Source organism: Furipterus horrens, unplaced genomic scaffold (assembly GCF_987537825.1).
Source record: "Furipterus horrens unplaced genomic scaffold, mFurHor1.1.pri manual_scaffold_13, whole genome shotgun sequence".
NCBI classification, from domain to species: domain Eukaryota; kingdom Metazoa; phylum Chordata; class Mammalia; order Chiroptera; family Furipteridae; genus Furipterus; species Furipterus horrens.
Window position 1 is genome coordinate 18,008,208 of NW_028327183.1, and position 106,640 is coordinate 18,114,847.

At 44.2% G+C, this 106,640-nt stretch overlaps 5 protein-coding genes across 6 annotated transcripts; 2 read left to right on the forward strand and 3 right to left on the reverse strand.

The window, feature by feature from the left end:
• Positions 1 to 1,481: 1,481 nt before the first annotated feature.
• Positions 1,482 to 57,554, forward strand: PMFBP1 (polyamine modulated factor 1 binding protein 1). The gene is given in 20 exon segments (XM_090260242.1): positions 1,482 to 1,532; positions 10,284 to 10,436; positions 21,532 to 21,804; positions 24,792 to 25,013; positions 31,409 to 31,579; positions 32,552 to 32,662; positions 34,908 to 35,034; positions 35,135 to 35,292; positions 36,894 to 37,134; positions 39,150 to 39,339; positions 39,503 to 39,656; positions 40,248 to 40,415; positions 40,681 to 40,818; positions 49,122 to 49,286; positions 49,802 to 49,969; positions 50,281 to 50,448; positions 51,178 to 51,281; positions 51,755 to 51,829; positions 53,987 to 54,225; positions 57,419 to 57,554. Coding segments are annotated over 20 exon segments (3,099 nt in total). The 3' UTR covers positions 57,442 to 57,554.
• Positions 17,936 to 18,855, reverse strand: LOC149994157 (uncharacterized). Its single transcript, XM_090260161.1, has one exon. The coding sequence runs from the start codon at positions 18,817 to 18,819 to the stop codon at positions 18,136 to 18,138; it is 684 nt and encodes a 227-aa protein (XP_090116287.1). The 5' UTR covers positions 18,820 to 18,855; the 3' UTR covers positions 17,936 to 18,135.
• A 1,108-nt stretch (positions 57,555 to 58,662) lies between the features above and the next one.
• On the reverse strand, positions 58,663 to 75,150 carry DHX38 (DEAH-box helicase 38). The gene is made up of 26 exons (XM_090260966.1): positions 74,789 to 75,150; positions 74,296 to 74,483; positions 73,551 to 73,652; positions 72,861 to 73,008; positions 72,582 to 72,700; positions 72,354 to 72,430; positions 71,700 to 71,855; positions 70,991 to 71,152; positions 70,673 to 70,780; positions 70,250 to 70,362; positions 68,654 to 68,791; positions 68,163 to 68,349; positions 67,839 to 68,024; positions 67,350 to 67,490; positions 66,894 to 67,004; positions 66,688 to 66,804; positions 66,388 to 66,495; positions 65,874 to 65,986; positions 64,617 to 64,825; positions 64,369 to 64,523; positions 63,778 to 63,933; positions 63,549 to 63,683; positions 63,231 to 63,356; positions 62,670 to 62,765; positions 60,156 to 60,277; positions 58,663 to 58,832 (listed from the first exon to the last, which is right to left on the reverse strand). Exons 1-26 carry the CDS (start codon positions 75,148 to 75,150, stop codon positions 58,748 to 58,750), a joined length of 3,720 nt encoding a protein of 1,239 aa, XP_090117092.1. The 3' UTR covers positions 58,663 to 58,747.
• Positions 75,151 to 77,349: 2,199 nt separating this feature from the next.
• On the forward strand, positions 77,350 to 86,415 carry TXNL4B (thioredoxin like 4B). 2 transcript variants are annotated; one of them, XM_090260963.1, is made up of 6 exons: positions 77,350 to 77,398; positions 77,608 to 77,774; positions 79,414 to 79,531; positions 80,872 to 81,041; positions 84,414 to 84,565; positions 86,156 to 86,415. In XM_090260963.1, exons 4-6 carry the CDS (start codon positions 80,910 to 80,912, stop codon positions 86,319 to 86,321), a joined length of 450 nt encoding a protein of 149 aa, XP_090117089.1. In that variant the 5' UTR covers positions 77,350 to 77,398; positions 77,608 to 77,774; positions 79,414 to 79,531; positions 80,872 to 80,909; the 3' UTR covers positions 86,322 to 86,415. The 2 variants fall into 2 exon arrangements, with proteins under 2 accessions (XP_090117089.1, XP_090117090.1); XM_090260964.1 differs by lacking the exons at positions 77,350 to 77,398; positions 79,414 to 79,531 and having other exon boundaries at positions 77,478 to 77,774.
• A 3,669-nt stretch (positions 86,416 to 90,084) lies between these two features.
• Positions 90,085 to 94,564, reverse strand: LOC149994160 (haptoglobin). The gene is made up of 5 exons (XM_090259936.1): positions 94,481 to 94,564; positions 93,089 to 93,171; positions 92,699 to 92,800; positions 91,942 to 92,016; positions 90,085 to 90,999 (listed from the first exon to the last, which is right to left on the reverse strand). The coding sequence occupies exons 1-5, from the start codon at positions 94,483 to 94,485 to the stop codon at positions 90,221 to 90,223; spliced, it is 1,044 nt and encodes a 347-aa protein (XP_090116062.1). The 5' UTR covers positions 94,486 to 94,564; the 3' UTR covers positions 90,085 to 90,220.
• Positions 94,565 to 106,640: the final 12,076 nt, after the last annotated feature.

The following is a 106,640-nucleotide window of genomic DNA, read 5'->3' on the forward strand; positions in this document are numbered from 1 at the left end:
GAAAAAAACCTTCTATTATTTTTAAGCTACCCAATATGTGATATTTTGTTCTAGCAGCCCAATCAGTTAAGACACCTAGCATGGAAGTCATTTGTGATGTTCACCAATAATTCCTTTGGGGAATAAAGAAAGAAGTTAGACATGACCATGTGACTTGTTTTGGCCGATGAAATGGGAGCAGAAGTGAAATGTGTCACTTCCACTTTAAGAACCTGTATGTTATTCACCAAGTTCCTTTTCTGCTTCCATGGTAACAAGCAACATACTAAATGATAAAGGTTCTACCAGCTGAGGACAATGAAGAGCAGAGCCCCAGCTGGCTGCCTCATAAAGGACATGTAGCATGAGTGAAAAATAAACCTTCATGTTTTTAAGCTACTGAGATTTGTGGCATCACTAGCCTCTCCCTGCTGGGTAAGCCTGAGCTACATCATCATTCCCATGATGCACTTCTGTGCATGAAGACTTAAGAGAATAAACAATGCAGCACATCAGAATACAACCCCATAAAACATTCCAAATTCTATGTCTCACCAGCATTTTTTCCTCCTCTTGGCTTATATTAGGGGTGGGAGATGTGGTTCTTTAGAGAGAATGAGTATTTTGATAGCTTCTCATTCTTGGAACTATGCTGCAGGTAAGTGTCTGGTAGAAATTTCCTCTAGTCTTAGACTTAAAAACATAATAAATGAGATCATTTTATTAAGCTCAATGCATTATGACCTCAAATGCATCATCCTGTACTTACACACATACATATGCAAGAATCTTTGGCTTTGAAGCTTTTTATCTAGCTATTCGCAGCACAGTGTTTCCTAACTTTACAAGTACCAATATTATGGCAGCTTGATGCTTAAATCACATCATCAGATATTTCCAAAGTAATAGTTATAAATTAGTGGAAGCTCCTCGTGGAGGAGTAAGGGAGCATATGTGACCTTGGATAGGTAACTTAGCCTCTCTGGACTTCAATGTCCCCCCTGTAAAATAGAAATAGTAATAGCATCTACCCTTGAGGGTTATCATGAGAATGTAGTTGGGGGGTGCACATTCAGTCTGGCTCACAATTAGTGCATAGTGTTAACTCCGTTTGAGTCATAGGATGCTTAGAGATCTAGAGAGTAGGATAATTTCAGACCTTTTGCTCCCCAAGAAGAATGAACTTAGAAACTGTTTAGTGATGGTTTTCTGAGGTTTTTGTTTGTTTGTTTGGGTTTTTTGTTTGTTTGTTTGGTTGGTTGGTTTTGGGTTTTGTTTTGTTTTGTTTTCTGAAAAGATGTAAAACCATGGCCATCTTCTTGGTGAAGGTTTTAACACTTTTGGAAACATAAACAGATGGCTAGGCAAGTAAGTATTGCTAACAATTGGGGAAATTTTTCTGAACTCCCTACTGAGAACACACATCCAAATGGAAAAATCTCACTTATGCTTTTTCCATCTTAAATTTTTATACTTTGCAGGTTTATAATGAAGTTCAGAAAATGCTAAAACTTAAAGGAGAAATGAGAGGTGCCAAGGAAATGAAAGATGAGGTAAGGCTAACTCCTCTACAAACATGGAGTCAAGTCTTAGTTACAAGGAACTTCTTTTCAAGGTTCATGATTCAAAACTTCAGTAATAAGCACCCAAAAATATGACAGGCGGAGGTGGGCAGCTGGGCACTGGATTTAAGCACCCACACTTGAGCTAGGTGGGTCTGAGTCCATACCTGGTTGCAGTATGATACATGCATGTTGCATGCCCTCTCAGAGACTCCTTTGCCTTACCTAAAAATAGGGATAGTGAGCACCCATTTGAAAGGCTTGCTATGAGGATTCAGTAAAATACTGCATTTAAAACACTAGTGCTTGGCACAGAGAAAGCACCTAAAATATTAACTATTGTTGCCAACATTCTCTCTTTATCTGGAATGATAGGGAAGTGGAGTGTTCTGATCAGTCTAGTATTTTGGTCGGACTGTGTGTATGTGTTCCCTTACTTGTTCCAAAAAAGATTTGAGGGGTATGTTTTGGTCAGTGTAGGGTTGTCCCACATGACATATGCTTTTTAACAGACCTCCTACCAAGAGGTGAGCAGCTTCTAAAAGAGGTGTTTCAGCTCCTTTCCTGCTGGATTATTAGAGGGAGCTCTACAGGATTCGCTGCAAGTTCTGCAGGGATCAAGGATCTGGTATGCATTTTCTAGAATGATATTCATTCTTTCAACTGGTATGTGTGGAGCACCTTCAGTGGGCCAGGCATTGTTCTAGGGGCTGGGGATAAAGCACTGAACAAAACAGACAAAGATCCCCATTCTCATGGACCTTTCTTTCTAATGAAATAATTTCTCCAAGGATATGATGGAGAAAAGTATGTGGCAACTACCCAAGTGCCAATAAAAATTGCCCCATGTCCCACAGGTAGGTGACCTCCGCCATAAGCTATGTATATCCTGAACCACATATTTTATACAGTGGGCCTATTTTTTAAAAATTTAGAACACAATAAAATATGAGATATATTCATTTTTCACTATATGAACATAAATTTGTTCCAAAATTTTTGCTCACAAACAAAACCTTGTATAAATGCCCATTCATTCCCGTCATAAGTAATCAAAAACTGCAATGCTGACTTCTGGCCAAGATGGAGGCATAGACAACATGCATCATCTCCCTCCACAACTAAGAAGGAATACAACTACCTCAAAACTAGAAACAACCAGAAGTTCCAGAAAGTCAAAGTGCATGGAAGTTCAGCAAACAAAGAAAAAAAGAGGAAATACTCATCCAGACAGGTAGGAGGGGCAGAGCCGTGGTGGAGAGGACACCATGTGTTGGTGGCAGCAGCGGCAGCAGCAGCAGGCTGGCAGAAAGCGCAGTTACAGGTTTTAAAAAGTCAGGAGGGACACCTGGGGAGCACTCCCAGCTCCTCACCAGACCGCTCAGCTCACAGTCCCAGCCTCGGGGAAAATCAAGTCTCATTGCTTCTGACTGTGCAAACCAGTGGGTGTTGGGGCACAGGCAGAAACTGCTGGTCTCTCAGCAGAGTCCACTTGTTTAAAGGGCCCCCACGGTCCTAGAACGTCTGCAGACCCATCCACTCTGGGAATGACAGCCAGGGCAACAGCTAGAGAGGCACCAGTTTCATACGGAAGTGGGAGAAGTGCCTGGAAAAGAGGTGAATGCTGGGCAAGCAGCATTGTCCCCTCTCAGACCCCTCCCCCACATACAGTGTCATAACGTGGTGAAACAGTTCGCCCTGTACTGACGAATCCCTAAGGCTCTGCCCCTTACAATGTAACAGGAATGACAGCTGTACCTAAGACACAGGCAAACAAACACATGAGCCTGTCAAGATGAGGAGACAGAGAAGTATGGCCCAAAAGAGGGAACAGATCAAGGTTCCAGTGGGAGAACTAAGTGACAAGGAGATAGCCAACCTAACAGATGCAGAGTTTAAAACACTGGTGCATAAGAGAAGAAGTGAAGGCTATGCTAAGTGAAACAGAAACATCCACACAAGACTAATGGTGAAGGGAAGAAAACCAGGGTTCAAATCAATGATTTGGAACATAAGGAAGAAAAAAACACTCAACAGGTACAGAATGAGGAAACAAGAATTGAAAAAAATGAAGAGAGGCTTGGGAACCTCTGGGACAACTTTAAACGTACCAACATCCAAATCATGGGAGTTCCAGAAGGAGAAAAGGAAGAGCAAGAAATTGAAAACTTATGTGAAAAAAATAATGAAGGAAAACTTCCCAAATTTTGCGAAGGAAATTGACATACAAGTTCAGAAAGCACAGAGAGTCCTGCACGAGCTGGACCCAGAGGGGACCACACCAAGATACATCATGATTAAAATGCCAAAGGTGAAAGATAAGGAGAGAATCCTAAAAGCAGCAAGAGAGAAGCGAGAGTTGCCTACAAAGGGGTGCCTGTAAGACTATCAGCTGGTTTCTCAAAAGAAACTTTGCAGGCAAGAAGGGGCTGGCAGGAACTATTCAAGGCGATGTAAAGCAAGGACCTACAACCAATATTACTCTATTCAGCAAAGATATCATTTAGAATGGAAGGGCAGATGAAGTGCTTCCCAGACAAGGTGAAGCTAAAAGAGTTCATCATCACCAAGCCATTATTCTGTGAAACGTCAAAAGGACTTACTTAAGAAAAAGAAGATCAAAACTGAACACTAAAATGACAACGAACTCACAACTATCAACAACTGAATCTAAAAAATAAAAACAAAATCCAACTAAGCAAACCAGAATAGGAACAGAATCATAGGTACAGGGATCATTTGGAGGATTATCAGCTGGGAGGGAGGAGGGGGAGAAATGGGGAAATGGTGCAGGGATTAAGAAGCATAATCAGTTGGTACAAAATAGGGGGTAGTTAAGAATGATATAGGAGAGGGTGAAGGCAAAGAACTTACATACACAACCCATGGACATGAATAAACTAAGGGAGGTGGGATTGCTGGAGGGAGGCGGGTACTGGGCAGAGGGGAGCAAAGGGGAAAAAATATTGGAACTACTGTAATAACATAATCAATAAAATATACTTTAAAAAAAACTACAATATCCCATAGATGGAAAAGTTAATAGTAATATCACTAACATGTTGAAATTACTGTGGATAACTATAAACTCTATAGTTACCTGTGTAAAATGTAAAAATTCCTGAAGCAATGTTATTGTTTAAGGTTGCATGCATTTTAAAACATAACTCTCACTATAAACTTAGATATGTTGAATGGCAGTGGTGGTCAAAGTGGCTTTTCATTGTTTGTTGAAAATTTGTCATTATCCTCAAAGAAGATAATTCCCAAAGACAATGACTTTATGGTGCTGGTTGACCCCAAAATTACTCTGGCAATTCCTCCTAAGCTTTCTTTTTCAAGTGCCAGCTGCCTGGGAATGCTGGCATCTTAAATCTTTATAATGCTCTTGAGATTTGGAAGTGCTACCAAATCATAGGCTTCAGTTTAACATCAGATATCCCCAAAAGAACATGAGGCTATACCTGGAAGTGTAGAGCCCAATTTCTTCCCATTTTTTAAAATATATGTTTAAGAAGACACGCTCTTTGAGAAAAGATCCATTTCATCAATACAGAAAATTGGCTTCTGTAAGTAACCTATTTTCCAATAACTATCATAAGTATGGTAGCAACTGCAGTATCAGCACTCTCACCATTTTGCCTATAGTTGGATGATGTCACATGCCTTCAAGCAAAGTGACCAGGTTCCAACCTCATCTATGCCACACTGGGACTCTAAGTGCTTGGCTTATGTAAGTGAAAACTTACCTAGCATCAGAAGCTGTGGTTTCAGCCATCATGAATGACTTCAGGTTTCGGACATGATCAGATGGTGCCTGAGGGTCGGCATTATGATTCTCCGTTGGTCTCATGCCCTTGTACTGGTTACAGAGCTTTGATTGATGAAATGTCAGATTGAATCAGTTCTTACTACATATTGATACTCAAAAGGCATCTCCCTGGAATTTAGCCTTCAAAAAGTAGATAGGATTAGAAATAGTGGACAGTGACCTCTGTGCAAGATATTAGCAAGAAATTAAGTTTACCGGAACCTCAGAAATACTTGGCTTTCTGGAGTACTGAGGCAAGCACAGTCTCTTCCTACAATTTCCTATAGTAAGAAAATAATATGTGATTCAAGGAAATCACTTTATTGCTCTCCCAGCAATTCCACTCCTGTTGTGATGAATAAAATTTCTGGTATAATTTGGCCCTTAGGAGTGAATGGTTAAACATTTTTAAAGTATATTGTATTGATTATGCTCTTACAGTTGTCCCAGTTTTTCCCCTTTTGATCCCCACTGCCCAGTACCTGCCTTCCCTCCAGCAATACCCCCCTTAGATCATGTCCATGGGTTGTGTCTGTATGTTCTTTTTCCCGTTCTCCCCCTTTCCCTCCCAGCTGATAACCCTCCAGATGATCTCCATATCTATGATTCTGTTCCTGTTCTAGTTGTTTGCTTAGTTTGTTTTTATTTTTTAGATTTGGTTGTTTATAGTTGTGAGTTTGTTGTCATTTTCATGTTTATAGTTTTGATCTTCTTTTTCTTAAATAAGTCCTTTTAACATTTCATTTAATAAGGGCTTGATGATGATGAACTCCTTTAGCTCTACCTTCTCTGGGAAGCACTTTATCTGCCCTTCCACTCTAAATCATACCTCTGCTGAATAGAGTAATCTCAGCTGTTGGTCCTTACTTTTCATCACTTTGAATACTTCTTGCCAGATCCTTCTTACCTGCAAAGTTTCTTTAAAGAAATCAGCTGATAGTCTTATGGTAACTTCTTTGTATGTTACTCTGTTTTTTTCTTGCTGCTTTTAAGATTATCCCTTTATCTTTAACATTTGGCATTTTAATTGTGGTGTGCCTTGGTGTGGTCCTTTTTGAGTCCAACTTGTATGAGACTCTCTGTGCTTCCTGGACTTGTATTTCTATTTCCTTCACCAAATTAAGGATGTTTTCTTTCATTATTTTTTTCAAATAAGTTTTCAATTTCTTGCTGTTCCTCTTCTCCTTCTGGTATCCCTATAATTCAGATGTTGGTACATTTGGAGATGTCCCAGAATCTTCTTATTCTCTCCTCATTTTTTAAAAATTCTTGTTTCTTCATTCTGTTCTGGTTGACTATTTCTTCCTTATGTTCCAAATCAGTGATTTGAACCCTGCTTCCTTCCCTTCACTTTTGGTTCCCTGTGGATTTTTCTTATTTCACTTAGTGTAGCCTTCATTTCTTCCCTTATACTCTTGCCATACTCAATGAGTTATCTGAACATCATCATCATCAGTGTTGAACTCTGCATCTGATAGGTTGGCTATCTCTGGTTTAGTTCTTTTTCTGTGGTTTTGTTCTGTTCTTTCATATGAGCCATATTTCTTTGTCTCCTCAATCTGGCAGCCTCCCTGTGTTTGTTTCTGTGTATTAGGTAGAGCTGCTCTGACTCCCTGTGTTAGTGCATCGGTTACATTGTATGGTGCAGAGCCTTAGGTAATTGCCAGAGTAGGGCAACCCGCCTGACTGCTTTGTGGCTCTGTACATGGGGGAGTAGTCACAGAGGGAACAATGCTGCTGTCTGGCTGTTGGAGGCTTGCTTGGCGCTTGCCGCATTGCCAGTCACTTCATCCCCTTTCTGTATGTGACTGGCACTCTTCTAGCTGTTGCCTTGGTGGTGGTTCCCAGAGTAGGTGGGTGCATACATTCTAGGAGTGTGCAGGCCCTTTAAACAGACTCTCCTGAGAGATCAGCAGTTTCTTCCACCACCCCAACCCCCAGTTTTTACAGCCAGAAGTTATGAGACTTTATTTTCCCAGCACTGGAGCCCTGGGCTGCGTGGTCTGGCCTGGGGCTGGGATCGCTCCCTCCTAAGGTACCTCTCCCAATTTTTATCCATCACACATGAATGTGGGGCCACCCAATCCACCGGCTGATTCTGCTATCTCACTGCCAAACCATGTCCTCCGAGTTGGCTCCTGGTCTCCGCTCCTCATACCCATCTGGATGAATATGGCTTCTTTAAATCCTTGATTGTCAGACTTCCATACAGTTCGATTTTCTGGCAGTTCTGGGTGCTTTTTGTTTTGAAATTAGTTGTGATCCTTCTTATGGATGCTCAAGGAGGCAAAGCACATCTACCTATGCCTCCATCTTGACCAGAAGTCCTGTGAATAGTTAAATTTTGATTTAAAAAGTAAATTTCATTCAACACCCAGCAAAACACATTTGTTATTCAACTGGTTTAGGGGATCCTTATAGAAAGATTATTTATTTCAAAACTCTTGTGCTATGAACAAAGAATTTGCCTCAGAAACTGAGTCAACGCTAATTTCCAAATTAGAAGAGATCATCTTCATTAAAGATCTAATTCTGAAGTCCTGGTCATGCAACGGAATCGGGCTAGCAGGTCTTCGGCTCAGAGAACATCCAAAATTGGAAGAAGAGGGGATATTTTATTGTCCTGAATGAGAGAGGGCATTTAACTTTTAACCTAGAGAAGTTCAAGGTGTACAGCATTCTTACTTCATTAATGAGTCCACAGCGTGCCAGGCTCCATATGGGATGATCTGGTGACAAGGTCTTCGCCCTGAGTTTAAGACGCATATACTCAGCATCAAGGCAAGAGTGCAGAGCATTTAGCACTTCCACAGAGCAGTATTGTATTGTCATCTAATCTGTTCATAGATGCCAAAGAAAGATAGTCCTGGAGCAGGCGGGGAGGGGATCCGTAGGTTCTCACTTCCAAATGAGTCTCTGTATCCTATTCTCGCTGTGGCAGCCATGGCAAAAGGAATTTAAATCCCTGGAATCAAACTGCTGCTCTTTCCTGGGTCAAGGATTTTGTTTTCCAGTAAGAAAACAGTGTCTGTACACTACTTTTTTTTTTTTTTTTAGCTGCTCTACACATATTCTCTTAAGAGAACCCCTGGTAATTGTCTTAATGGTAATTACATGCTTGGGGCAGTTTGACATCCACTGTTATTTTTCTGAAAGTGAGGAACAGGAAGGGGAGGAAGAGGGAGAGTTTTGAGATAATGAAATACTTTTAATGACAGAGCCATGCCGTTAACCTAATTAAACTGTAAAGTGGTAAAAAAAAAAAAAAAAAAAAAAGTCCAGGTACTAAATGGAAATGAAGAAATAAATCAGCTGAGACAGCAGCACTTCTGGGAAACCTTCTGAATTCCGCATACTCTGACATTGTAGTGTCCGATCTAGTCGTGATTCTGGCCCCCCTCCTCCATGAACAGAGGTCTCTTAAACTGACCTGTCCAGTAAGGCTTGATTTATGATGTCCATATCAGGTCTGCTCCACTAGGAATGTGTGTTATGTAGCTCATATATTTAGGAATCCAGAGCAATCAGTGGGTGATGGGAATAGAGCACTGGCTACATGGTTGGGAGAACAGAACTGTCTTCATTCTGCTGCTAACCAGCTATGGGACCTTGTTGCTTGGATCACTTCCTGTTTCTTTGCACCCATGGCTTGTGTGCCTTGGCACCTGCATCTCTCTTAGAAAACTTTCCCTTAGGCTGTTGGGGTCACCTTGCTCACAAGCGCAGAAAGCTGGGAGTCCTTGGCTGCTTACCTCCCATGGGGCTTCCCTTAGCCATTCACTGGCTAATACCAAGTCTGACAGCCCAGCTTTCAGTGCATCTAATCAGGACAGACTCTGAGGTGTAACTTACACTCCAGAGTTCCCCGTGGGATCAGGCTAATGCTACTGCCTACAGGACTATGTCTGAAATCCTGCTCTTGCTTGGTTTCTTTCCCTTCCCTATCTGCTTCCCCCACTTCCTTCCTGATTGCTCTCGGAAGTGTTTCTTTAGTAGGTGCCATGAATCCTCACCTTAGAGCCTGTCCTGACTAATCTAACATAAGACAGATACCTGCCATAAAAGCACCAGCCTCCATTCCAACATCTGAAATTCAGAGGTGGTAGGTAGTGCCTGTCCTCATGAGTGTTGTGAACTGTCTGCACAGTGTTAGGACTAAAGAACTGTGCAGGTTCACAGAGGGCTGCTTATTTCCTAATTTCTTTTCACACTGATGGCAGCCACCCACAACACTGGGAATTGAAGGTGGCACCCTAGTGTAATGGGGCATGCACCCTCTTACCACAGCTCCACACCCCAACCCCACCAAACCTGCTATGCTTCACACTCTATTAGTGATTTCAATCACTAATTTCTATTCTGACCTAGCAATAATTAAACAATTTTTTATTCATATTCAAAGGCAGTGATCTTAAATAATCAGCCCAAGGATCTTACTTTTATTCTCACTGGTATATGTCTCCAAAGAAAAAGCACTAGGTTTACAGGTGAGGGAGGTCTTTTGGTATAGTGGGTAGAAGAGATAGTTAAGAGACCTCAGAATTCACATCAACTCCATCACTGATTCACTAGTCTTGACAAGTTCATTTGACATCTCAATATGTTAATTTTATCAGTGACAGAACCATTAATATTTATAGACAATCCACGAGGTGCCTGGAGTTATTCTAGGCACTGACTTCCTCTTGAAAAATGGGGAAGTGTCTGTGATGTACCTACAGCAGTGGGCAAAGATTAATTAAATAAGTAATTGTCTGAATAACAGAGCACTCAAACACCTCAGAAGTGGAGAATATGTAAATGTTACACAGGATGAATAATAACAGCAAATTTTCAGCAAATTTAAAGTCTCTGTCAACCAGTTAAGTGAACGAAAGTAAGCATTTTCTTGATGACTTATAGTTGATGCTTCTGTTTTTCTGACTGCATAGGCAGGGGAAAGAGACAGAGAAGTGAGCAGCCTGAACAGCAAGCTCTTGAGCCTGCAAGATGACATCAAGAATCTACATGATGTTTGCAAGAGACAGAGAAAGACCTTGCAGGAGAATCAGCTGTGTGTGGAGGAGGCAATGATGAACAGCCACGTAAGGATTTCAGCAGCTGCTACCCACCTCTTCTCTCTTGACTTCCACTCTGCTCCCATGGACAGGAACAATAATAATAGAAAATTCTTCGAGAAGAGCATTTATTGAGCAAGCAATGAGAAACACATCTCCCCTCTCTGCCTCTGTCTCTGTCTCTGTCTCTCTCTCTCTCTCTCTCTCTCTCTCTCTCTCTCTCTCTCTCTCTCTCTCTCTCTCACACACACACACACACACACACACACACACACACACGCACCATCCTGCTCTCAGGACTTTTCAATAGAGCTGTCTCCAAGGTCATCTACATCTGAGGCTCTGTCTTTTCCTTATCTGGCCTTTCACACTTGGATTTGCACCACCTGTCACCATTGCCCTGAAAGACCAAATTACAGTTTTTAAAGGAGAGCAGCATCTCATAATGCATCTTTTTAAAAAATATTTTATTTATTTATGTTTAGAGAGAGGGGAAGGGAGGGAGAAAGAGAGGGAAAGAAACACCCATGTGTGAGAGATACATCGATCGGTTGCCTCTTGCATGCCCCCAACTGGGGACCTGGCCAGCAACCCAGGCATGTGCCCTGACTGGGAATTGAACCTGCAACCTTTCAGTTCACAGACCAACACTCAATCCACTGAGCCACACCAACCAGGGCTCTCCTAATGCATCTTAAACAAACATCTAAGTTAATGCAAAAATAACAACCCTTCCACCTGCTGAGAGGTGTCACTGCTCATCAGTGCAGCAGGTGCTTTTTTCTGGCAAAGAAATAGTTGGGTTTTCTTAACATTTAATATTATTTTGTATTAGTTTCAGGTGTACAGCATAGTGATGAGACAATTATATACTTTACAAAGTGTTCCCCTGATATTTCCAGTACCCACCTGGCACCCTAAACAGTTACTACAATAGTTATTACTGTATTTCCTATGCTGTATTTTACATCCGCGTGACTGTTCTGTAACCACCAATCTGTACTTCTCAATCCCTTCACCTTTTTCATCCAGGCCTCCAACCCACCTCCCCTATGACAACCACCAGTTTGTTCTTTGTATCTAGGAGTCTGTTTCTGTTTTGTTTGTTCATTATATTGTTCTTTAGATTCCTCATATAAATGGAATCGTATGGTATTTGTCTTTCTCTGACTGACTGACTTCACTTACATGATACCTTCTAGGTCTGTTCATGATATCACAAATGATTGCAATTTCATTATTTTTGTGGCTGAATATTGTTCCATTCTACATATGTACCACAACTTTTTTATCTACTCATCCATTGATAGGCACTTTGTCCGCTGCCAAATCCTGGCTATTATAAATAATGCTACAATGAACATAGGAGTGCATATATTCTTTCAAATTAGTGTTTTGGGTTTCATACCCAGAAGTGGAATCACTGGGTCATAAGGCAGTTTCATTTTTAATTTTTTGAGGAAACTCCATACTGGTTTCCATAGTGACTGCATCAGTCTGCATTCCCACCAACAGTGCACGACAGTTCCCTTTCCTCCACATTCTCGCCAACACTCATTGGTTGTTCATTTATTGATGACAGCCATTCTGTCAGGTATGAGATGATACCTCATTGTGGTCCCAATTTGCATTTCTCTGATAAGTAGTGACATTGAGCATCTTTTCATATGTCTGTTGGCCATCTGTATGTCCTCTTTGGAGAAGTACCTATTCAGGTTCTTTGCCCATTTTTTAGTTGGATTGTTTGGGTTTCTTGGTGTTGGGTTGTATAAGTTCTTTATAAATTTTGGATATTAACCCCTTATCAGATATATCATTAATGAATATGCTCTCCCATTCAATGGGTTTCCCTTTTCATTTTGTTGATGGTTTCCTTTGCTGTGAGAACATGTTTTAATCTGATGTAGTTCCATTTGTTTATTTGTTTGTTTGTTTCCCTTGCCTGAGCAGATATTTCAGAAAAAAAATAAGAGAAGTGTCTGAGATTTTACTGCCTATGTTTTCTTATAAGATTTTTATGGTTTTGAGTCTTACATTTAAGTCTTTACTCCAATTTGAGTTCATTCTTGTATGTGGTATAAGAAAGTGGTCTGGTTTCTTTTTTTCTTTTTCTTTTTTTTTTTTTCTTTTTTCACATGTATCCAATTTTCCCAACACCATTTATCAAATAGACTATCTTTACCCCATTGTATGTTTTGCCTCCTTTGTCAAATATTAATTGACTATATAGGCATGGGTTTATTTTGGGGCTCTATTCTGTTCCATCAATCTATATGTCTGTTTTTATACCAGTACCATGCTGTTTTGATTATTATGACCTTGTAGTACAGTTTGATATCAGATAGCATCATTCCTCCAACTTTGTTCTTCTTGCTCACGATTGCTATGCCTATTTGAGGTCTTTTGTGATTCCATATAAATGTTTGGATTATTTATTCTAGTTCTGTAAAATACATTATTGGTATTTCTTAGTGGTTGCTCTTTTTTGTCACACCTGTAGCTCTCTGACTGCAGCTTTTCTTCTTGATGCAAGAACCAATCATAGGATGAGCTGAAGTGCAGAAGAGTGAATACTTCTAGAAGCAGCCCTCAATCAATGACTTATGGGGAGAATGGTAAATTAAATAATCTATCTCCCTTGCCCCCCAGTTAGAGGTAATTCCAGGCATACTCCTTGCTCTGTCCCCACGTTCCTCAATGGGACCCAAATCCAGATGCCCGCGGTAGTAATTAGCTTGATAAACACACCCTTTCACAGCTTCCTTCCCTTCCTTGTCTTGTCTTCCTGCTCCGCTACCTGAGTTTCCTGAGATCACCTCCCATATAAACTACTACTCTGGTACTCAGTTCCTCGTCACAGACCTTACTTCCAGTAGTGCTCAAGCCAAGATACTCAGTAACACTTTCCTACACATATGTGAACAGAAAGACCTCCTGGCATGGTCATCTTTCTTGAGACTGTGATTTTGAACTAAAATTTATCTGTCTCCTAAGCAGTTAGTTCATCAGCTGAGGCAACCTCATTTCAGGCTGAGGTTCTCTCTCTTTGGAAACTCTAGCACTAAGTCCTTAAACCAGTCTCTAAATTTATCCACAAAAGCTAGGGGGCCATCTGGAAAATATTTTCCCAAAGCTCTCTAAACACTTTGGGTTTCCAAGAATTCCTTACTTTGCAGTCTTCATTTCCATTTAGGGATTTGGGTTCTTGGAAACCATAAAGCAGGTACTGGTTGCACAGACCTATTGCTAGACCCCCAAGTTAGCTTCTTAGCTGCTGTGTAAGCAACCATCATCTTCTTCAACTTTTGTGGCCAAGCATCCGGTCTCTCTTAATTGTATCTGTTAGAGTTCTCCCAGGATTTACCACCTCCCTATAAAAACCACAAATTGTTTCTCTGTAATGACCTAAAAATGCTACCAACAAAGCAATTCTACCTTATCTTACTGAGCACCGCTGTCCTTTCCCCAGGAAGTCACAAATATAGAGAAATCCATTCATTTTTTAAAATGGATCTCAGGAAGACTATTATCATAATTTACTTCTTTCTAAATATTAATGTTTTAGAATATTTTCACCATTGCTGTCACAAGTTTATTTATTCCCCAAGTCAAGGAAAGCCATGTGGCTTATAAATACCTGGCAACTTGGAAGGAGAAAGATATTAAGTCACATTTTATTATTCTAATTGCCCAGAAGGTCTAACAGCTTGAAACAAGCTTTAAAACAGGCTCTTTTTTTCCCTAGCACTTAGTGCAGAATTTAAATTGCAGACTACACATACAAATACACAATTAGATGTAGACTTATACTCATCCACTCAGAAAATCCCTGCAAGATCTGCCTTCCATGAGGAAATGTAATATGGGAACAAAGGGGAAACCCAAGACTTTCTGAAATGTTGACTGATATCTAACAAAGAGCTGGGGAAATAAGCAGGAGGTCAGAGTTCGGGACCACAGTTATACGAAAAAATTAAAATATTATATCCGATGTCATGTGTAATGACATGACCTTGTGAATCAAGACTACACAGTGTTCTAAAAGCCAGGAACGGAGCTTGGAGTAGGAGAAAGCAAGTGAGGTGCCTGGGTACAAAGTTTCAGGGGCACTCGCTCTTCAGGTGCGGGCCCCACACTTACTCAACTCTGAGACTGAGGGCCTTCTTGTTATTTGCATGTCAGTGGCTTTACTCTAGTCCCTATCCTTCCCAGGAATCAAAAGAGTGTGTCAACTAGAGTGAAATGAGAAAAGAACAACAGAGATATTGTGGTCGAACCAGAAAAGGAAGGGTCTCTGTGAACAATTTCCCAGACTTCTTTGGCCTTGGCGGTGGCATGGGGAGAATACCCTGATATTCAGTAGGGTTCAGATTGTCAACTTATATTTGAAGTGTAAGAAGGACATTATTTTCAGCATAAAGCTCTGTAAGATATTTGTTTTCTGCAGATAAAAGTAATTAATTGAATGTGTAAAGATGAATAGACTCTCAGTGAAAATTATCACAGAGCTATCACTTTGAATCATTGGGAATGAAAAAAAAAATTTAAGTGAATATACTAAAAGCCATGTGGGATCTTGGATTGAATCCTGGAAGAGAAAAAAACACATTAGTTGAAAAACTGATAAAATCCAAATGAAGTATTAGTTTAGGTAATGGTAATCTACCAATGTTAATTTCTTAGTTTGGACAAATGTACTATGGTTATGTAAAGTCTCAACATTAGGAGAAACTGGATGAAGAGTATACGCGAACTGCCCTGACTGGTGTGGTTCAGTGGGCTGGGCGTCATCCCGCAAACCAAATGGTCACAGGTTTTATTCCCAGTCAGGACACATGCCTGGGTTGTGGACCGGGTCCCCAGTAGGGGGCGTGCAAGAGGCAGCCGATCAATGTTTCTCTAACGCATCTTTTCTCTCTGTCTTGCTCTCCCTCCCCCTTCCTAAAAAGTAAATACATAAAATCTTTTTTTTTAAGAGTACATGAGAACTGCCTGCACTACTTTTGTAACTTCCTAGAAATCTAAAATTATTTCAAAATAGTTCATTGTTTCTTCAATGAATCTCTGGGAAGCAAAAATCACTGATGAGAAAAAGGTCTAAACTACGAAGATGCATCCACAAGAAATGCATGTAGCTTAAACACACAGTTCCACATTCAAGAAAGTATAAGAAATGCAATTTGTAAAAGATATAAAATGTAACAGATAAGCCTATCTAGTGATCTAAGGTTAAACCAGAGTTACAAGAGTAATACCTCAACACCTCAAAAAAAGGGGGAGAGATGTTCATGACAATGACGGGGAAAATATGAGACTTTCTGTTCTTAAATGAAGAGAAAAATATCAGCAGAGGCCTGCTTATCAGAGCAATGCCAACCTAAGACAGAAGAGAGTCACTGAAAATTAAAATAGGGAATAAAATGGTTAAAAAGTATTTTGAAAAGAGCTTTGGGCAAATCAGCAGGGCCTTATGACATACTGCAAAGAGTACTTAAAGGAATGGCAGGTGTTATTACATAGCAGCAAGCAATTATTTTTGAGGACTCAAGAGGATAAAGAAAGTCCCTACAGACTGAGAAAAGGTAAATGAAGTGCTCATCTTTTTAAAAAGGGAAAAAGGACAATCCTAATAATTATAGACCTGTCAGCTTAACTTCAATATCAGGGAAAATATAGAACTTAATATCAATCAGTTAGCATCAACTTGAAAAGCAGAGTATTGGGTGGAAACCAATGTGACTTTTCAAAAGTAAATCACGCCAGGCCAATTAATTTTCTTCTGTGATCAAGTGGCCACATAGGCACAGAGGGAGCAATAGCTATAATCTCTTTGACCATAAGTAGGGCTAAAATGTTGACTAAATATGAGAACAGATTCCTGCAGGTTACCAGTGCTCTCCATCTTTTAAAATATTTGAAGTCTGGATAGAAGTCTATCTGAGAAACATAGTGGACCAGATGGCCTCCAGAATCATGTCCAACTCTCCATACCCATCCTAAGAACTAATCTTACTTCCATTAAATCATTTCCAGCATGCTTATTTTCTCCATATCTCAGTTTAAAGGTCGAAGAAGAATATAATAAAATACCTGTCTTCATTAGAAAGAAAACTTTTTAAAAAGAAGACAAAGAAGCAATAGGAAATGCATTAATGCCTTTATGATACTACTCTTCGGCATATATAAGTGATATGTAGACTTAATCCATAGCACGTCATTTTCTATTCATTTAGAATTAAGAAAAATAATCTTCTGAATACTTAAGGATAACTATGTAGAAATTTAATAGGTCTCAAATAAGTCTAGGCATTTCTCCAAGTCTTTGAAATTTGATTCCTCTAAACTCACAGTTAGCTATGGTGTGAAAATGTATAAAATTCTCATCCAAAAAAACCTTTTTTCTCTGAATATATGAGCCATTTTTGGATCTTTATAAGCAGACAAATTAGGGCAGGTGTTATGTTTGCCCTGTACTGGAAGATTTAAGTAAACTCTTACCATCTGGTTGGTCCATCAGGTTACCAGAAAGCCAAGAAAAACAGAATTTTAACAACATTTGATAAGGATTTTATTAGGTATTTGCATCACTAAAATAAGCCCTTCTGGCTTCTGCCTACCCTCCAATGTTCACTCCTTTGTTACAGTTCTGTCCGTATTAAGTACTTACCATGTCTTTTTTCCAAGTAGCTCTTCACTCCCAGCTTACCTGGATAGACAAAGGACTTGGGCTCTTGAGAACCTCTGTATACACGTGTGTGCGTACAAACGCACATGTGCGCATACAAACACACATGTGCAAGTGCACACATATGCAATGTTCTCAAGTCCCTTCTCTCTGAACCTCACTTATAGACAAGGTATGAGAATAACATTCTTACCTTGAAAAGAATGAAAGCACTTAACTGAAAACATTTAATATAAATAGTAGAATTATAGCTACACAAAGTAAATACAAAATTCAACTTCGTTTGGCTCAAGAAAGAAGTCTCATCCACTTTGCCCCTGGTACACTGGATATTCAAGCCAAGAGTTCAGCTTGCCTTTGCCTAGGATCTCTTTTTTTTTTTTTTTTTTTTTCTTTTTAAAAACAACACTTTTTATTGAGGGAAATAGCTCATTAAAAAGATACATGGGTACATAGACTATAGTTTTTCATTATTTTAGTGCTTTTGAATGCCAAACTTGGAATAGCAGGCTCTCCAACTGAATATTTGGTCCTCTAAAATATATAAATATCTTCCTTTAACAAAAATAAATTGAACATACTGTTGAAAAAAACAGCAATTTTTGGTATAGGCCTAAGTGAGCTTGAAAAACAAATTAGGTGTGTTTCAATTGTACATAAGGAACATTCTAGAATCCACCTAAAACATTTGGCAGAACAACTGGCCTGAGGCTATGGAGTTGTTCTGCCTCAGAGGACACAGGGTACATGGGAGAGTGCTAAAATTTCACAATAAGCACAGAATCCCTTACTCAAAATTAACTAAAATTCTATAATGAATATGCAACAATAGTAGAACAATCTCAACAGTTACTCAATGTCTAGAAAGCAAATTGTAAACTTAGAACAAATATCTCAGCAGAAACAATAGTCAAAATGTTTATAAGACTTTGAAGGTGAAAAAAACTTCATATTAATAGATGTCTTATGCACAAGTACATTTGTTTCCAGGACACTGGGGACAACCACAAAACATACAACATAAGAATAAATCCAAGCTGCTTAACCTTCCACCATTCCCTTGAGTGCTAAACCCAGACCACCTTTGGCCTCTTGCAGAGGTGTCTTTTCTTCTTTATTCTCAATGTAAATACTTGCTCCCTGGGACACCAGCAGTTTTGCTTCTTCCACTCTTTCCTCATCACAGGCTAAGTGTAGAGGAGTGTTACCCTCAGTGTCTTGGATGTTTGTGGATGCTTTGTAATACAGAAGAATATGAATCATCTTCAAGTTACCCTTGGCTGCTGCCCGGTGCATTGCTGTGGCCTCATAATGGTCCTTAGCATCTGGATTAGCCCCGCCTTCCAGTAGTAACATGACAGCAATCTCATGCCTGTTTTTGGAAGCTGCATAATGTAGGGGAGTACAGCCATTTTGATTGACAGCATTCACTTGAGCACCTCTTCCCAGAAGTGCTTTTACAATTTCATCCCGGCCAGCAGAAGCAGCAATATGAAGAGGAGACCAACCGGCATCATCTTTATCATTCACTGGTACTCCAAGTTGCAGCAAGAATTCAACAATTTCTGTATGTCCAGCTGAGCATGCCCAATGCAATGCAGTTCTGCTATCCTGGTCAGTTCTAGTAGCCAGAGATTTATCGGCCAGGATCTCCTTCTTCAACTCCTCCAGCTTCCCGCTGTAGGCCAGATTGCAGACCATTAGGTTAGACACAAACCCCTCCATTTCGCTTTCCCAGGATCTCTGTGCAGCAGGACCAACGACTTCCTTTGCCTAGGATTTCTTTTGCCTGGTGGTCAGTTTTCTGTCTGTCTTCTCTGTCTGAGGCATTAAAGATGAAGTAAATGTCCAAGAGAGCCAAAAGGAGCACATCAGATTGAACCGACACAATCAGCTGTGAACGTTCTGGTTCCGAGCTGGACTAAGACTTGTTTGTGCTGCCCCCATCCACTCCCACTAGTCTTTTCTCCTGGGTCTCAGCTCTTACTTAATCTCATTAAAATTCCATCTCTCCAGCCAGTCAAACCAAAACCTTGGCGTCATCTTGCCTTGGATGACCATCATCTCTCCCATCCCCACATCGAATGCAGTAGCGAATCTTGTGGGCTCCACTTTCAAGATATATCTTGAATCCAACAATTTCTCCCCCTTCTACTGCTACCACCTTGGTCCAAGCCATCATCTTCCTCACCCTCATTCTTGCAGTAGCCTCCTGGCTGGTGTCCCTGCTTCTGCCTCCGTAAAGTTGATTTTCAATAGAACAGCCAGAATGTCCTTTGCAACATCTAAAGGAGAGCAGGTCATTCCCCTCTTCTCTGTACCCCACCTCCAACGGTCTTTCATCTCCCTGAAAGGAAAAGTGAAAGTCTTTGGAATGGTGTATGTTGCCCTAAACAACCTCACCTCCCTTTCCTTTCCCATCTGGCACCACTCCCCACTTTCCTCTCTCTGCTCCAGCCAGAGCAAAGTGATCCTCAAACACCACTGGGCTCCTCTCACCTCCAGGCCTTACCACTTGCTGTTATTTCTCCCTGAAGTGTTTCTCCTGTAGACTCTCACCAGGCTCCTTCCCTGTCTCCCTCGAGTCTTGGCTCAGTTGGCACTGTCTCCACATGGCCCTCCATGAAAACACTTAATGCAGAATTAGAGTTTCCTCCACGCTGGCATTCTTCATCTCCCTCCCTGCTTCGCTCTCCTCCATAGCACTTTGTTCTTCTAATACACTATGTAATTTCCTTGTTTGATTTCCTCCCCCACACATACACTCCACCCCCATTAGATGCAAACTACAAAAGACCAAAATTCTATGTTTTACAACAGCTACTCTGTTAATATTCATAGCAGCATAATTCATAACAGCCAAAAACCAGAACAATTCAAATATTCATTAACTGATGAACAAAATATGGTATATTCATACTATTTAGCAGTAAAAAAATAAAATAAATAAAAAGAACAGAATACCAAGTCTTGCTAGAATCTGGAAGAACCTTAAAAACATTATGCTAAGTGAAAGAAGCCAGGCACAGAAGATGACATTTTATACAATTCCATTTATATGAAATGTTTGAAAGGGTAAATCCACAGAGGCAGAAAGCAGATTAGTGGGTTGCCTGGAGCTGGGGTATGGGCATGACGGGATTTTTTCAGGTGATGGAAATGTTCTAAAACTGGATCGTGATAATGATCACACAACTCCACATTGCTACAAATCATTAAATTGTACACTTACAATGGCTGAACTTTATGATATCTAAAGTATACCTCAAAAAAAACTTTTTTTTTAAGTTAATTTTTTAAGTCTAAAAGTACTCTGTTAATGAGGCCAAGGCCACAAGCTCAAATTCTGTTAGTTCCTTCTCTCTTTCAATACCTAACTGTATATGAATCTCTAGGCTAGGCCCTATCGGTTCAAACATGGCCTCTGCCCTCCAGGAGTTCATAATCTATTTACCATATGAGATGCACAGAGATCGCTACAATGAAGGCAGAATGTGAAACGCCATATTAAGGACATGCCAGTAAAGGCTATGGTATTAATGCAGACATCTTTGCAGGGAAAATAGGAAGGAGAGCAGGATTTGGACAGGGTTTTAAAGAACGAATAAGAGGCTAATAAGCAGAGACAGGAATACCCACAGGCCACCCTCTTCATCTACCTCTTTCACAAATCATCAAGCATGTTGGGCAAGAAAATATAGACACATCAGTGCAAATATCTCAATTGTACTGAATAAACAATTCAGGGATGTATCCTACCAGCAAAATACTTGATATAAAGTAGGTGTACAACATATGTTTATTGAAGGAATGAATGAAAACATGGGATGGGTCTAGCAGCATTTCAGGTGAATTGTGGATTGGCAAGGATATCTCTCTCTCTCTCTCTCTCTCTCTCTCTCTCTCTCTCTCAACATCTGCCAGGTCATATCTGCCATCAGGAGGAGGAGACAGAGTCAGTGCCTAGACAGGCCTGAACAATATCTCTGCCTCCCATTTCCCACCATCCAGAAACCTATTTCTTAAAAGCCTTCGATCCGGGCATTTTTATAATTGAGATCAGTTCAAGAACCATGACCAGAAATCCATTACCTTTCAAGTCAGTTGTGTTGTCTTTATAGCTGAAGACAAAACATAAGTATATTATCACTTATATCTTTATATCACTCTCTAGGTCTTTCATGTATGTTTTCTTTTCTTCTAACCTAACTAAGATGAATGGTAGATCTAAACAGTAAAAAGAAACTATGTCTTTTTTTTCTTATTTTAATCCTTCTTATAGAGTGGAAATACAAAGTGATGTATCATTGTGAAAAGAGTGGAATGTTTAATAAGAGCTCTGTAGATGAAAAGATAAAAGGATAGATAGGTGGGTGTGAACAGCTGAACAAATGAAACAAATCGAAGAATGAATGCATGCTTAGTGACACTCTAAAGCCTTTTCTGTGTATTTGATCTCAATTGCAGAATAAAAAGCAAGTGTTAGCATTCGAGGAATCACAGATGGAGTTTGGGCCCAGCAAACAGTGTCATCTGAGACAACTCCAGCAACTCAAGAAAAAATCGCTGGCCCTTCAGCAAGAACTGGAGTTTCTCATAGAGGAGTTTCAGACTTCTTGCTGTTCTCTCTTGCAGTATCAGTCCGTCCTAGAGAAGCAGACTTCTGACCTGGTTCTTCTTCACCATCACTGCAAACTGAAAGAAGATGAGGTATAATTAGACTTACTATGGAAATGTCTCATATGCCCAGGTACCTACAGAAATCAGGCCAACCCTACTAGACAGCAAACATTGGACTTACAGGTGGAGAGCTTCGCAACATCTCAAGCAGGTTTTATCAACGTTCCCTCTTTAATTCTTGATCTTTTTAAAGCTGAGCAGAGGGAACTAAACAGAATGGCATAAGTGGGTGAGAGCTCCGGTATTAATGCATGAGGGGTATGCAGTGCATGTGTGTGTGTGGACATGTGTGTGTATGATGTGTGTGAAGGCCCATCATTTCCCTTTTATTACCATTGCAATTTAAATGCAAAAGAGTCTAGGTTTTTAAATGCAAAAAAAGAGAAGGTTATTTAAAAGGGGGGGGCAGAAGATTTATTAAATGAACCATTTTTATAAATATTAAGTTTTGATAATATATAAATTCCCGGCACTGGCACAGTTGATAAAATAACCGGACACTGAATCTGAGTCAGTCGTTGAGAATACCAGATCAGTCATTATTTTCAGATGGAAGTTTGAGATCATCTAGACTTAGCTTAACTATATCCTGGACATTCATTTCTATTCCTGACCCGGGGCTGTATTTTTTAAACCAGAAAGAGAATCCTTCTGGAATTCCAAATAAATTTCAAAGACCAAAGCTATAGCACTTAAACCAGTTGAGCAATGGCAGCACTAGCACCAGTAAAACCATGGGTTCTAAGTAATGGGACAGACAGCCTCCCCTGGTATTTCTTCACTTGCCTTTAAGGATAAATTTCCAAGGCCTGTCTTGGATGGTGTTGGTGTGGTTGTGCTGTGTGTGTGTGTGTGTGTGCGCTGTTGCTTAAGGGCTAACTCCAAGGGCTTTATGAGGGGCCTTAAAGAACACAGAATTTTTTACAAGAGAATATTATGACCAGTGCAAATTTGTTAAAAAGGGTTGGGTGAGAAAGGGACAGAGAAAGGTTATCCTACAAAATATAATCTGGAACAAAGCTGGTGAGCATAAATCATGGTTTAATAAAGCTAATGCAGGACCGTTGTTAAAACTCACTATAATTTAAACATGAGTCTAGCCTGGATAAAGTGGCCCTGAATTAGTGGTGATTCTGTTTGGTGGCGTATAACAGAAAACTCCCAAGTAACGGCACTTAAATAAGATAGTTTTTGCTATGACATATTAAGAAGAAGTCTAGGACTGTTACGGTAACTGTGTATCATCGGGTACCGAGGGTCCTATCTTTTAGCTCTGCCATCATCAGCTCAAGGCTTCCATTTTTCAGATGGGTGCTGGACCTCCAACCACCACATCCTTGATCCAAATAATCAGGATGGGGTTGGGGGATGTGGAGAGAAAGACATACTTCTCCCTTTTAAGGACACTTCAAAAGCTCCACACACTTGCACTTATGTATCAGTGGCCAGAGTTAGTCACATGGCTATAGCTAGGGAGCCTAGAAAATGTATTGGTTTAGTGAGGTCCACTGCTGTCCCAGATAAAATCAAGGTGCTGTTACTAATGAGCAGGAGAAGAACTGATGCGGTGAGTAGCAGTAGCAGTAGCAGTCACTGAGACAGGTCCCAAACCAGGAAAACACTGGAAAAATTACTGTAGGCATTCTTCCAAATTCCCTCAATATTTGTTACACAGAAGCATCAAACCCTGACTAAGGTTGGGTAACAACAGACCCTAAGGGAAAGAGATGGATATAGATAGTTAATTCAGGAGGTGGTCCTAGGAAGCAGGGTGAGAGAGCAGAGAAGTAAGTCAAAGAAGGGCAGGAAGCCCACAAAGAAAAACTATTAAGATCACTGTTGTAGACAGCTGGGCTTCAGTCCCTGGAGGACTCAGTGAGATGGTGTAGAATACACCCTAGTCATTGTTGAGAGCTGCATTGAGAGTATTAACTCCCCAGTACTTGTAACCTGCCTTGTCTTGCTCCCCTGCATGGGTGGTCCCCTAAGGCCAGAATGTCTCTCAGGCAGAGTTGAAGATGCTTGTGGCTGGAATAAATTTAGCATGCAAAGGAATGGTGAGTGCCAGAGGGATACGAGCAGGCCACTGACAGCTTCTATTATACACATTTGAATATAAAATATTTTTTCCTCTTTCTCCTTACCTAATAAACACCTCCAACTAAGTGATCCTTTCCTAAGAAGAATCTCAAATGGCAGGCAGCAATTGTAATTAGCTTAGACCAATAGAAAATGTTCTATTAGAATTCTATGCTGAACTATTTGGACCAAAGTTAAGCCTTCCTTGGTGACTCTTTGCTCTTAACTCCTTTCATATATGTAATTCAAACCATACAACTTAGTGCTCTCCACTATGTACAGTTGTTGGCTAATTTTAAATCATCTCTCCCCAAAATTGTCAGAGTTGATAAACTCTGAGTGAGGAGCCTATGTCGTATAACACTATGTATCCCCTCAGCACCCAAAACATGGCTCATGAGCATTCAATAAGTATGTCAGTTGGTTGGCTAATTAATTGACTAGGAAGAAAAGGAATCTAAATAAGGATTGTACAAATCCCAGAGGAACTTCAGGTCATGTTCCCCCACTATCTCCAGGGAACTTTGCTGACATGAACCTGTGTACACAAGGTGCTGTACATTTTCTAAATTAGACCTCTAGAGAATACCTAGAAAAGAGAGAATACTGGCATTTCAACCCTTTAAAAAATGGAACTACACAGATTAATTCCTATTAATCAACTAACAAGTCTTTCTGAAGTTCTTACTACATGCCAGGGAGAACGCAAAATAGATGTGATCCCTGCCTTTAGGAAGCTTACCATCTACATAGGACAACCTTTTTTATTTCTAATCATTAATATTCTGATATTATACATTGTAGCTGGGCCTGTTTTGTGTATCTGTTTCTTAAGATGAGTTAAGATATCAGACTCTTCTGCAGGGAGTCTTAAAGCCACGTTCTTTCCTCATTAGATGCTTCTATGGCTTCAATGTGGCTTTATTCTGCATCAACAGGTGATTCTCTATGAGGAGGAAACTGGAAATCATAATGGGAGCACAGCGGAGAAGCTCCATTTGGCACAGGAGAAACTCACTTTGGCCGAGGACAAGATCGTCTCCCTAGAAAGAAGCTTAAACCTCTATAGGGATAAATACCAGACTTCCCTAAGCAACAGTGAATCACTGGAGTGCCAAGTGAAGATGTTGGAAGGGGAGCTCAGCAGGATTGTCAGTCAGGTAGGACCTACCCGAGGCCTCTCACGCTGGGAGGTCCTCTGAGACAGCCCCAGCCTCCTCTGCCAGAAACTCAGGCCTTCAACCCGATGTCATTCCTTCCCTTGAACTACGTAGCCCTCAGCTTCGAACATTCAGCCTTCACATCCCCTTTAATATTGTTCCTTAGGAATTTTGAGGCCCTGGATCAATATGAAAAGCCACCACTTCAAATGAGGCAGAAAGTGACTCGCCAAATGCGTTCTCAAATCTTTCACATTCTCATGGGGGTCTGGTGAAGAAGGGCTCTTCTAGGTCATAGGGTTCATTGCAAATCATGACTTCAGGGCCAAACAGGAGGAGAAAGACGTGAAACATGGGAAAGAAGAGCCAAAATGCCTGAATTTGTTCTTGTTTTTTTCAGTTGTTTTTGTTTTTTAATTACACAAGTAATATTCAGTACAATGATATCGGCTCTCTAAACCGAAGTATGGAAGTTAAATGTGAAAGGCCACCTTCAGCCTCCTCCGCCCCACTCTGCCCCTAGGCAATCACTTACATAATGTGTTTGGAAGCTTCCGCAGCCTTTTGCTGTACAGTTACATATATAAAAAGTTAGGATTTTCTTTTTACATAAATAGGTCATTATATAAATGTGATTCTACAACTTGCTTTTTAAATGTATCTTAACTTCTTTTAGTCACTACTTTGTATTCTGTAGTATGACTGTACCATCTACTGACCTGTTTGTCTATTACAGATAAGCTATAAGGAACATCCTCATTTCTGTGAGGCAACTTCCTGATGTGGGATTGCTGGACCACAGGATATGCCTATGTTTAATGTTTAAAGATACTTCTAAATTGCATACCAGAAAGGTTCTACCAGTTTTACCAATAATTGAGAGAGTTTATTTCCCCATACTCTGTATATTTTTCAGTCTGATGGATGAAATAAAAAACAGGTCTTCTCATGACAACTTTTATTTCTTTTACTTCTACTAGCTGTGGATTGGCTTCTTCAGAAAGCAGACTCTGAAACAGATTAGCATGCAGGAAATGTTTAGAGAGAGCTCTTGGTACCAATACTTGTGAAAAAGGGGGACGAAAGCAGGGTGAGGCCAGGGGAAAAGTTGAGCTGTGATGCAGTCTCAGCAAAGGCTCAGCCTACTCCATGGGAAGCCCTAGGACTAGATGGTGCTTCAGAGTGGTCCTAAACTGGGGGAAGGGAACTAACTGGCCTTTATACCTTCATGTTGATCGGTTGTTGAATGTGAGCTGTCCCTAAGGAGGGGTATGACCCTGGGAAAAGTCTTCTGCCCAGGCAGTCCCCAGGGAGGGCTGACAGCTGAGGTCTGTCTTAGAGCAGCACCCCAGGAGCCGGGAGGGGTAGATGACTCTTGCATTGCTGAAGGCAGTTTGGGAGGCACACCGCAGTGCCCACCGCATTAATGAAGTATTGAGCACTGTCCAAGTGGATTTCAGTCTTATGAATTGATTGTTTAAATCCTTAACCTATTTTTATTGGGCTGTTAGTCCTTTTCTTTTTGTATTGATTTATAGGAGCTTCTTAATATATTACAGGTAATAATGCTCTATTACACATATTACAAATATTTTCTCCCAGTTGGTAGCTTTTCATTTCATTAATTATATTTTCACCATTCATTTTTAATTTTCATGAAATTAAAACTCAATCCTTCTTTATAGATTCTAAATTGTATGTCTTACTTTAGGAAGCTTTCTCTACTCCCAAGATTGCAAAAGATTATCTTATATTTTCTTTTAGCACTTTTATAATTTTGTATTTTTATATTTTTGTCTTTAGTCCACCTGGAAATTTTATTTATTTACTTATTTTTCAAATATGCATAATAAGATAAGGCTATAAATTTATGTTTGTCAGAATGACTCTCCAGTTGTCCCAACTCTACTAATTGAACACCCCACCCTTTTCCTACTTGGAAGTGCCAACTCAGTGTGTGTACCAAGTCTTCCGTACCCATGGCTCTTTTGGACACTTTTTTTAAATCTCTTGCCAATTCCTGCACCAGGGTAAAAGTTATTTCGTGACATGTTTTGATAACTTCTTTTAGGGCAAGTCCTACTTCTCAGTTCTTTGGCCATTTAGATTGAGATTGGCCTAATTTCAGATTATATATTAACTTGGGGAAATTAGCATACTCTATGGAACATGACATGCTTCCACTTTTATTCAGGTTTTCTTGTGTACCCTTCAGGAATATTTTACACTTTTCTTTATATGTCTCACATAATTTTTGCTATGTTTATTTCTAGGTACATTACAGTTTTATTGGTTGTATGAATGAGATCTTTCATACACTTAATTTTATTAATTATTACTGATGTAGAGGAAAACTCTTACACTGCCACCTTATTGAGCGCTCTTATCAGATTCTCAGTTGACTGTCTTGGACATCTCCAAATTGCTTTCCTTTCCAACACTTGTACAACTTATTTTTCCTTTCTTTTTGTATATTGAGTTCTATATTATTTATTTATTGTATTTTCCCATTACCATTTAACCCCCTTATACCACCTCCCCCTGCAATCACCACACTGCTGTCCGTGCCCAAGAGTCTTTTTCCCTTTTTGCTTGATTCCTCCACCCCCTCCCCTCCCCTCCACCCCCGACAGCAGTCATTCTGCTCTCCATCGATGAGTCCGTCTCTATTTTGCTTGTTAGTTCAGTTTGTTCACTAGATTCCACATGTGAGTGAAATCATATGGTGTCCGTCTTTCTCTGACTGGTTTATTTCACTTAGCGTAATGTTCTCCAGGTCCATCCATGCTGTCATGAAGGGTAAACTTTTCTTTTTTTACTGCCAAGTAGTAATCCATTGTGTTAATGTCCCATAGTCATTTTATCCAATCATCTACTGATGGATACTTGGGTTGCTTCCATATCTTGGCAATTTTAAATAATATTGCAATGAACATAGGCATGCTTATGTTCTTTTGAATTATTACTGTTTGGGGTTTCTTCAGATATATTTCCAGAAGTGGGATCACTGGGTCCAAAGGCAGATCCATTTTTAATTTTTTGAGGTATCTCTATACTGCTTTTCACAGTGGCTGCACCAGGCAGCATTCCCCCCAACAGTGCAAAAGGGTTCCCTTTTCTCCGCATCCTCACCAACACTTGTTGTTTATTGATTTATTGATGATAACCATTCTGATCGATGTGAGGTGGTATCTCATTGTGGTTTTAATTTGCATTTCTCTGATAAGTAATGACATTGAGCATCTTTTCATATGTCTATTGGCCATCTGTATGTCCTTTTTTGTGTAAGTGTCTATTCAGGTCCTTTGCCCATTTTTTAATTGGGTTGTTTGGTTTTTTGGTGTTGAGTTTTGTAAGTTCTTTACAGATTTTAGATATTAACCGCTTATCAGGTATATCAGTGAAAATGTCCTCCTATTCTTTGGGTCGTCTTTTATTTTGTTGATGGTTTCCTTTGCTATACAAAAACTTTTTAGTTTGATGTGGTTTCATTTGCTTACTTTTTTTCTTTTGTTCCCCTTGCCTCCGGAGATATATCCAATAAAATATTGCTATGAGCAATGTTCGAGATTTTACTGCTTATATTTTCTTCTACAGTTTTTATGGTTTGGGGCCTAACATTTAAGTCTTTGATTCCTTTTGAATTTACTCTTGTGTGTGGTGTAAGAAGGTGGTCTAGTTTCATTTTTCTGCATGTATATGTTCAATTTTACCAACAACACTTATTGAATACATATCTTTAGCCCATTGTATGTGCTTGCTTCCTCTGTCAAATTATAATTGGCTAAAAGGTGTGGTTTTATTTCTGGACTTTCTATTCTGTTCCATTGATCCACATGTGTATTTTTATGCCAGTACCATGCGGTTTTGATTACTGTGGTTTTATAGTATAATTTGATTCTAGATAGCGTGATTCCTCCAACTTTGTTCTTCTTTCTCAGGATTGCTGTTACTATGCTTGCTTTTCATTTTACTTCACTGACCATCAGGACCTTCAGAACATTTTAAAATTGTAGCATCGTTGCCTTGCTCCTTACTTTAAATTAAATGTTTTGTTGTATTTCACCATTAAATATAATGTTTGTTCTTGGCTGCTTGTTAATATCCTTTTTCAAATTGAAAGTGTGGCTATATAGTAATTTTTATCAGGAATACATGTTGAATTTAATCTGAAGTTTTTGTTAGCATCTTTCAAGGTAATTATAAAGTTTTTTTCCTTTAATGAAGTGGACTACGCTAATAGATTTTCATTTATAGAACAATCCTTATGTTCCTGGATAAATCCTACTTGACCATGACAGTATTATTTTAATAAAAATATAATATATTATTATATTATAATCAACTGCTATACTAAATTTGTTAACATTTTATTTTTTGCATCTATTCTCAGAAGTAGGATTAGTTTGATGGTTTAAATTTTTGTGCTTTCATCTCATTGGAGTCTGGACTATGTTGCCCTGATATAAATGAGTTAGAAAGCTTTTATTTTTTTAAATCTCTGGAACTGTTTATATAACATATAAATGTATATTTCTTTGATATTACAGATAAAACTAGCTTTTCTCATTACTCAGGAGTATACTCCACCTCTTATGCATTTTTATACTTTTCCTTTTGTTGTAATAAGTCTCTGTTAATTCCTTCAGAAACAATTGTGGGTGGTAAAATTTCTCAATATTTCCATGTCCGAATAAGATTTATTTTGTCATCATTCTTTAATGCTAGTTTGGCTGGGTATATAAATTTTCAAAATCACCTACCTTTAAATCATTGAAGATAATACTGCATTGTCTTATACCATGCATTGCTAAAATGAATTTTTATATCTCAGTCTGTTTTTCATTTTTTGTAAGTTACCTGTTTTGTCTTTGAACTCTGGAAATGTTTAGGATCAGGGCTTTTAAATTTATTTTTCATTAAGCCTTTCAACACTTAACTAATCCTTTGAATCTGAAAATGTACATTTTTCTACAGCTCAGAAAATTTTACTTGTTACTTTAAATTAATTTTTATTTTTCATCCTATAGTATTAAGAAAATATTGAAACCTTCAGATTGCTTCTTCCTGTTTCTTAACTTTTCTATTATTTTTTACTCCTTTGCCCGCTTATACACTAAATTATTTATGAGAACATTATTTATGGTCAATTTTAGACTTCTAACTAACCCTCCTACAGCTTGCTCATGGTCGACTTTCATGAGAGAACATGAACTATTTCTGACTTTGCCTGAGAGAGCCTAATTAGGGAAATTAGTTTAACAGGGAAAGGACATACCATATGAACTATTATTAGTACAGACCAATGAGCAGGTAGTAACCTTCATGTATGATTTCAGATGATGTAGGAAAAGACATTTTAAAAATGCTTTTAGGAGAACAGGATTACACATATTGATGAGAATGTCAATTGGTACAATTTCTATGAAGAACAATTATGTAATACCTACCAAAGTTTTAAATATGTCCTAGCCATCCAACTTCTATGAATTTAATCTATGCATATACCAGGAAGGGAACTTAAAGTTTTATGGGCAAAAATATTCAGGTTCTTTTTAGGGAAAAAAACTGGAAAACAACCTATATTCCCATCAGTAGTAGACTAGACAAACACATTTAGAAGGAATTTAACACAACAAGATAGAAGCACATGTACTAACGTGGATAAATTTCTAAGACATCTTGTTAAGTGAAAAAAAATCTATTTTTATGTTTTTAAAAGACAACATAATATCTGCATTCTACAGTTTCATTTGTATGTATGTAAATGTATAGATAAAGTTCCAGAAGGCTATGTACAAATGGTCATCTCTGGGGAATGCAATGAGTATGGATTAGAGGAGATGTTTAAAGAGAAATTGTAATGTTACAAGTTTTAGAAACATACTATATACATGTATTGTTCAATTTGAAATTAATGTTAAAAGAAGATAGATCTACAAGTAACAAAATGGAAAATATCCTAAATAAATTGTCAAGTGAAAACAATTTACAATAGTGTGTAGAAGACTTTCATTTGTGTAGGCAAAACATTCAGGGGTTATATACATATATATATATATATGTATATATATATATATATATATATATATATATATATATGTTTCTGAGAAGATACCCCAAAAACCAGTAACAAGGATGGCGATGGAGGAGGGGACCTGACACATAGAGGGCCAGCATGGAAGAAAACTGACTTTTTATTATTCTCTCATGAACTTTTTTAACTTTATACCATGTGTATACACTTGTTAATTATTTTCTTTTGTTAAGAAAGTTATGGTTCACATACATGAGCACAAGTTTTTAAAATATAGGCCTAGAGATTTTTCATGATCACAGCATTCTTAACTCAATAATTCTGAACAAAACCACCCTTTTTTTTTTAAATTTCCCAGGAACCTGAGAGTAAGGGTGATCATTCAAAGGTGCATATATGCACTTCACCCTGCATGATTCAGGAGCACCAGGAGACCATGAAACGACTCTCTGAAGTCTGGCAAAAGGTCTCTGAACAGGATGATCTAATCCAGGAACTTCGAAATAAGCTAGCCTGCAGTAATTCTTTGGTAAGTGCCTTCTTCTAGAACACTTTTCTGAGAACCAACAGAGCAAGGAAAGGAGGATAAAAGAGTCACCTAAAGTAATCTTTCACCAAGACTCCTCAATGTCTTAGATAAACTTGCCTCTGCATTTTATTTGTATTCCCCATGATAAGCATCCTCCCCACCCACACAAAGTTCAAGATTGTGAAGAAACTTAAAATCTTTAACACAACAACCTAAGTTCCCATCAATAGGGAAATGGTTAAAAAGATTGAGAAATGGTATGTTATGAAATAATAGTCAGCCAAGCAAATAGATTAAGCAGATCTATAAGGGCTACATGTAAGAATGCATGTGATATATTGTTGAGAATAAGTTGCAGAATCTTATGTGTAGTTCCACTTTTGTTTTTCAGTGTCTTTAATCATGATATAGAAGTATACACTGGAAATTGCCAAGAGTGTCACCTCCCCCGTAGGGGAAATGAAAGAGGAAAGAAATAAATGGAGAGGAAATTTTCACTTCTTTGTATCAATGCCTGGGCTTCATTTAAACTATTCTCAATAAACAACAAAAATTTCATGTTTTCTAATTTAAAAAATGTACATACACAATTGCACATCCCATAAAAACGTCCTTCTTTAATTCTTGAACTTTGAACCACATTTTCTGATAGATTAAGTTCATTTTTCCTAATTTCACAGTCTCCAAAGAACTTTCATCTGCCTAATACGCTGGACCACACAGAGGTTCAGAAGGGTGTCCAAATGTGTCCACTGACAAACTCAAGACAGATCATTGTCTGTGCATTAGTGAGCCTTGATGTAAGATTCAGAGCATAATGCCTTCCTCATACCAACCCCACAGGAAGTGTGTGATTAATTAATTATGTTACAACAAACTTAGGATGGTAAAAGGAACACCCTGCTAGAATAGCAGTAGTAATAAACACGTTACATTGATCACGCAGTGTAACTGACCTGTGCTCATTTGCAGGTTCTAGAGCGTGAAGAGGCTTTGATAAAATTACAAGCAGACTTTGCTTCTTATACAGCCACCCACAGACAACCTCCTAGCTCCTCAGAAGACTGTGAAGACATCAAAAAGGTGGGAGAACTTTTACTTATTTGTGCCTGGTGGCTTGTGCCAATTTGGATTTGATTCTGGGTTTTCCTGCTTATTTTTAATTTTTATATTATATTTTATATTTGTATAGCCTTGGGTGTCCCTGCCCCGTGGATACTGCATATAATGTATGCCAAGCCCCAACGGGTGTGTCCGCCAGCATTAGATCTTAGAATTGTACCTGTCTCTTAATGCAGTTCCAACAGTACACCTAAACAAGGTAGAGACTCCTGTTGGCTTGCTAGATTCAGAATGGCTATTTCAGCCTTCTAACTTTCTGTTGCAGTTGAAAAGTGCCAAATTTAGGGAAGATTATTAATTCAAATTCACTCACTTTTTTGAAAACCTGACATTATCAAAATTTAAAAACATATCAAAAGTAGATTCTCATATGAATAAACATTTAAACCATGTAAACAAATAACAAGATTTGACCAACTGATAGTCAAAACTGGGTTAGGTCCCCTCCTAAGTGAGTCAAGCCTGAACTTGAGGAGCAAGACCAAGCCAGCCACATGAGGCCATGCTGTGGGTATGTGAGAGCAGCCTGCTCATGCTGAAATAGGGGCAATGGGGCAGGGGTGGGGGGTTGTGGCAGAGAGAACATACAACACATATAGCTCTCCATGGGGTCCTCTAGTGGAGCAGCAAACTCTCTGATCCCAGAAAGTTTGAATGAATGAGGGATCAATATTGAACTTTGGAGTTTCCTCCTTGGACATCTGTCAATATTTATTTTAAAGGTCAGTTCCATGTTATTCATATCCTGACCCACAGGAAAATCTCATAACACTCCTTTTTTATTTTTGTCTGAAAAATATCTTTATTTCTCCCTTACTGTTTCATTTTTTATACTGGTTAAAAAAACACATGACATTAAATTTACCATTTTAACAACTTTTAAGTGTACAGTTCATCCATGTTAACTGTATTGACATAGGTGTGCAACAAACCTCTAGAAGTTTTTCGTCTTGCAACACCGAAACTCAGTATCTACTAATTCCCCTTTTAACACTGATGATACAGACTTTCCCAAGAAACAATATACTTTCCCCCACCATTTTGTATATCCTATCCAAAGCCTTCATGCTACCTTGATATACTATTAGGAATGGAACATCTACATCTCAATTAATGCCAGCAGTCCTCTCCCTACCCCACTGGCCTGGCATACGCAGGGCCCGTGAGTCCTGCAGTGCCCGCCTGGGTCATATGGAGACTGCCCTGTATTTCTCCGCTGTCCCCTGTCTTCATGCCGCATACACTGTCAATCTGAAATCACATAACTACCTCCTCCTGGCCTCTCTTGATGCCCAGACACCTAATTGCTCCTCCTTGGCCATGGGTACATGTCCCTGCCTTCTCTTGATTACAGCCCATTTCCCTCTCCTTCAGCATAGAAGCCAAAGTTCTTGCCAAGGGACTATAAGCCCCATGTGATGTGACTGCCCCAACCTCCTCACCTCATCTCCTGCTATTCTCCCCATCACTCGCTCCACTGCAACCACATAGCCTCCTCCACCTTCCCTCTCCTGGGCCTTGTCACTGGCTACAAAGCTCTTCCCTCGAATACCTCCAGCAAGTCCCTGCACAGAGGCCACCTTCTCAGTGAGCCAACTGATCCATCCTATTTGATATTGCAACCCACGTACCTGCCCCTGCCCATGACCTCCTTTCCCCTTCTGCTGTTCTGTTTCTCCCATAGCAATGATCAATTTTTAACGTTTTCTACTGTGTAAGTCACTGCTTATTATGCTCTTTGTCTGCCTCACCCCAGCAGAAGGTCAGCCCCTCAGGGCAAGGATGTATGTCTCTGTGGTGCAGCACTTAGGACAGTCCCTGGCACACAGTAGGCACTCCATCAATGACACTGGTTGTTGCAGGGAAGAGAAAGTGGCTTCTTTTGTGCACATTCAAAGTGAGGGTGAGAAGTCGGCCATGTCCCTTTTTCTAAAACTTCTATTTTTTAAATGGCTATGTAATTGACAGACCATAAAATTCAGCATTTAAAGTGTACAATTAGTGGCTCTCAGTATGTTCACGGAGTGGGGCAACATCACCACTAATTCCAGAACATTTTCATCGCTCCAAAAAGAAACCCCGATCCGCGAGGAGTCATTCCCCATTCCCCCTCCCCAAGGATCGGCCTGTTCTGGACAATCAGAATTTTGGAAAGCATTCCTCCCCCTTGTTCTCACCCTGCCCTGCTCTCGTTCCATCTCCCCAGCTCCTGAAGCACCTGCAGGAGCAGAAGGACAGCCAGTGCCTGCACGTGGAGGAATACCAGAACCTCGTGAAGGACTTGCGCACGGAGCTCGAGGCTGTGTCGGAACAAAAGAGAAACGTCATGAAGGGTACGCCCTGGGCTGGCGGCTGTGGCATGGAGGGGAGGGGGCCCGGAGGGAAGGCGGCACCTGCCTCTACGCAAGAGCACTCTGTGTCGCCCCACTGCAGAAATGATGAAGCTGGAGCTCGACCTGCACAGGCTGCGGGAGGAGACATCTGCCCACGTGGAGAGGAAGGAGAAGGAGGTCCTCGTCCTGCAGCACGAGCTGCAGGAGCTGCAGATGCAGTTCACTGAGACCCAAAAGCTGGGTTTGAAGAAAGACATGGTAAGGCAGTGAGGTGAGGCGCTCTCCCATTGGAACCGCCGGTGGGGCAAGTGTGAGGCCTGGCCTTGGCCCGACGGAGCGGGTTCGGCAGTACTGCACCCATTGTCCTTGCTCAGAGAGCATGGACGTGTGTGCAGCGGGACTGTGGACTCTGCAGCCCAGAGACCATCCTGAGTACTTTAGTATTTCTCATAGCCAGCAGTCCTCCCCCCACTCCGCTGGCCTGGCATACTCTGGGCCTTTAAGTCCTACACAATTAATAACATAAATAAATGAACATATTTATTTATTATGAAAACATAAATAAAATTGCACTATGCAGGGACCTTAACAGATATGATGACTCTAGAAGAAAGACGTTCTTCCCCAGCCCTGCAAGGTAGAGAGTTCCAAACACACTCCTGTTGTTCCCTTATGCTTCTGTTCATGCTGGATAGTGGAAAGATACTGTAAAATAACATGTAGCCTCATTAAGAACATGAAGCGAATTTCAATTTTAAAAATTACAAATATCTTAGAATATGCAAATCAGGAAGTTTGAAAATATTAATAGAGCTATGTCCTGGAAGATCTGTCATTGCCAGCATGAGTCAAGGTCCTGGAAAAGCCTAAGGATGAAACCAAGGACAGAAAGGTTGGGAAACTAATGCAAGCTTCTGTAGTCAGTACTATCCAACTCTAAATTTTTATCAGAGCTAGTAGAAATAATGCCATTAATTGACCGACTGGTCATTCCCAACTCCTATTTTAAGGTACAGAGGTGGCCCATCGGTTAAAATAGAGGCAGCTGGAGAGGTGACAGCGCAAAGCAAGGAGTCTGGATGAATAGCTTTGAGTGAATCTATCCAACAAATACTTTTGAGCTCCTAAGATATGCCAAGCTCTGTTCTAGGCACTAAGAATATTATAGAATTGTGCACCTGAAACCTATAAGTTTTATTAACCAATATAACCCCAATAAATTTAATTCTAAAAAACATTTTTAAAAGAATATAATAAAATATGCAACATCTCTACTCTCATGGAGCTTACATTCTAGTATGGAGAGACAGACAATAAATAACAAAATTAATATGTCATATGGTGTCAGATACTGATAAAGTCCTAAAATAGCTTGGTGGCTGTTTTACACAGGCTGGTCAGGGAAGGCCTCTTTGACATGGTGACATTTGGGAAGTGATTTGAGTGAGGGAGCTACCCAGGCAAAGGTCTTGAGGAAGAATATTCCAGGCAGAGGGAATAGCAGGTACAAAAACCCTCAAATGGGAGTCACATGGAGTGTTCCAGCAGGCCAACTGAAGCGGGGGGGTCGGGGAGTAACCAAGGACCAGTTCATGAACATCCTGGGATGCCTTTTACTAAGTGAGATGGAGCCAGAGGAGGGTTTTGAGCAGAGGTATACAAGATCTGTCTCACAATTTTCGAGGCCCCTGCTCTGGCTGCTGCAGTGAGAACAGGCTGAGAGGAGGCAGGAGCTAAGTAACAGGCTATTGCCATAGCCAGGCAAGAGAAGATGGTGGCTGTGAGAGGGCTCAAAACCATCTCTGACTTCCCTGCCTCTGTTCAGGCCCTTATTAGCATTAACGCTTTTCTTTCTTCAGCTCCTCCAAGAGAAAGATAAAATGCTGCACGAGCTAGAGAAGGAACTGACTCAGGTTCAGACAACCCTCCTGAAAAAAGAGATGGAGCTGGAGAAGCAGCAGCTCATGACAACAGAACTCGAAATCGCCATCCAGGAGGCGAAGCAGGATAAGTGCAAGGTGGAGAGTGGGGCCCGGCAAGCTGAGCTCCAGAAGCTGAAGGACTGTCTCGAAGATGCCCGACAGCAGCAGAGGCTGGCTGGTGAGGCACAGCAAGCACTGTCCCCACCACACTTCCAGCACCTGGGGCCAGAGCAGCCCTTTTCTCTCTGCAAACGGCCACCCCTCTGCCTCCCCACCTTCTCACTTCACACCCTCCCTTGATCTCATCTCACCCCTCTTGCACTCCTTCACTCACCCTCAACCTCCCCCTCTCTCCGGAGCCTTCACCACAAAGCAGGTGCTCAGTTTGGGAAAGTGAACTGCCCGCTGTTTCCTCGGCAGTTCAGGTAAAGACCCTACTCTCCTTTGTCTGCCACGGGGAGGACAGGGCTCTGTACTAGGCTTCTTTGCACCACGTTCTCCTCCATCTTCTCCAGAACCTTCATTACACATTTTCTCTCTTCCTTCCCTGGTTTTTGACATTCTCTCTTCTTTTTTTTTTTTTTTCCCCCTCAGAAAAGTCTCTTCTTTGCAGCTTGCACTATGGATTACATCCTTGTTCCTCTGCGTTCTCGGAGGTCACCAATAACTTCTTGCCCTGGACATGGGGTGTACTGGGGGCAATGAAAGTGTTCTGGAATTAGATATTGGTGATGCTTACTCTCCTTTGTGAGTAAGCCAGAAACCACTGAACTGTACACTTTAATGGGGTAGAGTTTATGTTACATGACATAGAAATTTGAAGGAAAAGTAAAAAGTCCAAAGCCTGGTTTCCTTCCTTACCCGCCTCTGCCTCTGTGTATCCATGCCATCAGCCCCCATACCTCAGCAAGTGTCTCTTAGCTTTGGAGACACAACAGTCCCGCAAATATCATTGTTGTTTCCATCCCGTTACGACAGAATCATCCATCCCCAAGACTCTGCCCTCCTCCTCTTCTCATCTCCCTCTACATTCATTCTTCAGTGAGCGCCTCTCCTCCTCGGAGCTGCGTTTCCCTGCAGAGGACTCCAAAACCCAGAGCCCCAGTCCTGATTTCACACCTGTGGTCAGTCTTAACTTTAGAGGCTAGCTCCACCTGGGCAACTCGCCTTCCCCTCTAACTCAACATCCCCAACATGGACCCTATTCTCTTCCCTGCATTAAAGTTATTTTCCTCCCTTCTTACAAGGTATATAATTATTTCCATAGCGACACCACCTTTCTTCCCCTATCCCAAGCTGAAAAAATGGAGAGGAGAGTGATGTTTAAAGTAGAAACAACAGTAAAAACTATTGGATTTGGGGATACAGTTGGCTTAAAAAACTCCAGTAAGCAACTTATTGGGGTGCTTTTCCCTCCATGCCCAGTGAAGGCAAGGACGTGGTTGCTAAAGGATGATGTCGGAAGTCTTTCTCCACTCTAATCCATTCCAATGTTCCTAAAGCGCTCTTCCCTTCATGTTGGGTCCCTGCTCAAGAGCCCACAAAATCTACTCTACACCTTTCTCTCAGGCTTCCATATCTTTCCAAGCCTTCTGTAGTCTATGCACTTACTCGACTCTGTCTCCCAGAACTCCTACCCAGTGTCCTTTCCAGTTAAACCAGTCTCCTCCCATCCTCTTCCCACATGCCTTCCTTTCACCAAACATTTACTCTAACGATCCCCCCATCTGGAATTCCCTTCTTCTAAGGCTCAGCTCAGCCTCTTTTCCTCTGTGAGTCCAACACCAGCTGTTCTTACTTCCTGGATCTTGCTTCCTGAATTGACGGTCATTGCAAGTTTAACATCACAGTGGTCTCTGTATCAAGTGAACCAGTATGGCTCCCTCACTAGACTCTAAACTTCAGGAGAGTCAGGATGTGTCTCTAATGACCAGATGAGTTGCATAAATGTACCAGGAAATTTCTACCAATTTGTTTAATTTAAGTCGAGAAGGAGACCACAGCTGGAGGGTAGATGAAGACAGATCTAACAGAGCTCCTTAGGCATGATAATGAAATGGAGAGAAATGAGGACAGATTGAAGTAGGTCACACAATAAAGGAACATACTGTTTAACTGGCCTGATTTGAGAGTCTGATCTTCACACATACTCTCTTCTCACATGGCCCCTAGCTTGTCTCCTGTCTTCTGCAGCTCAGCAAGCAGCCCAATACAAAGAAGAGGCCGTTATGGCAAAGAGTAACCTGGAGGATTCCCAGAGGAAACTGCAAAGCTGCATCCTCTTGGAGAAGCAAAAGGCAGACACCATCCAAGAGCTGCAGAGAGAACTTCAGAAGCTGCAGAAGAATTCCTTGATGGCTGAGGAGGAACTTCTACCCAACAGGTACCACAGGTTCACCTGCGGAGAGAGGCTCTGTCCCTAGTGAGCCAGTCAGGACACCATGGGCGGCTGCTGAGGACTGAGACAGCAAGCCCTGTGTGGCCAGCTCACTGGCCACCACACTGACACCAAAGTCCCTCCCCCTGCTGTCATCATTTTGCTTTAGGAAACGGATAGAGGAGCTGACGTCAGAACTCTCTGAGGCCCTGAGGAAGCTTGAACATTCGGACAAGGAAAAGAAGCAGCTTCAGAAGACAGTGACTGAGCAGGATGTGAAACTGAATGACCTGCTAGATTGTATAAAACTCATTCAACACCAGGTATGAAGGGCAAATAGGCAGACAGCGCAAGCATTTGCTCTGCTTAACATTAAATAAATTTGTCCTTACTTGGGAAGATGCCACTGCCAATCCACGGTGAACAGATCGTCCAGAATTTGTGTGAGGATGCAAAGCCAGCCAGTCAGCTCCAGTTCCTATGACCAGCAATAAGCATTTTCAAGGGCTAAGCTAAAAAATAGTCAAAGGACAATGTAGTTATTTTCGGGGATTCAAAAGCTATCCTTGTCAATTAATTTAAAGTCTTTGATCTCTGAATTACTCTTTTTATGTTCTTCTCAGATGTTTTTAACTTTATTCAAAAAGGTTTTATGTGGAAAGATTTGGTAAGTGGGAGAGAAGGTTGATGCTGTCAGAACTAGACCTATAAATAAAATAAATTGGTATATCTAAATGAACAAATTAAAACTGTCACTGAACATTAGAGGAAACTTTTATCATACGTGCTAAATAGCCAAGGAGTTGCCCTCATATTTATTTCAGCAATTGCCAGGGTACAATTGTCTGAGTTTTGTTTGTTTTTCCAAAAATATAGTCCAAGAAGGTCTTCCAGTTCAGTCTTCATTTTCTCAGCACAGGGAGCTGGCCTCCACCAAAAGCACTCTAGAAGAGGAGCTTAAGGAAGTAACAAGGTTACTGGAGGAGAAACGGGAACAGTTGAAAAAGAGCAAAGAACAGGAGAATCTGCTGGAGGTAGAGGTTGAGTCATTGCGACAGGAAGAAAAAAGGAAAGAAAAGATGGTGAGAAGGAGAATCTTGGAAGCGTCAGAGTCATAAATACAGGGCCCGACATGAGCCCAGCCAGGCCTGGTGGGATACAGAGGCTGTGGGTGCTCAGATCTCAGGAGAGGAGGGAGAGGAGGTGGGAAAGGCAAGTGGGGAGGAGAGAGAAGGCCTAAGATACCCACGGTGCAGAATGGAGCTGTGGGTGAGGGAAGGAGTGGGTTCTATAGGAGTCTGAGGGTAACACCTCTTTTCTGGGCTTTGTTCTTTAATTGGGGAACAGTCAAAAGGGACTTTGCAAAAGCTGGAGGAAGAAAATGAGAATCTCAAAGTACGGTTTAAGCAATTTTCTACGCAACTGGAGTCCTCTGTCAGCAAGCGCAACACCTCCCAGAAAGTCATCCAAGAGCTGAATAATGAGGTGAGTAGACAGCAACCCTGAGGAGGTGAGAAACTTGAACCCTGTGTCCCTTGACCTGAAATCAGCTCCTCGCTCTCCCCCACCACAGAACAACTAATTGCTGGGCCCATGTTCATCCTGTGGTACCTGCAGCTCCCCTTCCCTCATCGAAGCGGGGTACCCCTTCAGTACCCAGGTGCTCAGCCAAAGAAATGTCTCTCCCACATGTGGAAGGTCTTATTTAAAAACATCTGGTGAAGCTCCTAGACTGTCTGGACTTTGGCATCATGTCCTCCAATGTTGCATTTGAGACCAGAGTTGAGTGAATCCATTGTTTGGGGCAATTTGCTAGGGAACACTTCCAAAAATAATCCCAAAGCACAAAAACAGGATGGAAGGGGAGATGGTTATTTTTCAATACATGATAAAGATGACAGAAAGGAGTAAATGCATCTGACATATGTGAAGTACTGGGCTTGAGTTCAGTCATCATTTATTGACTGTCTACTTAAGTCCTTTATATGCTTTCCATCTGCTTTACTCCCAACAAGACATAATTACTATGATCTTTGGTTAACAGAAAAAAGAATGGCAGAGGCCTAAAGCAACTAATTAGTAAGGATGGGATAGACCAGTATTTGAACCTGGATCATCTGAGTCTAACAGCAAAGCTCTTTCCCCTCCATCATGAATGGTAATGCTTTCCCCAACTGAATACATTCCATCTTTCTTGGCAAGAAACGAAAAGAGGATCTTAATAGGTGGTCTCCTGGGTTGTAAATGAGAAACCATCAGCTCTGATTCCTTTACAACATAAAAAAGAAAAAAGTTAATCTTAAAATGCTATGACTGGTCTAAGACTAGCACTGCCCAATAGAACTTTCTGCAGTGATGGAAAAGTTCTAAATTACAACAGTCTAATACCATATCCATTAGTTGTGTGGCTATTGAGTGGTTGGAATATGGCTTAGTATGACCAAGGAACTAAATTTATAATTTTAATATTAACTAATTTTAGATTTATTTAAATGTAACTAGCCTAATGTGGCTAGGGTCTACCCTATTAGACAGCAGAGAAACTCATGTTTCTGGAGGTTTTTTTCCTCCAGAGACATAAATCTCTCCTTTACTGAGATCCAGAGTTTAGTTTTAAGTCACTCGGATCCCCAATGAACCTCTCTGGAAATAAGAGGTACTACTTGAGTATTTAATATGGGTCTGTCGTTACATTTGCCAAAAGAACGATAGTCATATAAATGTGGAAGTAAAAGCACTAATTTCAGAATTCCTTTGGTTGGAATCAGGAGGCTAGAGGGTTTTATGTGTGTGTAAGCATGTTCCACTTTATAAAAGCATGCCCCAATGATGAACCAATTGAAATAGCCATTAGAAAGAGGCTTAGTTTTTCATTCTAAAATATTTTTCTTTCATCAATATATCTTAATTTTAAAATTTCCCATCTGAAGTCAAGGCAACATATATGGAGATTCTTTTCATTTATTTGATTCTAGGACATTTTCTACCATATTTTATAACTAATATTGTTAATAATAAGAAAGGTACTTTATTTTTATATACTTATTCTGTATTTGGCTATTTTAGTATAAACACACTTATAAGCAGTAATAGTTTTTTAGTTGCTTCTCATGGGTTTTCTAGGTTATAGTTAGATCATTTGCAAACAACAATTTTCTAAACCTTTGTAATATATATTATTTTTCTTGCCTTATTGCATTAGACAGAACCTATAGTGCAGTGTTCAACAGTAACATCCTTTTCTTGCTTTTAATGTTAATGGAGTTCATGTTTCGTATGATAGTCCCTGTAATGTGGTGAATAAAATTAACTAATTGATCCTAACTTTGGCCTACCCTTGCATTTCAAGTATAAATCCTGACTGTGTATCACGGATCACTTCTTTGGCCACTCTTTGGAATCTTCTAAGAAATGAAGTAAGGCCAATATGACTATAATTTAGTAATCAAGAAAGGTACTGGTATAGGATGAGAGTAGAGAAATAAGTAGGGGTAGACATTGTGGACTCTGTTAAGAAATTTTGTGTTTCATTCTAAGAACAACTGATAGATATGGATGAAATTTCCTCAAGGGGCAGGAGAAGTGATTTGATCTGACTGAAGTTTTCAAAATATAACTTCGACTGACGTGTGAAAATGGATTGGGGAGAGGGCGAGGCGTGGAAGTGAGGAAACCAGTTGGGAGGCTATTGCTACCTAAGCTAGAGTGGTGTCAGTGGAGATAGAAGATGGCAAATTCAGGGCATGTTTTGGCAGCAGAATTGATCAGACTAACTGACAGAATGGATGTGAGAGAGTGAGGAATCAAGGGTGGCTTAGTCGAACTCACCTATAAAACCATCTAGGTCTAATGCCTTTGGCAAAGAGAGAACAGATCTTTATGAGAACTTTTATTAAAACTCCTTGTTTCTGTAATATATATATGAATTTTCCTAGTATCTTTTTCCAAGCTAAACCACTCATGGTAGAGAAATTGAAGATAAACCTTCCATTTCAGCTTCTAACATCATTGTAAATATCTTTTACCACCCTTATTTTTAGTATCTCACTTCTATGGTCACATTTCTTGATTATCAAGAGCTTACAGTGAATTGTGATTTTTTTTTTTTCCTGTGACTCTCCTGGTTCACTGTACAGACCCAGTTGATTCCATGTTTTTCAGAAGTCTGCAGAAACAGTGTACTTTTATTTCCAGAAGACCAAATTATTCCATCTTTAGGATTAGTTTCATTCCCAACCCAGGCATGTAAATATAGGGGCAGAAATACACTAATTCCTAAGGTCAAAGATAATCAAAATTTCATTTGGAAAAATAATAAACTTCAAGCACTGAGCAGTTACTGAAGAAAACCCAAAAGAGTATATTTCTGGGTGTGCGGCCGCATGGAGAATGCAGGTGTACTAGGATACCAAAAAAACAGAAGTCAGGCATATGAGTGTCTAAGGTCTCCCTTCTGCTTCCAGACTTAGGTGTACAGTAGTCCCTCTCTATATCGCGGTTCACTTATTGTGGCCTCACTGTATTGCGGGATTTTTTAAAATATTATATTTAATTACTTATTGTGGATTTTGCGCTATATCACGGGATTTTGCGGTCCTGTATACATATGTTGTTAGTTACGTAGGTTTAAGAGTGTAGAATATGTTTAAGAACATAAGTAGTGTTTATAAAAGTGTGGAAAAGGTTAATAAGGGAGTGGGAAAGGTTAATAAGGGACTAGGAATGGTTTATAAGTGTGTGGAGGGTTTATAAAGCCTTAATATCGTCGGCAGCCGTCCGTCTCGAGAGACGATGGCGTAGCTTCTTGAGAGTCTATCTGCACCGCCGAGAATGGCTGTGCAGTCCGACTCGGGAGTGACAATCCCTGCCGCACTTGTTACAGGTGAAGGCAGATGGCTGTTGTTGCTGCTGTTGACGCTGCTTCCGCCTCGATCTTTTCTGGACCGCCTCCTCGTTGCGCGCAGCCTCTGCGCGTGACGTACCTTGCCTGACCGCGAGCCTCCAGGCTAGGCGGTCGTCTGCTTGAACTTCCCATGTGTTGAGATTGATGGAGCATTGTGTCATGTCCTTTTTGCAGATGTCTTTGAACCGCAGTTTTGGGCGCCCTGTCATCCTCTGGCCTTCTGCTAGCTCGCCGTAGAGGAGGTCTTTGGGGATACGGCCTGCATCCATTCTTTTACATGGCCGAGCCACCTGAGGCGCCTCTCACTAAGAACTGCATGCAAACTGCTCATATTGGCTCGCTTCAGCACCTCGGTGTTGGGGACCTTATCCTGCCAGGTGACATGCAGGACGCGTCGCAGGCACCTCATGTGGAAGCTGTTGAGTTTCCTTTCGTGCCTTGCGTAGGTGGTCCACGTCTCGCTGCCATAGAGGAGAGTGCTGAGTATGCAGGCTTGGTAGATGCGCAGTCTGGTTTTCTCAGTGAGGCTGGAATTGTTCCACGCTCGCCGGTTCAGTTTGGCCATAACTGTGGCTGCCCTGGCGATTCTCCGATTGACCTCCAAGTCGACTGACAGAGAGCTCGAGATGGTGGACCCGAGGTAAGTGAAATCGTTGACAACCTCCAGGGTGTATCCGTCGATGGTGATGCATGGGGGAGTCCCCGTGCCTTGAGCCATAACGTTCGTCTTCGTCAGGCTGATGGCTAGTCCGAACTCCTTGCATGCGTGGGAAAGGCAAGTGACTAGCTGCTGGAGTCCCTCTTCGGAGTGTGATATCAAGGCTGCGTCGTCGGCGAAGAGCATCTCACGGATGAGCACCTCTTTGACTTTGGTCTTGGCTCGTAGACGGGCCAGGTTGTAGAGCTTGCCATCGGATCTGGTGTGAATGAAGACACCCTCGCTGCAGTCCTTAAAGGCGTATTGGAGGAGCATGGAGAAGAAGATTCCGAACAGCGTAGGCGCGAGGACGCAGCCCTGCTTTACTCCGCTGCTGACTGGGAAGGCCTCAGAGGTTGCGCCGTTGTAGGACACCGTGCTGTGCATGTTGTCGTGAAAGGACATGACCACAGCAAGCAGATGTGGTGGACAGCCAATCTTCCATAGCAAGCTGAAGAGTCCGCTTCGACTGACCAGATCAAACGCCTTCGTGAGGTCGATAAAGGCGAGGTAGAGTGGTTTATGCTGCTCGTGACACTTCTCCTGCAGCTGGCGTAGGGAGAAGATCATGTCCACTGTTGATCGGCCAGCTCTGAAGCCACGCTGGGACTCTGGGTAGACGCGGGAAGCAAGGGTCTGCAGGCGGGCAAGAGCGACCCGGGCGAATACTTTGCCGACGACACTGAGGAGAGAGATGCCCCGGTAGTTGTTGCAGTCGCTGCGGTCTCCTTTGTTCTTGTACATGGTGATAATGTTGGCGTCTCTCATATCCTGGGGGATGTAACCCTCCTTCCAGCAGAGACAGAGTAGATGGTGGAGCGGCTGTAGCAGGACTGGTTTCCCACTCTTTAGGATTTCTGGAGGGATTCCGTCGCTTCCTGGTGCTTTCCCGCAAGCGAGGCAGTCGATGGCTTTGCCGAGCTCTGCCGCACTAGGTGGGGTGTCTAGCTCCTCCATGACTGGTAGGTCTGGGATGGCGTTAAGAGCAGTGTCTGTTACGGTGTTCCTCGTCGCGTACAGCTCGAGGTAGTGCTCGGTCCACCGCCGCATTTGCTGTTCCTGGTCAGTGATGACCTCACCTGTCTTGGACTTAAGGGGGGCGATCTTGGAGGGGATTGGGCCTGTTGCCTTCTTGATACCCTCATACATTCCTCGTGCGTTGCCTATATCGGCGGCTTCCTGGATGGTTCTGCACAGGTTTAGCCAATAGGTGTTGGCACAGTGGCGGGTGGTCTTCTGGACCTTGTTCCTGGCAGACCGTAGAGCTTGAAGTGTACTGGGAGTGGGCGTGGCCTTGTAAGCCAGTAGGGCCTTCCTCTTAGCCTCGATCACGGGTTCCATTTCTTCCCAGTGAGCCTCGTACCAGTCAGCGTTCTTCCGCTCTTTCTTCCCGTAAGCAATAATGGCGGAGTTGTATATGGCGTCGCGGAGACGTGACCAATTGGATTCGATAATGTCGTCTGCCGCCATTCCCTCGCTGAGTGCATCTTCCATCCTGTTGATGAATTGCTGGGTCTTAACTGGGTTGCTGGCACAACTGGTGTTGATGCGTGGGCGACCCTTCATCTTGGAGTGGTGCAACCTCTTCGACGTTATGCGCACCTTGCTTACCACGAGGGCATGGTCCATGTCGCAGTCTGCACTGTGGTAGCTGCGGGTGAGGAGGGTGCTGCCAATATCCGTTCTTCTGGTGATGACGAGGTCAAGCTGGTGCCAGTGGCGGGAGCGGGGGTGCCTCCATGACACCTGGTGGATCTCTTTGCACTTGAAGAATGTGTTTGTCACGCACAGGCCGTGGTGACATGAAAGCTCAAGCAGTTGCTGACCATTCTCATTGATCTTTCCTCTCCCAAAGTTTCCGAGGCAGGTGGGCCAGGCCATGTGGTCGGCTCCTACTCTTGCGTTGAAGTCTCCAAGGAGATAAAGAGTGTTACTTCTGGGGATCTTGGATAACGCTTCGTCCAGTGCATGGTAGAACTGTTCTTTCTCTTCGGTGGTGGCGCAGAGGGTTGGGGCGTACGCGCTAAGAATGCTGACTGGGCCGAAAGTTGTTGACAATCGGAGGGCAAGTAATCTCTCTCTGCCTCCTGTGGGTGGCTCTATGGAGTTAACAAGCGTGTTCTTCACAGCGAACCCAACACCGTGCTGTCTTGGTTGGTCCGGAGACTTCCCTTGCCAGTAGAAGGTGTAGTTGGTTTCTCTGATAGTTCCGTTGTCAGCCAACCGGGTCTCCTGTAGAGCCGCAATGTCGATGTTTAGTCGTGCCAGTTCCCTGTCGATGACGGCGGTTTTCCTGGCATCATTGATCCACGGAAGGTCTGCAGTAAGTCCGGGACACATGGTCCTGATGTTCCAGCTAGTGAGGCGAAGAGCTGGAGGCTTCTTTCTTGTTTTTTGCTTGGAATTGCCTGGTGCGAGTGTTTTGTGGCCCACTTTTCGAGAGACGCCTCTCTGATCCCCACGCACCCAGTGGGGCAGGCGAGCCATGGTGAGACGGCACCTAATTGGCTGGGGGCTGCCCAGCTTGAGGCGGGCGGTAGCTGTCCAGTGAGGTGCGATGACCTCTCCCACCGTCAGAGGAGACCCCTGGCGCTCGTTTCCTTCGCCAATCGGATGAGCTTATAACCGGTATCTGTCTCCTCCCGTGTTGAGTCGACATCTTGCGATGACGCTGGAGTGTCCTCTCCAGTGAAGCTACAAAGCCTGGGCAGGGTGATATGGAGGGCCAGCTGTTGCCCATGCAGCAGACCCCCCCTCTCTTCGCAGCTGAAGGATCCAAGGGGAAAGACAGAGTCAATACAGCTTGGCTTCAGGTGCGCCGCAGGAGTTGCCGGTGTTGACTACAACGTCAAACCGCCTTAGGGACTCCGGCTCCGGATTTTCTGTCGGGGTTTACTCCCTTAGCCTTTCCCCTGAAGAGGTATGCCGCAAGGCAGCGGAGGTTTTTTGGAATCAGGGATCATTTATAAAGGAAGTGTGGCAATGTAATGTCAACAGAAGCACATATAATTTTGTGTAGACACCCATTCAAAATTTTTGATGCCAAGCAAAGGCCAGGTAAGTGGTGGGCTTATCAGGAGACTACAGATGACCTGGAACTTTTTAAGATGTGAAAATATCTACATATTAAGACCTTGACTAGGTGGTCCTGGAGCTACAGATGAATATTAAAGACCCTCATAAGATGTACATTTTAGAGTTCTGTGTCAGTTTGCTCACTGTATACTTACTGTCCTGTGCAGGATGTCTCATTTAATATATATATAAATAATAAAATAAATGTAAGGTTCCTACTTCATAAATTTTCACCTATCGCGGGGGGTCTAGAACGTAATACCCGCAATAAGTGAGGGAATACTGTAGATCTCTGTCCTGTACCTAAAGTATATAATAAGGTGGCTAATTACTTAACATCTTCATGATCATAACTCACATCTATGTAGTATTTATACTTACAAAGCCCTTTTTACATTTCATTTGATCATCACAAAAACTATGAAGCAGTTGAAAATATCCCGATTTGCATAAGAAGAAACTGAGACTCAGAGAGATTAAGTAAATGACAGAACCAGGACCTCAATACAGATCCTCTAACTCCAGATCTCAATTCCTTTTAAGTAACATGAATACTCACTACTAAGTTTAAGACACAGACTTTAGTTTTTAAATACATTTCTGCCAGAACTATGGATTTAATGCATCTCTGATTCCAAACATTGTCCAATGCAGTATTTCACTCAGTCCAAAACAATTATTTAGTATTAACCGAGCACCTGTTATGTGCCATTCCCTGAGCTGTACATGGTAGGATATAGCAATGAAGGAAGCATGCACAGCCCTGCTTTCATGGTGCAACAAGTCGAATGGATTATGTCAGGAACGAAGGGAGGCACAATGCACACAACTGAGATATTGTAGCACGTCTCCCATCCTAGAATTGGATTCCAGATCTTTATTAAAGGCTGCAGTGGTCCTTGTATTTGGGGGGCATGTAACTAGAAGGGGAACTGTGGGGAGAGGAGAACAGGAAAGCCTGGAAAGGCAGCTCTTCCTTTGCCAACAATGAGGTGACTCTGGGGCATTATCACATACAGAGAGAAGAGAGCCCCGTGCTTGTCTGTTTCCTGTAAATGCTCAGAATGCTTCTATAGCCATGAATCTTGACAGTGATATTCCCCCTTCCTGAAGGTAGCCTTTCAGAAGGAGACCTTAACGAGTCTGCAGGTACAGCTAGACAAGGCCGTGCAGAAAGAGAAGCACTATCTCCAGACCATGGTCAGTAAAGAAGCCTATGAGGAATTATCCCGGAAGTCAGCTGCCTGCCAAGAGGACCTGACACAAACTCTTGAAAAGGTGGGCCACACCCTATATCTCCAGGGTTGTTTAGGGGTAAAGAAATGTCCTAGCAGTGAGAGAGGCATAGGAGTCAATTTCCTACACTCCTGGAGTCACCAAGGCTGTCTGCAAACCCCTGCACAAGCTGGATGTCTGTCCACAGAAGGCCTGCTTCTTCTTAGTGAGGTTTTTGGGAAGGGCTGTGGGGAGCAAAGATGGAGGCCAGATCTAACAGATCTTTCACAAAACCTGGATCATCAGGGAAATTCATGCCCCATCCCTGTGCTGATCATTTCTGGCTGATCAGCTCATAGGACTAAAAAGAGAAGAAATAGGGGAGTGGATGTGGGGATGCAGAAAAGCAACCACTGTCGCTTCTCGTCCTCTATGGGACAATAGGAAAGTGACAGGGTGTCTGTGCCACCCTGGGCAGAGGACAGGGAGGGACTGGAGCCTTTCTCCACTCAAAGCTCAGCAGAGAGAGCCAAAGGGCTCTGACAGCCCTTTCTCATCCCCTTTGTCTTTACCTAAAGCTCAATCGTGCGATATCAGAGACCAAGAGCCTGCACCGCAGCTTGGCGCAGGCCCAAGACAGGAAAGTTCATCTGGAAGAAGAAATTATAGCTTATGAAGAGAGGATGAAAAAACTCAACATGGAATTAAAAAAACTTCAAGGCTTCCATCAACAGAGTGAGCTAGAGGTGAAGAGCAATCTGGGGCTCAGGCTGCCTTCCTGTTCCAGGTCCCCAAGGTCATCTCTTGCACCCAGAACTATTTAGCACTGAGCCATTTCCTTTGGCTAATGGGGTTCCCTTCCCTTATTTGGCCCTGTGAGTTTAAGGCCTAGAGGCAACACTCAGAGCACGGGCGCCCTCTGCAGGCCACTAGAAATAAAGTGCTCCCTAACGAATCGCCAAAGCTGAGAAAGGACCATCTTCTGGCCTGGTCATGGGTCCCCTGGGATCAGAGCAGTAAGCTGGGGGTCTCCTCCTCACTTCGTGCTCCCGAGCAGGTACACGCCTTCGACAAGAAGCTGGAGGAGATGAGCAACCAAGTGCTGCAGTGGCAGAAGCAGCACCAGAGTGACCTCAAGATGCTGGCCGCTAAAGAAGAGCAGCTCCAGGCCTTCCAGGAGGAAATGGCCACCCTGAAAAAGAGCCTCCTTGCTGATGAGAAGGAGGTAGGTGCTCCTTGGCTTCTGGCCACTCCTTCCCAGCCCCTGCCTGCACACCCCACAACCACTGATGCCAGACAGCCCTTGGTGGGGGTGGGGTGCCTGGGAAAAAGGAAAGATCAAAGCAGGGTCGGGGTGCTTTAGGCCCACAACACCTGTCTCAACCCAAACATCTTCCTGTCAGGCACACCTGTCATCCCGACTTAGATAATCCACTGGGCATTTCCCCTCCAAACCCATCCTGATATTTACGTATCCTGCAGTAGAGTCAGCAAAGAGATTTCAGATGTGCCCCATGCCCGGCACCCTGAGCCGTGAAATGCATAGCAGGAAGCCACAAGGTACCTTGGGGAGGCCACAGGTCCTTTGCTCCAGTTAGAAAAAAGGCATCTCCTCCTTTTTTCTTCCATATTAAAAAATTGACTTACCACATTGCTCTTTTAGAATAAGCCACTCTAACTAATGCCTTTGGCCTGAAGAGCATTATTGTAAATACACAAATCCACTCTCTCCGCTATAAACAGTGCCTGCTCAGAGGTGTCACCTTTGTGTAGGTGCAGCCTGCACTGCTGGAGGCGGAGTACTGCTGTGGCGATTCCAACTCTGGCCTCGGGGTCAGACAGCAGAGACGGTGTTTATTCTCCCGGGGGGAGAGAAGAGGCCTGACTTGGGAGTAGGGAGATGACAGTCCTATGCTCCTACTCCTTACTGTCCCATTTTCTTCTTTTACCAAAGTCCCGTTGCCTGCCCCAGCGGCCTGTACCCAAAGACACCTGTAGGCTGCACCGAGTGAATGATCAGATTATGACCAACATGGAGCAATGGGCAAAAGATCAGAAGTAAGTAAGGAAGAAAAAAGTTAGGCAGGGTCTGAAGGCCTGGACTGAATCAGGGACCCATACATGTGTCAAAGAATAGTATCTCACGGACAGACAGACAGACAAACACACACACACACACAGAGCCCTTCTGGGAAACTGATCCAGTCTCAGCCCACACCCAAGGGTTGGGGATAAGACAGAAAGCCCAGCTGACTTAGAAATGGAGCAACTCTCCCAACCTGGTGTCCAGTTTCAGTGCCTGGATCCCTTGAACTCACCTGGGATCACAGAGAGTTTGCACAGGAGTTGAGTATGGAGTGTCATCTTAATTGCCAGGTGCCAGGAGGCTCCAGCTCCGGGGACTAGGTAATGAGCAGAGGCCTGGGGCCCAGCAGAAGCCTTGTTGAAAACACCTAATGTCCCTTTTAGCCAGCCTGTACTCTTGCTCACAGGGGCCTGGCAACTCTTTTCTCTTGTGGATTTTATTGCAGGGTCGCCAATGAGCAATTAGGAAAAAAGCTCCGTGAACAAGTCAGATATATCACCAAACTGACTGGTGAAAAGGAGTAAGTCATCCCACACCGCCCTGGCTGCTGCTTGGGCCCCAAGGAAAAGGGTCCGCCAGGAGCCAGGCTGGCTTTATCGCTGGTTGCATGCAAAGACCCCAGGAAAGGCCTGGAGCTTGGGAAAACCCCCAGTCCTATCCCCATCGGTGTGACCTAGGATACATCAGTTCACCTCTTTGGGCCGTAATTCCCTCAACAACAATGCAAGGGGGTTAATAGCCTCCATGTGCCTTCCCCCTGTCACTTTCTGTGACTCTCAGGGGTCACAGGCACTGAAAGCAGGCTGTATTAGTTAGGGCAGGGGCTGAGCTGCTGTAACAGAGATCTCCAAGTGAAGGAAAAAAGAAGGAACATCTCTAGGAGGTGAGAGGTCCAGCTTGGTGGGGCTCCTCTGTCCCATGTGGTCATTTGGAGACCTAGTTCCTTCCACTTGTTGCTCTACCCTCCCCTGTGGCCTTGCTTCCCTTTCATGGTCAAAGCCGGGTCAGCAGAGAGTGTGGAAGGAGAGGAGTGTTGCAAGGTCGAGAATAGAGACAAAGGTACAGATGTCTAAAACTGAGATTTCAAAGGGGATATAGTAACAGGTAGTGACAAGCCATGGACCAGTGCTTCCCAATCTTCTGTCAGGGGACACTTAGAAAATAACCACATTAGTTTGGCACACTTGGGAGGGTCTGGGATTGCTTTGACAAAGTTGACCAATCAGTGGCTGCCCTATATCCTGCACCGAGAGGGGAGGTATCTCGGCACCCATCTGTGGAAAGCTCAGTTCCGGGCTTTGACCTAGAGAGGGGTGGCTGAGTTGAAAGAGAGGGCAAGGTTGTTGAAATGAGGAGGTAAGAACAGAGAGGCCATGACTTGGTCAGCAAGTATGGAATGTTTAAGGCGTTGGGGAGGCTGACAGGAGTGGACCAGCAAGAGAGGCAGCAAGTCAGGGAAGGGGGGCCTGGCGAGACCCTACCTGGAAGCCCAGGGCATGTGGAATGTGGCTATGATGTGAGGGGCTACCGGGAAGGGTGTCTTCAACCCTGGCCAGGTTTATCGAGAGCAAGGGGGCAAAGCGCATGCCCAGAGGAAAGGCTGGGAATGAATACTTTACTTGGTTTCCTTTAGGAAGAAAGACATGAAACTTTTTATTAGGACAAAAATACCTCCTAAAAGGGTTTAACTAAAAGAAAAATTGTCAGAATCAGGGTAACAGAGGACTTCAGGTTTTTTCTTATATTGTGCCAAGTTCCAGGTAGTTCTATTTCACAGAGAACTCATTCTTGAGTGGGCCTGAGCCTATCTGAAGGAAGGAATCTTTGAATAATAGTAATAGCTCCACTAATATTTATTATGTACACATGTGAGGTACTGTTCTAAGTGCTTTGCACGTATCACCTTACTTAATCTTCATAAGACCTCATGGGTTAGGTGCAGTTATAATCCCCGTTTATGGATGAGAAAAGAGAGGAACTCAGGGGCTAAATAACGTGCTCATGGTCTCACAACTAGTAAGTGGCAGAGCCAGCATTCCAAGTCGGGGACTCTGGTTCCAGAGCCATTGCCACCACTGCCCTCAACATTGATTTGGAGCAATATGACTACTGATATGAACAGCTGCCACTGGTTGAGCCACCGGAGATATGCTGAGTTATCCTCCCCCTCACCTACATCACAGCCATCATTTTCTCATCTGTAAAATGGGGATAAGTTACTTGCCCAAGCTCTCCTCAGAGCCGGGTCCCCGGACTTTCAACCTTTCAGCAAAGGGATGTAGAAGAACTTGGGCTTTAGCCTCAGAGCTGGGTGAAAGAGGGTCCGACGCATGGCCATGAGAAACCGAGGACATGTGATCAGAGTCATTCGTAACAGCCTTCTGGCCCTTCCAGTCACAATTGTACCATATGTCAAACTCAGTTGTCCCTGTCTAAAAATGAGCTGAGGTGACTCCGTGGGCCAGTAGTCCACCCAAACCCCAGGCCTAGGCCTCTCTTTTCCAGGAGCACACATAGGCACCCATTTGCACAGAACGTGTGTGCAAGCGCTAGCTCTGGAAGGAACCAGACATCTGTGGCCCTCCTTCCTGTGAGGCCTTTATCTGTCCTTTTTAGGGGAGAACCAAGTAGTTGAAGCATACCAAATACCCACCAGTCCTTCCCTCTCCTTCCCCAGCCACCTCCACAATGTAATGGTCCATCTGCAACAGGAAAACAGGAAGCTGAAGACCGAGATAGAGGAGAAGAAGCTGAAATCTGGGTACCCAAAGTTATGTGCCAAAGTCCTGGGCCCAAGCAAAATGGAGTCCACACAAATGGGGAAAGTGTGTGGCACCTTGGGCTGGAGGAGGACAGCCCGGGACATGAGCCAAAGAGTAAATGTCACCAAGTTTATCAGTATTCCCCACTGTTCAGGTATGTCTGCCACTTGTATTTTACTACTTACTATGATGTTGTCTTAGTCCCATGGGTCAAAAATGGTAACCTGATAGTATTTTTCAAGATATCACTGGGTTGGGAATTCAAATAGAGAAAAGAAAACAGATCTTTTTCTTAATGACTCAGGACTAGAGATAATTTTCTTTCTGTAGACAAGGCATGTTGCTCTGCTCTAAGAAGCTTTGCCGATACCCAAATGCCCCATACCTCAGATCTATCCCTTACCCTGACCAGTCCCCTTTGGGTATTGTGAGGACAAAAAGAACGGGCAAAATAGGCATCATCCTCCTGTAATGAGTTCTGGAAACCCCCAAACAACGCCCTGTCCCCTGCATAGCCTGGGTCCACAACTACCTGTTCTGCCACGTAGATTCCATGTTACCCCAGACGGAAGTCACACGACAACAGAGCTGCCTGGACACAGGCCAGTCCTTGAGGAAGCACCTCATCAGTTTCTCCTCAAATCAAGACTATCATTTCCTCCCTGTTCCCTCAGGTCCCTGATATTGCTCAGCATCATTTCCACATGTGTTTTTCAGAGGGCAGTGAGTTCCCATCCCTCTCTCTTGACGTGGATCAGCCCTTACGGGAACATCTCAAGGCCCCAGCCCATTTTGCAATATGCTAACATTTTATTGAGTTTTGTCTACTTCCTGCAGTGGAGTGAGCGTTGGACCCATAGGACCATCTCCAGACCCAAACTCCTGGTGCCCTGCAGGCACCCACCTCTGCCCCTTGCAGCCCCCAGCAGTATGTTATCCCTGCTTTCTCTGGGTTCTGACCATACTGGTCTCTTTCACATGTATAAGGAGTTATAATTCCCACAGTGAGCTTCTGGATTAGTTTATAGACCAATGAGAAATAATTAGCTCCTTTTTTATTTTTTCCACTTCTGTCTGGAATTTAAGAAGAAAAAAAAAAAAATCTTAAAACCTCAAACAGGAAAAGTAACCCTGAGGCCCAACAGAAAGGAAGAGAAGTAAGTGATGCCTTTTCCAAATGGAGGAGGGAGAGACAGCCATCTGCTTTCTCCCCGGCCACCATTTTATTCTTCCTTTTAACAATTTTATTTTTCTCCCCAGCCAGCTCAATACAAGTAAAATCCCATTATAACAAACTCCAAGGACAGCTAAACTATTTTATTGTGGTAGGATTTTGTTAAACTGAGTACATGTCTAGAATTTCTATTTCTAGTCTGTAGGAAATTGAGAGAAATAGCTACTAAGGTAAAGTAAGAGAAAGAAATGAAAGAGCTTGCATTGCTGGGTGGAAGGAAAGGAAAAGCAAAGGAAGCAATTGTTAAATATTCTCGCCTCCCTCTCCAGCCAAACAAAAGCCAAGAAAATTCACTGCTTATAGCAACATAGGAGGCCCCTGCCAGGATTCAAGAATGGCAAACTCCAGAAGTGTGGTAGTTTCTGTTGAGATGGGTGTTGTCCGTGTGTTTATGTTCTTTTGACTGTCTTCCCTCATTTCACTTAGAATGAGGATGTATTTTTGAGAGAAAACAAAGGCTGAAGAATCTGGTCCTAAGATTAGCTTCCTAGTTCTGGCATGTGGACCACTTATTTAAACAGAAGTTCAATGTCATGAACATCCCCAGTACAGTCTACAAAGAAGGCATTTTGTCTATAACTTCCAAAAGGTTTCATATACTGTCTGTTGGTGAAAGGAACACTAAGTGGATACTTTGAATGCTGTACATTTTTTCAAAGCCATCTTTCATGTCCTGCAGTGATTTCACCAGAGCCAAGCAGGTGGCGAGTTAGGGGGACGGAGGGGCAGCAGAGCCAGGAAGACATCAGTTTGTCTCCCGGCAGTCTGGCCTTCAGACAGGAAGCCTGATGAGTAGATTGGTTAGACTTGGAGAAATGCAGTTTCTCTGAAAACAGGAAAAGGGGCAGGGGAGCTGAGTGTTGCCTACCTATAATTCTTTAAGAAATAACCAAAGAAGTTACTTCCTAAAAAGTAGTTTGAGCAGCTATTTTTTTAAATGGTCTCTGTAAGATACTTAATGACGGACATGTCATTACATGTTTGTCGAAACTCACAGAATATGCAACACCAAAGTGACCCCTAATGTAAGCTGTGGGCTTTGGGGGGTAACGAATACACCCCTGTGGTGACAAATACACCCCTCTGGTGGGGGACGGTGATAAGGGGAGGGGCTGTGCGTGTGCTGGGGCAGGAATACACGGGAACCTCTGTACCTCCTGCTCGATTTTGCTGTGTACCTAAGACTGCTCTAAAAAATAACAAAAAAGAAAAAATGACTACAAAGCTAGGACTTAGCCAAGGGGATTATAAATAAAATAAGTGCTTCAGCCACCCAGTGAGAGAATGCCCCTCAGATTCTGGTGCCTGGGGTCAGTAGAACCCTGTTTCACATACCCTCTTCTACCCACCCAGAGTACAGTTCTTCTCAGCCTGCTTCCTTACCAGAGGGAAGAGGGAGCCCCTGCCATAGACAGAACCTGGCAAGCCAGCTCTGGGGTCCCCAGAATGAGTCCCCGGTCTCAGCCCGAGACCCTCCACTGTGTCTAAAGCACCCTGTCACTGCCAACCAGGCATTAAAGGGTAGATGCCCATGACTGAGCACAAGGCAGGGGACCCCTGTAAAGACATCAGTTCAATGGCCTCACTGTTCCCTCACACCAAGAAGTCTGAAATCCAGTCCCAGGAACCCACTCCAGGGCTGTTGTCACAGAAGTGTTTTTGTGCCTCTAGAAAAAAGCGTGGGTTATCATCTGAGGAAACAATGGTCAGAGCATTAAAGCTGAAAGGAAGGTAAGCGTGGATCTGAATGGAAATGGCCTGCCAATTAAAGAGAAATACTGGGGACACAAGGGCAGACTCTTAGGTAGAAGTCCCAAAATCGAAACATTCAGGTACAGCCTCTGGGGAAGAGGGGCCTTCCCACCCATCTTGGGGTGCCCATGTGCCAGGCATCCCACGCCAGGTGTTCTTGCTTTGAAACTAAAAGGTTGAACTGGACCCATGGTTTTCATAACCTCTTTGGCCTCTAAAGGACCTGAAGGTGAGTTTGTGACCAATCATAGCCTATTAATAATAAAGCCATGAATTGGAACCTCCATCTTTTTCCTGTTCTGTTGCATCCCGAGCCCAAGTCAATAAATACATGACATACCCAGCTTACTTCTCTCCACAGAGCAGGTAGACAACTTCTGCTAGCCCTTCAACCCAGGGCCAAGATAGAAGCCTTCCCAGGCCAGCAGCCAGAAGCCCTCTCTTCACTGAGGAGCCACGGGGAGTCCTTTTCCACCTGCATTTCCAATAAAGGCGGTCAGAGGTAAAAAACTGGAAGTAGAAGTGTAGCTGATGCTGGCTGGTGAAGCCTGGCTTCCAAACTCATCCACTCAATTGACTGAAGTTTTAACTTATATTGAGTTATAACAAATGGAAACTCAGATCCCAGGAAGAGAGTGAGGATGGACTGCAGCTAAGTCAGCAGCGAGTCAAGCACCAAGGGCTCTGGCTGAGCGCTGGCTGGTCCCCAGGTGCTTCTCAGCCCCAAGCCCGTCGGTGATGCAGCCCCAACCCAGAACCTTGTAACCAGCACACAAGGCAGAAGCCCAACCCTAGAAATAAGGACCATGAGTGACTCAAAGGACCAAATACTCAAAGTTAGCTCAGCAGACTTAAGAGGCAGCTTAACAAAAGACCAGGAATTCCAGCATAAGGATCATCCTTTATACAAAAATCAATAAGCAACATTTTACACTACTTGCCATCCAAACACAAACCTTACACATGCAAAGTGGAAACATTTGCCATTCTGAGCGACAGTGGCCCACCCAGCGCTGAGGAGGGCAGAGGCCACGCTGCTCACCTCCCTCCCTTCCCAGCCACCCGCCAGCCTACTGAGCAGCGTGGCACTAGCCGAGCTGGGTGCTGGTGGCCTGGCCGTCCTCCTGCCCCTGTCAGCTGTGACCCACTCCGCTCCTCTAAGAGGCACTGCCTGGAGAACAGAAACAAGCTGTGCTAGGCCCTGGCATGACCCACTCGCATAAAGTCAGGTGGGGGTCCTGCTTCTCTATTACATGACTTAGGGTAGCAAAGGAGAAAAGAAGAGTCAGAGGTGCAGTAACATTTTACAAATAATAAATTTATTTCTAAATCCTGGATTAATAGCCAAATTACCAGTCCCTCTAGGTATGTTTTGCTGCCTTACACAAGAATTTTAAAAAACATAGTCCATGGCCAAGTCACTTATACGTCAAGCGTCCTGGGGACAGTTTATGTGGATACGATGAGTCCGGCCACCTCTCGCAGCTTCTCAGCTGCTGCAGCCCTGAGCCTGCACTGGGGGACTGCCGCCTCCTCCCTGGCAGAGCCCTGCCCTCCGCAGGAGCTTCTTCCCCCGGGGGCTGTGATGTACACAGATGAAAGCACAGAGACGAAAGGGTTTTGTCAGCAGGCCAGGGGTGCTCCAGCCACGCAATGCCTAGCTCCCATCCTCTGCAGGTACAGCGTCAGCTCACAGCCCAAAGCGGGCTGGCGTGCGGCGAGGAGTCATGGGCTCACCTTGCTCTTTCCGACCAGGAGTGTAGATCTTCGTAGACCTGGGGACACAGAAAGAGGGGTTAGGAACCACGCTGCTGCTCCCTCCAACCCGGATACACAGCAGGCCCAGGAGCCTGGGGCCTCGCAGTGTCCGGCTGGTGGGTGAGCAGCTTTGGGGCTGAAGGGGCTGCTCCCCCAGCACATTTCCACTCCCCTTGCCTTCCCCATCGGTGAGAGGGAGCAGAAGATCGCCTCGTTCTGATACCCACTAAGGAATGTTCTAAGACAGTAGTTAACAACTCCTTCCTATCCCCTAGGTAAGCGGCGGAGTAACCTTCCACCCACCTCACCAGGCTGCCACTCCAGCTGCGTCTCAGACTGGCTGGCCTTTGTCCCCAGTTCCTGGGGGGGTAATCGCTAAGCCCTGGGCATTTCCTAAGGACTTGGAGTGTCTGTGATACATGGCAGGAAGGCGGGGACATGGGGGTGGCTCGGATCACATCTGACAGTTGATGCTAATAAGATGATTAAGGGCTGGGGGCTGCCAGGCCAGAAAAACCAACTGAGTGATTCCAGGGCTGTGCTTCGAGCCCAGCCTTTGGGGAGGGGAGAGGGGCCGGGGACTGGGTCAGCCACGTGGGTGTTGCTTCCATCTATGTGCCTACCTAAGAAATAAAGCCCTGGGCGCGGAAGCTCGGGTGAGATTCCCTGCTGGGGACTCTGCACATCCTGTCACACAGCCCTGCGCCAGGAGGTTAAAGCAGCCTGAGGACAACGGGAGCTTTGCATTCAGGACCTGCCCAGACCTCATGCTATGCAGCGCTTCCTTTGGCTGGTTCCACTTTGTATCTTTTTGCTATAATAAAACTGTAATCAGAGGTATAGTGCTTTCCTGAATTCTGTGAGTTGTTCTAGCAAATTCTCAAACCTCAGGGAGTCTGTAGGGATCCCCAAATCTGTAACAAGTTGGTTAGAGGTGAGGGGTGGCCCTGGGTATCCCCCAGCTTGCCGCTGATATCAGAAGTGAGGGCAGTCTTGCGGACACCGCGCCCTTCACTGTGGAGGCTGACTTACCTCCGGCGCCAGCACGGACGCCGAGGCCACTTTGCTGTCCAGGCCCCAGCTTGTCAGTAACACTACGGGACCTGCTCTGCCACTCCAGCCCACTCAGGGCCCAGACACAACACGGCCAACAGTGACCAGGAGTTGCAGGTTATCACCACCCCTTGAACTCCTCCATGTCTCCACATGTGACCACTGTCAAGTTCTGTCACCAACTCACCTCTACACATTCAACTTCTCTCAAAACACAACCCTACATCAGGGCCCTGGAGCTTCCATGGGGACTCCCTCCCAGCCAGGATCCCGTAGTCAAAGCCTACCTGACACTGCCCAGGGGGCTGCGCTTTTCCTGCTCCTGCCGCCGGGCTCGCAGCTGCTCCTCGGCCAGCGCCATCTCCTCCTCCATGGCAGAGGCTTCCTCTTTGGCCCTTCGGCGGTTCTCCTACAGAAGGAAGAGAGAGCTACTGGGGGCCCTGGGGACCGGCAGGTGAGAAGGCCTTGTCTGCACCCATCTCCCTGCTATAAGCCGGGTGCTGTGTGAACCACACCAGCTCCCAGAGGCGGGCCCACACGGCCCCCTGCCCGGCACAGAGGCCAGAGCCTGCTCTTCTCACTGATTCAAGAGACGCTGGATGACTCAGTTCAAACCCTGTCATGCCTCAGCACTCCCTTCAGTTCAGTACGTACTTCTGTCTTCTTGTAAAGTTCACGACTGTTCCAGGAATTACGGGAAACAGGGAAGGCGCTACAACTGGCTGAGAAGCTCAGACATAAGGAAGACGTGTGCAGGCCCAGTGTGGGGAGGACTATGCTGACAAAAGGGGAAAGCAAAAGCCCCCCAACATCCTGCAGCCCTAGGGAATGGATCTAGATGGTGGCTGTCGATGGACGCTGAGACAGTGAGAATTTATGATGGCAGGATCTGTGGGCAAGCTCAGCAGCAACACCAGTGGGACCACCAGGCCTCTGACAGGATCTAAAGGAAGTTCACAGCCCCACCAGCACGTGTGCGTCCTCACCCAGAACAGCTGGACTGAATCTAAGCAAGGCTTTCGATTAATGCCTAGTTCACAGGACATGGGATAGAGGCACTCATTAAACACCTCGAGGAACCAACCGGCCCAAAACAGAACATGGAACATTCTACCACAGGGGTCCCCAACCTCTGGGCTGCGGAACAGTACAGGTCAGAGTGGGGAGTGGTGTGTGCACAAGCAGGAGGTGAGCTTGAATGTAATGCGCATGAATCATCCTGAAACCATTCCCCAACCCCAGTCCGTGGAAAATTTGTCTTACACAAAATCGGTCCCTGGTACCAAAAAGCTTAGGGACCACGCTTCTATAAGATAAATGACCTGGTTTCCGCAATAAATCAATACCATAAAAAGGAGTGGGGGCAACGCCTGCCCTAGAATAAAAGACTTATTAACACATAAAACAACAAATTTCAATGTTTGGATCCTAACTCAAGTAATTCAATTACAAAAAATTGTCTTTGAGATAAAAGGGGAAATCTGAATAAGGACTTAGGTGACACTAAGGATGAATTCTGTTGAGTGGTAACGGCATGGAGAGTATATTTTAATTTTTAAAAAGTCCTTTTAAAGATACAAAGTCAACTGTTTATGGATGAAAAAAGTGTCTTGAGATATGCTTTAAAATATTCCAGGAAAAGCCCCTGGTCCCACGAGGCACCTGAGCCCTCGCCACCAGCTGTCCCCACAGCCATCAGCCTGCTGGCCCCCAGATGGCCTCCACTCGCTTCCTGCACTTGGCTCTGCTGGCAGACCCAGTGCGGAGCCCACCCTTCCTTTGCTCTGGGGCTGAAGAGCAGGCCCGTGGCTCCTCTGCTCCCTCACCCCACCTCCCGAGGACTGCCTGGCACTCAGCGCCCGCATCTCCTGTTTTGAGAAACCTACCTCAACCTATCTATCAGCCATGAGTGGCTGGCACAGCTCATCCTTCCAGAACCATCCCCACCCACCCAAGCTGACTTGCAAAAGCGGGCCAAGACCCTGGAGGCCCAATGCTGAGGGAACCAGAACCCACCAGAACACAACTGCAAAGAGACAGTGGGTGCATCCCCTGCTTAGATGCCTCCGGGATGCCTCGAGCCCATCCCAGCACACACACATGACGAAGGCATGTAAACTCTGGAGCAGGTTCTCCAGGCTCGAAGGCATCCAGTTTCTTGCAAGAAACCTCAGTGTTTTCCCAGGAAGCTGTGTCCCTCCCGCAGGGCACAGGCTCCAGTGCCCGCAGCAGCAGCTGGCCCTCCACGGCCTGTCCTGAAACCAGCCGGGGGCTCTGAGAGGAGCAAGGAGAGGCAGCTGGGGAACAAGGGGGACCAGGAGCAGGCACCTCAAGGTCTGGGTGAGCCAGTGAGGATATGTGAGAGACAATAACAAAAGCATATCATGGGCGGCAGATAACAGCATTCTTAGTACATTCTTTCTAAAATAAAGTACAAAAGTCAAATTAAATAAAATATTCCAGGGGAAAAAAATGGATGTTTGGACGGGGGTGGGAATAATCAAAACAAAACTGCTAGAATGTTGATAATTATGGTGAATTCAGGGTAGCTCATTACACTGTTTTCTTCCCCAGTTTTATGAATATTTGGACTTTCCAATAATGTTTTAAAAAAAGGCTTGGCAGACCAAGCAACTGGAGTGGGTATGGAGAAGTCAGACAGACCAGCCTGGCAGATCACAGTCACTGTGTTAGAGAGGGAATAAGGGGCGGTCAGATGATGATGTGTCTTCAGTACCAGGCTAAGGGGAAATGGATCCCAGAGGCAAACAGAACCTTCCAGAAAAGCGCAGGATCCTTACCTGCCGAGACTTTCCCGCCTGCTTCACGCTGTAGAACATGGGGCCCAGCTCCGCCAGCCACTCTCCATCCACGGCAGTCACGCACTGCATGTACTCCTGCAGGCAGAAGTGCCGCAAAGTGGTGGTCACAGAAGCGCCACGGCTTCGAGCTGCCCCTCCCAGGGTGGTTCCAGATAGGAGATCCGAGGAGGGGCCCTACCTCTCAGCCCTGAGGCTGAAAAGGCAGGAAAAAGCCTCAGACCCTGGAATTTTAATCCCTCCCACTAAAACTCTACCATTCTTAAGAAAACGCCCTGCCTCAGAAAACCATTCTAATGATGACACCAGCGGGGTTGCTGATCCCAGGCAGGAAGTAGGAGACTCCTGCTGGCACCACCACGACCACTGTGACTTCCAGGTTAACTCTGCAAGTTCTCCCGCAGCCTCAACTGAAAACTTTCCTCAACTCCCCTCGAAGCAAAGCATGTGGTCTCAAGCCTCCCAAAGTCAAAACTCAGCCCAGAAGGTTGTGAAGGGGCCTGTCCCAACCACATGGGCAAAGCCTCCTTGGAAAAGACTCACCTTGGTGGTCATCACCAACTCGTGGTACACTATGTAGTCCGGGGTGTAGCCCATTCCAAAGAGGGAGCTGGTGGGGTGCAAATGGCAGGGCATCCCTGTCCGGATATTCACATACTCCCCAATTCCCTAGGGGAGAGACACAAGAGGTGGCCACAGCAGGAAGACGCTGCTCATTCGGGCAGCTACCCCGTCCCTTTAATACTATCTTGACAGGCTTGTGGGGAAGCCCAGATCTGCAGAACTGTACAAGGAGAAAGGAAGAACTTTGCCCACGTCAAATATCAGGCCAGGAAGAGGCCACAGTTCCAACGGGCTCACCTTGAGCTTGGCTGCCTGGTGGAAATAGGCAGCACAGATACACTTCCTGACGATGTCCCAGTCGGTGCCACAGGAGGCCAGGCTCATCCTCTGCTGCACCATGATGTCCTTGAGCTGAGCCCGCACCTCCCGGACCTAGAACAACACACAGGTAGGAAGGATGACGCCCTCCTTCCCACGCCTTCCACCCTCATCCCAACATCCTGCTTTTCTGGGCCACTGTCCCCACCTTCCGCATGGCTTTGGCATGGATAAAATGATCGTTACACCAGATGGTAGAGTAATTATTGTTTTTCCACTGCAGGTAAACGTTTAGGTAGGTCAAATGATCACTCTCAGGGACAGCAAACTTCTCCCGGATTTGATCACTTTCCTCCTCTCGGCCCTAGGAAGGAAAAGGGGGACCTCTAAACACAGGGGGTCCAGACCCACGGAGAAGAGGCTGGAGGTCCTCACACTATCACCCACCCACACACAACTCCAACACGTCAGCAGAGTGTGCTAACAGTATCAGAAAGGTACCGTAGTTATAACACCCTAGTATGTGAGAGTTCAGGGACAACTATACTAGAAGACAAAAGTGCTCTTGCAGATTTTCAGAACACTCCCTGAGAAGCCCTGATCTAGCCCATCGCTTCCCCCCACCCCAACCCCAACCTGCTTAACTGAAAACAGCAAAATTATTCTTTGGAAACTATGATTCCTGTCCCTCCCTCCCATTTTAATACAGAGAGAAACTACTGCCTCTCTAATCCTCCTCGAGCCCGTAACTCCCCCTGAGGCTTCTGGGAAGAAAGGAGAGCTAGACCCCACCCCCCACCTTGGGTCTGTAGAAGATGGCTGGGACCGAGAGCATGGACACAATGAGCAGGATCTCGGAGCTGCAGCCCATGTCGCAGGACACAATGAGCATCTTGGACAGGGCTGGGTCCAGCGGGAACTCCACCATCAGCCGCCCAGTTGAGGTCAGACCACCTAGGAGAGGAGCAAACCCAGGCATGCAGTGAACGCGCTACAGCGCAGAGGGCGAGGGCGCACGAGGCCGGCCGGCTGCCGGGGCCGCAGCACCTGTGTTGTCCAGGGCCCCAAGGATCCACAGCTGATACATGGAGTTGAGCATGTTGTCCTCCGGGGGCGGGTCCATGAAGTGGAACTGCAGCAGGTCCTGCACCCCCAGGGACTTGAGCAGCAGCACCACGTTGGCCAGGTTGGTCCTCTGGATCTCGGGCACCGTGGTGGTCAGGAGCTCATTCTTATAGGCGCTCTGGGTGTACAGCCTGCCAAGGAGAAGCCCGAATGCGGCTGCACCTGCCAGCACGCTGCCCACTGAGCAACACTACTGCAGCGTCTCACCGCGTGTGCACCCCAACGGCCAGGACCGGTGGGGGCCCCAGGCAGGAGAGTTGCTCACTCCTCCCCTGCCCCACCCACGTTCGTTATGAACTGCGAATTTCCACCTGTTCAAAACTCAGTCCTGCCAATTGACTCTTCTGCTAGAGCAGTGGCTCTCAACCTTCCTAAAGCCATGACCCTTTAATACAGTTCCTCATGTTGTGGTGACCCCCAACCATAAAATTATTTTCGTTGCTACTTCATCACTGTTATTTTGCTACTGTTATGAATCATAGTGTAAATATCTGATATGCAGGATGTATTTTCATTGTTACAAACTGAACGTAATTAAAGCACAGTGATTAATCACAAAAACAATATGTAATTATATATGTGTTTTCCAATGGTCTTAGCGAAGCCTGTGAAAAGGTTGTTCGACCCCCAAAGGGGTCGCAACCCACAGGTAGAGAACCGCTGTGCTAGAGTATCCTACATGATTGTTTAATTTCTGGAACTAAAGAGCCTAGAATTAGAATTATGGCTGGGTTTTATTTTCTTAACATTTTTCTGTATTTTCTGGACTTCAATAGTGAATACTTTATTTTTGAAAATCAGAACCAAAAAAAATGAATAACTGGAAATGTAAAAAAAAAAAAAAAACCAATGGTGTAATTTGTTCAGATTTATTCTCTGAGGGAAAACATGCTGTAATTATTGGTCTTCTACTGCAAGTACATTCAACGTAGGTCTGCCTACAACCCGAAACCACTCAGACCTCAGAGCTGCCTGGAAAGGCTACTTCTTCCACTCAGCAGCACATGATGGGAGGACCAACAAGTGGCAGCCCCGCCACGGGTCCGCAGCCTCGGGGAGCAGCTCTCGGGCCAGCATACCTTTGCTGGCTCGCAGCCCAATCCCGCGCACCCCAGCCCAGGCCCCGCACTCAGCGATCCCAGCGCCGCCCCGGGAAGCAGGCTGGCACAGGGTTCCTACCTGAAACACTGACCTGGGCCCGTCCTGCCGGCTCGCCCCGACCTCTGGTTGGCGTTGGCCTGGCTGATGGGGTAGATCTGCAGAGCATCCATGCCAATCCTGGGGTTGAAGACCTGGGAGGGGGCAGCAAAGAAATGATTAAGGGCAGAGTGAGGGGGAAAAGGAAAAGGGAGGCAACCTTGAGACAAAGACAAACCCTGTTGCTACACATTGCAAAGTGTCTTAGCGATACAGGCGGGCAGCCTTTTGGAGCCAGGAACCTCAAAACCTATCCCCAGAAACACCAGCTCTATGATCTACTGAATTTTTTAAATTTTCTACCTCATAAATAACCACAAGGATTACATGAATCAAGCACAGAGTAAATTCAGAATTCAATAAACGTTAGTCTCTTAAACCAGCGCCACTTTCATGTGAATCCCTCATTGGAGAGCCAAGGACCCAGGGCCTGCTTCCCACCCTGATTTAGCTTTGGGTGAGGCCCCAGGGCCCTGGCACCCGTGTCTTCTCTTACCTTTAATTTGCAATACCCAGAATCAATAACAAACATGATGCCATCGACAGTCAGAGATGTCTCAGCAATGTTGGTGGCGACAATACACTTCCGAACACCATCCGGAGCCTGCAGCCGAGCAGGATGTGCAGAGAGGAAAAGCTGTAGGCCTTCCGGTAGCTAAGCCGTGCCCCCCACCGAGAAGAAAGAGGGTACCCCACCCCTGCCAGAAAAATAACTCCTCCTCTCTCTTGTCTGCCATTGGGAGAACCCCGGAGGACCCCAGGGGAGGGCCTAGGACAGACAGTCTTGCTGGTGCACCTTCTGGAAGATTTTGGCCTGGAGGTCAGAAGGCAGCTGGGAGTAGATGGGCAGAACAGCCAGGGCAGGAGCATTCTCCAGCTCTTCCAGATGTTCCACAATCTGGTCTGAGGTCACCTGAGGATGCCATAGCAGTGAGACACTGGAGCCCCAAACCCCATGCGTAGGATACCCCCTTTCATCACAGTCATGACCAAGGCACGCACCTCTATGTCCTCCTGGCCAGGCATGAAGATGAGGATGTCCCCAGGGGCCCCTGACAGGTGCACCTGCAAAGACTGCTTCACCGCGGCCTCCACGTAATCCTCCTGCGGGGTCTGCAACACCAGCCAGGACACCATCAGAGGAAAGTGTCGAGGGAAATGCAGGCCAGGTACCTCTCTGGGAACCAGTGGCCCAGTCACTAGTCTGGGGCTAGAGACAGACTTTTAGGGTTGCCACATCTGTGGGCGAGCTCGACTAACCGCCCTATTCCACTCTAAAGAAACAGAACAAAACATACACAGAGCACAGTCCTTTGGCTCTGAGCCCGGGAGCTGCAGGCTGCCCCATCTGCCTCACGGAGCCCACAACACCTTTCCCAACTCAGTACCCTCTCCATTCTGCGTCCTCCACCTTCTCCTTAGAGCTTAGGGTCAGTTCCAAAAAAAGGGTCCCAGTACCTTGCTGAAGAGGATGTCAACAGGGAAGGTACGACCAGGGATGTGGAAGATGGGGACATTCCCAAAAAAGGCAGCAAATTTCTCTGCATCCATAGTGGCTGATGTGACAATGAGCTTCAGGTCTGAGCGACGAGCCACCACCTAAGAGAAGAGGTCAGTCAAGAGGCTTCCACATGGGCTTGGGACCCTTGGCTTCTGTCCTCCAGTCTCATCAACGTCAACGTTCTTCCCAAATGAAAGAGACGCCAAAGCTGCTGAACTGGCACACAGATGCGTAACAGCTTAAAGGCTGAACCCATGCAGCCACATCCAAGAGAACCATGGGTCCCTCAGCTGAGCAGGAACAGAGCAAAGTACAATACCAGGTCTGAACCAAGCAACCTGGGGGCCTCGGAACACTCTGGCCTGACAGAGACCCCATCCGCTTCCCCAGGCTAGACCCCGCCCCCCTGAAGCACCCTGACCACCAACTACAGACACAGCCCTCACCTCCCGGAGCAGCCCGAAGAGCACGTCGGTGTTGAGGGAGCGCTCGTGCGCCTCATCCATGATGATGGCACTGTAGTGATCCAGGTCTGCTTCCCGCAGGGACTCTCGGAGCAGGATCCCATCCGTCATGTATTTGATCAAGGTGTTTTCTGAAGTGCAGTCTTCAAAGCGGATGGCATAACCCACCTGGAGATCGAGAGGGGGTGGCTCAGAAGCTTTAGTAACAGGTTGCCACTAGCACGCCCCATGCTGGGTCCGGCCCTTAGCAGACCAGCTCACATAGACAGAAGCTACCGAGTAATAACCACAGCTCAGCCCACTCACCTCCTCCCCAAGGCTTCCCCCCATCTCTTCACTGACTCTCTTGGCCACTGACATGGCTGCCACACGCCGGGGCTGGGTGCACCCAATCATCCCGTAGTCGGTGTAACCATCTTCATGCAGGTACTGGGTCAGCTGAGTGGTCTTACCACTCCCCGTCTCCCCAACCACGATCACGATGCTGTTATCTCTACAAGGGAGAGAAGACAAAGGGCAAATCAGCCAGAGTGGAGAAACAAATCCAAGCCTCCCAGAAGACGCTGCCACCCCCCTCCCCACGTCTGGCTATCCAAGGAGCATGCCTGCTTAGAGACGATTTCCCTGAGACACCACCTGAAATGTCTAGAAGATGGTGAGGTTTAAACAGGTGAATGATAACGAAACAATGCTGTCCTGCGTGCTTTGTCTTCCCCATCAGAGGTAATGGCCAAAAGGAAAAGAGCTACCAAGTAAACACAGCAAACAAAGGGGACCCCCGATTCAGTACTGGTTACCTGATAATAGTGAGTAGCTCCTGCTGCACAGCAAAGATGGGCAGGTACTGCCTCTGCTCCAGAATCGACTTCTTTTTTGCGAATTCGCTGCTGGCTTCACTCTTTTTCTTCATGTGATTTGCGAACTTCTGCTCTGTCCTGAGAACACACAGCAGCCTAAGCACCCTGCACGAGTGCCCACGCTTTCCTCCCTGACTGGGTTACTGCCCTTCGTCCTACACCGCAGAATGAGAACCACTTCAGCAAGACGCAATAAACCCTGCAGGCGCTAGGTGATCTGAGATGTTTCTCGCCTCCTCCAGCCTAAGGGAGAGCTGCTGTGTGAGAATCCACCGCCTACAACACACCCAGTACCCCCACCAAACAGACTGAGTAGGGCTCAGAGTTGTTCCAGATTAGCAAGTGGGCAAATCCTCTGCCCTAAAAAGAGTTCAGCCAGAAGAGGAGCTGAAGTCAGCAGGTCACTACCTTACACAGAACACCCTTGGGCAGTTTCAACGCACCCCTTAAAGGGATACAAGGAGGAGTCACGGTTACAGTCATGACCAAGGACAGACCTCCTCCCCCCTCTTGACAAGAAGGTGCAGCCTGTAAGGCTTCTTTTTCAAAGAATTGTGAGAAGAGTCCAACTTAATATTTACCTACTTCTGAAAACACTCAAATGTCAGGCATATGCATACATCCCAAGACTCAAAAGCACTATGTGGTTTCCCCAAACTCCACAGCAAAAAGGTACCCACCCGCCGCTGCATGCGTTCACATCATCCTCCACCCTCCCTCCTCTATCAGACCGACCCCGTGCTCTGCAGGCCTCCTTCTCTAATTTCCCACTCACTCCTGCCCAGCTAACAATGAACATCTAAGGGATGACATTTTCTAGAGACTAATGAGAGCTGATCGATTGCACCGACTTCCCATTTGGGCACTTCTCACAAGGGTACAGAGAATAATTAATTCCGATGACTGTTCAATAGGACTTCCGAGTGTTCAAAGGACGAGCTTCACAAGAGACATGAGTCCAGCCACCTACACTGTGGGAATCCCAATAAGCACTTACCCAACATCAGCTTAGAAACCTCTATGAACAGGGAAGTCACTACCTAAAAAAAGTTCTTCCTTATGTTGAACCGCAATCTAAGGGGACAAAGCCCACCTTCCCAAACTGGACATCTGAAAGACACTTTAGCAGAGTGGCTAAGCAGAGGCTCCTAAGCTAGACTGTGTCTGGATCTGATCCTCCCTCTACCATTTACTAGCTGGGTGACCTCCCTGCACTTCATTCTCCGCACGTGAATTGGGAATCACAGAACCTATCCCGTGGAACTGTGGTGAGAATTCAGTGAGCAAGTGTCTGTGAGGCATTTAACGCTGCCCAGCACCGAGGAAGCTCCTACGGTAGTAGCGGCAATAGGAGTAATATCTCAGGGAAGCTGAAGATGGTACAAAGAGAGACCAGGAGGAAGAGACCAGAAGAAACCAGAAGACTGAAAGTGACATCACTTTTCCCTTCACAGCCACGAGTTTTATCAGCTCCATCGCAAGTGCCCTTGAGAGCCCCAGTCTTTGGACATGCGCACTGCTGGCCAAGACTCCTACCTATAGTCCACTTTACCATCTTCTGTCAGCGCTTTATCTGGCTCTTCCTCTTTTTTGACACCCATTATATCTCCCAGTTTGGTTCCAGCCAGTTCCCAGTGTTTGTGTTGAGCCTGAAAAAGACATGAAAAGTGGCACGACTACGTTCCGGAAAAGCAATCCCATTCCGCAGACTTCATCCGGCAGCGGGCAGTCAGTTCCCACGAGGAATTCCGCCTTCGGCCTCAGGCTCCCCAAGCATCCGGCCTGTGGCTGTCCTGACTAAGCCCTGGTGGAGAGACGCAGTGCCCTCCTCCACGGGCTCGTTCTTGCCTGTGAGTGTCCTCTAGCTTCCAGTAGGAGCCCCAACTATGAGGTCTAGTATGATTTTTTTAAAAGACAAACATGTGCAGGCTCCCCAGCTCCAGGTGACAAGAAACCAACCTTCTTGCGTTCCTTTTGCTCCCTGTGCTTCCGCACTGTCTGACTGCCTTTTCGAGCAATGATGGCCAGGTCGGAAGTGGCATCCTTGACTGGAATCACAGGCTCTGGCTGCAGGAGGTGGAGGGAAAGAGGAATTCCCATTGATCACTAATCTCAACAAGAAAGTCCATTTCCCAACAGCCCCAGTGAATGGAAGGAGTGGCTCCCCTATCATGATGGGGGCACTTTTTCCTCTTTCCTTCCTTCTTTCTTTCTTTCTTTCCATTTCCACTTCAGGCCTTTTTGAGCTTTCTTCTCTTGGACACAGAGGAGCCTCACCTGCTTGGTGAAGACAATGCGCCCATCCAGAAAGGGAGGCACCAGGTTATGCACCATCAGATGCACTTTGGCTGCACTATCCTCTTCAAAGTCCTCATCCACCTCTAGCCGATGGACCACCCCGCTGGTGAGCATGCGGTTGGTCTCCCAGCGCTCGTTATCCTGTAAGCACACAATGGGAGGCCACACTCAGAATGAAACCGAAAGGTCGTCCTGAAAGGTCACCAGGCAAGTTCACGCATCAAGTCCTGACGGAAGGGCCATGGGGGCCGCAGGGATGCCACAGGCCTCTCGGCAGCTCCTTAGACACAAGAGTCACTGATCCCAAATCACGTGCAGTATTGTTTCCAACAAGCAGCACTTCGTATCTCAGTCAGAACCTCCACAAGGACAAAGGGCGCTGTCCTCAGCCCCACTCAGAGACTCGAAGAACACAGACCACAGAGCCAGGTCCCACCCTATCAGCGCCCATCAACAACGCCCCTCAGGGAAGGACTGCGAAGAGAGAAGCTCTAAGTTGGATTTGTTTCCTTAAGCCACTGAAAACTTGCACACCCACCCCTCCTCCACCTCCAGTTACAGCTACAGCTGGCCCTTCAGCAGCGGGGAGACGACCATGCTGTCATCATGTGCATGGGACCTGCTGCTTCTCCCACGTGCCCCCAGCTCCTGCCGAATCTACTCCAGCTGCTGTGGGCAGCAGCGTCACCTCATTGATCTGCCTCCGCTGAGCCGAAATCCGCTTCTGCTTCTGTTTATGCAGGTGCTGCTCCCGCCTCCTCACGTAGTCCTCAGAGGAGTAGGCCAGGGGATTGTGGAATTCATCATATCCTTCGTCCATCATGTACCAATCCCGGTCAGCTTGCTGCGGTGCCGGAGACAAAGTGAAGGGAACAAGGAACAGATAAAGTTTGTGCACAAGACACGGCCAGAAGGGGAGGACATGTTTGGTAAGACGTCACTGGTGTGGAGGAGCAGCCCTCGTGAGAGGCGCAGACCAGCCGGCTCACGATGAGCCGTCTAGAGGAGAGCTACGGTGACTGACTTGGTATATGTAAGCGAGTATGGCAGCTCATCGTGACAGCACTTCTTAGATTTACCACATGGTGGCACCAACACATCACTAGGAAAGTCAGGTCTGACCCGCATTAGGTGAGAAGACTCATCACAGAGCCTGCGCCTCGGGACACAGATTCCAGGGCTTTGGGACTGAACGGGGCTCAGCTTCCCTGAAGCTGTCGGCAAGGTCCAACTCCACTAGAGTGTCACTCGTGGCCCTTGTGCTCTGACACATCCTGTCACCCATTCACCAATGGATGGCCACCATCCCTCCTCCAGTCCCTCACAGACGTCAAGCTTTTACCCTCTGGTCATCCTCCCATTGCTGCCGCTCCTCTTCTGTGTCAAATGAAATTCCTTCTTCACCATCCTCACGTCTCGCTGGAGGAAAACACAGAGCAGGTCAGACCACACGACCCCAGCCTATCCCCAGTGGCCACCAGCAGAGCTGCAGCTCCGGAAGCACAGCTTTGCTCAGCCTGACCAGGATGGGCGAGCCTGCTTCCTGCCTCCCATGCCCACACTGCCTCACCTCGGCCCCGGGACAGACGGGGGGTGGAGCCCAGGTGCCTTCTGTCATCAGCCCACTCATTGTATTTGTAGGACGGGGTTGGCAAAGGTGTGTCGTCCGAGTACCTGCTCCTCACAGACCTGGGACAGTATAACCAGCATCACTGAACAGTCACTAGGCTGAGACATGTCCCCCAGCTGCCATCTGGGCTCTCCCAGCCCAGACCCCTTGGCGCTCATTACATCCACCCAAAGCACCCACCCCACCCAGAGAAACTAGGGCCTCTGCCCAGAGCATCACCTATCCCGATCTCGGCTGGACAGCCGATGGCTCCGCTCAGAATCCCGATAGGAAGGTGTTGGGGAGGGCGATTCCCACTGCGAGCGCTTGGAGGAGCCATACCCACTCTCTTCTTCCTCCCATGTGGACCTTGAAGGGGTGGCTGCATCTGGAGCCACAAAAGAGACATCGATAGGAAACATCTAATTTACCCAGGGCTGGCTCTAGAACTATTAGTCAAAAGTCAATTTCCCAAGTTTGTTTTACTATTTATAAACTTTGTACCCACTTGTTATAGATAAGATGGTTCTGATAATTTTTAAAGACATCTGCATTTTAATAGTCCAGTTTTCATCTGTGTTTATACCATTTCAAGGAATATCCGATTTGTCTCTGCAAACATAACCCTTTAAATATAAATAATTCTTTTAATAAATCCTTCTTCTAATCCCCAGCTCCCTATTCGTTCCTGCCCTTTGGAAAAATGGCCATTCAGTAAACTGGCCTATCACCTTGAAGGAGCACACCCCCCTTTACAGAAAGGTCCAAGGCCTCCCCATCACACAGAGAACCAAACAGTCCAAAAAATTCATAGTAGAATCAAGAATTCTGTCTCCGCCCACAGCAATCCCTCTGAGGATGGGAGACACTCACCCTGCCTTTTATACACTTGACCCCTCACAAACCACCACCATCAACAGCTCGGTCTACCTTTGGGTCGGTGGCGCGGGCTCTCCGGTTCATTCCTCCTGCTGCGCTCTGACCCTCCATCCCGCTCCGATCTGCTGCTGTGCCTGCTTCTGTCCCGCTCATCTGTCAAGTCACACACAGAGCTTAGAAAACATGGGTCCTGTCCCAACTTCCACCCATCTTCACCCTGGAGAAAGGACAGGCCTTCCCACTCACTCACAGATGCAACCTGCACTGCTCTAATGCGATCCATGGGCTCCTGAAACTAACATATCCCCATTCTTTCAAGGGGGAAAAATAATTACTGGCTAGAAAGTTTCAAACTCACAGTAACAGTTACTTTCCTGTAAGAATTCAAGAAACAATAGTTACAAGTCTACAGTGAGTAGCTCTTCAATAGTTATAAGTCTATAAACTATAAAACTCAAACAATACTGAGCAAAGCCAGCACTGGATTTTATGTCTAGCTTTGCTCCAGAGCACTGTCCTTTCTCTGTCAACTCTGCTTTCTTAGACATATTACCCATTATCACCAAGTTTCATAATGAAATGAGAATCACACACTCCAGCAAAGCAGCTATGTCGCAAGTAACAGTTCTTAAGCTGCCTGCTATTCCTAATCCCAACAGAGTCAAAACCAACCAGGATGACATTATGCAAACAGGGCTCCGTAATTTAATGGGTGTTATAAAAACTACAACAGGAAAGAGGAGGCATGTCGATTCAAATGCATTATGAGCTATGAAAACTATGCTGGACAGTCTACCTCTGTCTCTCTTGCGGTCACAGTCTCGATCCCGCGATCTCTCCTTCTTCCGATCCTTTTCTTCTTTGGACGAGGCATAGACACCATGTTCCCGGCGTTCCCGCTCTCTCTGCCGACTACGTTCCCAAAACTCTTCACTCACACCTCCAGGATGGGAAGGAGTCTCTACCCGAGCAGATCGATAATGTCTGAAACAGAGAGGGCAGCTGGTAAAGGGCCCCTCCATAGGAGAAAAACCTGGCCCCAAAACCTTTGTGCCAAACAAATGACCTATCCTTTTCCACCTTATCCCCTGGTACTGCAGGATTACCTTTGGCAACAACTCCAAAGCATTTCTAACCATCCTCATCTACTCACTGGACTCCTTTGGAAGTTCCCCACAAATCTGAAGGAAATACCAATTCCTATGTACCTTCGATATTACAGAATCATCATAAAGTCATAAAGCTCTACATGTCCTTCCCTGTGGATCAACCCATCCTACAGCCTTTACCTATCTTTTCGGCCACTTCGATCAGACTGGTCACTGCCATCCTCCTCAGCATCCCTCTGGTCATCCTTGCTCTCTTCCCAGTCCTTGTAGGAAGAGATTCTGGACTTCTTCTTGTCCTCCCCATCGTCTTTCTCCTCTCGCTCCCTCCGTTTCAGGGAAGCCAACAAGTCCAGTCCCAGCAATGAAGGGCGGGGAGCAGGGGCCTTGAAGACATGCTGCTCGCTGGCTGCACTTTTAGTCTTGCAAATAAGACCTCCAACCTGAGAGTCCTCATCAGTGCCTTCCAATCTGTGGATCGAGGTATCCTCACTGGTGTCCGCCATGACAGGCTCTGGGGTTTCTCTGGAAGGAAGACAAACCATTTGGTATTGGACAGGGGAAAGGCTTGGCTCTGCTATATCTCAAAATAACTGTAGTTATATGTATATTTAACCTCCCCCTAAGACCAGAATTCTTTAGTACCTCTTGCTAAGACCCTTCCATCAAGCCACTGAGAACCTCAAAAGACCATCCTTCTCCTACATCAACACACATAAGAAATAGATACACACACGCATGTACACACACACACACATCCACCCCAAACACCAGGATCTAAAAAAGCATCCTCAGGCCTCACGATGGCACACTTATTAGGGCATGATGGCAACTGTAAAGGGAGTACAGGGGATTTGAAGTCAGAAACCTCAACTGGAATCCAGGCTCTTGACATCTGCTATGATTGTAAGCAAGTAAGTTAATCTTTGGTTAGGCATAATTTCTATACCTATAAAATGGAAATACTTTTTGCTTTATCTAATCCATGGAGTTACTGTGAGAATTAAACAAGAAAGTATATGTGAAAACTCTCTGTAACCATAAAGAGTTACATAAATGTAATCGTTGCATTATATAATTTGCTGTGCTCCTATATCCTGATTGGGTCCCTCGCTATTTTTTTTTTACATGAGTTCTATCTCTCCTGTCTTTAAACTTACAGATACAGCAGAGATGTCAGGGTATGTGAACCATATTTTAGTGGCTTTTTGGGGGGGGGGACCAGTTTTGTACAGCAGTTGGAATTTGTTTAAAAACAATCCATGTTCACCAAAAATATTGAAGAGAAGCACTAAGTTACAAAATGGTGTTTCTGACAAGTATTTAGGTGCCTGTAAGGTTTCCTGGGACTCTACTTGTAATAAACTCTTCTTTACCTCCTATTACACACCATCCACTTGTAAACATACACCAATTCTGAGTGTATGGATAATCCCCCTCATTCCAACAAGTCAATGAAGCAAAGGAAGTGTCAAGGGGTGGTGTACCACCAGAATCCAAAATGTTTTACACAGCTGTAATTAATATTGTCAAAGAGCTGGACACATAATATGGACACAGAAACAATACCTGCATTTTGAAAAATGCCATCAAGTAGAACAGAAAAGGGAAAACTGCATATTAGTGGCATCTGTATACATGTGACAAAATCTACACAAGGTAGAGCCATACAGGCTCTGCTCCGAAGTAGTCTAAATTAGAAACTATACCCCTAGAATGCCACTCTCCGCAGGAGAGAGAACCTTGTCTGTCTTGCTGATGCTGTACTCATTGCCCACCAAAATAAACGTTTGACGACTGAAGGGATGAATGAATTTAAACTAATTAAAAGAGAAACAGAAAGTGAAACATTTCTAGAGACAGCAAGGGAAGATCCCAGCAGCACTGGACAAGGTGTCTGACGTTGAGGCTTAATTAGCTGCTGAGATGAATAAACAAGGAGTTAAGGGGCTGTATTCTGGAGCAGGATTAATGACAAAGAAGCTACATGGGGTATGAGAAATACAATGAAAACAAAAAAAAGAAACTGGATTTACTCATTCAATTTATTCATTACCTTCCATAAGCCAATCGCTGTTGTGGGAAATATGGATAGATCAGAGAAGAAAACAGACAAAAATCCTCGCCTTCCTGGAGTTAACATTCTAGTAGAGGAGATCACATGGTAGAGATTACCACTGTGACAGAGAAGACACAAGGAGCCCTACTGGCCGCGACGTGCGTTTGGGAGTGGGCTAATGCGGAGGCCTAAGGAAGGGTGACCCCGGGGGAGCATTCCGGGATGTCAGGGAGGCCGCGCCAGGCAGCAGGGTCTTACCAGAACAAAGAGAAGAGCCGGAACACACAGGACCTTCGCAGCATCTCTAGGGTAAGATAAGTTGAGTAAGAGGGACAAGACTTTCCAAACCCGCGCCCGAACCTGAGCGAGGGACCGATATCCGCCGCCAGGAACCGCCATGATTGGCAAAGGCAGGTCAGGAAGGAAGAAGGGACACTCACCTCACCAAGCCCGACTCTCGGGACCTCCTGTCCCGAATTCTGGGGCGCCGGCGCCGCCACCCCTCGCTCAGATCGCCTTAGAAATCTAAATCCCACACCTTGAAAGTAGCCATTATTGTCCCATAATACCTTGTGTGGCCCCTTCTATCCGTCTAAAGAAACCATAGAGAGCAACCCGGAAAATGCCAGTTCCTGGCTCCAAGTACGGAACATAACGCGACCAGGCTGAAGTGTCCTCCTCTGGGTCAGAGACCTACGAATTTCGTTGCGACCAATCACACTTAAGCCTAAGAGGTGAGGCCCCGCCTTTACTCTGAGAAGGTAGAAGGGAAAAGGAAAGCGGTCGGCCATGTTTAATAAGGGCGGAAGTGACTCTAAGGCTTCTGGTAGGGGCTGGGTAAAGTAGACCGTGACTGGAATAATGTGCCAATTGAGCTGTTGCGCTGGTTCAGCTACTACCCTTGTGCGTTTTCCTCTTCCGCTTCCCTTTCTGTCTCCTTAAGTGTGCCGCCAAGGGTTGCTAGGCAACAGCCCGTGGGTTACTTTGCATTAGAGTCCCTGTGGCGTTTCCGGCGGAAGAAAGGAGCCTCCTGTGTCTGACTCTGGGAAACAGCGCGGTTGTTGACAGCCCCGGGTTGAAAGAGACGGGGAGGCGACTTGTATAAATAAAGTAAGTATGCTCTTCCTGACACAGACATTATTAAAAATGTATCAGTGACCCTTGAACAACGCGCGTTCGAACCGCGCGGTCTGAACCCGTGTTTTTCAAGGGTGAACTGTATTTTCCAACCACGGCTTTGGGGATCCTGGTACGCGGCGGCCGACCTAAGTTCTAAGTGAATTTTGGGCTGGCAGGCCCTAGGCGCCCTAACCCCTGCGTTGCTCAAGGGTCAGCTATATCGAGTACTGTATTTTGGGAAGAAGGACGCGCACTCCGGTGCAAATAAAACTCACCTGTCTATTCACATGCAGTTAGCCCCTGATGGTATTTGGGGATACTCCTTCGCAGTAATTTTTCTTTGTAAATATGTACATTTATATTTTAGTTAGGTTTTGTACCTAGACTATAGAGTGCGGTATCACACTGCTTTGTAACTTCTTTAGCATGAGAACTTATCGGTACCTGCAATGTTCATCTCTAACACACTGTGTAGTGACTGTATAGTAGTACATTGCAGGACTGTACTATCTTTTATTTCACCAATTCCCTATTCAATTGCCATTTAAGTTAATTCCAGTGTTTTACCATTATAAATGGGATGCCTGTCTTTTATATGTAAGTTTTTGTGCACGTGTCTAATTATTTGCTAAGAAGTAATTCTCAGTCCTGACTGGTGCGACTCAGTGGGTTGGGCATTGTCCTGCAGACTGCAGTCACCAGTTCCATTCCCGGTCGGGGCACATGCCTGGGTGTGGGCCTGGTCCCATTGGGGGTGTGCAAGAGGCAACCATACATTGATGTTTCCTCTCACACGTGGATGTTCCACTCCCTTTCTCCTTCCCTTCCCCTGTCTCTAAAAATAAATAAAATATTTTTTTCTTAAAAAGTAATTCTCAGAACTGCAATTGTTGGTCAGAGAGTATTTCAACTTTCTGTCAAAAGTTTTGCCTCTGAATTTCAGCGAGGACTCTGAATGCCTATCCTTCATTCACACTCTTTCTGTTATTGTTTAATCTTTGCCAATTTAATGTTTTTTTTTAAATACATGTTTTAATTTGCTTTTCTTTGCTTACTATTGTCCATCTGTACCTCTTCTGTGACTTCTCTTTTGGTGTCATTTGCTGTGGACATTTTCTTAGGTGTGGTCTCAATTTCCCTCCCCTGCCAACATTTATCCAGTCCCCCTCCCCCTGCCACTCTAGTTGACAGCTTTGCCCTCCTCTCACTTCCTCCTCTTTATCAGTAACATATAGGAGTTATTGTTTGTTTGAATTCTGATGGTGGGACAGATCCATCTCCTCTTTGTCTTTCCCTTTCATCAGTGATTTCTTCTGCCACTCGTATTTGATGAAGTCTCTCCTGGCCATCAGCTTCCCTATTTAAAGTATGACCTATTACTGGAACAATTTCATTTCCTGTATGAATTTTTATTAATTCACATCTTAAAATGTGACTTGTTACACACACACACACAGCAGAGAAAGAAATTCCTTTTCTTAGTTTTAGTCAACTCTGGAACTGAATTCAAAAATATCAAGTATCTCAGTGGGTCTCTCATGGATGGACACAAAAATAAACTTCCTTGATCAAAGAGTTTCTTTATTTTTTTATCCTCACCCAAAGACATTTTTTTCAATGCTTTTTACAGAGAGGAATGGAGAGAGAGAAGCATTGATATGAGAGAGAAGCATCGATTGGCTGCTTCCTGTACACACCCGGACCAGGAATTGCATGCGCGTGGACCAGGGATCAAACCTATAACCCAGGCATGTGCCCTGACCTGGAATGGTAGCCACACCCTTCGGTTACGGGATGCAACCAACCGAGCCACACCAGCCAGGGCTGATCAGAGTTTCTTAATCATAGAAATAGGAACTTACTGTATGTAGTAGAACAGACATTAGACTAGAAATTTGGTGGCCTGGATTCTAGTCCTTTTTCTTGTAGCTAGAAGTGTAACTATAAGCAAACTAGTATGTAAGATAAAGAGGTTGGATTAGGCCCCTTCTGTCTCAGTATTTTATTATTGTGTGTGTGTGTGTGTGTTTGTGTGTGTGTGTGGTTTTTACATACTTAATGGATCTATTTGCCATGTGATGAGGTGCACCTAGTAAGATATGGACCAAGAATTTCTAAGACAGAACTCATGATAACACAAATGTCCATCAATAAAGGAGTGTTTAAAAAGTATGGTACATGCATGAAATAGAATGCAGCCATGACAAAGAGGGTGTAAATTTTCTATATGGAGATATGGAAAGATCTTCATATGTAGGTAAGAAAGTGCAAAGTGCACAAGAGTGGGTAAAGACATCATGTGTTCTCAACATCTGCCATTTGCCCCTCTAGATCCATTATTTCTCCTCTAGATTGCTGTGGGGCCAGGAGGCTCACCTGCCTCCACAGCTCCCTTACCCTCTGGTTCCTGGAGTCAGCCAGTGGGAGCATTAGCAGGAGATCACAGGGAGGAAGAGGAAAGGCTGAATCCCCTAACTACAGTCTGATATCCTATGCAGCAGCCTTCTCCACTCAGCCATCTGTGCCACACAGTTCTGGTCACTACTCCCTCCCGTGGCTTCTCAGGTCTAGAGATAGGAACAGCACCCCACTGTTACCCCAGAGTATGGCGCTGTACCCTACTCTTCCTATACCCTACCTTAATGCAAGTCCCCCAATTACCAAATTTGAGGATGTCATCTTTTTTCTGCTGGAACACTGACTGATAGTAAAGGATATTTTGGGGGTAAAAGAAGGAGAAGACAGGAATGCATAATCAAATTATGGAAGATACATGAGAAACTGAAGAAAGCAGTTACTTGGTGTATGGGGAGAAACAGGGCAGTAGTGACTAAGCCAGCTGAAGGGGAGACAGAGGGAGATTTTTCACAGTATACCTTTCTATATTGTTGCTTTTTCAACTGGTGGACTTACTTGTCACCAGATTGTGCCTTGAGTGTGTTCCTTTTACTATTTGGATAGTGTTGTATGAAACCCTTTTTCCCTGTAGGGGAAAAACATGTATATTGCCTACTCCAAAACTTAAATTTATTTTCAGTTGAGGACTCATGCCCCTAATCTGCCTTTAAACATTGCAACTTTATTTCAGGAGTGACGCCAGGTGATTAATATTTGGATTATTTCAAGATGAGCTTCCTATTGCCCAAGCTGACCAGCAAAAAGGAAGTCGACCAGGCTATAAAGAGCACTGCAGAGAAGGTGTTGGTTCTCAGGTTTGGGAGAGATGAGGATCCTGTCTGTCTGCAACTAGATGATATTGTAAGTGGGTTTTTTTAATAACTGGTTTTTATTAAAAATCTATACATTCTCCTTCATCTGCAAAGTGCATGCAAGAGCTCAGGCAGAGTCTGGGATATAGCTGTTCAGTCGTTAGTACACTGTCACTAAGACCCAAACCCCTACATCTGTGACTGTGCTGAATCTGTCTTGGATGTACTTCCCACTGGCAGCTGCCACAGCTCCACTTTGCCAACAAGGCAATGAAAGACAAGAAACTTATAAACAAGTGTCTATGAACATTATCTTATCTAGTGCTCACAACACTGAGTTACTATAGTAGAGAAATAGGGGAGAAATGAATGTCAGAGAGGTCAAGTGACTTCCCACAGGCACAGAACCACTAAATTGCGGAGCTGAGGTTTGAACTTTGTTTTCTCCGGCTGCAGATACGCTTTACTAGTGTGCTGCTCCGGGTGTGTGCCTGATGATAATTTCTGACTTCACTACCTGTCTTCACACTGATGAATAGGGAGGGTAGTTCAGGACAGAGTAGGTTTATTCATGTCTCTGTTTATTACGGAAAGAGACTTAACCCAAGGCTAAGACCTCTTCCACTAATTCTATTGCTGACATCACTGCGTGGATGAAGTGTAAGAATCCTAACTGCCATGATTAAATATGGGTGTGATGTGTCACGCTGTGGGGGAAAGAGCCAGAGGATTATACCCTCAGCTGTAGGAGGAAGGACTACCATTAGAAGTCGAGTACAGACTCTAAAGCCGAGCTGCCTGAGTTCAAATCCACACCTTATTGCCTACTAGCTGTGTGGCCAGGGGCAAATTACCTCCCTATGCCTTGGTTTCCTCATCTGTCAAGTGGAGGCTATGAAAGTGCATACCTCATAAGCATGTTGTAAGGACTAAGTGAGTTAAAAGTGCAAAGCACTTAGGACAGTTAGCACATACTAAGTGCCATGTAAGTGTTTGCTATTTTTTGTATCACTATGATATCTGTGGGGATTAGAAGGAAAGAGGTTTGGAGAATTTTGATGTCTGTAGTACATATTTATAAGTTATTTTGTTTTTGCTTTAAGTGAGCTTGGATTTTATAAATCCATAAAAAGTTTTTATAAAAATAACTTTACAATCAAAGTAGAACAAAAAACGAAGGAATATATTCACACAATTTATCCAGGGCCCTCTCATAACCCTACCAACAGTGATTCAGACTGAATGATAAGGTTACATCATATCTAATATGGCCCTCAAACAGGCAAGATACTTGGCCCAGGAATTTTTTTTCAAACACAATATTCTATTAAAACATTTGACAGACTAAGAGTCAGGATGGAGGTATAGGTAGACACACTTGACCTCCTCGCACAACCATGGAAAGAATTACAACCAGATCTCAAAAACAAGTAACCAGAATCGTCAGAAAATCAAGCTGTATGGAAGTCTGACAACCAAGGATTTAAAGAAATCACATTCATCCAGACAGGTGGGAGGGGCAGAGTCCAAAGACTGATCGAAGTGGCATTGTGACTCAGACAGGCGGCAGCAGAACAGACAGTCCACATTCACATGTGGTAAATAATAATTGGGAAGGGTACCCTGAGTGTGAGTGATCCCAGCCCCAAGCCAGGCCTCATAGCCCAGGGTTCCAGCACCAGAAAGATAAACCCCCATTACCTCTGGCTGTAAAATCTAATTGGAGTTGGGGCAGCAGAAGAAACTGCCAAATATTCCCCACTTAAATAGCCCGCATGATCTTCGAATGTACGCAAAACCAAGGGCAGCAACTGGAAGGGCACCAATTGCATATGGGAAATGGGTGAAGGGACTAGAAATGGGGCAAGTGTCAGGCAAATTCCCAGAAGCCAGGCAGCAGCATTGTCCCCTTTTCAAGCCCCTCACCACAAACAGAGCCACAAAGCGGTGATACAGGTGGCCCCATCCTGACAATTACCTTAGGCTGCGTCCCACACAATTTATGGGCACTTTTGGTACAAAGGCCACACTATTAAGACAGGAAGTAAAAGCAGCTCTACCTAACACACAGAAACAAACACAGGGAGGCTGCCAGATTGAGGAGGCAAAGAAATATGGCTCATATGAAAGAACAGAACAAAACCCCAGAAAAAGAATTAAATGAAATGGAGATAACTAACCTATCAGATGCAGAGTTCAAAACACTGGTGATAACAATGCTGAGAACTCACAGAGTATGGCAAAAAAAAAAAGAAGAAGAAGAAGAAGAAATGAAGGTTACACAAAGTGAAATAAAGAAAAATATAGAGGGAACCAACAGTGAAGGGAAGGAAGCCAGGATTCAAATCACTGATTTGGAACAAAAGGAAGAAATAAACATTCAACCAGAATAGAAAGAAGAAACAAGAAGGCAAAAAAAAACGAGGAGAGGCTTAGGAACCTCTGGGACAACTTAAATGTACTGACGTCTGAATCATAGGGATACCAGGAGGAGAAGAGGAAGAGCAAGAATTTGAACTTATTTGAAAAAATAATGAAAGAAAACTTCTGTAATTTGACGAGGGAAATAGACATACAATCCAGGAAGCACAGAGAGTCCCAAACAAGTTGAACCCAAAGAGGACCACACCAAGATACATCATAATTAAAATGGCAAAGGTTAAAGATAAAGGGATAATCTTAAAAGAAGCAAGAGAAAAGTAGAGCGTTACCTGCAAAGGAGCTCCCATAAGACTGTCAGCTGGTTTCTCAAAAGGAACTTTTGCAGGCAAGAAGAAGCTGGCAAGAAGTATTCAAAGTGATGAAAAGCAACGACCTACAACCAAGATTACTCTATCCAGCAAAGCTATCATTTAGAATGGAAGGGCAGATAAACTGCTTCCCAGACAAGGTAAAGCTAAAGGAGTTCACGATCATCAAGCCATTATTATATGAAATGTTAAAGGGATTTATTTAAGAAAAAGAAGAAGATCCAAACTATGAACATTAAAATGACAAACAACTATCAGCAACTGAATCTAAAAAACAAAACAAACTAAGCAAACAGCCAGAACAGGAACAGAGTTATAGGTATGGAGATCATTTGGAGGGTTAACAGCTGGGAGGGGGAAGGGGGACAAATGGGGAGATGGTGCAGGGATTAAGAAGCATAATTGGTAGGAACAAAACAGATGGGTGGAGGAGGGTGTTAAGAATAATATATGAAAGGGAGAAGCCGAAGAACTTACACGCACAACCCATGGACATGAACTAAGGGGCGATTGCTATAGGGAAGGGGGTTACTGGGCAGAGGGGAGCAAGGGGGGAAAGTTGGAACAACTGTAACAGCATAATCAATAAAATATAGTTTAAAAAACTGTTCAGCAAAAGAAACATAACCTACCTTTCATATTGTAACCTACATCTCTATCCTCGTTTGCAGCTGTCTAAGACCTCGTCTGGCTTGAGTAAAATGGCTGCTATTTATCTGGTAGATGTGGACCAAACTCCAGTTTATACACACTATTTTGACATCAGTTATATTCCATCTACTGTGTTTTTCTTCAATGGACAGCATATGAAAGTGGATTATGGGTAAGTTAGGCTGACATGAGCTATGACAGTCTGAAAGTTTCCTTTCTGGCAGTTATGGCAACTTCCCTGTTTGCATGCAGTGGTTGCCCAGTGGGCCTTGTATTGGTACAGTTTCTCAGTCGGTGCACTCTGCTTTTTTTTATGTGGAACTTGGTGCAAAAAGAGTGTTCTGTATGCCTGGCAAGTTTTAATTTCCTATTTATGTATGAAAGAATAATACACAATTTGAAGCACTAACATCCTTCAGTCTAGAAAATATATAACTGTTTTCTTAAAAGTGTCCCAGGAATTTCATTTAAAACAAAATATGTCATTGTTCTTTAACTTTGGGGACTAATAGGTTGCATTTGTAAAAGAAGGGCTCCATTCAGCAAAGTAAGCTGTGCTTCTCTCTTGCCAAATTTCCTGTCTTCTGTCAGGAAAGAAGTTATTATTTTGTTGAAGTTATTCTTCAACAAAGCCAGTCAGGAATACACAATATGAAATCTTCTTTAATGCCTTCCACTGCATCCCATCAGCGTTCCAGTGTTGAATATTTATTTTGAAAATATCCATAATTCTTATTATTTCTTGCTGTAGCTGAGCTATCCACTTGTCTAGATCTGTATACCTGCTTTGTCATTATCAGTTTGAAAGTGCATAAGATATTAAGTGTTTTGAGTGTTCAAAAAGTATTTATTCTTCAATAATACAGTTGATGTAAGTATTAATTTTGTGCAATCTTTTCAGAGGGCAATTTATAACATTACATACCAAACACCTTAAAAGTACATAAAATTTTTAACCCAACAATTGCATTTTCAGGAATTTATTTGAATGAAAATAATTCTGAAAGTAGACAAAATTGGCTCCATGGATACTTATTGTTTAGGAAGCAAAATACTTAGGTCTTAGATGTCCACAAAGGGATACTGGGTACCAATTTACTCTGATGTTGTAGGTGCATGATTAACAACTTTGAAAGAAATATATGTTAGTTGAAAAAAGCACATTGCAAAATAGTATGTATGATATAATTCCAATTATTGTGACAAAAGAAATGTGCATAGACACACATATGTATATATACATACATACATATGGTTGGAGGAATATACACCAAAAATATGTAGTGATTTTTTTGGCTATGAAATTTCTGCCATGATCATACTTGATGTTCAGAATAATAAAAAACAAAAGAAAAAGAAAAAAATTGATACCTGCTACTCAAAAATAGAAGTGACTGGAAGTTGGAGACCATGACTAGGGCTTTGCACAGAGCCTAGCCTCGCACAACAACAACAAAACAGACTCTGCCCACACCAGTACTCAGGGAGTTCTACTTGATAATGAGTTGAGAAGTGATTAAAATACATTTTGAGAAAAAGCTTTTTATATGATGGGGCTTACATGCTATCTCAGTGGCCCACAGCCCTGGTTTTAGTCAGGTATTGAACAGGCCCTGTAATCACAAATGGAGAGATCACTGTCGGTCCTTATGGCTAATGTTTCCCCAAGAAGAGCTACTGTTCATTTTGTTTATCCTCTAGGTATTCGGTAAGTAATTATGAAAAGTTCTGAGCAAAGTTGTTTTTCTTCTGCGCTATCTAGGTCTCCAGATCACACTAAGTTTGTGGGAAGTTTCAAAACCAAACAAGACTTCATAGATTTGATTGAAGTAATTTACCGAGGAGCAATGAGGGGAAAACTTATTGTCCAAAGTCCTATTGATCCCAAGAATATTCCCAAATATGACCTTCTCTATCAAGACATCTAACACATTAACTGCTGTCAAACTTGAAGAGAAAGGCACATCTCGGGAAACAGTCTCTGAATGCAGCTGTGCCGTTTTTCTGGAGTCCTTCAGAAACGAGCTCCAGAAGATGTTTGACTTGTATAGAAAATGCTGGCCCCAAGTAGAAGACCCGGCAGGGACTGTGATGATCCAGGAAGACTTTGTTTACTCCCCGCAAACCTCAGAGCACTCAGGTCAACCGTGATCAGTTTCCCCACATACTTCGTTTGACTTTTTTCTATATTGTGCTTTTCTTTGTCCATTAACGTAATACAGAATTCTCCTAAACATTGGCGAGTATAATTTGATTTAACTGTGTTTATTTGATACACAAGTAAGATGTAAAGAGCAAAAATACTTATTTCCTGCCCTATATGTACACAACCCCTCACCCTCACCCTTGCCTGTTCCTCCACTCACATATTTATATTCCTCATGTTCTCTTATTGCAGTCCTAATTATCCCCGTTTCTCTTGTAATGAATAATTCTCTACTGAGAGCAGGCAAGTTTGCACTATTTTGGAGCCTTCCTGGCTCAGACTTTGAAAACAGTGCCCTGGTTTGCAAAGTTACCAGCTTTTGTGCAATTAAGTTGCCCAGGAAATGAGACTTGAACCTTCACCATCCAAGCACCCAATTTGAGCTAAAAAGAGAATTAACAACCCTTAGTAAGTAGGAACAGAGTTCTGCCAAAAGTGAGAGTTCCACCTCTTCCTGCAACAGAAAACTACTTCAAAGGCTCATGACTAGAAAGAGAGATGAAAATTGTTAGAATAGGGGCTACTTTTCCCACTTGGAGGAAACCTACCCTTTATAGGAGTCAGTGCAAGCAAGCATCTGAGTGTTCCATTTCACAGGGATGAGGGTCTTACTCTTAAGGGTCTCCCAGGAGAAAGGTTACAGAACCCTTGCAGACAGGAAGCTCTTTTTCTAACCGAACTCTTTTCTGCTGTAAGCCTTCAGTACACTGACCCGTCATCAATATACCTTCTTGTCATACCAAAGTATGGCCTCTCCTTCTCTAGGTGTAAAGTGCCACCTGATATCATTATCATCTCACCAGATTTGGTCTTCGCTGTGAAGTTCTCTTCACTTGCATGCTCCAGATTTATTGATAATGTTCAACAGGTCAAAGCTAGGGGACCATGAAGGCCTCAGACCTATATTCTAGAATCTGTGAGAGAGAGAAAAGCAGAAACTGAAAAGTTTTTTATTTTTTATTTACTTATTGATTTATTTAGAAAGAGGAAAAGGGCGGGAGAAAGATAGGGAGAGAAGCATCAGTGCAAGAGAAAAGCATCAGTGGGTTGCCTCTCGTACATGCCCCCACCCAGGACTGAACCCGCAACCCAGGCATGTGTTCTGACCGGGAATCAAACCGGAGCCCTTTCGCTCTGCAGGACAGAGCCCAGGCAACTGAGCCACACTGGTCAGGGCTCATACAAACACACTTTTAAAAGCCTCTTAGAATACAGGAATACCTTTTTCTTTGAGCAGTACCTTAAGCCCTAAGTTTTCTTAAAGAATAGGCCACCCAGTTTTCTTGAGGAATTATCTAACTGTATTAAGTGGCTTCTGGTCACTACTCAGGGGCAAAATTAATAAGAAGACCTTAGACATTTTCTCGGTTCACTGATCTTCTCTGCCTTCCTCCCCACAGCGCCTCCTGCCCAGCCCCAGGGACGCTGCACTCCGTAGCTTTCTGAACACTCCCTGCCCTCTCCAAGTCCTGGGGCCCTCTCCTGGAGTGCCCTTGCCCTTCCATTTTCCAGAGGAGTGCCTCCTATTTTCCTTTAAGGCTCTGGCATTGCCTCCTCTAAGAAGCCTTTATTCCCATCCAGGAGTCTTCTGTATTTACACAGCATCTAAAATGGGGCAGAGCATAAACTACACACCCGATAAATACTTGTGGAATGAAAAGCAACTAAGATAGGAACAAAAACATAAATCAGGACTTTGGAGAAACATTCTGTAAAGCCCTCAGGAGGAAAGAAGTTAAAAGAATTTTATGCATGCAAGTTAGATTTTGCTGGTATCTGAGCACTTACACCACGTCAAGTACTGTGTGATTTAGGCTGTGAGTGACAAATCCAGCTAACAGTTACAGGCAATGAAGATGTTTTATTCTTTCATAGAAGTCTGGAGGGAGGCAGATCTAGGGTTAACTGTGTAGCTCAATAGCATCATCGGGGACCCAGGTTCTTTTTATTGTTCTTCTCAGCATATTCATTCTTCATGCCGAGCTGGTGGCCTCAGGATGCTAAGATGGCCGCTACAGTTCAGTGCATCACGATTACCATGGGAGCAGGGGCAGAGGAGAAAACGGAGGTGGTGATGAAAGGGTTTTGTCTGTCGTATTCCTGGAGTGGCCCTCTCCTTTCATCAGTGAAGGACACAGAAGCACCCAGCAGCCTTCCTTCTATGTCACATTAGTCAGAACTAGGTTGCATGGTCACCTCTCCCTGCAGGAAAGGCTGGGAAAGGAAGCACCAGGCAAGGGGGCAGGGCTTGCAGTGACAGTACTTCCCTGCACAGAACTGGGCTTCTGTTGGCTACAAGGTCAGTGACTGCCAAGCAGGTCATGTGCTGCCTGGCCTACCTACCACCCTCCTGCTGTGCATCCGCCTTTCATTCTAGAAAGTCAGTACCAACAGCCACATAAGGTTTTGAGAGGAGCGGCAACTTGCCGGAGCAGTGGCAGGTTGTGCCAGGGGACCCTGGAAGAACAAGAATTCTTCAAAGGTATTAAAATAGGCAAATTTCTGAGTCCCAGAATGTCATTGTTGGCAGGGACTTTAAAGATCACCTGGTTTAGCCCTGGCCAGTGTGGCTCAGTTGGTTGGAGTGCCATATCGTACACCAAAAGGCTGCAGGTTCTATTCCCAGTCAGGGCACATAGCTAGGTTGCAGGTTCAATCCCCAGTTGGGGAACCTACAAGAGGCAACCAATTGATGTTTCTCATATCAGTGCTCTCTCTCCCTCTCCCACTTCCTCTGTCTCTAAAAGCAATGAAAAATGTTCTCAGGTGAGTGTTTTAGTAAATAAATATCATCTGGCTTAAGCCCCTCATGGAAAAGACAGGGAACTGCTGGGCAGGGAACTGAAGGCACTTGGCCAGTTGTGGCCACGCTGTGATTTGGAACCAGCAAGTGCAGAGAGCCTGCCTCTACACCACCTTACTTCGTTTTCTGAGGTGCTGGCATGTTGGACCACACATGTCTGTGTCAGAACACTTGCTCTCATCCCACTTTGGTCTAGCATCTTCCTCACCAGGCCTGCACCCTTTCTACTGATTCACTCTGAAGAAGCAAAAGGATGCAGCAAAAATCTCAGTGTTTGTATTCTGGCAAGATCAGGCGCATTCAGGGTGGCATGGCCGTAGACTCAGGGTTTGTAGACAGACCTAGGTTCAAGGTTCAGCTTCACTACTTAATAGCTGTGTGACCTTAAGCAAATCACTTAACTCGGGAGTCTCTGTTCCCTTGCCTGTGAAACAAAGATGATGATGACCTTTCCGAGGCCCGCCTCAGTAGGCACTCAGTGGGCCCGTTTGTGTCACCTCAGGGGTTTACAGTTGGCCTGCGGTGCTTTCTGCCGCACTCCCAGTAGGCCCTGAGCCAGTGGGCTACTGCCAAGGCTGGGAGGGTGGAGGTGGAAGAGGGTATGGGGGTATAAGCGGTGATGGAAAAAAATAAAATTGTTTGAAGGCCCAAGGCTTAAAAAAAAACAAAAAAGGCACAGAAATGAGTCAAAAGAAAGCTCTTTATTTCAGCCATGCCGGGCTGGAGCCCACCAGTTTCATCTGCTGCACCCACATTCAGTTGTCCCTCTTCTGGAGTGAGATTTTGCTTTCCGGCAAAGGCTTCCCGCCAACCCTGCCTCAGTTGTTGGCTGTGGTTTCCTGGACCCAGTCCAGGATGGAGGGCACCTTCACGTACACACCATACTCAGCCACGCTGCAGCTCTTATCGAAGCTCAGGATCCCGGCCGCGTACCAGGTGTCCTCATCCTCGTCATGGACGGCAAAGGCACTGCCAGCATCACCGTAGCATGTGTCTTCCTGGTACTTGGACAGGCCAACACAGAAGGTGTGCTCATTCAGTATGGGCTGCACTCCTACAGGGCTCTTCGGTTTCTTCTTTTCGGGCACTGTGCTTCCTTCATAGTGCCTTACACAGCTGTCCTGCTCAGCCACAGGCAACATGACATACTTCAGTAGCTCAGTAAAAGCAAAGTTGGAATTTCGCCCCCAGCCAGGAACATAACCTATACGTCCCACTTGCGCATAATCTTTTGAAGGTAGGCAAATGGGCATGACTCTCTCATCAACAGGCACCTTCTGTTTGAGTTTGATGAGCCCGATGTCAACCTGGAGGTAGTTAGGGTGGAGAATCACCTTCTCAATCTCCACAAGCTGATCTTTACCCACATAAAGCCTTAAAGTAGGGGCAATGTCTTCTGCTTTTGCATCATCCGCATGACCCAGGAAAAGATTTTTAGCCGTGGTCAGCAGCCATTGTTCATTGATCAGTGTGGCCCCCGAGGTGAGATTATGGTGGGAAACCATTTTAGCCTGCCAGGGAAAGCTGCCGTTGGCATCCACCGATCCCCCCAGGATTCGTTGGACCTGATCCACTGGGTTCTTGGGCTTTCCACACACTGTCGAGGAGATCAAGGAAACCATGAACAGAAACATGAGACTTCCAATCTGGGAGCAGGAGTAAAAGCATCGGCTATCACTGCTGTCTAAGTTATTGTTCATTTCTTCAGAGCCAGGAGTATTTACACACTTTGCCCTCACCATCTGTCCTCTCCTCTCCAATGTTCCCAGGCAGTTGTTTCTGTCACTAAGGCAGAGTTCTATTTCCTGCTTCCCTAACTTACAAAAGGAACAAGTGACACTGGGATTTTGAAACCCTGAGTGATGAGCTAGCTGTATGTATATTTAAACGGTTCATCACAGGGACATGTCCACAAGTCCTGAAATTCATTGTGACAACGAGAAGCTATGCTAACTCGTTCTATCTGAACAAGGAGAGATCTATAGCAGTATTGGCTAGAACTTAGATTTTATAGACACTGCAGTTAATACAAGGCATGTTAGCAGTTCCACACGACTAATAGAAGAGGGTTTGGCAAAACCCTCTTCTTCCAAAAGGGAAAAGGAGAGAGAAAAGCTCTTCCTAATAACAAGAAACAGAAGTCCTAATCCACCTCCACCTTCTGTCATACTTCCATGGATTGTTCTTCCTGGAGCTGGCTTTACCCTTGACCCTGGGCTCTCTGGGCAGGCTGTCCAAACACAAAGGGTTTCCTGATCCCCTGGGGACAGTGTACACAGTGGATTCAGTCAATGCCCTGCAGGTCCAAATGAACAAGATAACTTGGTGAAATTTGATGGGGGAGGAGGGGTCATCACCTAACTGCTTGACTGCTGGCCATTTGTGGTTCTCCCTGGTCCCTGGACTTGGTTTTTGTACACTCTGTAGAAGCCGCATAGGAGGGGATGTGCCTCTAGGACACTGCGTCCCAGATGCCTGCCCAAGCACTGGACCCTCAACACCTACCTTGGTCTGCTTCCCAGGGCCCTTGGCTTCCTACCTGCTTCACATTCAGGAAGCTTCTCTCCATTGGCTTTATTTGTCCACTTCTTCTCACTGTTTAAGCTGTACACTCCTGAAAGAAAAAGAAAGAAATGAGCCAAAAGAGAGGCTGAATCTGGACCTAGTGTGGGAGAGAAGATATTTAAAGAGAAGAATTAGAGAAGGAGAGGAAGATAAGGAAGAGGCGGGGGAAGAGGAGGAAGGGTGGCGCACCGTACTACCAGCCAAGTGCTGGGGCGCCAGTGCAGGCCAGTAGGACGGCACTGTGCGCATGGTGACAGGGTGAGGCCATGCAGGGGGGCAGCCAGGGCTCAGATCCTGACCCTCTCACAGGCTGCCTCAGTTCCCTCTTCAGCAAATAGTAATAATGTCTCTGTAGAGGGAAGCTGTGAGGACTAAGTGAGCAAATAAATGTAAACCACTTAAAACAATGCCAGGAATAGTACTCACTAAAGTGAGGACCATCAGTGTCATCACCGTCACCACCGTTTGTCCCTTTGCCACGTCCTTTGTGGACAGAGCTCTCACTCTAAGAGAGGTAGGCTACGTGGCATCACCTCCCCTTAAAAGACAAAGCTTAAGGCTGAGCAGTTAATCTGCCCTAACAGCCACAGCCCCGGTAACAAAACCCTCATTAGACTCTACTTCTTCTGGCTCCCAGGATAACACGTGCATTTCTTAGCCAATCACCCTGGCTCATTCCTCATGGAAATGCCGGGAGGGGGTGGACACGGGGACTCTTGTCCAGGCCTTACCATCTCCGCCAGCGCGCAGTCTGTAGTAGGTGTTACACTGATAGCGAACCAAGTGCTCCACGTGGCCGTTTGCAATCTCAGGAGCCTTTGGGCAGCTGTCATCTGCAAAAACAAAAAACAAAACAGGAAGAGGAAGTTCATATTCAGAAGTAAAGACCCACCAAAAGTCAGACTAGAGGAAGCTGCTATGCACATCAACCCCCGCTCCACCCCAAACAGAAGCCAAGGAATGTTCTGACCGGCTCCCCAGTGTTCTTCATAGTATTGGAAGAGCAGAGATGAGGATGAGGAGAGGGGATCTGGGTCTTCCTGAAGCGAGGATGCAGATCTGATAGGGCCGGACACAGCAGTGCTGGGATGTACAGCTCCTGCCCAAAGCCGAAGGCCTACCTGCAGGACCTGTAGTCTCCTTGCCAGTGTCCACTGCGAAAAGCTGGCCCCAGAGCAGGAGGGCGACAACGGATCCCAAGGCGCTGCGGAGAGAAAACGGGAAGGAATGCAAAGCTGCTCTCCCTGCTTCACAACACACACACCTCCCATGAGGCAGCCAGAAGAGAAAAGAGCCACATGGAAGTGCTAGGACCCACCAAATAACGTACTTTACAGCTTCCCAGTACACCCAGGTCCGGCAAGCTCTATGGCGCTGGGAATTCTACATGAGCTTCACAGAGGAACCACCACAATGGAAAGGTACACAGGTGTGTGGGTCTCAGTTTTTGGTAGCACTAAGGAAACATTAAACTACTAATAATACATGAGCTCTCCAGCAAAGAGAAGCTTCCCTTGGGCACCCCTAAAGTACTGGACTATGAGGATGCTGCAAATAAAATGTGGGAAACTGGAAGACGGGATGTGGAGATTTACTAAGGTTTTTTAAATATTTCATTTAAAATACTTATGTGGTTGTTTCTTTTATCTTATGATAATTTGCTTCAAGAAATGGTATATCACCCCTGGCCAGGCAGCTCAGTTGGTTAGAGGGCTGTCCCGATACACACAGAATCAACCAATGAGTGCATAAATAAGTGGAACACCAAGAATTGATCTCTCTCTCTCTCTCTCTCTCTCTCTATCTATCTATCTATCTATCTCTCCCCCTTCCTTTCTCTCTAAAAGCAATAATTTTTTAAAAAAATCTTTTAAAAAGAAATGGTCTATTAAACCCTGAAATGCTGGAAGGTTACCTAGAAGATGACTGGCTTCCTAAAAGCCTGATTGGACATGGGCATCGATGCACAGGCCACACTTACCAGTTCATTATCTCACTGACAGAGGTCAGCTATTCAGAAATTGCTTGGTTAAGGTTCTAGTCTTGCTACTTCAACATTTCAAAAAATCTTTTCATTTTGATAAAATCTAAGTGTCTTAATTGTGTCACCCAAGTATATCACTACTGGCCTTTTTTATTATACATTCTTAAAAAGAAAAAAAAAATTCATAAATACATTTAAAATACCAGGAAGCCTGCCATGGAAGTTGGTGTCATCTCCTACAAAGATGAAAACTTTATAACCTCAAGGAAAAAAAGCTATTCCTTAGAGTAAGCCACATCTCCTGGGAAAGACAGCAGTATCTGAAAGTATTCTTCTGTGCAGAAAAGCACAGGATTTAACTCACTCACTATAATTTAGCCCATTCACCCTATTTCTTCGTTATATTTTTGCACCTGTCCTGTAGGTGTCTCCTATACCTGGGCTGTCATGTAGATAAAAGCTGTATGCAAAGAAGGATGGGATTAGAACAAGAGAAAGTGAGGCAGAGTGAGCAGAGCTGTGGACTCACCGCATCTTGGGTTTGTCCTGCCTCTGGAAAAGCAGTGCCGTGGGGTGCGTCTGCTGATGCTTTTATGCCTGGAATATCTCACCCCACCCCTTCTCGATTTTGTAATTCCTGTGCCTACACAACTTTGGCCTTGTTAAGGTCACTAGCATTTTCCAGTAACAAAGCCACAAACATCCCTGTTAAAGAGCCGAGCTCTTGCTTCACGCTTGAGTTTCCACGGTGTTCTTTTACAAACCCCAAAGAAACCTGGTCACCTCCTGACCCCAGGTAGCTGCCAGAGAGCTTCCCGAAATCAGCCACTGTGCAGGGCTGGGGGAGGAACCATCAGTCTCTCTCTTTATTTTGGACGGTATTCAGCACTGAGAAAAGCCCTTCTTTGGATTATTTCAAACCCCTTATAGACACTCCTGCAACCTGGCCGAGCTGGGCTCTAAAGAAAGCATTTCCTTTTCACAATCACTTCCCCTATCCTGTGTTGACATCTCTCTGTTGCTTAAAAGCTTTCCAACCTGAAATCAGTAAAATGTATTTATTGTATCTTTACTGATTGCTCTTCACAAGAAATCACACCAAATGGTTAAAGCTAGAGTGTAGACTGTCACACACCATACTCAGTGGCAGGGTTCTTATGGCTTCATAGTAATTAATCCAAATAGGCAGATGAAAAAAATGTATATGCTTCAGTCAAATGTCCATACCTGTTTATCCCAATTACTATTCAACTGAAATTTAATAGCAATGCAATAAAAGATTTCTTCATTCATTTTTAAAAAGGGTAAATGGTTCTTAGAGTGTACAAAAACATTACTTTTGGATATTCATGTTGGCACTGAAGTAATACCGCAATAACTAGAAACAATACAAATGTCCACTAATAAGGGAATGAGTAAATTATGTGTGGTATAGTCCTATTGTGGAGTATTATACAGCCATGAAAATGGCCTATGAAAGAACCTGGATAATCTCATAAACATAATTTTGAAGAAAACTGCAAGTTTCAGAAGATTATTTCCAGAATGACACCACTGTTTTAGAGCTCAGAACCAAGCAAAACTTAGCAATGGATTCTTAAATATGACAGCAAAATTACAAGCAACAAAAGAAAAACTGATCAATTAGTTCATCAAAATTTAAAATTTTTATGCAGCCAAAGACAATATCAGGAAAGTGAAAAGTCAGTCTGTGAATGGGAGAAAATATTTGCAAATCCTATACCTGATAAAGGTGTGATATAAAGAACTCCTACAACAACAAAAAGACAAACAACCCAATTAAAATGTGGGCAAATTATTTGAATAGATGTTTCTCCAAAGAAGATAGACAAATGGCCAATAAGTACATGAAAAGATGCTCAGCATCACTGGAAAATGTCATTGTCATTAGGGAAATGCAAATCAAAACCACAGTAAGACACACCACTTCATACCTACTAGGATGGCTATAATTTTTTTAAAGTGTTGGCAGAAATATAGAAAAATTGGAATTCTCATGCACTTCTCATGGCAATGTAAAATATTATAGTTTCAATGGAAAAGAGTTGGTTGGTTCCTCAAAAAGCTAAGCGTAGAATTGCCGTAGACCCACCAATTCTACTTCTAGGTATATACCCCAAATTATTGAAAACAGAGTCTCAGACTGATCATTGTACACCAATGTTCATTGTGGCGTGATTCACAGTAGCCAAAAGATAGAAACAATTCAAGTGTCCTTCAACGAATGAATATACAAAACGTGGCATATACATGCAATGGAATATTAGTCACCTATAAAAAGGAAGGAAGTTCTGATACACACTACCACATGAATAAACCTTGAAAACATTATGCGAAGTGAAAGAAGAAACCAGACACAAAAAGACAGATATTGTATGACTGCACTTATATGAAGCAGCTAGAAAAGGCAAATTCATAAAAACAAAAAGTAGGTAAGTGGTTACCGGGGGCCGGAGGGAGGGGGGAATGGGGAGTTATTGCTTAATGAGTACAAAGTTTCTGTTTAGGGTGATGAAAAACTTTTGGAAACAGTGGTGATGGTTGCACAACATTTTGAATGTAATTAATGCCACTGAATTATATACACTTAAGCATTGTTAAAATCAGAAATTTTATGTTCCATGTATCTTATCACAATAAAAAATTCAAGAAATAAAACAGTAAATAAACTTCCTTACTTGGGACCCAAAATTTTTTTAAAAGAAAGCAAAACTAAGCAATGTATTGTATAGCCATTTTAAATTTTTAATGAAATGGAAAACAAAATGTAGTATGTTACCATTAATGGGAGGCAGGAGGCAGGCATAGGAGAAAAGCACATAGGTAGGTGTAAATACAGATACATTATTGCTAATGATCCAGCTTTTGGGTGAAATGATAGGTTCATGAATGTACATTATGTTATTGTGCCTTATTTTTAAAGATATATATCATATACATCTCACATATAATATTTATAGTGTTAACATTTTAAAATATGAAGGAGGGGGTATCACCTGACAGAGGCAAAGTCCAGACCCCTCTTTGCAGACATATGATGCAATCAGTTTGAGCAGAGTCTGAGGATCTGCATTTTAAATGGCCATAACCTCTCCCCATCCCTTTATGCACACTGCAATGTGACCACAGCAAGTCCGGTCATAAGGTGGGACCTATTTCTCCACCCCTTGAATCTAGTTTGGCTGTGTGACTGCCTTGGCCGATGGAATAGTAGCAAACAGAAAAGATACTTGAAATGTGCTAGTAAATTGGGGCTCACCTTCTCTTAATGCACCTGGAATCTGGAGCTGCCATATGAATGAATGACCCCCAAGCTGTTCCTCCACTGCTGGAGGATGAGAGGTCACATAGAAGAGAGCCCTCCCCTCCCTGCCCACCAGCCTCAGTTACCCAGAAGCTGACAAGAGACCCCTGAGTGAGCCCCTGCTGAGACCAGCCCAGCCCAGCCCAGACTGCTGACCCACCGAATTACAAGCTTAAAAAAAGGATTATGTTGTAAGCTTTGGGAAGGCTTGTTAAATAGCAAATATGAACTGATACAGCCAGTATATGAAACGTGAAAATGGAGCTACTCCAGCTGAATCTGGGTGAAGAGATTAGAATTTTGCTCCCTGGTTACCTTATATCTTCTGTAGCACCCTGTTTTTACCAGCTGTTTGCCTTTCCGTTTCCTTCAGTGATCAGGAGAGAGGGAACCACTGCCCTACTTGTCCAAAACTCTTTCCTCAAGAACACACACCATAGGCTGAGAAGGATTCGCACTGAATCTGGAACACTTTCCTCCTACAGCATCCTCCTGTCCTTCCTGTCCTTACTGAGCTCCCTCCCACTCATTCAGTCGGTCACCTCTCCTTTCAGAAACCCTCCAACGTCAGCCTCTATCAGCCCTGTGTCTGGTGTCTTGTAATATCACAGCCCTAGCTTGTTCCTTGTCTTCGCAGGTGCTACTACTATACTGCAGAGAGAGGAGATGGGCTTTATTTCTATGGATCCCCGGGGGGGAAGTGGGGAGAAAGGTGTTCTCTGTAGGCTGCAGCTACCCCTCCATTTGTCACCACCACATTTCTTCTATGAACAAAACATGAACTCTTTTACACCAGCCCCTTGTCTTGGACAACAGAGCATTCACAGCCTCCCTGCCCTGGGCTTCCTTTATTTACTTATTTACTTGACAATAAAGAGTATCTGCCATAGGCCTTCTCTCCTAATTGGGAACTAAGATGGTCAAGATGAGGTGGCAAGTGAGAAGCTTCAGTGTAGCCAGCCATGGGAAGTAGTGAATACATTTTTTTAAGAGCAGAACACAGAGAAGATTGAAATATCAGTAAGGCAGAACAGCAGTTGGCAGAAGACTTAAAGGGCAGGGTTTTTATTTTGGAAAGAATAAGTTATTATTAAAAGTTCATTCTGCCATTACGAAAGTCTTGAAATTTTTCAAGGTGCAGAAAAATAAAAATAAGAAAAAAGTCCATCCATTATCTCACCACCCAAAGACAACCAATAACCACCATTAACAGGTCTCCAGGCTTTCTCTGTACACATTTTTTTATATAGTTTTGATCACTTCTTTAAACAGAATTTTTTCACCCAATGTTATAGGCAATTACCATGTTGCAGCAAACCTCTTCAAAACTTTTTTAATGCTGTATCATTTTCAACTTAAGAAGGTATCGTATATACTTTAACTTATCTCATTGTTGGAAATTTAAGATTATTCTAATTTGTCTGTTATAAATATCTTACATACACACAGGAAAGTGAAGTAGGAGGCCAGGCTCACTTTATTCCATATGGATATACAATTGATGTAGCATCATTTACTAAAAACATCAAGTCTTGGACTTCTAGTCAAGATAGTGGCATAGGTAAACATGGCTCACATCCTTGCACCACCACATCAAAATTACAACTGAACTATAGAACAAACATCCCTCAGAACTATCAGAAATCGAGTTGAATGGAAGTCTTTGACAACTATGGAATTAAAGAAACCACATCCATCTAGACTGGTAGGAGGGGCAGAGATACGGAACAGTCTGGTCCGACACCCACGTGTAGTGGATAAAAATTTGGGAGGGATTTGGAAGTGAGGAGTCCCAGCCCCAAACTAGGCCCCCCAGCCCAGGGTTCCAGTGCCAGGAAGATAAGTCCGCATAACTCCTGGCTGCAAAAACCTGGAAGGATTGAGTTGGTGGAGGAAACTGCTGGAGTCCCAAGCAGTTCCTCATAAAGAATCCACACACAGACTCACCTACTCAGACTCACTCCCTCTGAGCTCCAGCACCGGGGTAGCAGCTTGAAAGGCACCAGTGGCATACAGGTAGGAACTGAAGTGACTGGCATCAATGAGAGAGCTGGGGGGCAGCTTTCTTCCAGACAGAAAGGTGAGCAGAGGTGATTGTTCCTTTTCTGAACCCTCCCCACAGAGGCACCGAGCCAGCAGGGGGTGCCATATCGGAGACTCCATCAATCTGGCTAAAACTGCTTGCCCCACCCAAGCTGTTAACAGTGACTTTTCCAAATAAATGGCTGGTCATGGCTCATTGCTCACAACTTCCAAAATACTATAAAACAAGCAACAGCTGGCCTCAGTGAGCCACCAACCACCATACCTCTTGCTAAGTGACCCCAACCTGGCACTAGCAGCAGCCAGCCTAGAGTCACAGCTTGCCTTCACCTGGGATTCTCCAAGCCCAGCACAAGTAACAGATATTTCAGATTGCTTTATAGCTCATGCAGGGTAGCCACAAGCAGAGCGCAGATGGGGGCTGATCTTGACCTGCACCACCCAGGAAACCCCAGAGCCTCTGCACCCAGTGGACAGCTACAGACAACATCAGAGTACCACCACCCTGCCCTGCACAACTGACCCTCTACAGAGGGAAGAGGTTGGTGGTCAGTGATCACAACCAGTCCCTACAGCTAACTGACCTCAGTAAATCCCTCCCCTTGGCCTGCCAACAGCAATCAAGGCTTAACTACAAGAGGAGGGTGTACTCAGCCCGCAATTAATGATGCCCCTTGAGTACCCAGCTTGGGTACTAGTGGAGGCTGTGCCACTGGACCCTACAGGACACCTACTACATTAGACCATGCTACCAACACAGGGAGTCATAGCAGCTCTACCTACTACATAGAAACAAACACAGGGAGGCTGCCAAAATGAGGAGGCGAAGAAACATGGCCCAAGTGAAAGAATAGATCAAAAATCCAGAAAAAGAGCTAAATGAAATGGAAATGAGCAAACTATCAGATGCAGAGTTCAAAACAATAGCTATAAGGATGCTCAAGGAACTTAGTGAGGACCTCAGCTGCATTAAAAAGATCCAGCGGGAACAAAGGATTCACTAATTGAAATAAAGAACAATTTACAGTGAAACAATAGTACAGTGGATGAGAGATTAATATCCAAAATATATAAATAAATCATACAACTCAATAACAAAAACAATCCAATTTAAAAATGGGCAGAGGATCAGAATAGACATCTGTTTTGCAAAGAAGATGTCCAAATGGCCAACAGATACATGAAAAGGTGATCAACATGACTAATCATCAGGAAAATGCAAATCAAAACCACAATGAGATATCACGTCACTGTAAGAATGGCTAATATAAAAAGACAAGAAATAACAAGTTTTAGCAAGGATGTGGAGAAAAGAGAACCCTCGTGCACTGTAACTGGGAATGTAAATTGGTGCAACCACTATGGAAAACAATATGGAGGTTCTTCAAAAAATTAAAAACAGAACTACCATAAGATCCAGCAGTGTCACTCCCAGATACCTATCTGAAGAAAATGAAAACACTAATTCAAAAAGATACATGCAGCCCTGGCCAGGTAGCTCAGTTGGTTAGAGCATTGTCCCAATGCAGCAAGGTTGCAGGTTTGATTCCCCAGTCAGGACACATACACAAATCAACCAATGAAATGCATCAATAAGTGGAACAACAAATCTCAATCTCTCTCTCTCTCTCTCCCCACTCTCAAATCAATAAATAAAAAAATTTTTTTAAAGATACATGCACATTTATGTTCATTGCAGCATTATTTACAATAGCCAAGATATGGAAACAACCTAAATACCCATTGATAGACTATTGGCTAAAGATGTGGTATATATACACAATGGAATACTACTCAGCCAGAAAAAAGAATGAAATCTTGCTATTTGCAACAACATGACTAGACCTTGAGGGTATTATGCTAAGTGAAATAAGTCAGAGAAAAATACCACATGATTTCACTTATATGTGGAATCTAAAACAAAAACAAAAACAAAACAAAACCCAGACTCATAGGTACAGAGAACTGATGTGGTTGACAGAGGGGGTGGGGCTCAGGTGCAAAATGGGGGAAAGGAGACCAAGAAGTACAAACTTCCAGTTATAAAATAAATAAGTCATGGGATGTAATTTACAGCACAGGGGATGTCGTCAATAATATTGTATGGTGACAGATGGTAACTAGACATTGTGGGGATCATTTTGCAACATATACAAATGTCAAATCACTATGCTATACACATGAAACTAATATAATATTGTGTGTCAATTATACTTCAATTAAAAATAAATAGCTTGTCAAAAGGAGCATCAACTTTGACACTTCATAAGCGAGGAACTTCTAATTTCCAAGCTTCTAAATCAAATATTATCCTCAGACCAGCTTCCTTTCAATAAAAAGACAGCGAACCAGAGGAGGCAAACCCACATAGTCCATCAAAATTTTAAATATAATCTACCATTCCCAGTACAAAATTGAACAGAGGTCAAAGCTGTGAGGATATTAATATAAGTTTAAAAATTAAATTTGTGCTCAGAAGAATTCATATCAACATTCCTCAGTTCTTTAACCTGCATTTTTGAGACAGATATTCTTCTAGGTCCCAGGAAACAAGGTACGGGTCATGTTTGCATTTCTTTATTTACCTTGATTGCTATACCCAGCAAAGCCTGGCACACAGATGCTCAAGTCAGTTTGCTGGGTTGAATGGATGATAAACATAGCCTCAGCCCTCAAAGAACTCCGAGTTGAGGGAGAAATGATTACTACAACAGAATTATATGCTGCCTGTCACATCAGCTTCTATATGCAATAAGGATTGGGACCTCAGAGCCATAAAAGCTGTCATTGGAACCAGCCCTACAAGTACCTGAGAAGAATAAACACTCACCTCAAAAACAACAACGAACCTTGTGGGAATTCTTACTATGTGCCAGGCACTATAGTGTGTGCTTTCTGTGTGTTTATTCATTTAATTCTTCAACAGTTCCAAGCAGCTCCTTTTATTATCTGATAACTCTGTTTTCACAGACGGCACAGAGAAGTTAAGGAACTGTGCTAGTTAAGTACAGGAGGCAGGATTCAAACCCAGCCCAAGACCTTGGCCACTGTTGGGCACTACCGCTCCCACCTGATGAGCTGTACAGGATTTTCAAGCCCCTTCACATAATCAGCCTCGAGTTCCCAGCATTAGAGTCACCTTTAGGGATCAAACAGAGACAAATCCTTTACCGAGCTAAGAAAGCGTTGCTTCCCCGGAAAGGGGAACATACTCACTAGCTGACCACATTAGTCAGCCCACGGGTATCAGTTCTAAGTGGTTATCGAAGTCTATTAAGAACCCTGTGTATTGTGGTAAACCAAGGCCCAGGCAGTGCTATCCGGTACAGGGCGCAAGGAAGACCCTGCAGCACTGGCACCACGCTGGAGAAGCCTGATGCTGCCAAGTGGAGGCTCCTTCTGAGCATGAGCCACCCCACCACCCTCCCACAGTCCCACACAGCCCCCTCCCCCACATCCAGGCCCCGGAGGGCCCCACAGCTAGGAAGCAGGCAAAGACCACGTGGGCCATGGCTGAGAAATGCATTAGGAAATAGAGCAAGGAAACTGCCTGGGAAAGCGTTTGGGAACAGTGTACCCTGGGAGCCAGCCAGGGTCTGGGAGCAGCTGAGCCAATCTACTCATTCCCATGACAGATCTCTCTAGAAGGGATGGTGTTAAAATGTGTTTCTGCTTTTGAGCCATCAGTGCAAGAAATCAGGGATTTGCATAATTATGGTCCCAAGAAATTGTATGAAATTAGTCCTGGCCACACAAAAAAATGAGTGTAGCTGTACCTGGCTGAGCCGCCAGTGACTCTCTCTGCTAAGGGAGCACTGAGCTCCATCCACTGCTACAGAATGTGACCCAGCAGAGTCTGGCCAATGGCAATTGTCTTTGTCTCTTCTGAAATAGAGATGGTGAAAAGTCAGTTACCTTCACCTCCACACATAGCACAGCCCCTGGGAGGAAGTCGGATCTCAACAAATGATTGTTGGAAGAATGAGTGAGTGAAAGAACAAATGAATGTGGGTCAGCCCTGTTCTTTCTCTCTATCTCATATCTATGTGTATATGTGTGTGCATATAAATATGCACTTGTATGTGTGTGTTTATATTTTAATGGTAACATAAGAGTCTCAAATACAGTTGAAATTCTGACCCAACCACACTTTTCTCTGTTGAGGTAGAAAGCTATGACTAGATCCATTAAGTACTAAAAATTCAACATCCAGAAGAATGGTTGAAGCCCAAAACACTGACCAGTTTCTCAGATAAGCAAGGACTGAAATGATGGCACCGAGGTTACATGTCTTCCACATGCTCAGGGCAGGACAAGGATCGTGCTGAGCCAGGAAATGTTCTGACCCGCCTGGCACAGCTGTTCCCAGAGCCGCCGAGGAACCCCAGTGACTAATGGGCGTCAGCTGGTCTCAGTTCACATGCTGTTAACTCCTTTTGTTTCCTATGGGACACTTTCCAAATGCAGTTTTCAACACCCAGGAAACCTCTCACTGGCTCACAAGGGTTCGAGGGGTTTGCGTTTCTTTTCCTAAATGCCCTGCTCTTTGGAGCCTCACGCCTGTGTTGCTGCCCAGGTGTTTCACAAGCCTGCCGTGTGCCAAATCCGAGTCATTCCCACCCTGCTCCTGCACACACACCCCTCAGCCCTGTGCTCTTGCATGTGGTAAGCCACACTGACTTTCTTTCCCACGTTTATAACCGCAAGGTTCTTAAGAAATTTCTGCTGTCGAGATTCATTCAACACTAGAGAGTAGGTAACATGATAGTCTGAGGACATTCTCAAGGTGTTCTGGCACCAGAAACCTGCACCTGGAGGAAAGAGAAACCCTGAAATGTGTCTTAGCCAAGTAGGAAGCAGATAACATACCGTGCAGGCAAATACAGAATTACCTCAATTTGGCTTTTTTATTAGCTAGAGTTAAATTTGGCTAAGTATGAGAGAAAATCCCAACTAACATATGAGATTGTATTTTCTCGAATTAAAGAGGTGGAGAATTAAAAAAATAATAATAAAATAAAAGATGTGGGAAAGTAAGCAAACAGACCTGGTAAGGTCAGTTCCTTGAAGCTCTTTCCAGCTTTTGCCTTTGGAGTGACCCTGATGCTTCGGTCTCACATGGCTGCCAGAGCTGCAGCCATCATACTCATGTTCCAGGCAGCAGACTTCCCAGAAGTTGCTCATAGTTCTTCCACGTATATCTCATTGAGTAGCTTTTGGTCATATATCCACATCCAGCTACAATGGAGATCAGGAAATATAAGTTTTTATTCTGGGAATCCAGAATGTAGGACCATTTACAAAACAACTGGCCTGATCTCTTTGGAGATAGCTGTTCTAGATTTTAAAAGATGAAAGAAACATATAAGTGAGCTTTAATTGACTACAGAAGATATTTTGAGGATAATAGGGAAAATTAGAATATGGACTGAATGTTAGACAGTATTAGAGAATTGGGGTTTATTTTCTTAGGTGTAATCATAGAATGGTTTTCATAGGCTCTTGTTCTTAGTTTTAGAACATGCAGGCTATGAAATGAGGTGCAGACTAAGAGTGAGGTATCCTGACATCTATCACTTTCTTCAAAATGCTTTTATCAAAATACAATATATAAATAAATTCATAAAGAAAATATGAGAAAGACAGTAATAATTACTGGTGATAAGATAGGTGTAGGGGGTGGCAGGGATACAGTATCATGGGATTTTTAAAAATATATTTAATTATTTATTGAAGATTTTTTGCTATATCGCAGGATTTTGCGGTACTGTATACATATGCTGTTAAAGTTACATAGGTTTAAGAGTGTAAAATATGTTTAAGAACATAAGTAGTGTTTATAAAGGTGTGGAAAAGGTTAATAAGGGAGTGGGAAAGGTCAATAAGGGACTTGGAATGGTTTATAAGTGTGTGGGAAGGGTTTATGAAGCCTTAAAAAATATATAAATACTAAAATAAATGTAAGGTTCCTACTTTTCAGATTTTCACCTATCGCGGGGGGTCTAGAACATAATACCCATGATAAGTGAGGGAATACTGTATAGCTATTTACTATTCTTTCTTACACATTAGGAAACTGAGGCACACAAAATGTACATGATCGGCCATTGCTAATAAGTACATAATGATCTGGCATGTAGTATGCATCTTTGTAAAAGTTGCTGTTAAGGTATCGTTTAACCCACCAAACTACTGCTTTGCTAGGTGAGAAAACGGGGCCTCAGTGGGGTTTGGTAAATCTCCTAAGGCCAACTCCATGTCTGCACTCTCCCCACCCTCAGGGAGTCTGGAATCGCCAGCATATCCGCGGCTGAGATGGCCATTCTCCTGATATTATTCTCTCTCCACCCCATAATCTTCCTCCTGCTGGTACGCCGGGCTCAAGGGAGTTAGGGTGTTACCGACTGCCACCACATAAAACTTGCAGACTTCTGCCTTCTCTAATCAAACGGGGCACTGGCAGCCCTCCTGAGCGGCAAGCCACCTGGAGCTGGAGAACAGAGTCCTCTCCCAGATGGACCCCAGGCCCCCATCTGCCACTGAAGGCAGAGCCAAGTGAACCCCCGTGTTCTGCACACTCAGCACACTCGATTTTTCGACCAGAATGGACACTGAGATTAAATATGTGTGTGTGTGTGTGTGTGTACATATATGTGTATATATATGTATATAATATATCCTCACACAGGGATATGTTTCTATTGATTTGAGAGAGAGGGAAAGGGAGTGGGGGTGGAAAGAGGGAAAGAGAAACACATCGATCAGTTACATATCAGGGATCGAACCCACAAACTAGGTATGTGCCCTGACTTGGAAATTGAACCCACAACCTTCTGGTGTATGGAACAATGCTCCAACCAAGCCACTCGGCCAAGGCAGCAACAGTACTTTTATTCTTTCTCATGCTTTGTATCTCTGTCTACTTCCTTTTTCTAAGATTGTATTTATCTTTTAGAGAGGGGCAGGGAGAAAGGGAGAGAAACATCAGTGTGGGAGAGAAACATTGATTGGCTGCCCTTGCATGCCCCTAACCAGGGATGGCCTGCAGCCCAGGCATGTGCCCTAACAGGGAATCAAACCAGCGACCTTTCAGTTTGCAGAACAGTGCCGACCCACTGAGCCACAGCAGCCAGGGCTCTGTCTTCTTTCCCAGCCAGAGAACACTCGCTGCTTTTAAGGGAGCCCATGTGATTAGATTAGAGCCACCCAAATAATCTCTTATCTTCAAGGGGGTTCCTATCTTAAACCCTTTAACACAACCCAGTCCTGGGAATGCTGTTTCGTCATATTCATAGCTTCGGGGATTAGGGAAGGGCATTTG

Bases quoted from the DNA above. Each gene is read 5' to 3' on its own strand.
- LOC149994157 (XM_090260161.1), bottom strand. From the start codon at position 18,819: ATGGAGGGGTTTGTGTCTAACCTAATGGTCTGCAATCTGGCCTACAGC.
- DHX38 (XM_090260966.1), bottom strand. From the start codon at position 75,150: ATGGTTTGTCTTCCTTCCAGAGAAACCCCAGAGCCTGTCATGGCGGAC. The intron at 64,826-65,873 runs GTAGGAACCCTG...TCTCCTTGGCAG, and splicing joins GGCCCAGGTCAGTGTTTCAG to GCTGTACACCCAGAGCGCCT. The intron at 60,278-62,669 runs GTAAGGATCCTG...TTCCTTCTGTAG, and splicing joins AGGCGGGAAAGTCTCGGCAG to GAGAACCGCCGAAGGGCCAA.
- TXNL4B (XM_090260963.1), top strand. From the start codon at position 80,910: ATGAGCTTCCTATTGCCCAAGCTGACCAGCAAAAAGGAAGTCGACCAG. The intron at 81,042-84,413 runs GTAAGTGGGTTT...CCTCGTTTGCAG, and splicing joins GTCTGCAACTAGATGATATT to CTGTCTAAGACCTCGTCTGG. The intron at 84,566-86,155 runs GTAAGTTAGGCT...TGCGCTATCTAG, and splicing joins CATATGAAAGTGGATTATGG to GTCTCCAGATCACACTAAGT.
- LOC149994160 (XM_090259936.1), bottom strand. The intron at 92,801-93,088 runs GTAGGCCTTCGG...TTGTTTTTGCAG, and splicing joins GGAGACTACAGGTCCTGCAG to ATGACAGCTGCCCAAAGGCT. The intron at 91,000-91,941 runs GTAGGAAGCCAA...TCTCCTCGACAG, and splicing joins GCTTCCTGAATGTGAAGCAG to TGTGTGGAAAGCCCAAGAAC.